Source organism: Chaetodon trifascialis, chromosome 10 (assembly GCF_039877785.1).
Source record: "Chaetodon trifascialis isolate fChaTrf1 chromosome 10, fChaTrf1.hap1, whole genome shotgun sequence".
Taxonomy (NCBI): domain Eukaryota; kingdom Metazoa; phylum Chordata; class Actinopteri; order Chaetodontiformes; family Chaetodontidae; genus Chaetodon; species Chaetodon trifascialis.
The window spans coordinates 23,586,663-23,730,841 of NC_092065.1; the positions used below are offsets into that span (position 1 = coordinate 23,586,663).

General features: G+C 41.0%; 3 protein-coding genes across 4 annotated transcripts in view; 2 read left to right on the top strand and 1 right to left on the bottom strand.

Moving 5' to 3' along the window:
* The first annotated feature begins 18,616 nt into the window (after nucleotides 1-18,616).
* On the top strand, nucleotides 18,617-107,849 carry spon1b (spondin 1b). 2 transcript variants are annotated; one of them, XM_070971809.1, is made up of 16 exons: nucleotides 18,617-19,134; nucleotides 20,458-20,564; nucleotides 35,410-35,543; nucleotides 52,927-53,000; nucleotides 53,949-54,071; nucleotides 54,987-55,135; nucleotides 86,809-86,873; nucleotides 89,118-89,319; nucleotides 91,793-91,933; nucleotides 92,506-92,581; nucleotides 94,472-94,654; nucleotides 101,819-101,989; nucleotides 102,821-102,988; nucleotides 103,416-103,574; nucleotides 105,137-105,409; nucleotides 105,499-107,849. In XM_070971809.1, exons 1-16 carry the CDS (start codon nucleotides 18,909-18,911, stop codon nucleotides 105,660-105,662), a joined length of 2,415 nt encoding a protein of 804 aa, XP_070827910.1. In that variant the 5' UTR covers nucleotides 18,617-18,908; the 3' UTR covers nucleotides 105,663-107,849. The 2 variants fall into 2 exon arrangements, 1 of the variants encoding a protein (XP_070827910.1); XR_011602531.1 differs by lacking the exon at nucleotides 105,499-107,849 and having other exon boundaries at nucleotides 103,416-103,657; nucleotides 105,137-105,248.
* An 8,601-nt stretch (nucleotides 107,850-116,450) lies between these two features.
* Nucleotides 116,451-144,179, top strand: part of LOC139337292 (protein C19orf12 homolog) — a 344,772-nt gene continuing 317,043 nt past the window's right edge. Inside the window, exon 1 of the mRNA XM_070971819.1 lies at nucleotides 116,451-116,461. The gene's annotated coding sequence lies outside the window, so the exon portion shown is untranslated. The remainder of the gene's footprint in view (nucleotides 116,462-144,179) is intronic.
* The window catches only part of syt9b (synaptotagmin IXb), a 44,968-nt gene continuing 26,282 nt past the window's right edge, over nucleotides 125,494-144,179 (bottom strand). Inside the window, exons 5-8 of the mRNA XM_070973123.1 lie at nucleotides 136,857-136,977; nucleotides 136,516-136,687; nucleotides 136,284-136,413; nucleotides 125,494-128,467 (exon numbers count right to left, since the gene is read on the bottom strand). Coding sequence (XP_070829224.1) covers nucleotides 128,390-128,467; nucleotides 136,284-136,413; nucleotides 136,516-136,687; nucleotides 136,857-136,977 — 501 coding nt within the window. The 3' untranslated portion in view covers nucleotides 125,494-128,389. The remainder of the gene's footprint in view (nucleotides 128,468-136,283; nucleotides 136,414-136,515; nucleotides 136,688-136,856; nucleotides 136,978-144,179) is intronic.

Below are 144,179 nucleotides of genomic sequence, written 5' to 3' on the forward strand. Positions count from 1 at the left end.
GAAAGTTTTACACTGGGCTTCACAATTTCTTAGTTTTAATGCAGGTTTTTCAATTTCGAGCCTTATATCTCCAGTGGCCCTTTGTCTGCCCTTTCTAAATTTGAACAAGTTGAGACTAAACCTCTCTGTCATAGACTTAGCTTTCTGGTTCAATGTCACTGTTTCTAGTGTGTGGAACAAGGTAATTGAAATATTTCATGCGAGATTGGAATTTTTAATAGAGTGGCCAGAGTGAGATGTACTTCAAGCTCGAATGCCAATTGCATTCAGGCAAGTATTTGGATACAGAGTTACTGTGATTGTTGACTGTTTTGAACTATTTATTGAAAGACCCTCTAATTTGCTAGCTAGAGCACAAACATATAAGCACAACTATAAGCATCACGACATTGAAATTTCTGATCAGTGTTGCCCCTCAGGAGTATGTCTCTTATATATCTCCTGCCTGGGGATGAGGAGTTAGTGATAAGCAGATTACTGAAGAGAGTGACCTCCTAAAAATACCTGGAGATATTGTTCTAGCAGACTGTGGGTTTAATGTTGGGGATAGTGTAGGATTCTACTGTGCTCCGCTAAAGATACCTGCGTTCGCTAAGGGAAAAGGCAGTAGAAAAATAGCTAATGTGCGTATTCATGTGGAAAGGGTTATAGGATTAATCAGCAGGAAATATCAGTAGGGCCTTGCATGTGGTGACAACAACAGGACAGTCAATGTTGTTGATTGACAAGATTGGTTATTTGCTGTGCCTTGTCAAAGGCTGCGCTGAGTCCGTTGTCCCACCGGACTAAGAAATCAATAACACTAAAGGAACATGGCCTATAGGCAGTTCATTGTTGTTAACAGTAATACTCTACCACATAACAGATTTCTTGTTTTAAGGTGAAGGTAAAGAAAAGTATAGTGAACTAATGCGTTTGTCAAAAGCTATGAAATAATAATAAGGATTAATGTCTGTCTTTTTATCTGATGTCATTTGATGACATTAAAGAAGATTAACTGACAATTGATTAATTAAATATTTAAATATATGTAAAATGCTGATATACTGGCAGAATAATGCTCTAATAATACATTGTTTGTAATGAATTTTCCATATAGCCTAGGGGCTAAATTTAAAGATGCTGCATTGTCCTGCAAAGTTTCCCGTGTGAAGATAGACTGAAAGAAAGACTGTTGATATGACCACATGAATGAGAGCACAGATGAAAGAGAACAAAGCTCTGTCATACTCTGCAGGACCTTTGACTGAATTTAACCCTTGGTCTGAAAAGCTTTGAATCAAAATTGTAATTGTATGCCTAAACTTCTTCTAAATAACAAATCACTAATACAGGTGTTGTATTGTTTAATCTGCGAGATTATGTCATCCTGTCAAAGTACACTCTTTCTGAAAAACATCTCAACCTTGAGAATGACATCATCCCAAAACTCCATACCAGAATCCATTGTCTCCATTACACAGGTGCAGATTAACTTCTTGCTTGCAGTGTGGGCACTAAAGTTCACAAGTTCATGTGAATCGCACACTGGTGAGGTTAATTTTATCTGGCTCTTTTTTAATTCCATTCATTGAATCCTATAGAAAGACAGGTGTTTACCTGATATATTCTGACAGCCAAGCCTGCAGTTGTCTGTTGCCAAAGCTTCCTGTCAGCTGATTTATGTGGCCATGGTCATGCTACCTTTTACCAAATAAATCAGATCGCAGCCTCATGAGCATCATGTCTGATGAAGAATGCAGGCTTAACAGTTAGATTAAAAAAAAGAACACCTTTTGTCTTCATATAATAGAGGGAACTTAACATGTAAACATGTAAAAAAGTATGCATGCCTTTTTGTCTTTACATGGAAGTGAAATTACAAATTCTGAACAATGATATTACCTTTATCTCGCGAATCCTAGCACCATAACAGTCACCAGTGGCAGTACCATCAGGCGAGGCTGCCATGTATGGCCCCTTGGGATTCAGCCAGAGACCACTTCCCACACAGGAGAAGCCCTCATGTTCCAGATCCATCATCTTCTCGTAGTCCTTCCTGGCTTGTGCTTCATGTTTGCATCCATAACTGTGGACATTACATAGAAGCAGTAAGCAAAAAATGAAATGGCAATGTCGTGTTAGAAACTTCAGAGTGGGCAACATTATTACCTTTCAGTGGTTTAAATACTGACTACTATCCTAACCCCTATGCTTAACCCTACCCCTGCCTAACCCTTGCCTTATAACCCCATGCCAGATATTGACCCTTGTGCAAGTCTTACCAAAAAACTAACCTATGTCTTATCCTTATTCAAACACTAAATACCTTGTTGCATTGAGCTCTCTGAGCTCTTCGGGGGGGTAGCTGCAGTGTCTCTGGTGTTCTGTATTCAACAACAGTTTTAGGAAACCTGCAAGATTTGGGGACAAATTCCTTGTGGTAATTCTCCCTTGCCATCAGTACAGCGCTCGTTGGACAGTTTCAGCTTAAGGCATCAAAAACCTAGCATACCCCCCTTGGGTTGTTCAACAGCCGTCCCAGCAATGGCAAAGGGGGGATTTTGCTGAGGAGAAGTCTATAAGAGCTACAGGAGCAGCAGGAATCTGAAAAATGTGAAAAGCATAAATATCATGAAGTTCTGCCTTAGAAAGGGAAATGACCGTTTCAATATCTGGCATACAATTCTGTGATGGACAACACAGAAACTTTTAGATATGACTTTGCAGCTACAATTTGTGATGTTTGTCTTGGTCAAAGACAAATCCTAGAAAATGTAACTGCAGTGTGCAGTATGACAAAATAGCACAGTAAGAACTTTACTCCATCTTGTCCTTTTGCACTTTTCACTTCCTGCATCCATCTGAATTTAATGCCAAGTGACTGCAAACAACCCATTAGTACTAAAAAAAAAAAAAGTACATCTGAGGTGAATGGGAACGTCATAAGTCTTGCAGGTATTTGGTTATAAACAAAGTCTTGGACAAATGAAAGTCTTTGACCTGATGATGGGACTAGATGATTCATCCTGAGGGAACCATAAATATCTGTACCACATATTTCTCAAAAGCATCCAGTAGTTTTTGTCATTTAAATTCCCAAATGTCAAAGTCAGAGGATGCCCACAGTCATTATAATTCATTCTCTGGGAACCACACATGCTTCTATGTAGTAGATGGTAAGTTATTTCAGTGGATGAGTGGAAAATGTGACCCACTGGTTGCACTTCATGAAATCTCAGGGGATCACCAAAGTCACTAGGATTCATCCTCTGGGCACCATAGATGTCTGTATGAAACTCCATGGAAATTCATCAAATAGTTTTCAGTCTGGTCCAGAGTTATGGACTGACTGACCAAGATGCAAACCAAAGACATTAAATAAATTCTCACTGGCTGGTTAAAAAGAAAACAGAAGAAAAAGAAAAAAAAAAAAAAACAATTTAAATAATACAAATCCAACAACTTTCTCATGTACATTAATATCTAAATGTTGTCCCGCCATGGATAAACTGGTAATTAATTAGATAATGTTGTGATTACACAGTGATTTGTTTGCAAAATAAAGCTCACCAGGCTTCTGGTGAGGTTGATTCTTATAATAGCGCAGGTTTGGTTTTCCTCTGTAAAAAGCTGACACACTCAATTCATTAGCCAAGACAACAGCAGGAGCAAAGCCAACACATGCCACCATCTGCTGCCACTACAAGCACATCACCTGTAGGCAATACTGAGCTGTCAGGGGCAAACAATTGTCCTTTAATCAAGGTGAAGGACTGCCAATTAATAGCCTTGTGAGACTATAATGGCCAACAGCAAGAGGAGCAACAGCTGGTGTAACAGTGAGACGAGTCTAAAACCCTGCATGCACCTCGTACAAGCTCCAATATTCACTGTAGAAAACAATTTGAATGTGAAGAAACATACTGAGAATTTTTCCCCATCTCAGTCATGACAGTCAAGTGACCATTAAAGCCATGAGTGCATTATTCTGACATGAATGTGCTGAGTAAATTCCATAGTAATTCACATATTTGATTATAAACGATACTGAATGCAAAGCTGGCCTTTTTTGGCCTGATGGTGGCGACTGTTCACAGTGTCAAACATTTAAAGAGTTCGTCCTCCGGGGAGCACCACTACGCTGAGCAAAATCTGCTCATTTTAAATGTTTTTTAGATATTTATGGGTTCAAGTAAAAACTGATCGGTGCATTATGGGAAAAGTCATGGAGTCACTTAAAACAGGGTACATCATCTGGAGAGCATGTACGTGTATGCACAGTATATTTAACCAAAATATCGACATTAATTGTATGTATCAATGTGCTGGTGAGGAGGGAATTTTGACCAATGGACCAAAACATCTCAGTGGAAATCGTTCTCTGGGCACCGTGAATATCCAGGGCAAACACAAACTTATAACCTTGATCACAGTATTTCCAAAGTCCCCACCACAGCCTTTGAATATCCCTACTGTGTTCAAAACAGGTTAATGGGACTCAAATCTATGCAGACTTCACCCACAGATAAAATGCATCATTAAAGAGAATAAAATAATGCAGTGACCTTGTCATGTAAAATCTGGATTGCTAACAGGATGAATACCGGGGTAAATACAATAACCTTATGTCTAAAATTGTATGACTCATATTGTATCTATGATCTATTCTTGAACAGATTGTACACCTCAGTGTTTGATATCTTTTGTGTTTTATCTTTCCCACTCAATTATCAAGAGGCATCCAACAATGCTATAACTCTTCATACAAATAGAAAGAGAGAATGCTCATGCCCTATTCTCAAACAGTAAAAGCAGTTTCCATCCCCTAAGAACTCACTAGCACCAAAATCCATGTCCTCATCTGTCACTTTGATTGGTGAAGTATTTGCCCACAGGCAAGGAGGATCTCCACTGATTGGCTCATATGATTCGCATGTTTTGTAAAATGTCGAATCCAAAGTTTAAAGTCTCCCTCGACACACAATGTGTTTTCCTTCCTGTTACTTCAGTTTACTGTTTGAGCCTCACTGTGCAGAATGATGGATTCGCAGAGTTTGACACCAGAAGGCTGTTTTTCACATTCACGCATATCTCTGCGCTCGTCTTAAATCAGACATGTGTATGTACTTGCAGGGTCTGTGACATCACAGCTAGTTTGGAAGGCAATGATGGATTTCAACCAAATTGAGAAACAAAAATGTCCATTTTTGACAAACCATCAGAATACACTTAATGTTTGCAAAAGGATTTAACACTTTTTTTAGTATTTCTCTAGAAGGCTTCTCTAGAGAGGCCTTGGTACTTGGTACACTGTTTTTTTAGGTACAGTGGTAACACTGTCGCCACCCAGCTAGAAGTTCCCAGGTCCCAGGTTCGATTACCGCCTGGGTTGCTGTGGGCGCCAGGGGCTTGTGTCCACCACGCCATCGGTGCCTGCTGCTCCTGCTGTGTGGAGTTTGCATGTTCTCCCCATGTTCACCCCAAGTTCACTTGAGGTATCTCCCATAAAAACACCCCCACATGCAAGAAGATCACCACCTGACCAATGGCGACAAAAGGAACTGGGTCCCCGGACGCTGCTGTCGGCTGGCAGCGGACCGCTCCTGGTCTTCCACGGAAGAAGGACTTAACAGGATGGGTTAAATGCGGAGAAAGAATTTCACTTAAGCATGGCGTGTGCAGTTCCCCTCTGTAACTATGCATGTTGTGTGTGTGATCAATAAAGGATTCTTCTTCCATTCTTCTTCTTCTTTTTCTTAAAAAAGACTAATGTTAATTGACAGGATGGGAACTCAGGTCGCACACTACCTGCCATCCACTACCTGGGTTTTTCTTTCCACCTTGCTTTGTAACAGCACACTACTTCCAAATGGCCCTGAACATTGTTATTGGATGTACATTGGAGGTAAATTGTGAAGAGCGAAAAGATGGATCATGGAAAATATGACCTATATCCAGTATGGACAAAAGTCTTTGGGATACTATGGTAGGGGTTTCCGTGAGCTGATGGTGTTTGTCAGATTGAATGACATAGTAATAGTAGGAAAATCTCCAGTCAGCAAAAAAGTCTGCAGAACTTAACTTTGTTACACAAGCATCATCATCATCATCATTCTGGGCTGTTATCTAATTGTGATAACAAAATATGATCCCAATACGAACTAATATGGCATGTACTGTAGTGTACAGTACATATATAGTAACATTAATGGCAACTTACTGTACAGACCAGTCTGTCATCTAAATGGAAAAATTTGGCCCATTCTGTTCTATTTAATGTGAAATAGGGGCCATTTGCTGACCCTTTGCTGACCCACTGACCCTACAGTACCTCCGACTTGCCTCAAAGCAGCTGCCAGTTAGCTCTTACAGCTACTTTCCAGTTCGTGTTTTTCCTCTAACAGGGCATGAGGGAGAAAAAGCCAACTTGAGGAAAGTTTCCTTCCTCTTACACAGACTGCTGACCCAGTCCTTTTTAAAATTATTTTCAAGCATTGCTCTCCAGAATCTGTCCCCCTGGGGATGATGCTGCTGCAACATTTGTCTGATAAAGAGAGTAAGCCCGGCTACCAAATCAAGTAATATTAAAGGAGACATGCGTAGAAGCTTAGTTTTGTGATAACGCACAACAATCCACAATGAGACGAGCAAAGTTAGTGGTTTTATAGCATACAGTGTGTCTTATGGACTCCCGACAGCCTGAAACGTCATTACAAATTCAGAAACAAAATCACATTTTAGTATTGGCAGATAAGTCCTACAGTTTCAGTATATAGTACAACTGCAGCAATATGTTCTTCAGAGACACCCCCTATGACTTTTTCTTTTGAAGTCTCTGCTTCTGTTTTAGCCAACTTTTTGTTGTTGCTAGAGGTTATTTCTCCATCCATTCATCATGCAATGATCCTGGCCAGACTGAGGAAATTTCTTCTTTTTCTGCAACAATGGACTGTGAAACCTTTAACTGAACTGCGATAAACATTACCTTGAATCCCATAAACTAATTACATGCTGTTAGCCTTCGCTGTGGAAAAATCTTTACATGCATTCCAGCAGGAGATATAGGTCATAAAAACATGACAGAGCAGAAAGAAATGCAATCTGGCATTCAATTTTTAGGTGAGACTAGGAACAGCAATTTTACATCTAATTGTGTGTGTGTGTATTTGTCTGTGAGAGAAAGACAGAAAAGGTGCTACAAATGTGTATGCGTCCAAATGTCTGGCTCTGTGTGTGTCACCTACAGCTATGCTGATAGATACACAGCAGTTTTTCTGGACTTAGAATAAGGTGTCATGAACTTTTCCATTTATATATTCATGTCAGTTCCACCTGGATGAACTCAGCAGCACTTTGCTACATAGACAAACCTGCAGACACTGACCCACCAGTTGAGCAGCTCCATTTTGCCTCTGACTCTTTTCAATAATTCATGTTATTATTTCAAGTGGCACAAAGATCAAAAGTTCATCCAACATCCTGAAGAACGTTGGTGACATTCTAAGAATGTCAGCATGGTCATGAGCTGCAACAGCAGGCTTGTATTAATGTTAATGTCAAAAAGATTTGCCTTTTTCCACTGTGATTTCTTTTTTGTGGTCAGTCAAAAAGTCATGAAAAATACAAAAAAGTAAAGATTTAGTAATGAATGAAAAAGCCGACAGATACAGAGAAAACTCAAGCCCAGACGTTTTATGTTTCTGAAACTTAGAATGAAAAATAAATGAAGCACTAAATGAATGTCGCAGCCCGTCTCGCCAACTTACTGCCAAGACATTTATGTGTGGTGCTACTGAGCACATTTTCACACAACACTGAAAGCAGAAATGTTAAGTTGATCACCCCCTTCAAGTGATGAAGCAAGCATTGCTTTGCGACCTCAAAGGATATAAAAGCACTGCTTAGCACTTTTAACCTAACAAGCATCAACTGCTTGTCTTTGATTGTAAATCAACAAATTTCAGTCGATGATTTCTTGCGTTGTATTCACATGAAATACCAAACCTAATAAAAATCTCAAACTCATGAAATGAGGAAAGTGGATTCCAGTCAGGATTCATGCAGAGTAACTCAGGTGGTGGGAATGTTCAAAGAAGCACAGCAAAGAGTCAACAGAGGCACGCTACAAGCAGACTGCTTCTTAAACATGGATGTAATCAATCCAGGCTTCAAACTTTAAAGAAAATCAGCTTTGCAAATGTTTTATGAGGAAGGAAACGCACTGAACACATTTGTAAGACCTCAAGGGCACACACTGAATTTTGGTGAGTAACACTGAATATAAACACAACTTTTGTTTGTTTACAAAGAAACTCCACAGGGCAACTAAAATGGAGATGAATTAAAGTGACATTAGCTCCGTGAGCAGAGGCTTGTGGACTTTGCTCTCTGTTTTCTTTTGTTTGTTGTTGCAGCTGATTACAGCACAGACCACACAGTGTGGTTCTGGTTGTTTGCATGTCAGCCATGCATTTATTAAAGGTCCACTGTGTAGGATTCAGGCAGAAATCTATTGGCAGAAGTTGAATGCAATATTCAGAATTATGTTTTGATTCGTGTATAACCACCTGAAACTAAGACTCCGGTTTTCTTCCATGGAATTCACCATGTTGCATGTTCGTGCAGTAGCCCTGAATGGACAATGCAAACACTGGCTCTAGAGAATGTCCAACAGCCTGTTAATGGTAGAATGTTATACAAACAGTAAGCACAAGCACATGAAAAGTAATAAAAGTAAGAGTAAAACGTAATGTAATCACAAAATGTAATGTATTTGGAACCTTTAAGTCAGCAGGAAAACATGAAGCATTTCGGCATTTCTCAAAGTAATGGGAAGGGACACCACACCATGTCATCATTTCTGCATTGCAAGCGATCAAAACACAATGTGCTGCACAGAGTGAGAGCCACCACGGAAGCCACAATAACTATGTGGATAATAAAACATCAGACAGAAGTAAACACAGTTAAAACAAACACATAACATGTGAAACAGTAACCATTTAGAAAGTAGAATAATTAAGACCAACAGCCAACCAGTAACAATGTGACGAAGACATGAATTAAAACAATTAAAAGATTAAGAGTAAAGTAAGATCAGATAAAAATAATAAAGACAATTAACAGCTGACAAAACACACACACACACATGCACACACACACACACACACAGAGGGAGAGAGAGAGAGAGAGAGCGAGAGAGCGAGAGAGCGAGAGATGAGTTAAAACCAATAAAAAAGTGAAAAATAGAATAAAGTAAGATAAATATTAAGACAGGCAGACCAGACTATTGACAGGAGGAGGTAGAAAGGCATGTTTTCAGTTGAGTTTTGAAAGACGACAGCACTGGAGCACACCTAACATGATTAGGCAGGATATTACAGCGCCTTCGGGCAGAAAAGGCAGTTAAAGGCAGTTTCACCATTTTTTTTCTTTCTTTTTTTTTTTTTTTCTTTTTGGATACCCAGGATATAAATAGCTGGCCCATTACAGATGACCTGAGAGATCTAGCTGAGAGAGCTACCGGGGTGTCAGACCATGCAGGGCTATAAAAAGAGTATTTACATTTTGTTTTAATTATTCTAAAATTTACTGGAAGCCACCTCTTATGGTCCTTTGTCAAGTTAAAACTCTGATTGCAGTACAGTAGTCTAACCAACTGTAAAGCTCGCTTGTAAGAAACTGTTTTGTGGCTCTGGAGATTGAGGTCAGCGTCCAAGGTGATTCCACGGTATCTGACCTGTGCGATGCTTTCCAGAGACAGTTGTGACAATTTGAAATAAATTTCATGTCTGTTAGCTTTTGTACCAATAGCCAGGATTTCTGTTTTGTCACTGTTTAACTGTAAAAAATGCCGAGACATCCAGTTATCAATATCCTTAATACATTCTGATTGTGTCAACAGGTCTCATTGCAGGGCAGGGAAATATATAATTGTGTGTCATCAGCATGATTATGGTAACAAACATTGTGTTTCTTGTTAAGTTGGCCCAGAGGCAAGCAGGTACATGATAAACAATAATGGTCCTAAACTTGGCCCCTGGGGAACACCACATGAGAGTTTAGAGTGAAAATTCTAAAATCACATCCTGAGTTTATTAATTTATCCATCAAACCTACTTTCACTTGAAAAGGATGTTTGCGTCATGACTTCCTGTGTGTCCTACTCATAATAACACCAAACATCTAAATTTGTCTCTCCAAAGTGGCAAATTATCGCATTTCAGCATTTTATTCAGAGTGGTCCCTTTCATTACTTTGTTGCTTTGGTTGACTAGATGCATACAGTATATTTTTGGAGATATACAACCTTGAATAGATCTCAGAAGATCTCATTAAATGTATCACAAGATGAAAAACACCACTTTTAACCTTTATCATGTCCTTAAAGAAAGGTAGGCGTGAAGAGAAAAAGGGTGGTAGAAGGCTCTGAAAGCGGAGGAAAGAATGAAAAGTGAAGAAAAAAGGATCAAAGGAAGCAAAAAAATACTTTCATGGACTCGGATTCATTCAAGTGTCTTTCTGTTCCGATGTAAAATCTGACCAGAACCACTGAATGAAAAAGTCAAAGCAATGTTCCAGACACGACTGTGCTGTATTCAAAGTTGTATTCAGAGCTGAGCAGCAGTGAGGCCGCTGATACTCAGTCCTGAAGAAACAGACACAGTGGAGAAGCTAACGATAATGACATTTGTCAATGAGGTGATGCAATTTTTGCAGAAAGACGGTACATGTGCCAGTCAGCCAAGCTGACAATTTTTGTGCCCACAAGGCTTCAGGCAGAGCTTGCCACAGCCAAATAGTAGTTGACAGGGCAGTTTTAGTTTTAGTATAGCCTTTCCAGAATATTATCTCACCTACAATTATGTGCACAGACATTCACTCTTTTCTATCTTCTTCTCAATCGTCATCATATTCTTCTGCTTCTCTTTTAAGCTATGCTACTGTAACAGTGCAGCAGGTCACAAGGTTGGTTGGTCAATGTTGGTCGGTCAGTCTGTCCACTACTTTGGTCCAGATTAAAATATTTCAACAGCTATTGATAGTGCCAAGAGGATGAATGCTACTGACTTTGGTCGTTTTCTTGAATTTTTCTCGAGCACCGCCATGAAGATTACATTTGTGGTTTTGTGAAATGTCTCAGTAACTATTGGTTAGATAGCCAAGAAATTTGATAAAATCAGGTACAGCAACAGAGAGCTGTACTGAGGAACAGTGGTGCTTCAAATGAGCTAAATGCTAACGTGTTCACAAAGACAAAGGATGGGAAAGGGGAAGACCAGAAAACTGAGAAATAACAGAAAATAACATGCAGTCAGACCACATTGATGGAAATGTAGAATAGTTGGAGGTAAAAGGACGACGGAAGGAACACAGAGAAGCTGATCACCTGCTCCCTCTCCAAATGTCAGCTCAATTATTTTATTCTGTGGGGAACATGCAAGGCTGATGCTGTTTCAAGATTTGATGAGGTTGAACTCCATTTGAAACATTGCTCTTTCTTCTCATTAGAACTGTGAGCTGGGTGATTATTTTCTCCGTGGCCACTTAATATTTCTTCCAGTACCATAAAGCAACTCAATTGTGTTGCATTTTGCTCCTGGCAGTCCTTAATTGGCAATCAGAAGACGTGAACAATATGAAGTGAGTCCTTTGCCTCCATAAACACATGAAGAACACAGCCTGGCGTCATTATTCACTGCTCTACCTGCAGTTACTTTAATTCAGTTCTCTGTCACTCCACTGAATCTGACTCTCTTGACTTTAAGTCTTTTTCCTGTCTCATTCTGAGGGCTGCCACTAACACAGCCTCCCCCAACTCCCCCTGCAACACTACCTCACCCCATCTATAGCTTGTTAAATTTGATTGACAGAAGCAGATATTTGTGGTGAGTGTCAGTGCAGTGAGGATTTGGAAATGGAACAGAGATGTCCATGCATGAGGACTGCATGAGAGTAATATCCATATACATCCTTTCACTCTGTTATATCCACCAATTTGTCATGAATGATTCATTTAGCTTCAGGAAGTGTGAGTGCCTGTAAGTTATGCCTCATACTTTAAAATAATTTAGAATAAACGCAGGAGACTGACACTGTGTAATAGAGGTTCAGTTCCTATAATTTGCTGGCAGACACTTGGTTGCGTGGCCATCAGACGTTTCGGGGCAGTAACTTCCACTGGACAGGGCTGCACGCCTTTTAGAAGAATCAGCCAGGAGAAAAGAAACTGACTCTATTGTGGGACTGTGTGCATCACGTCTTTTCAGTGGAGCAGACCGGTATGTCGTTGGCATGTCATCATCTTCCACGGTTCCACAAGAGTTTGATTTTGTTTGCGAGCAGCCAACTCCAAATCGTTTCCATCTCATTTAACTCAAAGCTCATTTATGAAACCATCAGTCAGCACAGTTTGTACAGCTATAGTAAAACAGTGTGCACCTTGCTTTAAAAGTGGGTCAAATTAGGTTGCATGCCAATTATCAGTATTGGCCAGTCTACATATACTATACTGTATGTCTGTCACAGCTAGTTTGTGAATACTGGTTTTCTTGGTTGGTACATTTCAACATCACATGATTTCTACCTTTTGTCATGTTAGATGAATTTGCAGCTGCAAATGAGCCTGAAGTTTAGACAGCTGACTAAGAGGCAAGGCAAGGCAAATTTATTTGTATAGCACAATTCATACACTAGGCAATTCAAAGTGCTTTACAGAAGCATAAAAATCATACATTTTGATTAGAAGAGAACAAAAAAATTAAAATAAAATACAATTAAAGGAAAATTTAAAACAGACACCAGTAAAAGACAATAATTTAGCATTTAAAATGATTAAAACCATTGAGCAAATACATTTACTTTAAGTAAAAGCTGTAGCAAATAATAATGTTTTCAACCCTGATTTAAATGAGCTGACACTTGGTGCAGACCTCAGGTGTGCAGGGAGAATGTTCCACAGGTGAGGAGCATAATAACTGAAAGCTGCTTCACTTTGTTTGGTTCTGATTCTGGGAACACACAATAGACCTGTCCCTGATGACCTGAGAGGTCTGGATACTTCATATGGAGTCAATAAATCTAGAATATATTTTGGTCCTAGACCATTTAATGCTTTATAGACCAACAGTAAGATTTTAAAGTCTATTCTTTGACTCACAGGAAGCCAGTGTAGCGATCTGAGGACTGGTGTGATATGGTCCATTTTTCTGGTGTTTGTAAGGACTCGTGCAGCCGCATTTTGGATCAGCTGTAGTTGCCTAATTGATTTTTTGTTTAGGCCAGTAAAGACTCCATTGCAATAGTCCAACCTACTGAAAATGAATGCATGAACAAGTTTTTCCATGTCTTCTTTGGACAGACAACCCTTGATTCTGGTTATATTTTTCAGGTGGTAGTAGGCTGATTTGGTAATCAGCTTTAAATGGTTGTTAAAATTCAGGTCCGAATCAATAATTACACCAAGATTTCTGGCTTTATCTGTTGTTGTCAGTGACATGGAGTTAAGTTGAGCACTGATCTTTGACCTTTCATTTTTGGGGCCAAAAACAATCACTTCTGTCTTATCTGCATTAAGCTGAAGAAAATTCTGGCACATCCACTCATTGATTTGATGAATACACTCACTCAGTGAAAGTAAGGGACTGTAGTCATGTGATGACACAGAAATATAAAGTTGTGTATCATCTGCGTAAGTATGATAAGAAATATTATGATGCTCCATAATCTGAGCTAGGGGCAACATGTAGATATTGAAAAGAAGTGGTCCGAGAATGGACCCTTGTGGCACCCCACACATCATCTCCTTTCGTTCAGACACATGCTCACCAATTGACACAAAGTAGTCTCTATCTTGTAAATAGGATTTGAACCAGTGTAGTACAGTGCCAGTAAGTCCCACCCACTTTTCCAGTCTGTCAAGAAGTATGTCCTGATCAACCATATCAAAGGCAGCACTGAGATCTAATAATACTAAGACTGAGGTTTTGGAAGCATCATTATTCAGATGTATGTCATTTAAAACTTTGATAAGTACAGTCTCAGTGCTGTGGTGTGGACGAAATCCAGACTGAAATGCATTAAAATGATTGTTCTGCATCATGAAAGCATGCGTTTGTTGAAAAACAACCCTTTCAATAATTTTTATAAAGAGAGCAGAAAGATATTGTTAAATTAGCCACGATTGTAGTGTTGGTAACAGTAAGTTACACAGTTTAAAATCATAATTTTTTCAACATTATATTTGGACCTTTATTCAAAAGCTGATGGTAAAAAAGCAGACAGTGAAGCAGGAATGCGAGGGGTGCATGACATGAGGCAAAGACCTGCAGTGGGTGTTGCAGATAATGTGGTATGCACCTTTAACCATTTGAATGACAGGTTGCAGAGACAATGAGATCAATGGGCTTAAAGCGTCACACAGTCACAATTAATTTTTATCAGGATTGTGAGAAACAGGTGCCTTCTTGCAGCAATTGGGTGTTTTGATGGATGTAAGTCCAACATTCATTCTTCTTGGTGCTCTGTTTTTGTCTCCACCAACTCCTGAGGGAAATACCTGGTGCTTTGGCTGCTAAATTTGTTCTGCCAGCTAGACGCTAACTCTGTCTGTCTGCTGTTTGGTGCTGGTACGGTCGTGTACGGTGGATATATCAACTTTTTTTTACTGAGCTGCCTGCTGCTGTTCTGCCTAAAAACGAGGTTGACAAAGGTGGTGAGACTGATCCAGAACAGTAGAAGGCTAAAAAAAACAGTGAGCTATAAGGTCGTAAAACACTTTGAAAGGAAATTTGAGGAATTGGATGATAATTCTCTGTTGATTCATGTTTACGAATGACATCTTTCACATTGCACATACACTGTTTTTTGATCCATTGTTATTACAAATACATTGATTGGTGCAGCTTTAACCTCTTTTTCATGAGATGTTTAGATTATTTGTTGTCCACATGTATATACTGCAACAAAACTACAATATGACTACAAAGTACTGAATAATTATGCCCTCATGTATGTGCAAATACAAACAGACACATATGTTCATCGCACACACACACTGTCTGTTGTAATCATATTTGGTGATCAGGGCTGATTGCACCTGCTTGCCGTTGCCTTATCTGTTCAGTGATACAATCAGTGATTATTTGGCAGCAAGTCAGCGGTGTGTGTGGTCATCTAGCGCGCACGTGAATGTGTGTGCATGTGAGAAAGCATGCCCGTGCTCTTCAGTGAGCTTGTTTTTAACAAATGATGACGCGACTGATGGATGTCTCCTCAACAAAGCAGAGATAACAGTTTGTTGCTCAGCCTTGAGGCCAAAAGTTTACAAATGCCATTTTTACTAACTTTATACAGGATAGCCAATATACTTACACTTTCCTCAACTTTCAGTTTGTTACCACTTGATTCAACTTTGGCCAAAGTGCTTTCAGCGTAAGATACCATGGATTTCATCAAGTGCTTTAATTTGATATAAAGATCTCATTTATCTCTGATGGCTACCTGGCTCTCAGCCCTCCACTGTTGGATAACATCGAAAGCCTCTATTCTATATTACAGTGGGGAAAGTCATTGCAAAGCTCAAGTTCAAATAGCAACCAGCTTCCTACACTACTTTAAAAGTTACCTGCAGTGATATGACTATGTGATCCCGCATGTGGCTGGATTTCATTTTTAGATGTACTTGTTTAAGCATTTGAGATCCTACACTGCAGTCCAATGAAATATCTATATATCTATACAATGTCAACATTTCATGAAATAAGGAAAGAAGCTTTTCCAATGTAAGACAGAAAACAATCCTGAAATCACAACAGCGACCACCTTCAGGTTATCTTAAAATCCTAAGTAAAAAAGATCTCCAGGGTGACTCCACCGTGTACACTCACCTGTGGCTAACTTTAGCAAGCCAACTGAGAACACACAACACATCAATACGACAACTTTGAAGTGACTGGGAGGCTAATTCCTCCTGCACCAAGCTAACGTGTACCGGACAAGCCTCTGTGCTGCAATCAGACATCAGCCCTCATATCCAACTAATAGTGGGCATTTACAACAACTACTGTATTTCAAATTTGAATTGGTTATTATAGTCAGTCGGGGTCAAATTGTGTAAAGCCTTAGCATGGACAATGAATATGAGACATGACTGGGTTTTTTTGTGTCAGTCATCTTGTCTCTTACTCTTACTTGAGTGGAATTAATATGCAGTCATGGCACTTCTCCTTCAGTGAAATATGTCTCCTTTGCTATTAATGGAAATACAAGACAATGAGAAAGAGGAACATGTTCTTTTAACTGTAAGCCTATACAATTCAATACATTCAATACATTTCCATTATTTGAAATAGAAACAAGGACCTAAAAGAAGCAAATGCCTTCTGTGAGCAGAATAAAAAAAAGCTTTTATAATATGATGAAAAAAAATGATTAGAAAGTCTACTACACACTTGAGCACCATAGCGAGGGCTTTTTTAGAACCCTTATAGTCCATTAGAGGAAATGACTTCCACACACTAAGATCAGTGCAATTTTCATATTTAATACACCCTTTTGGCCCGTGCTTCCTGCATCAGAACCTTATTACCCTCATGAAAGTCTTATTCAAGAAGCCAAGTTAACTAAAGACAAATGCACATATTATTAGAGTCGCTGCAGGACTTTGAAAAAATATGTACAGAAACAGCATTTTACATCTATTCAGACATCTGTAGATGTTTGTTGATGTCTGTTGTTATTTGCAAGAGTAAATATTGCCTAAGAGAAAACTACCATAATGACCATTTCTTTATGTTCAGGGGGACAGACTAGAAGATATTACATGGATACGATAGTGATTTCTTCAAACTGAATAAAAAGTTGGACGGTATGCAGGAATGTTACCGTCTGCTGTGTAACCAGGTTGTTTTCATTGTGAAAGGTCATTGGGTTGTTTTTGACTCCACATCTCGGTCAAGGGTGCGCTCCAGACGTCAGCCATCCATCAGACAGTTTATAGTGCAGAGTCACTCCAGATGGGATCCATCACACATCCAGGCTGATGCTGTTTACTTTAACCATCTCCAGCCCTGAGAACTGCTCTCAGTTAGGTAACACTCGCTAGGTTTACACACACTCACAACCCATGAACACACACACGTAAGGCATGTGAGTGAATGTGAGCAAATCAGTTTGGTACAAGTTGATTTGACCAAGCTCATTTCTTTGAGGTTTTAGTATTTACATGCATCCACACACACTCACACATGTATTACTTAAAAACAGACATTGATAATATCATAATTAGAATAATTTTATTGTAGTATTTTAAATATACGAGTAAAGTTCACTTTGATAAAGTTGTACATATCTGTTATTCAGACAGATTTAAAAGATGATTGTAAAATGGCATAAAGGAAGACAATAAATTACCAAACGGAAGTGGATCAAATAGATCATCTAACTTCAACTTATTGTTTCATCAGAGTCCTAAGTACACATTTAATGAGATCTGCATTTCCAGAATCCGAAAGGTGCGAAGATACTTTGGCGACACCTATTGGCCTATAGAGTAAATGCACATGTATCTCGTTAAAGTGCTTCAAAGGGATTTTAGTCTATGTGTGAGCAGATGTGAGGAAAGCTGAAGCGTGCTTCACGTCCACCAAATGTGCCAACAGAAAAATGTGCATTTGATCCACGAGGAACTTATCCAATAGAATTCCAGCAATTTATGATGAAGTACAAGTTCATGCACTGTAAGGGTTACTGGAATGAAAATGACACATAATCAGTGAGGAGCAATCATTTCAGTCGACATTTGCAGTTCGTTTTGTCCTCATCAGAAGGGCGGCCAGCTCAGACTGTATTCCGCTGCTTCTGCTCACGTGTCCCTGCTTGCGTCATATCTAGAAAGCGCACACGTTGTTTTGCAGTTGTCATTTCAGAGCATCCGACGTCACTCTGTACTTGTCAGTCAGTGATTTCCATTGCTTTGGTACTGAAAGGCGATAAAGTCGCGCGGCCACGCAACAGAAAATGCGTAAATACGCACAGGACAGAACCCCAAACATTAGTATAAATACGATGCTCACTGTTGAGTTTATAATTACCTTAACTCAATTATGTTTTTCAAGCTCCATGCAGCGCACAGTTTCTACAGCGCAGAACATTCAGTGACTGACATTGTTCATTTGTTCATAGAACCTGGTAATTTCGCCTAACTATGGAACAAAATGCGCACTTGCCTAAGATGAGACTTGCTAAACACATCCAGCCCTGTTCCCTGTTCCTTCATCTTTACTATAACTATGTTGCTCTCTTTTGAGGTTATTCTGTCCATATCTAACTTCCTGACTTCATGACAACTCCCATCCAGCCCACAGTGCACAGAGGATGTAAAATGTGCTGCCGTTATTGAACAGCAGGCAGAAGATTTGTAAGAGGCAGCTCAGTGTGTGAGCTCCGCAGAGACAGACAGCGTGTGTACTGTGTGCGAGTGTAAGGGAGGGCTGGCTGTTGTTAAAGTGCGGAGCTCCAGTTTGGACCTTCCCTCGCCTCAAGTCAAGGAGACAGCAGCGTGAACCCGCGCTCGGTTATTTGTTGCCCCCCCCCCACACACACCCCCTGCGTCCAGGCTCACTATCAGCACCACACACTGATCCGGGAAACAGTAGCAGCAGCAGCAGCAGCAGTGGCAGCAGCTCCTCTCTCCTCGCTCAGCACCGCTTCACCGTTGTGCGTCCTAGACGCGCTCTCTCCAGTTCAGGATGGACTCGTCTTCTCCTCACCTCTTCCACTGATAGTAGCGCTTCTGTAGTTTTCTGGGAGTTCGAAGCGAAGAAGCTGGGACTGATCTTCTCCCCGTGGTTTTCGCCTTTCCTTTTCTTTTCTTTTTTTAAAATCTTGATTGAACAGCCTCTGTACACTTGTCTCCGGGCTCCGAAATGGGAATGTATTTTCATCTGCTGCTTTTGCAGTACTACTTCGTCTCGAGTTTCGTGTGTAATGCCGTCGCTTTCGTGGAGGAGCCCGCCGGGGGCAGGTCGGACGGGTACTGCGGCCGGATCCTCCGGGCGCAGACACACGGGACTCGGAAGGATGGCCACCATGAGTTCAGGCTCAGAATTGAAGGGGACCCGGAGACCTACCAGCCTGGCAGCACCTACAGAGGTAGAGTTTTTCAGAGTCCATCAGCACAGTCAGCGCGTAAACGTGCGCCAAATTTAAGAAGTGGACTGTTTATGAAGTTTAAAAAGAGTGCATCTTTACTCTGAAATTCACAGGAATATTTACTTTTTCCCCCAGATAATGTGAGTGTGTCTAACCACAAGTTATATCCACAGTAATCTAAATCTATACTGCAAATTGCAACCTAGGGGACACGAGTCAAACTGCCTCCTCTGGCTCCAGCAGGGAGAGTTGTGGTTTGATAAGGCTACTTAGTGTTATAATGTCTGACCTATATTCACTTCCTGTCTTCTTCCTGCAAGCAAGAAGACACACACACACACACACACACACACACACACACACACACACACACACACACACACACACACACACACACACACACACACACACACACACACACATACATATAAACAGAGAGAGAGAGAGAGACAGATCTGGCACCAATTAAGCTGACAAATTTAAAGCCCCTGCCCTGCCTGGTGGATTTGGCCACATAAAACAGGTCTGGCTCACTCACAGAACCTCATGGTGAGTTTATAAATTACAGTAAGCATTTTTCAACTCAGAATATAACTGGCTCTCCTTCTCTGTTTGTAAATCAAACCTTCATTCATAAAAATTCAAATAAATCCAGGGATAAGATGGGCATGTTTACTGAACACAGTGGCTGCTTTTTTTGACACAGGCTTCCAAAAAAAAGGTTGAAAATCAAGGGTCACCTCATTGTAAAGTCTTCCCACTGAGATCCAGATCATGCACATTTTGTTTGTCTGTCACAACACATTTAGCAGTCTATGTCTATAATTCTAATCTGCTCTCAGGGACCTGTGAAGGACACCACCTGAGGGATAAAAAAAAGAAGTTATTGCCCAAACCTTCACAGCCTTTAAGTAACAAATAAGTTAACTTTAACAAAAAAATTAAAAAAATATTGACATCTTCATTCGGAGCACCTTTGAAGATAAATGGGCTGTATGAAAATGCAAGGTTAGGGCATAAGGGTGAGCCGAATAAAATTCCACCCACATCTCATTATATGGCGGCCTGTTCCCGGCACCAAACTCCTTGCATGAGATTTATAGGCTCTCTTTTATTCTAGTGGGAGAAGCTAAACCTATATTTACAGCCCTCACTCTTCCACATTGCTTGGATGCTCACAAAAATGCTGCTTTCATGTGTATTTCCCTGGCAGCATCCAGGGTGACCCTGCGTCATGTGGTGCGACCCTGATGTGTCAATATATGTCTCTTTACTGCTCAGTGTCTCAGTGGAATAAATACACACTCTCTCCCCGCTTTACAGTGGTCCTCCTGGCAACCAGCCCCGCTTATTTCAGAGGTTTCACCCTCATCGCGCTGAAGGAGGGCAGAGAGGGCACCACAGACGACGACTACACCGGCCAGTTCCAGGTAAGGATAAGCAGGTGTGGAGAGGAAAGGAAGAATCACTGCATACTGAATGTGTTCTGCGCTTTCTGGGAAAGTTTGTAAGAGATGAGCTCATTTGCATGCTATAATGCACAAGAGAGTCGACTTAGCAGGTCTTCTGATATGGAGGTTAAAGGAGGTATTGCTGACAGATGCAACACAGCTCCCCTGGATGAAGCTAGAAGACTGAGCTCACCTGTTGTGGCAGAAAAGAGAAGAGAGAATCCGGTTGCCTCTTTGGTGCAGCTCTTCTAGGGTGAGACAGACATGGCATCCTCACTAAGTAGCAGATATTTCCTCCAGTGGAAGAAGGCGAGGAGGAAGGCAAAGGCAGAGGAGTAGAGATAGGAAGAGGCATGTGAGGACAGAGAGAAAAGAGATAAACAGAGAGAGAGAGGGTTAGAGAAAGCAGGAGAGAGTGATGTGAGATGTTTGGTTCAGTAGTAACACAGCTCCCACTGAGCAGCAGAGATCTCCTGAGGAGAGAGCCAGACTTCCTCAATTACCTCCCGCTCAGTGTAAACAGGAACACACATCTGTAGCTGTGTTTCCACATGCTGATCCTAACCAGACTCTTACCAAACTGAGTAGGAGGTAGCTTTCATGCAGCCAATCAGTTTGACGAAAGCACTGAGAAGATTTTGCCTCTTGGTTCCACCAGCGCACTGACTTTGAGACAAATTGTCATGCTTGTTGAAATTTTGTTGTGATTCTGTTTCTCCTCCATGCAGACACAACAGTGATGGTAAAGTATTCATCCAACTCTTTATCTTTAACTACGATCGTTTTATAACATTGGCAACATCTGTATTTCTTTGAACTCTAGTTAAACAGATTTTGTTCCATCCATAAACTCAATTGGGAGTTTTGTGTGGATTTGTGTTGGATGTGATTTGTCTAAGCACAAAGGTATTGTGATGACAGGTGTTTAAGACTGTAGTGGTACCTTGAATGCGTCAGCACACATGTCCTGCGACTTTTAGGTACGACACGTAGTGTCCTAAAGACCAGAAAGACTGTGTGTTCTCAGTGTATTGACATGTTGCAGAGCTGTATTACACATAGCCGAATGGTCTGAGTGTCCCTCTTCTTAGTTGAATGTAAAGCAGACATTGCATGTCATCAGAAGTGGCACAGGTAACCATAATGGATCGACATGTTGAAGTTTAATGCTCCAGAGGAGTTTAAATTTGCTAGTTTAGGAAAATGGCTGGAGTGGAAGCAAAGATTTTTGAGCCTCTAGTCAGCCACCAAGCTAAACAGAGAGGATGGGGAAGTCCAGGTCTGCTCGCTCATTTATGCCACGGACAGTGAAGCTGAAAAGATATACAGCTGAGGAGGCATACAAGAAAGATTACAACCTAATACATTAAAGGGCATGCTTTTATCAAAAGAGACTGTTGAGAACATGAAAGTATATTAAAGGACTCTGTACGAGCTAGCAGGGAGTTTGATGACAAAAGAGATAAACACATCGGCAATAGAGTGGTCGTGGGCATCAGACTTAAGGAGTTGTTCAGCTCACCACAGACTTAAAGCTAGCACCAGCTCATTCAACAAGTGTGACAGTCTGAGAAAGTTGCAAAACAAATTATCCTTGTCCGACCAAATGGAGCTGCAGATAACGATAACATCGGGAAACGAGAAAGAGAGAAACACAGCAAAGGAAACATGGCACAAGAAACAACAAGAGCCCCTAAAACTTTCTAGAACTGCACTAAGTGTGGTACCCAACACCATCCTATGATACAAAGAAATGCCCTCAGAGTACGTGGAAAAAGTGCAACAAAACATTGCGCACAAGTGTGTCGTTCCAAAGTTCTGGACAAAGTCACAGAGAGTATGGGACAGTTTCAAATTTTCGGGGAAGGCAGCAGGCCTGGATAAAACAATTTACACTCTGGATATTGGTAATGCACCCCTGATCTTTAATATACTGTAGATACAGGGGCAGATGCTAGCGCTAAGTGAAAAAGACATTCCTGACACTGCCTAAAGCCTATAGAATAAGTCCTGCAGATTTCATTTGCCCACTGGGCAAGCTCAGATGTATTTGCTGGTTCTAATACTGTCCACAGAGGCAAATAATGGGCATTACCCATGTATGTGATTAAAGGGAACAGCAGTAGTTTGTTCAGTCATCCAGAAGCATTTAAAATGGGTCTAATGAAAAGAGCGAAGCATGTCACCTCATTGTTTGAAACCAGTGGACTGCTAAGCACTGAACCTGTTAAAATCATTCTCTGCTAGATGTATACCACTGCCATGTTTGGCTCTTGTAAAGAAAGAGCTGAGGAAGCCATGACCCATACACAGTAAGGAGAGTACAGTGACAAATGTAATTTTATTCAAAGAACATCTAGATCACGAGTGTCATGGACAGGCTGAGAGAGCTGTACAGGTAGAAAAATGGATTCTTAGGCAAGAAGCTTTCTTCTGGCTGTAGTGATACACAGTACCACACCTTGATCCTCTATCAGTCCTCCACAGCAGCTAATTGTTCTGACAATTCAGACAGCTTTACCCACCCTTCCTGAGAAGTCAGACTCAAAATGGCCAGACAAGGAAGAAGGCACCTAGATGTAGTCGCCAAGCAGAGACAAGCACACCACTACAACTGCAGGACCGACATGGGAAATCCACCTTTGCTGAAGGTATTATCTGAGGAGCCAGTTCCACTCTTTGATCTTATGTGGTGGACACAGCTATGGGAGGAAAGTACAGGCAAAACCAACATCAACTGCTGAGTGCACCCATAGCACCAACACACTCACCTCCATCTAAGGAGCAGGTTACTGTAGAGGTGTCAGAGGATTCTGGGACTGAGACAAACAACAATCACACAAACACAGATGCCTTAGTTGGAGCAGCTGCTGCACACACACGTGGGACGGCTACTGTCTCTTGCTTAGGTCGAGTAAATAACCCCCCCCCCCCCCAGATGGAGGACATTCTGCCTGTTAAGGAAGGACAGAGACAGGAGAGAAAGAGATGAGTTATCTGTTAAAAGAAAGAAAATGTTAAAAGTAAAAATTGTTTGGGAAAAAGGGAGATTTATTACTGTTTCAGTGTTAAAGTTGTGTTATGAAAACATGGAGAGAGTATATCTTTGAGATGGAGATGTGATGAATAGTACTTCTGACTGTAATTGTACCTTGAAGGCATTGGCACCCATGTTGTGAGACTACTAGGTACAAGATGTTAATGTGCTAAAACCAGGGTGACTAAATGTCAAGCAGACATTACAGGTACCGTATGGGTTTTTTTTGGCCGCTAGCAGCACTGTGGAGCAATTTTTTTAAGAGTGGGTCTTTGCTGGGCTTCGTATCCCGCAGACAATGCAATACACATTCCTGCCAGCAGTTTCACACTATTCGAATGATAGACAGCTAGCACCAGCAACATGCAAAGAAATATCGCCAGCAATGGCGGGAAGATAAGAAGAGTGCAAGCAAGTAAACATGAATGTAAACAATGCAGGATTTAAAATGCTCAAACAAGACTGAGAGTGTACAGCCATACTTTGGCGCTAGCATGCTCACAATGACAGCACTTAAAAAGCTAAAAGTCTACCTCGTGGTAGTATTAGAGGAAGAGTCAGAGGATCTCCAAAGTCATTAGGATTCATCTCTATCAACAGCTTTCTTCTATTGCACCAAACACTTTCCTTTTTAATATTTGTAATGGGGACGGGGAACATGGGGAAGGGGAACACAAGCTGCCCTGTGGCTCTCCCATGCTCCAAGCCATGTTTCAATGGTCAGGGTGAAAGCATTAAACTCAACTCACATGACATACCTGCTGCAGTGAGACAGCAGAGACAATAATTACATGCTGTAAAAGTCCCAAAACGAGCAGAGCTAGAACTGGGGGCAGAATAACTCACTGAAAGACAAAGGCGTGGATAGAGGAGGACATTGCATGGTGTGTGGGTTCGCACAGCAAGCGCATTTACACTAACACACAATGAACTTATGATGGAAGAGCCGTATGGTTGGTCATGCACTGTGGCAGTCCCAAAAAAAAAGCAAATTAGTTACAAGAGAGTTTAAGCACAGGACAACTTCCAGTGCATCTATCGGCTCTGTACAGGTGTGTGTGTGTGTGTGTGTAATGTTCAGTACTGAAGGAGTCACAGAAAACTCAGATGTGTATCACACAGATAGAACTGGTACAAAGGACACGGTGAAGGCCGTTATGCTGCTGTGCGTATGTCTTCCACGGCCATCCCTCTGAGGAGAGCTGTTAAGAAGGACAAGGCTCTGTGGGAACAACTCCCAGGCAGGAGGTCACACATACCTGTGGGATACCTTCACACACCCAGTGAACCAAACATTGTCTTTGGGCTTCCCTTGAAATAAGCTCTTCATTATTAAGCATTAGTACCTTCAAGGGCCCATGGTTTGCCTAATGGATTTTTGTAGTGCAATTTTTATTGAAGGATTTTATTAAGGTGGGCGGCACGGTGGCGTAGCAGGTAGTGCGCATGCCTCACAGCAAGAAGGTTGCCGGTTCGATCCCTTCGGGCAAGGCCTTTCTGTGTGAAGTTTGCATGTTCTTCCCGTGCATGTGTGGGTTCTCTCCGGGCGCTCCGGCTTCCTCCCACAGACCAAAAACATGCTCATTAGGTTAATTGGTGATTCTAAATTGTCCTCAGGTGTGAGCGTGAATGGTTGTCTGTCTGTATATGTTGCCCTGCACTCGTCTCGTGACCGGTTCAGGGTGTACGCCCGTTGACAGCTGGGATAGGCTCCAGCCCCCCCCGCAACCCCGAAAAGGGATAGTCGGGTATAGACAGTGGATGGATGGATGGATTTTATTAAGGTGTCATGATTGATATGAGCGTGAGTGACGGGGGCTATTCCTCTTTGACATGCAGCATTTCTCACTATTGTGATAATAAAGATGCTTTCTGAATGTCAAAGTCTTACTTTCTAATATTGTTTGGCCACCTTAAAGAAAGAACGCAACAAAACCAATAAAATAAATAGCAGTAACATTATGAATAGAACATCCACACACAGTGTAATGCTATACAGTCCCAACAGCACCACAAACTACAACATCTAAGATGGTCATAAAGTTGAACCAACACATCTTTGAAATAGTTTCAGCAAAAACTGAACATTATAACCTTCACGAAGGGAGAGTTTATCGCAGGGCTATTGTATTAGGCTGCCTTAAGCTTAGCTATGTGTGTCTAATAAACTTGAGTGCAGTTTACACTATAGTGATGTGTTTTGTTTGATGTTTGTTTAATGTCGTTGTCTAAATGTTTTTCTTATATTGTAAAGTGGCTTTGAGTATTTAGAAAAGCGCTATATAAAACCCATGAATTATTATTGCTATATGACTGGAAGTATCAGGGAAAGTGGAACTAAGTATATGGACGCTTCAACATTACACCCACTCCAAAACCATGGGCATTACTCTGCTGCTGTAACAGCCTCCAGTCCTCTGGGAAGGGCTTCCACCAGATTTGGGAACCTGGCAGCAGGAATTTGCTCCCATTCAGCCACAGGAGCATTGGTGAGACCCAGCGCTGATGTTGGGTGATAAAACCTGTCTCACAGTTGCCTTTCCATTCAGTTCTCCCAGTCAAGTTGTTCCAAACCAAACCGAGGAAACCATTTCTTTATGTCCACATTTGTTCATTCATTCACTGTGTTTATCTTGCTAGTGTATTTTTGCCTCTTATATGGATTAAAGCATCTCATTTCTGGCCTTAATTATAATGAAAATATGCTGCAAGGTTACACACTGCTCAACAAATGATAAAGCAAAAAACAGCCATGTGATGAAGGATAAAAATCAGACACAAATGTTGATGACACGGGAGAATAAACTGCTCTGTACAATTGCGTTCTCAACTTTTAAAAGTTGAGTTGATTTTGTGTGAGTTGGCCCTGCTGGATGGATTAAGTTGGGAAGTCTGGACTGATGTTATTTTATTACTTGAGTTTGCTGCAGTGTTCAGTGAGGATAAACCAGCTTGTATGAAAACGATGACAGAGTATCCGTGTTGTTTTCTGCTGCACAGCAGGACCTTGGTTTTGTCTGAATTGCCTGGATGATTTTGGTTTAAACAGCTCAAACTCAAACATCTCAGTTCACTCTGCTCTACTTGACTTCTGCTCCCTACACAATAAATACCTCACAGCCTCAACCTCAGAGTCCCAGCAGAGTCTGGAGTGAGGCTGAGACCGGTGAGCAGAAACTGGAACAGTGTGGGCTGAGCTTGAACAAAATTAAAGTTGACAATCTGGCTTTACAATCTATTTAATGCATATTGGTAAATCCATCACAAACTTTTTGTTCTCTAATTGACAATTGTAATAGTCACTTTTATCCATATCTGGAAAAAGATTAAGGCCTCTAGAGATAAGCTGCTGTCAAAGATCTGTCAAGTGTTTAAAGAATAAACATCTTTGCCTTATAAGGACACTATGCTAAATCAGTGAAAACTTTACTTTGAAGTCCTGTAGTGAGAGAAATTACTTTCAGAATAATTTTATTTATTAAATACGCCATCCTTTTGCGTCCTAGTTTTATTAGCGGGTCGATAAGAGAAGATGCAGCATGACAGCGAGTCTGGCTTTTCATCTAAATGACCTCAATCCATCAAATTCAGATTCTCTTTATCAGAGATGTTTACATAATAATACTTATGTAAAATGAAGTTTACGCAACAATTCATATTCCTGACAGTTTATTTTCTCCAAGTTAATTACGCGTCTTGTTTTGCAGTGTCACCACTGTTATTGTGCAGGGGAAGAAAAGCCAAATGAACACAGTTGTGGTTCCCCGTACGGCTGTTCTCCCTCCTTGTTTTCTGGTACTCGGTTGTTTCTGGCAGCTGTCCTGGAATGTGCCCGCCTGCTGTTTCACTGAAACACCGCAACTCGGAGTTGCTGCTCATTGTTTTTTCCTAAAGCAAAAACCTGCTCTTTGTCCCTGTAACTACCATTAAAGGACTTCTGTCTTAATGTGTCAGACCTTGGAGAGTATGTGTGTGTGTGTGCATGTGTGTGTGTGACTCAGGATCCCACTGATCCTGCAGTCATTGTCTGCTTGGAAATGTGTGTCTTTGTGCTTATATACATATGCACCAATGGGCATGCGGATATACGTGTGGGTCTGCATGTGTGTTTTTCCCAGCCCTCCTTGTGTTAGTGTGGGACGGGGGTCATATTTATCTAGGCCAGCAACGTGTTATTGCTCAGGGAGACAAACGGAGCTTGTTTGGATAAGGGGAGAGATGAGCAGACATGAGATATTATCTTCTTTTTTTCTGCACAGATTATCTAGGGCTCTGAGTTTAGCTGGGGATAAACAAACCCAATAAGTTTAAAGTGCCACAGCTAAGTCATAGGTTTCAGATAGAGGCAATTACATAAGCCAAGCAGATCTTAGAGGGCTTTAAAGAAAAGGACGTGTAGGATGTGTGTAGAGTTGGAATGATAATAATAATGTCTAATCACACTCAAATGTGATCCTAAAGTAATTATTGCCCCTCTAAGCATCCAAAGATTGGAGCCCAAGTCTCGCACCCCTCCCTGGTTTTTTGGATTAACAGCAATTTACAAGGACAACTATCTGCTTGTTTTCTTTAAGGGACTTCCAGTGAAGGCAGCAGATTATTAAAACATCTTTATTTATTATGCTTGACAAGCTAGTTGCTTCAGATGCTTGAGGTTTGCATGAATAATGTTGTATTCTGCACTGATAATGGCTTATTATTGCAAATACATAATGCATCAAAACTGTGAGTGTGAGGCAGCTATTTCTTTCTTACTGAGTCACCGGGGATTCAGTGGTGGCTCTTCAAGTGTCTGAGAAAATGAGTTTCCACAAGGACGTGACAAATAATTTTGGCGGGACTGAATTTATGTAAGAAATGTGAGCAAAATGGATTTTTACAGTCACCCAAAATGTTTTCATAAAAATAAATGGCGATTATGCTAAGGTGTACAAACTACCTCCTTGTAGTCATCCCAGACAAAAGGCAGAAGCCACAACAAGGATCTGATCCCTCACTGGCTTCCCTTCCATGAACATTCATCTTTACCACAACCAGCCACAAAGACACCATGATTTTACTGAACTGCTTAGCTTGTTATCCCTTGAGCGATAGCCTCATTGCTGAACAGACAGAAACAAAAGTGGATCTACAGAAAATATCAGTAAATTCACAGAGAAAGATGCCTCAGTTATTCTCACACACATCTATCCATCTTTGGTTCTAGATGGATTAATAATTTGCTCTTGTTGGGATACAAGAATGACAACCTGATGGACTGATTGTCTGAGACACCCAAATCCTCCAAATGTCAATTGAAATGTCAGTACTTATGGTTCATATTCATATCAATGTGCAATACCAGTATTGTTTGCTCATATTTCATTACTTCTTGTTATATTGTTTATATTGTTTGGTTGATATTTAATATTTAATGTCCTTTTACTGATGCACTCTATGTTTGCTATCCACTTTTGCTGCTGTAATACCTGAAATTTCCCCACTGTGGGACTAATAAAGGTATATCTTATCTTATCTTATCTTATCTTATCTTATCTTATCTTATCTTATCTCTAGACTTGTAGCCACTTCTTTTCACTTAAAAGCAAGGAGTTCAACCAGAATGATGTGTTGCACAGGAGGTTCATGCCACTAGATGCCACTAAGGCAGCAATAAGGGTCTGATCTCTCACTAGCCTCCTACTCACAAAGAGTTGTTTGATGGACTGCATGCATGATCAAGCTGGAGGCACCAGTTCTGGCAATGAAACCTTGGTTCTCTGTGGTGGGATTTTTAGCCTCAAACAACTGCTCACACACCTTCGTGCACAAAGTCTGATTAAAAAAACGTAACAATGAAGTGAATGTAACACCAAAGATGGAGATCAATTAATTGAAAAACTTTGTGTATTTGGCCAAGTAAATACTAAAATATACTGTCTGTTTTGTCACACTTCAGGACAGTATGCATCGCTGCTCAAGGTCAAGCTAAATGAATTGAAAAATGTACCTCTCTTTGGTGTCACAGCAAATCTCACCACTTAGTTTTAGCGTTTGGAAGCCAAAAAGATTGAGGATGACTGCTGTAGCTTTGTGACATGGCCTTGGTCTGAGCAGGAGCCTTTTTGTTTATTCATGCCGTTTCTCATTGACAATAGCCAAAACAAACTGAAGTGGGCTGGAGACACACATGCACACACAAATAGACACACACAAAGTCAACCCTATTCATATGCTCATGCACACACATGCACAATGGCTATGTGTACATGTGCAGAATAATAATAGCCCAGAACTTTGGTTAAGGTCTTAGTCAGGTTAAATTGTTAACACGAACCCATGACACCCTGTGAGTGAGGCTCCCTGTTGCTATGAATAAACCAATAACCAGGAATCTCATGAAAAAATATGCAATCATTTGGCTTCAAGCTACTGATCAGGCACATAAGTTATTTTAGAACAAAGTCAACCATGCAGTGATTGACAGGGGTAACAGACTTACTAAAAATCCCAAAATGTTTTGTATGTATTTGTATGTAACTTGGGTCTTGGGAAAATGTAGACAAAGTGGAGATAAGTTAGCTCTAAAATTCAAAACAGCTGTCAATTAATGGCTTGGCATTTACGAGAAACAAATGATGACACCAGTTGGAAACAATGCGTGTTCATTAATTCAGATTTAATTTGCAGACAGCAGAAGTCAAAAGGATAAAGAGTGAAGACAATTTCATGCCACGAAGTCAGTGAACACTGTATGTTTATTGGATTATTGAGGTTCAAAAACAGGTCAGATAAAGACAGACTTCAGGTCAAAAGGTGAACGCTCAGTGTTTGAAGATGGCCAGCCAACATTATAGAAAGTCTCTCAATTCACTTCACTACATTGCTTTTGTATGTCTCTACAGTGTGTGCCATTTGGTCTTTTCTCTGTGGATGCTCTCCAGTCAAGGTGACACGCTCGGCTGTTGTCAGAGCTTTTTGCACCAAACCCCCAATAACATCAGAGCTTTCACACAAGAAAAACAGAGATAAGAAAAGGACATGACAGGCATTAAGAACGAAAGGAAGGACATCAGAACTTCATCACAAGAGACAGACCATTTACGTATCTCGTCTGCATGAACACAAACAACACGCAAACACTTTTTGGTTTGACAGCCATGGCAGCATACCAGCTCATAAAAACTGTAAACAATTCTCTTAAATTTACTTTTACAATGCATTACAGCACTAAAATGTGTATATTTTAAAAAGAGATTGGGTTCATTTTTATCTTAAACAGACCCAATGAACCAAACACTTCCTCTTCTCTTATGTTGGTTTCTGTCATTGAATGCCAAAAGCCAGAGAAGTGGCTCAATTTGCTTGGAAATAAACCTACACGCAAACGCAGTCATCTTTTATAGAGTAGCTATTTGGATATGTGACACCGCTGCCTTGGTTGGGTGGCTCAGACACAAAATGTAATATGATGCAATATTTGTGATAGCCCCAAGATCTCAGCGGTATTCTGCAGTAATAGTACAGCTTTGATTGATGGAAAGCTCAAGGCAAAATGTCTCCGTCTTCGAGGTCTTCATCGAGCAAGAGAACTTTGTTACTCTCTGAAATAAGCTCATCTTCAAGTGTTGATGTGACATTTCAATCTATGTGTCTGTCTGCCTATGTTTTTCCTCTGAAAAGTTTCATCTCCACACTCCAGAGGTCCCAGAGGTTTTAACTGTATTCATTCCTTTGTAACTGCTTTGCATTTAATTACCAACCTGCAAAGTGTGCACACACCGACCAATACACACACACACACACACACACACACACACACACACACACACACACACACACACACACACACACACACACACACACACACACATGCACACACTTGTATCACTCTTATTGTCAGTTTTCTCTGGGGATCCTGTGTCTGTTCAAGCCTGGGTTTGCCTTCTCTGTCTCCCGCACTTTGTCTCTTTGAGTGTGTGTGTGTGTGTGTGTGTGTGTGTATGTGTGTGTGTGTGTGTGTGTGTGTGTGTGTGTGTGTGTTTGAACAGGGCTCTGCATTTACTTGTGCAGGCACTCTGAAGCATCTGTGTTTACCGTCTCAACAGAGAGCGAGAGATTGAGCGAGGGAGATTGAGATAGACAAACTGTGGGCACACACAGACATGCCAGGCTCTGCAGTGAAAACAAACGCTCCTTTGCCAGTCTTCCCACACTCCCTTTCTTCCTCTCTTTGTCTGTCTGTCCTTCCATCTCTCACACATTCTCTCTTAAAAATTGGAGAAAAATATGGTCTTAAAAATCAATGTGTCTGTCTCGTTTATAGCCTCTTTGTTTGTCTAAAAGCCACAACAGCAGCACCGCCATTGTGTGCGGTATGTAATCACACAGCTTTGAATTGAGTCACACTTGAGCTCCAAAACTGATAACCTTGGATTTGAATTAGCGAAATCAAAAAATTCTTCAACACCACTGACTCCTGACTTCAAGTTGTCAGGTTCAGGCCCAATCCTCTGCTAAGCTCACACCGGAGGCCTCTTTTGTGACGAGCGCACACACAAATACAGAGCAGGCAAGGATGCTGCTCTCAAACAGGGGTTACCATTTTGAAAAGAAAATGCAGAGTCTACAACTCTGAATCCAAAGTCCAGGACTTGGGACTTTCTTACTCGTGGGAATTGACTTTTCTCAACTTAAAACTTGACTGTGTTTACTTTGGGATTTGACTCTTCTGACTTGAAATCCTGATCTGGGGCTGAACTTTAGACTTGCTTGTCTTGCATTTAGACTTGACTGTCATGACTTGGGTCTCAACTAGGGACTTGCCTGTCTTTAGATTGGCTGTCTTGACTTTAAATTCAATGTTTCATATGTAGGATTTTGGTCTTACCTATTCTGAACTGTTGACTTGAATGGGTTTAATTTGGGAGTGGCCTGTCTTGAAGTTAGGCTTGACTGTCTTGACTTGAACCCAGTGGTAAGGACATGGGACTTAGGGTTAGGGTTAGGGTTAGGGTTAGGTGTCTAGGGTTACTTGTCTTGACATGGGACTTGATTGTTTTGACTTGGTTTTCAAAAAAGAAATGCCGCAACTATGATTAAAATTTAGGACTTGAAACTTGCTTGTATTGTTGTATGCTATCTGGCTTTGGATTTGACTCTCTTGATGACTTGAAATTTGACTCCGGGCTTGAATTTGGACCTGAGTGTCTTAGCTTATCTTAACTTGGGACATTACCCAGGACTGGACTGCCATGGCTCCTGTCTTAATATAGGGCTTGACTGTTTGGGTTGGAACTTGTTGGACTATGTCATTTGGACCAACAACCCAGTCTTTTTGACTTGATTAACTGTGTTGATTTGAGACTTGACTGTCTTACATTCAAACATGCCTGTCTTGACATTGGACTTTACATGTCTGTCTTGAGTAGGCATTGACTGTCTTAACTTGGAGCATTACCTGGGACTGGGCTGTCATGACTCTGGTCTTGATTTAGAACTTGGCTATCTTATATTATTATTGTGTTTATTAGATGCACTGCACTACTGTCCAGTAGACAAATTCGGTCCGAGAGAACACACGATGGACAATCGTCCAATTCACATTCATCCTGTTGTGCTATTACTCTTGATGTTAAGTGTGGGCATTAGCATCTGAGTGGAGAGCATCATTGCAGAAAATAAGCTGTTCTTTTCTCATGTCTAGACAGCAGCACTTTATTTAAGTATTATCCATGCGCAGTTTCTGTTTCAATTTATCATGTTGAACCCTTAATCTATCTCCATATTCCTCTCTCCCATAAAACTCTGTCTCCTCCTTAAGCCTACGTTTTCTTTATGTTTCTCTCTTTCTGCTTTTCTTCCCTTGTCTCTTTTGTCTCTCTATCCACTTTCTGACTCTTTCTGTTCTCATGGCTTTTAGCCGGTTGTTTGTGCCTGCTTCTGAATACGAGAACTTCAGTCTTGGTGACACAAAGAAAACCAAACTGTGTATAAGGAGGCATGAGGAAGTCAATCCAGAGAGACAGAGAAGCGTGTATGTGTGTGTGTTTGTGTGTTCATGTGTTTTCCTGGTCTGTGTTGACTTCAGTGTGTTCACACTGTGAGAAAGAAAGAAGGAAAGAGCTGTCTGTGACTTTTGTCTCCTTAATCACCTATCAGGACTGTGGGTGTTAGGTCATTGTTGTTGCTGAGCCGAGGCAGCTGGAGAACACTAGCTACAAGGTGTGCGCATGTGTGTGTCTGCCTGTGTGTGTGTTTAGTCTTTAAAATGTCTAGCATGTACCGAAGGGAGTGGGCTAGACACGTCTTGAATACACAAGAGTATTATCCAACCTCCACTTAGGGACTTTTTAGATTGTCCTCTTTCACATAGATTTGCTTTGGCAGTTGCTGGTGTGACCTCTGAGATTCAGTGAAGACAAAGGAACGATTGTTGATGTCATCAAAGCAGAATCAGAGAGTGGGCATATTACTACTACTGCTGTTGTCTTAATATCAAGTTTAGACATCAGCTAACCATTGAGATTCGCATTGACATGAGTTTATTAATGACTCACATCATGCCCAAACAGATACCATGTTGAAACTGGACTAGCAAAGTTTTCTTGTCTCTGCACTCTCCAGCTCCCGCCATACACTACATAAAACTTGCTTGCTTTTCTGCCTCTCTGATTACTGATGAAGATGAGAGATTACTCACTCCATGCACCAGAACATACTCATGAAGAAGCAAAGGGCATCAGTTCTCCTCAGATAACATCTTAAATCCAAGTCCCTGCCAATGTGGGTTTGACAGAAACAGCACAAACACAAAAATAGCAGCTAGCAGCTTTAGTTGTACTGCCATGTTGCTTTGATTATGCTTATTCTATCTCATTTAGTTGTAGACCGGTTCCCTCATGGTGGAAAACAGAGCTTTATCCACAATTTCCTGTACTGCTTTTGATAAACCCACAGGGTGTTATATGTATGGTCCAATGGTGAGTTATTTTGAATAAATTAATTGCCAAAGGTGCTCTGAGCAGAATTTTTCAACATAAAAATTTATCAAATGAATGAACAGACAGTTACCTTGTTTTAGTATTCTACTAAATTGGGACCAGATTTGCATTACGCACTGTTGTTTCCTAAATTTGCAAAGCCAAACTGACTCTTGCTCAAATGTTTTTCTTAAGGAATTAGCTCTGTAATGATCATTGTTGACAAACTGTATGAAAGATAGACTTGAACTAATTGAAAAAGTGATGATGGTGCGAGATTAAAAAGTCAGGGATCCCCAGAGTCAGTAGGATTCTTCCCGTGGCCACCATGGACCACATTTCACGGCAATCCACCCAAATAGATTCATTTTGGACCAAAGTGTTGGACTGACTGACCTTCTGATATTGCCATCCATAGCGCTACACTGCTAGTGTGGTTACATGCACTTGAGAATGAGCTTAATCAACCCAGGTCTGTACCTCATCAAGCATCCAGCTTTATTAGATGGTGACATAACTTGTTAGCTTTTAATTAACAACAATTTCCTTTTCAAATTATTTCAGGAAGTGAATTTTATAGATAGTTAATGAGCTCTTACTGTATTTCTACTGTGTTTTACAGTAGTGCTGCATTCGTCTGGTCAAGTATTGGAAGGTTTAAAGCTGATGCATGAGTGACGAAAAGTATTGTCAGTCGTTATATTGAGCCTTGTCAGACTGCAGTCAGAGAGGAGCTGTTGTGGGCAGCCATGACTGATCATGGCAACATTTTTCAATTTACTTGTTCGTATGTTAACATTAAACCCCATCCCACTTTTGTTTTTAGATCATTGATGAGGACGACACACAGTTCATGACCAACTGTGCCCCCGCGGTGACAGAGAGCACACCTCGCAGACGCACTAGGATACAGGTCTTCTGGACAGCACCGCCTTCTGGGACTGGCTGTGTTATACTGAAGTGAGTCTGATTTTTGTATAATATGGTGCCATTGTCAGACAGAAAAAAGTAGAATATCAAAATCAGTTTGCAGAAACTTAAAAGTAAAATCAGTTGTGGAAGAAGTAGTCAGAACCTTCACTGAAGGAAAAGTACCAAGACAACAAACAATGTAAAAATAAGTCATGTATTCATAACCTTACTTAAGTAAAAGTACAGGGGTCAGGCCTGTTCTAAAGGGTCACAAGATAAATCTGAGGCATCATGAGATTATTCATGGGAAAGGAGAAAAACACAAGTTACCTCACATGGCAATGCATTTCCAAACAGGGACTGTTTTGAAAACTCTCCAAAGCTTCGAAATCCAAGATTTCAAATTCAGCTGCCAAAAAAATACTTTAATGAAAGATAGAATAAAAATAAAAGCACCAAGCGAAATGATTGTGTGAAGGTGTTTTTCTTTGGTAATAAAAAGCTGTTCAGACGTCGTCTCTCAAGTGTCAGACGTGCAAGCAGCAAAGACAGTTTCAAATCAGTCCCTGCTCTCACCATGATGAGAAAAAAATGAAGGTGAGAAAAGGTAACTGTGAGAGTTTCAAGTATCCACACGTTGACTTTCATGCTGTTACCAAATGAATGGAAATCAGTGGCTACCTTAAAGAGAGGAAATTAATCTAAAGTCCATATGGTGTGCTCTGGATAATGGAGAGTACTAATGGAGAATAGTTTCTAGGGAAAAATTAAAAGCCATTGTATGATTATCAAGTTATATAATTCAACAACAGCATGAACACTTTATTGACACTTTACTTACGTAGCAGAAAGTAGAAATCTGGACTTCTTCACCACCAATGAATGCTGTACCCTGGCATGGTCATTGTTGGTTTTACAGGTAGTCGTTATTGGTTATAGGCAGCACATTAAGTCAGCTAATGCCAGGTGTTTCTCCAGAAGCTGCAGCACACTATGGCTTGTGTAAGCGACCGGCTCTACTGATTTGGACACGCAGTTTTGTGTCTCCCTCCATCATTTTAACGGTTCCATAAAATGGCTCTGAGACTGCTTGTTTTTTTAGTGGTTGGACTGTTTCCTCGTGAAAGTGGATGCCGTGCTGTGAAACCAGTGGTGTGGTGGTAACTGAAGCTTTGTGTGTGCTGTGAATATCAGCGACAGGAAGAGCATGATTCAGGTGTTAATCTTATTGCATTTGGAAACAATGATGTCATTGCATAGTTTGTCCACCAGAGGCACTGACAAGTTTTATAAAAATGAAAAATGTCCCGTGTCAGTAAACATCATGGTCACACTTCTTTCATTATCAAGTTTAAGGGATCATTATCAAAATGTTTGTTACACAGTTATATAAGAAATTATATTAGCAAATATAGGTATGTTGTATTTTTTAAAAGCAGTTTTAATTATTATTATTTTTTTTTTTTTTTAAACATGGTATAAAAACAAGCTATAACCTTAGCATTGGCATTGATATGGATCTTTGTTAGCACACAGGTGCCCATTGCACCTGCAGCATACATGCAGCAACATTAGCATTTCTTTGGACTGTGTCTGTCCCCTTGAAGGACGGACATCCATTATTCACTCTCTCTCTTAGTCAGCCTTTTAGCTCTGTTTTGGTCTCCACCAACTCCTGAGAGGAGGCAATCATAGAAAGAAAATCAAAGAAGGATAAACTATAAAGTGTGTTTGTACATGTGTTTAGGGATGAACTGTCTTAGGTAACTGACCTGTGAGTTTTGTCTGTGCATGTGTTTGTAATCAAATGCCTTAACAATACACTGATAATGCAATAATTTCAGTTTTTCCTGGTCCTTGAAAGCCAGGTCCAGACTTCTTCTCTCATGTTATAAGCACACATTAGCCTCTTCCAGTGTTAAAAGAATAGTCTGAGCATATGACTGCATATGCATGTAGCTGTTTTGCAGACTTTAACCCAGAAATTAGTTCATCATCAAATGCATTAAGAAATCTCTACAATCAGTTCCATTTTCCTTCATGCTTGAAAGCCAGTGCCAGACTGCTATTAGTGCTTATAAGGCTATTTTTTTAACTAAAGGAATAAAGGACAATGTATTGACTGTGCCTAGTTTGTAGTTTAAACTGTTAGAGAATGGAAAAGGTTGTTAGAAAATAAAAGGTGACTGCGACCACACACAACACATTTCTGACCATGACCAAAGAATTCACATGCTGCTTATGATGGAATTTCACACAAATGTCTAACAGGATAAAATGAAGTGTTGACATTTTAGATGCAAAAGGTCAAAGGTCAACTTCACTGTGACATTATTCACTTGGATGCAAGGATCATTAGATTTTGTTGCTTAAAGGTCACTGTGACCTCACGCCTGTCCAATTCTCGCGATATCTCGGGAACGTCTGGCGCAAACGTATCCCTTGAAACAAAACTATGACTCGTGTGTTAAATGCATTTCAGATTAATCAGAGCGCACAAGGCCAATTTGCCCCCTAAATTACCGTATTATCAGAGTCTGGTGCAGTGCTCACTCCACGTGAAACACAGCGGGGCTACATTACATCACTTCCAGAACAATGAGGACAAAAACAGCTTCGCAGTTTTAGCTGAATATTCTCTGGGTCAGATAAAAACTCAGGAAGAGTCCATCAGCACGTTAGCGTGTCGTTCACTCCTCAGTCTGTTTGTAACCAACATTATCCTCACCTCACCTCTGTGTGTGTGTGTGTGTGTGTGTGTGTGTGGAGGGGTTAATCCCACCTCAAAGTAACATGAGGGAAGAGGACTTTAATGATCGGGTGAAATTTCACCGGCTGCAGATGAACATGGGGGGAACACTGGTAGTTGCATCCACAGTGACACAGAGGTTGAGCTGCACAGATGCTCCCACAAACGCAAATCACTGATTTCTGAACAAAGAGATAATTTTTTTTTTTTTTTTTGCAGAGGAAACTACACTCGTGTAGTAATAATAGTAACACATTACATTCAGAGACGCAAACTATGTGCAATAGGTTCTAAAGGTTGAAGCACTAATTATCATTTCTTTAAGTCCTATGCACAACAGTCAACCAGAATTGATGTGAAGTTTTTCTGACGTTCATATGAGTAAGTGTGATGATTATCTGCTGACTTTAATGATGTTTTGCTTCATCTCTGTCTGCCCTCCCTTTTTCTCAACACTCCCACACTGACAGCTTTGAAAAGTTGAATATCTGTTCGGTAAGAGATAAAACTTTGTACAAGGGGAAAAACCTTTCATTTTCTCCCCGCTCTGACTCACAAAAGTGCCATAATAACCCTTGATTAAAAGTTATTATTGAGATATTTTTACAGTAGCGACACTCACATCCAGAGATGCATATATTCAGTCAGTGTTTGCACCATCACCTCAGCTGCTCCGTGGTTTGAATTTGACTGAATACAATGGAATGCACTCAAGTCTGTGTTTAGCCTCTGGACTACAACACTTTGATGCTCATGTCATGATGAACACATCCATTCTTGATGTTGTTACAAGAGCCATGGGCTGTTGTGAAATTAAGAGAAAATCATAGAAAGGTAGGAAGCCAAAGACAGCAAGAAGACCGGCTGCAGTGAAAGAAAGAAATGAAGGATTCATTTTTATATACGATGACTCTTGTATGCTTCTACAGCTGTAATATTTTCTGATAACAAATAGCTCTTTAAATGGATCCATGAAGAAGTGCAAAGTGTAATTCGTGCCACCTGTGCAACACAGACAAATCACATTTGGGTAGCTGCTGGACACTTTTTGACAAATGGAGAATATGAATGATAAACAGCCGATAACTTGGAGAGAACATGCCTCTGAAATTGTTTCTCCCTCTGCCTGCCTCCCTCCATCTTTCTCCACAGTTTGCCTTTTTCCCCTCTCTCTTCCTTCCATCTTCTTATCCGACAGAGATAACCTCCCTGACACGTATCTCTCCCTCTTCGGAGCGAGATGCTATAACTTGCCCGTACCTCCACAGTATACTCACAGCTGTTACTTTTAATTTATCTGCTGCTGCTGTATGACAGATGGCATGTAGCCATCCCAGTGTTTGCTAGTCCAATAAATTGAGCCCCGTGCCGAGGAACATCTGTTATGCAAATTCAACTCGTATTACTGTCACTTTTGTCTGTCAGCGGTGAGATAGAGATTTAGCATTACCTCATCTAATGTGTACACCTCTCTGTCTCACTCTGTCTTCTTCTTTAACTCTCTGCTCTCACTTTGCCTTTCTTCCAGTGGTGCTACTGGCACAGTCTTCAGCAGCGAATTCACATCAGTCAGAGAGATACTTTGCAGTAGATCTGTGCTATAAAATGTCACTTTAGCGGACAACATTAGCAGCTGTCTCCTGTGAGTCATGAGTTTCATACTGACCGGTGTCGGTGTCAGCGCCAGTGTCAGCAAGGGGGCATGCTGCTTTCACAGGTAGGCACTCCTGCATGGTCATGTCATGACTAGTGTTATAAGTTACATTGTGAGGAGTGGCTTTTACGACTTGACCCCCACATACTGCCAAGCGCACCCAGCAAACCTCTGAAAGCCAACTGATTTGTTGCCAAAAAGGCCAAAATATCCACAATGGATGACATGCATGTAGTGTGGATGTATACCCAGTTGTTCTGTGGAGATCAATGTGGAAATCTCATGGTTGCCACGGCTCCCTCCAGATGACCTCACGCATCAGATGCTCTTTGTGTTTATGAAGTTTGTGAATGCCTTTGTTGAACTACTAGCCGCTCTCTCCCATGACACCAGATAACAGATGTTTTTATTCCATTACAAAAGCGGCTTCACCTGATTTTTCATGACAGTCCAGCAAACTGAAGACAAAAGCGACACTGAAAATGAAACAAAATGCACTTTCATACATATCATAGTTTACATACAGACCTCTTAGTTCAACTTTGACCTTCCCCTCACCAGACTTTGCTATGTGTGGTAGCTGTTCCAGTGCAGTGAGAGATTAGTGAGAGACTTTAGTGCTGGTTTTCATTATTAAGTCAAGTGAAAATTTCTAGGAAACAATTTTCTATATAAAAATAAAGGTTTTGGGCTGTGACAAAACAAGCAATTTAATCATGTGACCTTGATCTTAGAGAATTTTGGCGGGTATTTTTGCATATTTTCTGATATTAAATGCACCAAACAATTAAAAAATCTGCAAATGAATAAATGAGTTGCAGCTGAATTTAAAGACAGCGCGTCTCCTTCTTCATCACATGCTGTGAAGCTCCTGTTGGGACTGCATTTCTTTCTGTCCGGACTTTCACACACACTTAAGTGATGTGTGAACTGAACACCTGAAAGAGGTCAGCTGTTAAAACTTGCTCATCAGTTTCTTGGCAGCAGCTTTCAAACAGCCCTCTCTATCAAGTGCTATCTCTGCTCGGCTCAGCTGTTACTGGCACTGGAACTAACAGCGACTCCAAGATACAATGTGCAACTTTTCTCCTTGAGGCAGGAAGTGTACTGTCAGGCCTGCCCTCCTCCTCCCCAGCCGGTCAGGTTTTCAGCTGAACTCTTGTCATTCATCCTGTGGAGCTGTCTGACTTGAAACAACACGTCCGCCTGAGGCGGAGGGAACCAGCAACTGTGAAGCCTCCACAGGCGCTGAAGAAGTCCACGCTTGAGTTGACCATGTTTTTAACTTTTCCACTACGTTTTTAGCATGGCCGTGTTTATTTCTGGCGCTGCTTTTCTCCGTTCTTGGTGTCCTCATGACTTACCTGAGGTTTGGCTTTGGTAAACAGGCAAACAGGAACTTTGGACTGTTATTGTTATACAAGTGATAATACACAACAGTGTGTGTTGGTAGGTGAAGTGGAGCAGCCTTTCCTCCTTCCAGAGTTCATTCGATTGTCCAGAGTTTTATCGAGCCAATAGCCACTTAACCCAGGCAACAAAGAAGCTGTATTAACTTTTTAATTATTTTTTATAGTGTGTTTTTCGTCAGTTCAACCCATGATTAGGTCCAGTTTATTAAAGTGATTTCAAGAGCTTTTTATACAATATGAATCCAGTATGAAATCTGCTTCTCAAGTGAAATTCCTCATTGGATCCAATTAAGTTAAAGCTTTAAATGTTTACAACATTTACAGTAGAAGTAACTTTAACTACTTGGTTCGCTTGTTTTTGTTGTTGCCTAATTAATATTCACAACCTGCATCTACAGATTGTTTCAGTGGGGATGACTCTGTTGGTGCTGTCAAACTACATTTGGTTATAGAGAGATATTACAGAGTGATGTCTCTTGATTTTTGGTGTGCAGTGGCTTAGAGGGTTTATTAAGTGCACCATGGCAAACAGTTTCGTTTTGGAAATGAATTGCAGCTGATATAATCTAGCACCAGTGATGATTGAGAAACGTTTTATTGTTACATGAATGTTGTCTATATTGTTTTTTCCTCGTGGAAAGGAGCAGGGAGGTCTGATAAGAGATTTGTTCGCATTAAAGCTTAATGAATCCGGCCATTTTGCCAACTGGGAACCCAAAATGGCCAGAAACAAGTGAGAGTTAACTGCTGATGTAACACAGAGCAGATGTTGTGTTAGTTTTTCAAAGTGGAAATTCTGCTGAGCAGAATAGTCTTTGTGGTGTCCTGTCACACAATATTAACAGACATCCTGTCAGCCAATTATAAACAAGCACTTCCTGTAGTTGCGGCTTTAATGTAATCTAAGAGATATTGCACATTTACATTAGCTGCATGAAGAGATTTTTTTTTTTTGCCACTTAGGGGCAGAGAGACAAACTTTTTAAACAACTCTGACATATTAGCACCTTTTAAAGTTGTTATGACTAATGTGTTCGCAAAATTGCCTATTTATACATTCAGCAGACACTAAATAGGCCTAACATTAGCATTCAGATACAATAATGTTTCTGGCCACTCGGTGAGTGTCAGTCTAATATTCACTCTCATCATTGCTCCATTATGGTGAAACTTCTGGATGTTTAGAAGCTAAATGCTTGTTCACCAGCTTGCTGCTAACTGTGCCTGTCTGCCATTTGGTTTTGGACAGGTAGTGTCTGGTTGGTGTGTTCGAGCTTTTCAGTTGAAAACTGCTGCCTGTATTTGCTTGAAATGAGTTTGATGAGAGCAGTAACAGCTGATCACAAAATTAAAGTTACACAAAAAGATGCTGAAACGTCCACGGGGAACTGATTACTCTCTGTAAGACCGACATCTTATACGTTACACATCGTCATTTCATCCATTGCTACTGATAAGTGCAACTTTAAGAATTATTATGTTTTCTTGTAAAGCTAAACAACCATGTTTTTGAAGCAAAAAGCAAAGTTGCTGGGTTGTAAACTCTGTGATTTTACCCACAGACATTTTCAGTTTCTAAAGAAAACAGCTCACACACGCAGATCTTTGAAATGATCTTCCCACCTCAGTTTTACAGCCTCTGTAGATGAAAACAGTTGGCACTTTATATCTGAAGACTCTGTTGTAAAAACAACTTGATTACATTTCTGCTTCATGGGAAAAGTGTCAAATGCTCTCCGATGGCTAAAATAATGGTGAGACACCCACACAATTTCCCTCTTTCCTCCAGCTTCAAAACATCATCCAGTTTCAACTGCTCCATCTTATGAGGAGGATTTCTGCCTTGTTTTTCCTGTTTTTTATCTTTTGCAAGCGCGACATGCCTGCATGCTCCACGGGGTGTGCATGCACATGTGAGGTTGTGTGTGTGTGTGAATGAGAGAGATTATGTGTTTGTGCTTTTCACCCCAGGTCACCAGGGTCCTTCTGGTAGTTGTGATGAGCTCAGCCCAAATCTGTTCTTTAATCTCCAAAACCTCCAGAAAAGTCTTTCAGTGTCTGGAAGCATTTCCACCCGGAGCTAAAAGAGAGAGAGATGAGGGAGAAAAGTTAGTGTGTGTGAGTGGAAAGAGGCGGAGGTCGACTGTTTTCCAATCTAAGCTTTGCTGTCCTGTTGATCACTTCTCATCTCCTTATCAAGTTTATACTTACATTGCTCCTCTCGCTCCAGCTACGCCCTCAGGCCATTTGTTCATCACATTTTCACCTCACATCGACCTTCTGCTCATTCTGCCCATCAGTATTCTGCTGCTGTTACCGGGAGGCCTCCAGGAGGAGGAAGAGGCCACCAGTCGTCTGCTCGCTCAGTGACAGCGCTCTGAAAGTGAGACTCTGTGAAGCTGCCTGACAGCAGGATCTGAACTCCTCTGTATTGATGCAGTCTCAGACAGAGACAAGTCTTTTGTATTGATCATAGGACTAGATTGTTTCAAGTATGCACAGCTGTCAGGAACCACTGCTTCTTGGAATTTGCTGCTGCTAAATGTCAACCTTAAAGTTCCATGAATGATAAATACAGAAATTAATTTGAGATATGAATTTACTCTTTCTGTATTGCGTCTGGGCGGCACGGTGGAGCAGCAGGTAGCAAGAAGGTTGCCGGTTCAATCCTCAGGTCGGGAGGGGCCTTTCTGTGTGAAGTTTGCATGTTCTTCCTGTGCTTGCGTGGCTTCCTCCCACAGACCAAAAACATGCTCATTAGGTTAACTGGTGACTCTAAATTGTCCTTGAATGATGTCCGTGAATGGTTGTGTGTCTATATATATGTTGCCCTGCAATCGGCTGGCGACCCGTCCAGGGTGTACCCCGCCTCTTGCCCAATGACAGCTGGGATAGGCTCCAGCCCCCCCCGCAACCTCGAAAGGGATAGTCGGGCATGGACAATGGATGGATGGATAGATGTATTGCGTCTTGTTTTTGTCGGCCATCTTGAACCAGCGATCCATTTCACACTCAATGGCAACAACACAGAGCAAAGGGGGCTGCTGCGTTTGACGTGGTCATCCACTGGTATCTTTCAGAAGTATTTGCATGAAAATGTCTTTCATGATTTTTTTCTGCACATTTTAACCAGTTTTTGCCTCCAGTTTTTAACCAGTGCAATCTTCAGTTCAGTTATGAAAGTGGTGTCACGACCAAGGTACCAACAATATAATAAAAAACTTTGGTGGAGGCAGCTGCTGCCTGTCAGTGAAAATTATTACCATTTATACTGTTTTCAGATTGAATGTGAAGCAGATTTTTGCCCTGTGTTATTTGTGCTAATTTGGAGTGTTTTAAAGGTCTGTGATTACTCTCCTAAAACAGCCAATGTACCAGCTGTACAGAAGCTGTTAGCAGTTTCCTTTTTATGACGCCAGGAGAAGTGTGTCTTCACTGAAATTTGTGCCATCCAGGGTTGATTCACATGCAATTACGTCTTTGCAATGATATTTGTATGCAATTTAGCCATCTCTAAAATTTGTTTTGCGTTCAATTACACACCCTTAGGGTTTAGATGTGATTGAGATTTAGATTACTCGGAACTAGCAAGGCCATCAAAATTATAACGGGAGCACAAATCATAGATTATTCTGACATGTTTGTACCCAGTATTTCACCATCCTTGCTAATTTTACTCCTCTAAAATGCTTGATCTTTCTGGTACAGACCAATTCCAAGTGATGGTAATAAGGGGGGTAAATTTGGACTTTTTAAATACATGATTTTCAGAGTATAAATAAAATAAGAGGTAATACTTTTCCTAAAATTTGATTTAACATAGGCCCTATCTGAGGGCTGTCAAGTCACAGTTTCTGCTTGAACTGATGAACAGGCTACTCACAAATTTTAAGGCAGCATGTAATCAGGCCGTGGATGTTGGCAGGTCCTGCAGCAATATGAGTGTTAAAGAGCAGGCTTTAGTTGCTTTTTGAAGCTGGCACTTCTGCAAGTGGCTGGTAGAGTTGTGTCACTGACCAGCTAAAACAGCAATAGTAGGGGGTAAGTTAAGTTTGGACCCTGGCACTGTGTGATTATTGAAAAGCAGCAATAGTTTCAATGGTTTGTACTGACATCCGGAAGGTAAAAATACAGGAAAGTGGCAGCCAGTTTGATCGAAGCAAGGACAACAAGGACATCAAATGCTAGTGAATCAGGTTTCTTCCAATCATCAGGTGTTACCCATCCATGTGCATTGCACCTTAGTAATTTCTCCCTTTTTAGAGCATAAAGGGATGCCATACAGTCGTGGTGGTGTGGTGGTTTGTCATTAGCTGTGCTGTTGTTTACTTCCACTGTCCAAAACCAGAATCCTGCCTAGCCTGGCCTAGCACTCTGCAAAATAAATTGATTTAACATGCGTAAATAGTAGTAAGTATAAATGGAAGTTTTGAGCAGCTTTTTCTGGGCAAATTCAGGAGGCTCATTGCTCTTGTCTTTCGGGAAGCCTTGGCATCACTTCCGGGAATTAATGTCCACAAACTCAAGTAAAATACAGACTTCGTTCATCCTGAGTGAAAGTGCTGTATGAAACACAGATGTGGGGCGTAATCACGAGGTCCCATGTTAATTGTTGCCCCATGCAAATAGAGGTGAGTTTCACAAAGCTGAAGGTTATCCCAACTCAGTGATTTTTTTAAGGGAGTCTGGAGACTTTATCCTCTGGTGAACAGAAATCAAATTGCAGCAGGGGCTGGCTGTGGCTCAGGAGGGTTGACTGCCAATCGAGAGGTCGGTGGTTCAATCCCTGGCCCTGGTGCATTTTGAAGGGGGTTTGGTTCATTCTGGTAGAATGACAGTATTTTGTGGTTACTATAATCTTTATGATTGTGCCACCATTTCCTTTTACTGTGGTTGTTTCAGCCAATAACACAATATACAGTGTTTCTCTCTGTCTGTGTCTGCCTTTCTGTATGTTTCCTATCAACATATCCACACTGCACATTTAATACTTCTGTGGGCTGCTTTCATATTGTATTGTTTGTGAGCCTATGTGTGATGATGGTGTCTGTGCCTTGAGGATGTTGCTGAGACCTGTGATTTATGGTCTGAGGGCATCATTCTTAATGAACATCTGTTGAATGAAGGTATGTTTACTGCAAATGTGTGGTCTATCTACAAATGTCATGCAAGGATTATGCCCACTTTATAGATTGCAGGCATCTATCTATCTATCTATCTATCTATCTATCTATCTATCTATCTATCTATCTATCTATCTATCTATCTATCTATCTATCTATCTATCTATATGTATTTATATATATATGTATGATATATACCAAAGAGAGGAAAGGATCCGACTGGGCTGAACTACCATAAGGCAGCATTCCAGATGTTCGGGACAGCTACAAATACCTTGGGATATGATACAAGCAAATGGAAACCATGAGGAGGTCGCTAGGAAGTCAGCCACAGCCAGATACTTATAACTAATAAGGCAGGTCCTGAAGAGTCAGCTGAATAGAACAGGGTCCGGGCTATCAACATGTACGCACTGCCAGTTATCAGATACCATGCTGGTACAAACAGCTGGCCAGAGGAGGAAATATAAGCCACTGATATCAAGACAAGGAAGCTCTTCACAATGAAACCTTCAATGGTTTCATCCCAAGTCCAGCACCCTAAGACTGTATGCTGAGTAGACTGAGGGAGGCCAAGGAATGGTGAGTGTCAGAACCACTGTCCAGGAGGAAACAACTAAGATCCAGGAATACATCCTGAAGATTAGCTGGTCAGCAAATACCATGGGACGGACCATCATGGAAGGACAAGCACCTTCACAGCATGAACAACCACCAGATAGAAGAAGTGGCTGATATAAAGAAATCCTACCAGTGGCTGGAAAAGGCTGGACTGAAAAACAGCACAGAAGCACTAATGGCTGCACAAGAACAGGCCCTCAGTACAAGACCAATAGAGGGAGGGGTCTGCCACACCAGACAGGACCAAAGGTGCTCCTGAGACAGTTCAGCACATATTGGCAGGGTAAGATGCTGGCAGGAAAAGTGAACATGGAAAGCCAAAACCAAGTGGCAGACATAGTATACAAGAACATCTCTACTGAGTATTGGCTGGAAGCCCCAAAGTCAAAAAGGAAGACACCTCCTGAAGTGGTGGAGAATGACCGATCCAAGATCTTGTGGGACCTCCAGACCCAGACTGACAAGATGGTGGTGGCTAACCAACCAGGCGTCGTAATAAATCGTCAAACAGGAGAAGGCAGTGGTGATAGAAGTAGCAATCCCGAACGACAGCAACATCAAAAAGAAGGAACACAAGAAGCTTGAAAAATACCAAGGGCTGAAAGAGGAGCTAGAGAAGATGTGGGGAGTAAAGGGGAGTAAACAGTGGTGCCTATGGTAATCAGAGCACTGGGGGCAGTGACCCACAAACTGGGAGAGTGGCTTCAGCAGATTCAAGGAACAACATCTGAGTCCTCTGTCCAGAAGAGCGGAGTCCTCAGAACAGCTAATATACTGCGCAGAACCCTCAAACTCCCAGGCCTCTGGAAGAGGACAGTAAAAAGACACACACCAACCACCTTGGGGGGTGAGAGGGGGATTTTTCTATGTATGTGTGTGTGTAGATGTGAGTATTCACAGTGAATAGTTTAGAGAATATTATAAAGAAAGACTAAACTGACAGAGGGGCAGGACTGAGAGTAAAAGGCGCAGTTACAAATCCTTCAGCACCACAGACAGCACCATGGATTTATCAATACACCACACAGTTAGGCTCCTGATATATCAGAGTCATGGTCGGGGCCAGAGAGTCTCACTTGCACAAAGCTCAGTCAGATAAAGGATCAGTGAGTCAGGCAGAGTAGACTAATGTATTCAGTTAAACATCGCCTCAGCTCATGCACCTGCATTTTGGTCATTTTGCTCTGGAGATGGCATCCTCACTAATCCCCCCCCCCAAAATCACCTACTGCTCCTGATTTTTATTACAATTGACTGTATAATTGCTTTTCCCACTAATGATGGACATTTACACATCAAATGTTTAAGTAATTCCATGTGTGATGCAGTGACTTTTATTATTGCAGTCAGGAGCACTTGTCATGGAGTGAAAACATTGTTGTATGAACAGTAACGCAGTTGCATGTGTTGGAGCTGCTGTCTGGAGAGCTCCCCACATGAATCCAAAAAGTGTGTTGAGGATTCAGCAGGGAGTGCCGTCCAAGCCTCTGGGGTACACAGAAAAGAAGTCAGCAGGCATGTCGCTGAGATGTGGAATATATATAATGCATGAGGCATAAGATGCCAATGGAAGTATGATTAATAAGAAACCTGAATAGAGGGAGCCAGGGAAGTACAGGGAATAAGAAAATCTGTCAACAGCACCATGGCAGATTGCAGACAGATGGAAAAATATAGATGTGGAAGCATTAATATTCTTTGTTTCAAATATGCAGGACTGGTGTGTGTCATAAGGACACATTTCTCTTCTACAATAGCCAAACATGGTATTGTTGTTGTGTTTTTCCATGGTTTCAATTGGCATTCTTATAGGCATGTGCATTACTTTTTGCTGGCAGCCATTTACAGTATATCAGGAGGTGTCAGAGGCATGTAGCCTGAGCAGCTCCATGGGTGTGCTATTTGACAGACCGGTCAGAGAGAGCCGACATCTCCAGAGAGAAGCTACGCTGGATGTGCTTACCCAATGTGAGAGTGCTGATCTTCAGGGAAAAGAAAAGAACTATGATCAAATCTCACTGTTTGAGGGGATGTCAGGGTGAAAAGCCTTCTCTGATAGAGGCAAAGAATTTGGGTAAGCTCTGTCTTTTCTGATTGTCAGTTTATTGAAATGCACTCGAACAAACACAGTTTAATCTGGTGAACATTGTTCAGTGTTTAGTGCCTAAAGAGCCACACGCTTTTCTCAGGAGTTGGTGCAGACCAAAACAGAGCCAAAACATGGCCGTTGGACGTACATTCATCCAATTACACAACTAAAAATGAATGCTGTGTGAATGAACAGTTGCTTTGAGGGTGATAATAACAAGGTGGTAGTATGTCAGTGTTGTGTTTGCCACATGCTCTCCTGCCTCCAAGTGGTCAAAAAGAAAGGAAAGAAAATCAATGAATGTAGCTTTGGCTAATGGCCAAGTATGTGCACACATACTGTGCAAGGAATTCCATGTTTTTATGTTGCTCTGAAAGTTCCACGCAATTCAACAGTCCCTCCATGGTGAATGTAATCATAAATAAAGGGAGAGCTGAAAATTGAAAAAATAAATAAAGACAGAAAAAGTACAAGAGAGCGCAGCGCAGAGGCTGCAGTCTTTCATATCATATACTCCTTTACTGATGATTGCCAGACCAGACCAGAGCAGATCAGGACTACTTCAGAATCGGAAGAAGTGGAGTTAATGCCTAGTTTTGGACAGTGTAGGCATTTTTGGTTATAGCAATTAAAAAATGCTAACGTTGATCATCATAATGTGAGTTACAAACTCAGCACTAGTTGCAGAATTTCATAGTAAATGTAAAGTAGACACTTTTTCATGATTCTAGCTGCAAGGCCTCACTTTCCACTTCTAGACTATTGAAAAAGATATATTAAGTTATCTATCATCTCTTTAGGACCAGAGGGAAATGCAGCGGTGTTGTTAGAACCTGTTTCCTCCTTCACGCCTCCATTACCGTCTGCCTTCTCTGAGGCGCAGTGGCCTACAACTGACAATATTCAAAATACAGATAGGTAGTGAAGAGGGAATATCATGAAGAAAGACAGGTAGTGGGTGTCACTGTAGGTATGAATCAATTTTACTGAAAGATCACAGTGAAAAAAAACATCAATTCTTTGTCCCAAATGACCAGATTTATTGTTGCATTTATTGATGAATTTGTTAAAAATCCAATGACCTTTATCGTCTTTGAAACCATTACATAATTTGCTTAAAAACCATCAAGTATAACTCAGTAATAGTCTGTATATTTCACTTTTGTTTTTCAAGCAGTCTACCCATGTTGCAGGGTATATTGCACCAGTCTGGGTAAGATTTATAGGAGCAATATAACCGATAACTCCTACTTAATGTCGCCAGTCCCTCCTCTGTCTCCACACTCAGTGTTGTTCAGCTCACTTTCATATCCCGCTTTCTCGCCGCTGTATGAGGTGAAGACGTTGCTGTTGTGACCATAAGACTGATTTTAGAAAAAGCAATTATATATACAATATATAGTACAGCTTTCTGTGGCATTGTGAGATGCAAAAATCAACAAAATTTTAGGCATTCTGACTGTGAAGCTTGATTAGTCGTTAATCTGGCCTTTTCTGCTGTCCGCAAACTTTGCTTCTTAGAGATAACAGATTGGAAACAGACCATTAACTACTTCAAAAATGATACATGATTTATTTAAATTTAAATAATGGATTTATCAAATCAAATTTAAGATTAGCTGAAGCCGCTGTAACATATGAGGCTACTGGGATTTTAGCACAGTTTCCTCTTTCAGTGCCTCTAAGTTGGTCTTCAGCCACACTAAGACGTGATCTTGTTTGTAGTGATGTGTATATAAATACTGTTAAATTTGCTTCTCTATGGCCGTGTGTCTTAAACTACAGGAGAGTCATTACGATTCTCTCCTTCATCATTCTCTCCCTCACATAATCATCTGCTTATACAGGCAACTACAACATTTTTATACATGTTTTCTCCTGTGCATCCTTTCCGGCCTGTCAATCACCTGCCTGATTGACGTTTGTCAGTGTGAGTCAGAATCAGGCCCTCCACAAGCAAGACAAACTAAAGTTTCTGATTATGTTTATTTATGTTCTGCTGTCTGCAGGAAAAATGAACTACAAGAGTTTTGTGTAATTATATTTACACATTCACATACAGTACATATCTGAATATATACACATAAATAGGAAGCACATGTGTTTACAGTATATTTAACAGGTAAATAAATAGGTACAGTACTAGCCTGCAATACGGTCTGCAGTGCTGCCATACTTTTCATAATTAACTATATAAACCATGTATCAATCCAAATAGCCTTAACTCTATTAGCAATCACTTTTGCTGTTATTAGAAATAATCTCATTCAGAGATTTTCTAATAAATGATGGTAAATTATTCTAGGAAAGGACAATTTTATTGTTCTGCAAAAACACTCTTTTGGCCCTTATTCAACACCATCAATCGTTGCCATATTATACTGAATATACTGAATTGGTGACACTAATCTTGAATCTGTGCTGATTGTAAAGATCTTCTGTGCTGTTGGCTTGAGGATGTGTGTGAAGCTTTCATGTGTTACAGTTTGTAGCTTCTTTGCAGCAACATCCATATTTAAATCACTGTAGTCAACATGAGCTCATTGGTTGTGCTGATATTGATCTTCAGGTGATTGTCTTTGTGCCATGAAGCTCTCTGTCAGTTATCTGGACACCTCAGTAGTCTCTAAGTGTCTCTGAGTCTATTAAGTTTATTAAGTTCCATCAAGTCTTCACTTCATTATGTGAGTCTGGACAGACATGGATGTAAACTGCAGCTTGACTGGTTGACGGAGGCGCTTATTCAGATTTTTCTTTGGAGTTGGTTTGTTCGCAAACGTAATTCAAAAATGTACAACAAGGTTTGTGACAAGTGACGTGATTTACTGTAGTTCTATAAATTACAATATTTCAATAAATATTTCTAGGCTAATGTTGAAATTATGCATTCATGAGTTTGAGTCCCTGGGGCGAACTAATTTTCAGTTTTGGGTTTCAAGATGAAAAAGTTTAGGAGCCTGGTTTGGAAATGAAACAGTGCCCAGATTTCTCTCTGTGTCAAGAGCTAACAGTCATGTCTTTTTCCTGTTCATCCAACAGTTTATGACAGCACAGTAGTAATAGGAAGTGTATTATCTGAGAAAAATGTAGGTGCAAACTTGCAGAACTGTTCAAAGGGAATGTAAAAGTACTGGGAGTGTATGCAACTCCACTGCGATGGAATGCAGAACTATTGCAAAGTCATTGGAAAAGTGTTGCAAGGCCACCAGAGCTTGCTGTTCCTCTGACAGAATTTCCATAGGAGTGGCATCATACAAGATTTTACAGGCACTATCTGCGCAATATGAGAAATGCATTTCGTTTTAACTGAAGAGGAAAGTAAAGGGTATTGGCAGGACAACCTGTTTTCATTGGGGCAGTTTCATTTTCAGCCAGTATCATTTCATAAGTTAGAATATGGCTGTGCGTGCAGCTTGTGTGAAGATCTATATTCCTGCCTCTGACTGTAATTCCGTCTGTCTCGTCTTCATGTCCGCGAGTGTGATTGCTCTGTTACATTTCACATTGCAGCAGTGTGATTGTGCCATGAGGTGTGGAAAATACGGCACTGTTTCTGTGAAAAGATGTGTACTCCATGTCCACTGTGAAACCTCTGGGAACCCATTACCTTCCCCTCTCGCCACGGATTACGTGGATCAGATAATGGAAAAAAAAAACAGCACTGTATTACCCATCTAATGCCCTTTTTGCACCCCTCTTACTATCCAACTTTCTCTCCCATTTTTTGTGTCATTTCTCAATTTTTCGCTTCCTTTCTCCCTCCCTCTCTCCCTGTTTCTCCAGGGCCAGTATTGTCCAGAAGAGAATCATTTATTTCCAGGATGAAGGCTCTCTCACCATTCGACTGTGTGAGAAAGGTAATGACAGCTGCCCATCATCTCCCCCTCTCCCTCGTTGGCTGCTCATCTTTTCATCCTTGACCACGCATCATGGTGCCATTATCCCTTGTTCTATCTTCTGTCATTTCTTTTCCCCTTTCGAGGTAGAAGCTCTCTCTCTCTCTCGTACCGTGGTTAAAAAAATATGAAGCCAACAGAGGCAGCGGGGAAAAGTGTGAGGACAGCGAATCGTGGCTCTCCTGGGAGTCAAATATTCCTTTGAATTTTGCCACAGAGCAGCGCCACAGCTTTTATGTTACCTGTTCACCGCAGAGAAAAATGCCACACCAGATTTGGAAAGCTGTCCACTCCCCACATAAACACTGAACTCTTGCGAGACAGTGAGGCGATGGTGCTCTCTGAGCTCTGCTGCACACGTTTATTGCACAATAAAAACCAGAACCCAGGCAAATAGTTTTTTAAAATTTAATCTCAGGGGGATTTTACTTTTATGAAATCTCCCTCTCCTCACCAAAATCTAATTTTCCAGGCTATTATGCAAGCCAATCAAGCCACCCTGTTTTCGATTTGCTTACTCATCCTGCTATAACTTAGATGTCAAGTGAGAATTTCTTCAGAATAATTAGGTGACTCATAAATATTCAAGAACTCCCCTTGACCTATCTTTGCAAAACATTGGTCGAGGCCAGCATTTGAATATTTATGAGTATGCATCCAGGCTAATGTGTCATTTAAATACCAGTTTATTGCAGCACTGTAATTTTGTGACATTCTCACTGGTTCCAAATTGTAGTCATTTAACTGGTAATTTATGCAGATGTGCATCTGTGTCAACTCACACACCGGCTTTGTCTGTTTGCTCCTTATCTGTGTTTTCTGTAATTTATTAGGCTTGTGCATCTTGCCTGCCCTTAAATCTTTGCATATGAGAGTGTGTTTGAGTGTTCGTGTCCTGCCTCCCTGCAGAGCGTGTGCCTGGTGAAGCCACAGAGGCCCCTGCCATGGAGTGCTGCGCCTGTGGAACAGCCAAGTACAGGCTCACCTTCTATGGCAACTGGTCAGAGAAAGTACATCCCAAAGACTACCCGAGTGAGTTCAAACCATGGCCATGCACTAATGCATACTCTACTCTACCCGGTTGTTTTGTGTTTCCATTAGTGATAGTACCTGGTACCCGATACTATTTTTAGTACCTGCTCTGGCGAGGTTCCAAGCGAGTAGAAGCAATACTATATGTGTGATGTCAACAGCCTGTCAGCCACTGATTGGCCGGAGAGTGTCGTCACTGGTCTGCGACGTCCAACACCGGAAAAACAATCCCGCCCCCACCATTGTAACACCGGGCAACAGCAACTGCTGACTTTATTCTTTATTCTCACTCGAGGGAAATGGCTGCTCGTAAAATACCACCATGGTCTGTCGACGACTTTGTGTGTGACAAAAAGCCACAAATCGAGCAGCAAATACAACATCGCCTCGATGTCCTCCATTGTTTGTCGGCTCTGTTTGCGTCGCGTACAAATTGACGTCATGGCAGTTGCAGCCGTGGTATGACGACCCCGCCTATGCTGAGGAGGTACTATGAAGTACTCCATTGTAATGGAAACTCAACCAAACCAAGTAGAGTAGAGTAGAGCTGGAACTGTGTAATGGAAATGTGCCATTAGTCTCCACTGGCAGCCTGGTACTGCACACAACCCTGCCCATGAAACCACAACTTAGACATAAGTGGCTCCTAGCAACCACTAAGCTGTATCTGAACTCAGCTGAATATGAAGCCAGTGGCATGGATATATCACTCTGATTGGTAGAAGCAGGAAATGGGCTACAGTGAACACAATGTATGGCTTAACCTATAATATCCAGTTTATCATCCCTTTCTAAAAAAATTGATGAACGACTGAAGGCAGCCAGCCAGCTACTCCTCCAGTCACTCTCCTCTTGACTTACTTCTCAGAATTTAAACCCAGGTTTTTTTTTGTCTCTCCTTCTCTTGTCTTCCAGGAAGAGCCAACCACTGGTCGGCTCTGATTGGTGCATCTCACTCCAGAGGCTATGTGCTGTGGGAGTACGGAGGCTACGCCAGCGAGGGCGTCCGCCAGGTCGCTGAGTTTGGCTCCCCCATTAAGATGGAGGAAGAGATTCGACAGAAGGTAGGGTGGACATCTGATGGAGACTGCTGGTTCTGTCACTCCATTTTTGATGTTCCAGCACTATTTCCATGCCTTTCCAATTGTGTTATGATCCTCCTATTGGACTGAGTCCAAGTGGCAGAGGCTAAAAATGGCATGCATCAAAAGACAAATAAAATAATGAACTAAAATCCAAGAACGGCAGTCACACTCGCATAGTCGATCCAGTATCATCATCATATCTCAGCATGTTGTCATGCCCCCCTGTCATTTGTTAGGAGGGCACACTGAGAGGTTAATGACAAGCTGAGGCAATAAAGATCTGAAATGACACACACATACAAACACACACACACACTAATTTTGCTCTGTCAAAATGGCAGCTGATGAATGTGCAACACAGTGAAATTCTCATTTCCACGTCGAGTGTTTACATTGCGACGCAGGTAGTCTTCACACTCTCCCCCCTCTCATCAGGCATCATTAAAGCAGATGCATATTGACAGTGCGTGCCTGACTTGCGCTGTGCTTGAAATGAGATTCCTTTGGAAAACATCAGCACGCTTCTTTTGAGTGAACTGTGCCTTTAGGGGATCAGATATTTTTGGAAGGCATCCACTGGATAGCACCCGGAGAGGACAGGCTGTTTCCTCAGCTCCTCAAGATTGCGTGTGTGTGTGTGCGCGCGCGTGCGTGTAAAACATAACACAGACAAGGAAGTGTGCATGACAGGACACAGCTGAGAGATGTGCTTGAGCGTACTGTGTGTGTGTGTGTGTGTGTGTGTGTGTGTGTGTGTGTGTGTGTGTGTGTGTGGGTGAGTCAGATACTTGTGTCTGTTCAAATGCATATAAGACTGGGTAACATGACAACATTTAGCCGACTGAGAGGATAGAAACTGGCTTACCATCAGATATTTTGCCATACCATTTATAGCATGGTACACAGCTTCAACACGCCTCCCACCCCCTGACAGCTGTGAATAGGGACAAGAATGAACTAGAACTACCACGAAATTTATTTGAATTAATGTGAAAACAATGTAGTGTATGATAGTGTTGGAGATGTTAATGCTGTTTAATATTGTTTGTGTTATGTAAGTGAGTGGGACTGTTACGGCAGCATAGGGTCTGTAGCCTTTGTCTATCGATGCAGAATTTGTCAGGTGTTTAATTTGCCCAAACACAGACATTAGCATCTGGTTATTTTGTCTATAATCAGTTTCTCAAATGTACTTCATCACGATACACAGCATCAGTATCACAGCATAAAATTAGAAGACCTTATCCACGCGGGCCAACCCTAATTTAAACGTTACTTGGACGTCCTGTGAGCTGGTTGGACTCAGGCCTGCAGTATATGGCCGTCTCTGTCCGTCCTCTCTCTGCCATGCTCTCTCTTTCTCTGGGCACTGAAAGGTGTGTCCTGGCCATTTGCGAGGGAACAATAGCATGTTGTTAGTGGGCTGTCAGTGTGGTGTGTGCCTGTCAGTTTAGGTTTGGGTTGTTGTGTGGAGACATTAGAGGCTGACGGACAGCCCTAACTCCTCTCTTGGCTGGCTGTGTCTGTCTCTGGAGCGACTAACTACCCCGACACAATGGAGACTTCAGCCTGTTTCATAGCGGAATGAGATGGCTTGATTGTGTACTGTAGACTGGAATGTTAGCAGTTGAGCTGTAGAGTGAAACAGCTCGATTGTACACTGTACGCTGGAATGTTGGCTATTGAGTTGATGGACTTAGTAACATGGAGTCTTAAATTTATTTTTATCCTTGAATCAATTAAGTTTTGTGTCCTGCCCTACGTCCCGTTCACACGGCAAAATATAGATCCCACAATGTGCTTAGTGTCTTTTCTTTTAGGAGAAGAACCGTGTGTATAATTGTCACCTCCAATATAGTAGGCTGACATATTATTAGTCCAAAAATACAAAAAGTAAAATAAAATCATATATATACAAAAAACATTACACATACTAACAGTGCAACAGCTGCAACTAATGCTTATGGATTATATATGGATTAATTGATTAGTTTTTACAATGAAAAGTTGTACAGATTACATCGTTTATACCTCTAAACATTATAAAATGTAACAAAATGATTTTAAAATATCTGAGCAGCAGTACAAAATTAACCCTTACATACTGCTCATGTTCATATTCTACACCTTCACTGTATGGTCCGGCTCAATGACCCAGCCCAAGAATACTATCATAACAAGCATCGATACCAAATTTTGAACCACAGAACGTCTCCATAGTTTATATCTCACATTAACAAATGGGCGATTAATCCTTAATGAGTGTTTCAGAAAGCAGGGAGAGTGTATTTCTTAGGTTTTACGCCACTCGTTTTTGGAGAAAAAACATTACACAATATCAGGTCCTGTGTATTTTACCAAAGGCACGAAAAAGATAACAGCCATAATGATTTGAGTATATTTTATTAAAACTGAAAGTAGGATGTTGGGAGCTACAACCATTTATAACGTTACAAACATCAAGCACTGTCCTCACTGCTGTATCAAAACACACATGGCATGTACAGTTTCCCTAAAATCACCATTTTCCTTGCTGGTAGATATGCCTCAAATTTGACCCGGAACAGCTTCAATATCCAAAAATTTTAGCACCGAAACAAAACTTTAATAATTTTAAATATTTTGTTTTTTGTGAATTGTCACATTAGAAAAGGTCATCAAATTTCAGGGTGAAAGAATGACATTAAGGGTGTTTTCACTCTAAAGGGGTCAAATTTGACCTGAACAAATTTAAAATGATATTAAATAAATTCATTCAACAACGATTACTGATTAATGAAAATTATTAGATTCCACGACGAATGACTAATTACTAATGGATTAATCAACTCATAATTTCTGCAATATTACATACATACATTATTAATTGAAATCAACACCAATATTTCTGGTGTTGTGCTGATGGTCTATAATCACTGATTAGGATTGGGTTGAGGTTGAGGTTATTAACAGTCTTTCAGTAATTTCCACTCCAGCTGACAGTAGTTTTACTTTTTAGAATAACAACAACAACAATTGTTGTGCATATCCATGTTTTCAACATCATTAAACTAGTAGTTCTACATTTTGGGGGTCCAATGTTAAAAAGAATCTGCCTGCCAGCATCTCTAAAGCTCAGTAAGTAGCATGTTATACCTTGTTTGTTTAATCTGGACAAAACCCCAAAACTAAAATCAGTCATTTGCAGTTCTTTATGGGATTATGTGTGAATGTTGATATATTATATTGAATCTATGTTAAGCACGGTTACTGAGGTGTGGATGTGTGATAAATAACCAGTGTAAAACTGAGCTGACAACATGCCAGATGGCCTGTGAGAGGCAAACCAGATCATCAGCAGCCTGATTCTAAGGTGATAATTAAAAGAAATGCTGTCACATAAATGCAAAAAAACTACACACTAGCATCATTCCAGTGTTTAGATGTGTCCTCATGTACATGCACATACTTCTTGCAGAGAAAATAACGTTTTGGTTGTTGAAAAAGATATTGAAGTTGTCTTTTCAAGGCTTTAGACACAAGCAAGCTAGGGCACACACATGCACACTCACATCTTTTCAATTCTCTGGGGCGTCTAAGTTCAGCCTGGGAGAACATCGAAGTGGCTGCTGTAAAGGTGGGAAGCCGACATGGGTCAGTAATCCCTGTCTTAGATGAGAATCCCAACCATCCAGAGGAGCAATCAGCTGTGGTGATGTGTGGACAAAGCCTTAAGACCAACCTCTCCATCCCAGTGCCGACCTGCGCTCCCCGAACTAACACAGGCCTAAGCCCAGCACAAGACAGGCAGACAGAGGCAGACAGACAGGCAGCCAAAAGAGAGACTTGAGAGCTTTCACTGGTGTCGATGGTGGTGTCAAAAAGGTGCTTCTTCAAACTGCAGCACAGTCCAGGAAGAGGTCATATTGTTTAGAAAGTCATGGGGCAGCATAACCAATCAGAAACGACACACAGGTTTTTATCTGAAAGCAAATATTTAGAGGCTGAATAGATATTGACACAACAACAACTGCTTGCTCCGTCTTAGCAGTATAAACATAGAGAGAAGTCATAGTTGAGGTGTTTGTTGAATTGCTGCTGCACGCATTGCAAATGCATGACGGCACTCCATCGTCTACTGATTGTTTGTGTAAGTCAAACTTGGCCATCATGCCGTCCATCAAAATCTCCCCGGTAAGCATGTGAGCACAAAGGCCACTGCACAGGGCCCGGCATGCACGAAGTTTTGGAAAATATGTGTGATAGAGCTCATTTTGAAAGCTCATACCGCAGGGTACACCAGCTGAGAGTCACTGCTCGGACTACTTTCTGAAAATGGATCTCTCAAAATACTGGCAGCATTCAGGAACAGGTTCAAACGTGCCAAGATCCTAAAGCGTGTTTGTTAGTTCACTGCAGCTGTCAGATCACATCCTTTAAAGACAAAAAGACCTGAATGGTGAGGACTTCGCTCATATAAATGAGTTCATAATTACTCGTATCAACTTGGTGTCAAGTCACTTGTACACAAGAAAGTGGAAGTCGGTGATTTTTAACATAATTGACGGCCCCAAATTTTGAACAAGACAGAAGAACTTAATACAAATAAATAGTACTGCGGTGGTATTAGTTGACCCAAAACACTTTTGAAGCAGAAGATCAAACAAAGCATCTAAGGCATGGATTGAAGGGGAATTAAGAAGAAAGTTACAGCATGTACTTAAAGCTGTCATTTTTACAATGCTCATGTATGTACCAATTAAACAGATGAGATACAAAATGTTAGACACTAAGCTGCAGAGGAGACATCACTTCACACAATAGGGTTTAATCCCGGGAAACAGGATTCACTCTTCTTTTTTTTTTTTTTACATTTAGAACGTATGGAATATATTTAGAAAATATGGATGCCTACAGATTCGGTTCTTAATATGCAATAGCTGTGTATGTAAGCTGGTGGATCACACTGAAAGCTTATTGTGATGAACACATTCAACAGTATGGTTAAATGTGCTTATCTCAGAGCACCACTGAAGGAAGATAATCTCCCAAAGAATCCATCCAAAATCTCACACGAAGTGAGTGAGAGCTTTTCGAGAGCTTTGCTTTCTAATTTGGAGTGATCATTGACTTAATTATGATTTCTAATGTTGCTTGGCTGTTACAGAAGGCTCATAGTAGCAGCCTGTGAATGCTGGCAGAATATGAAATCTGTCTCAGCTTTATTGAATGAATTTGAAAATTGAATGCAAAATTACTTTGTGAAATGAATTTTGTTTGTTTATACAATGAAGAATGGTAAAAAAACAACAACAACAAAAAAAAAACACTTGCAACCTGTCATTCCATATTCCTCGCAGCTACAGCAAAAGTCAAGCTGCATACAAAGTTTATATGTTCATTCTAATGTAACATAAATGGTGTTCTTTTGCCTTAATAATTATTGAATTATAACCAATGAAGCTGTACCTAGAAAACGAGTGCAGATCCAGATATTCCCAGGCATAGTGTGCTTCTGTTCTCAAGCCAGAAAATATCTAATTTTTGAGAACAAATCTGAATTCCTACTCTGGAGACACAAAGGCTTTATACATCTTCTTCCACATTATGCAGTAGTATTCCTCAAGACCTGCAAATAGGCCTTGATGTGTAGAACTGGTGGAGTTCCCCATTTAATTAAAGTGTTTTTCCCTCGCTAAGACTATTTGTACATGACGGTCTTGGAGCACTCTAAGTACAGGAATTCTATATACGAGAAAATTAGTCAACACAAGTTCTCTTAAATCACCTCTGTGTGCCACCTAAGAACAGATCTGTTTGTACAACTTTTTGAATGAGGCCCCTGAGGCCACTGAGTGTCTTGCAGGCAGTTGGGGAACAGGAGCCTTCAGATATGCTTCACCATGAACTGCATGGTGTACTGTTTTTATATGGCCAACTTGTGTGATTTCTCATTTACACCTCTCGCTTCGTCTTTATCAAGCAAAGGACAGCTGCCTGAGCTCATTTTGAATGCAGCTACTTGTGTCATTGGGTTAAGAACAGACAGATAAGACAGATTTGTGTCTCTTTGTCCAGAGGAACTAAAAGTATTTTTTTTAATGTCACCACTCTCTTACTCAAGAAATGAAATTACACGGCACATCTAAGTATTGATGGCTTGGAAATGTCAGATGCAGCACAGAGTGCGAGACAATCACATGAGTGGAGGTTCTAAATTTGAAGAGCTGCTGGCCAAGAAGTAAATCCTCAACCCTTTTAATGCCACAGTGCACTGGCACACAAAAAAAATCTGTAGCTACCTCATTATTACTCCCTGTGAAATGCCACATGCTCTTAGCCAGGTGTGATCAGACCAACATCAGACAGCAAAATGTCAAGAGCGGCTGGCCAATGAGGCATTTGTATCAACTTTAAAGGGGAAGAAGTGTGATCACAGGACCAGTCAATTAGATTTTAATGAAGTTAATGCAATTCTCTGCCTCCATAGTGATTCCTGTATCCAAAATCTCAAGGTCTGCTGGAGTCGGCTGGCTCCACGGTGCACTCTTGCTCACCTCTAAAAGGATTTGTCAGTTGGGTTCCTCTTCTTTCTGCATGCGTCTCTCAGCAGGCTCTTCAGGCACTCCTGTCAGGCCTACAGCTGTTGTGAAAAGCCATTTGGCATGCCATTTTTTCTGTCAAAGTTTAACATCTTTTTAAAAAAGGGGCTCCGCTTTTAGCACTGTAGGGAGCAGTCAATAGCTCCACTTTCCTTTTAAAACAGGCACACAAAGGAGGCAGTACAAAGACAGGTGGACACACAGCCCCGCATTTTCCCTCCAAACGTTGCCCTGAGCCATAGGCCTCGCCACATATTGCCCTGGGCGAGTATCTATCACACCTCTCCAGGGAAAGCAGCAGCTGATATTTCCTCTGTTCAAAGTGGCTCTTCTTTCCATCACAAAGTGTCAGTTTGACAAAAAGTTTGAGTGTTGGAAATGTGAAAAGTGTCACAGTGACCTTCTCGGTGGCTCTGATCTCTGAGCGATGGGTCAGGCGTACCAGTTTCTACTGCTGGTCTGTGGCTGCTTTGCTTGTGCAACCGTCCTCTTCACTTAGCGTTATTAATGTTCTTCATTGATTGATCTTTTTAATTATTTTTTTTTTACATCTTCCTTCTTAGTCGTTTCAAAGTTCAGAATTTTTTCCTCTCTCTTCCGTTCCCGCCTCATTCTCGTCTTCTTTATTTACTTCTTCTTTACATTTTATCCCAGCCTTCCTTCCATTTTTCCATTAATTTCATCCATTTGAAACATTAATAAGTCTGATACTGTTTTCCTTTCATGAGTCGGGAACATTAATTAACGTTACCAAACACTTTGGTCCATTCCTCTTTCTGCCCGTCTAACAGTCCTTCTTTCTTTGCCTCCATGCTTCTTTTCTTACTTCCTTATTTGTGTCACTCTACTGCCCTTAATTCTATTTCTTTGTTTTCTACTATCTTTGCTTTCTCTTCCATCACTGCATTTTCTCCAAACGCCTCCCACTAACTGACTGACATCACTGTGTGAATACCCAACACAGCCTTTATGAGCACTGCCTTATTTTTCTGCCTCTCCTATTCTCTCACTCCTCCTTTCTTTCTATTTACGCTTCGTGTTTTTATTATTTTCTCAGTTTTGAAAGGCCTTATTTCAGACTGATTGTCAAAGAAGGGTGGAGGGTGAGATGAAGGAGAGAAGGCGATGGATGGGAGAAGAGGAGCAAGAGAACTATCCTTCACTTTCATCTTTCTACTCAAAACACTTCACAGGAAATTGCTGCAGACATACCACAGATAGACAAAGAGGCATACAGGCAGGCAAACACACACACACACACGGGCGCACACACACACACAATTGTATATCCTTGCGAGGACCATCATTCACAAAATGCTTTCCCAGCCCTTTATCTTAACATTAACCATCACCACTAATTTTAACCTAACCCTTAAAACCAAATCCTCAAACTGCTCTTTGAAGTCGTGGGGACGGGCCAAAATGTCCTCACTTTCTCAAATTGTCCTCACTCTTGTCCCGGTCCTCACCATGTAGCCAGCACAAGTAACACACACACCCCCAACATCTTTATTGCCCCTTGTAGATGTCCACATCGCACCAGTAAATGGAAAAATAAAACACAAGCACGACGAGAGCGCTCCAATGTCTCCCTCCCATTCCTTTTTCATGGCTGACACCTGTCAGATTAAGAGCAAAGGAAGTAATGCTAAGTGATTTACTTTCTCTGTGTATCTCTTTGTGCATGTTCACAAACCGTTGCCTTTCTCCGAGATGCTTTGTCAAGCCGTCACAGCGTCTACACTCTATCGAGAGAAATGTTTTTTGTGGTGTTGCTCAAAATGTCTCAGCAGGGAAATTTTCTGTCCTTCAGTTTGGTAGTTAGCCAGCGTTGCTGTTCAACGTGCGTGCAGTGAAGGGGAGTAGTAGTCAGCTCCTTCTCTCCCTCTTTATCTGCCTTTCACATTCTGAGTCCTTCATATCACATATCTATTCACATATTCACATATCACTGTAGTTTTTCTTTTTCACAGTGCAAAATATCTGCATACAGAAGTGTGTTTAAAACATTACTAACGTTAAACTACTAGTTTGGTCTAATTTGCTTAAATCAGACATTGTTTGGTTATCTGATATAGTTTTGTGTGTTGTGTGTTTATAGTTTAGTTTTCTGTGCTAGTACAACAGACTGACTCTCCTCAGTAAAACAGTTGTCATTCCCAAACTATGGCTGCAGAGAGCATCCATTATATGATTCAACTAACATACTGATAGCCCATAAACACAAGGGATACGCTAAATAAATGCATTGCTAACGGTACATTTGCAGCTTTTCATTATGTTACATTAATGCTAGCATATATTCTTATAATGGATTTTAGATGTTTTAAGATGTTCAAAGAAAGATATGTGTGCAGAAGTGCAGTGTGATGAATCGAAACGCTCGTGCAAATAGAGATTTCTAATTAATTTGAGCATTATTCCATATTTTACATTGCTTAATTTTTGTTGTTTGAAATTTATAATGTATTTTTGGCATAGATATCCTTTTTATAGGCTATCCTTTACTCATAAATGAGTAAACATCTGTGGAAGCATGTAAAAGGATTAGAGAACACTGGGAAAGTGGAGATGGGTGTCGTACTGCACTAATGCATTGTACCATGAAAACTTTCACAGATGGACATAATTATTAGTTCTGAGCATCTGTGTCACATCACATTGTCCCTTTGGGTAGCGGGAGGTGATAGGCAGCTTGTCAAGCCTTCACAAATAATGACACGCTGACACCAACAGCTCGTCTTGATGGAATAATTTTATTTTTAGTGCATGCTTGTTATTCATCATGGAACGACTCCCATCTTGATATCTATTGATTGGAGTTGTCTTGATGAGTTCACGCTGCTGCCTTACATGAACTTGACGCCTCGCACCTCTCCCTGCCGCAGGGCATTTTCTTTTTAATCGGATACATATCATCTTCTATAAAAACCGAATAGATTACCCTTTTAACCCCAATTCTGGTTCTCTATAGAAGATGGTGGTTTGCTTGTTTATTTATGTGATTCACACATTTTATTTTGCACATGTTATGCATTTTACACCCATACATGTCTGTGCTACACTTTACTGGGACTCGGGGTGATTTTAGAGTGTTTGTCAAGTTGGTCATACAGCAGGTTGCAATGAAGGGTGTTGTCAGTTGCACTATATTTGGACTTCTCTTGTCACCGAGAGCGAGAGGTGGGTGGAAAAAGAGAGACAGCTCAGCCTGACACTGGCTTTGCGTGTATTTGTGTGTCTGAGTGTGAGCATGTCTTTCCCTCTTTGTGTAACTTTGTGATTTGTGCACACGTGGGAGTAGTATTATGTAGTGCTATCTTGAGTTCTTGCTGTGAAAGAGTGAGAGGTAGTTAAGTCAGGGAGCAGCTGATGACAATGGGACAGGCACGCACATAGACACACACTCTCACAAATACATGCATAGAGGAGGTCCTGGGGGAGTCTTGGAAAGCTTTTTGCGGCTGACAGACGGACAGCGTCTCACAACTAACTCTAATTGGCTGAGAGTTTCAGGAAGGAGACAACTGGATGAATGAAGTGGAGGATGAAGACAGTGACAGCCAAGACACATCCATCCCAGTTTGAAAGATTATTTTATTTCATTTGTGCTCTGCAACTTCAGCTTTCTAGTACCAATCAGTGACTGTCTCACTGATATTTTATTACCTTCTACGCTGTCACTGAAAAAAAAAAAAGTCTGAACACAATCTTTAGAGACTTGCAGTCAACAGAAAGATGGAAGTAAATGGGAAAAGACGTGTGTCCAGTCTAGGTTTACATGAACTGGTGAAGACACTTTTGTGCAAGTGTAGAATGTCTTAGCTCCCTTCAATGCAGCCCTCATATATGTGTGTGTATGCATGTGTGTGTGTGTGTATATATATATATATATACAATTTGTAGTTTTATTTGGCAGAGGAAGTAGGGTCACCATAGAATTTGCGAGGAAAATTGAAGGAAGGTAATTAATAGAGAAAATGTTGGTACCACAGATTTCTTTATTGTTGAAAGACACAAACATGGCCGTGATGATTAATTAGAAACAGAAAAATGTTTATTTTCCTCTTTTGAAATGGAAGCATGTTGAATCCATTTCAAGGTTGACAGTGACAACCACAGGATGCACTCTTCCTAATGTCACTTCTCTGTAAAGCAGAAAGTTTTTTTTATTATTATTATTTTACAAAGAACTTCCATATTTGGTCTCTTTTCTTCTGTTTGTCCTTAAATAAACACTATATAATTAAAGCCTGGCAGCTCAGTTAATGCTGTTTGTTGCTGAATGCATTTGACTTAATACTAAGCAGCAGTTTTAATTTAAAAAAATGAAAGAATTTATGGGATCAGTGCAGTTGACGGGGCAATATCCGTTCAGTTTCTTTTCAATTACAGGACATTTCCTTTCTGCTTTAATGGAATGACTGGAAAGAGGTCAAGATGCAAGCAGGAAAGAAGAGGAAGTGATGCACAAATGTGGTGAGGTTTGGGGGGGGGGGGGCAATGAAACAAGGAAACAAAGAAAGCTCTTCTTGCTCTTTAGATTCTAAACATTTAGTCAAATATCATATAAAGCTTTCAAAATGTGTTTATATCCATTGACACAGAATAACTGAGGCTTTTCAGCCAGGTTAGCTGTTTGGCTCCAGGGATGGCAATGCCATTGTGTTGGTTTGTTTATCACTTTGGAAATATCTCAACAACTGTTGGATTGTCATGAAACCTGGAACAGCTATCAATGGTCCACAGAGGATTCATCCAAATGACTTTGATGTTCGGATGACTTCTAATATAGAGATAAGAATTCACTTATCCAGTGAAATATGTCAGCATCTCCTGGAGATTTAGCACAAAGTCTTCAGAGGATAAATGCTGATGACTTTTGCCATTTTGGCAGTTCAGTCATATTCTGCTCAGGATGAAACGTAGGAACCAGTGTTGTGCAGGTTCACACTTCAGAAAAGCAATTTCAAAGTTTAGTTCACACATATTAAAATGAACTAGTTAGTCTAGTCCATTAAAAAAAAAAAAAAAAAAAAAAGGCTGCAAAAGCTCCAGATTCCCTGCAATGAAGTTGATTAAGTTACAAGTCTGTCTACTTGTTGTTGAGGTCCTCTACAGAGTTTGATTCGGGTGGAGGAACTCTGTGGCTATTTGCTCGAGGTCTGACCCTTTGTTAATGAGGTCAGAGCAATTGGGTGGGGATTGGGTAGACTTCATCTCACAGTGTGTGATTTTCTGCCACAGGAGCCTCTCAGTCATAAACCGGGACGTCATCCTGGAGGTTGACCTTATCTTCGAAAATCACATATCAAATATTTCTCGATCATCATCGTACCACAGGGAAATATATCAAAATTCAAAAGACTCACATCACAAATAGAATCTGAGAAACTGGTTTATGCATTCATTGCTGCAATGCCATTTAATTAACTCAATAATTAAAGCACTGAATAAAGCAGTTTGCATTAAAAATCTGTGTTACTCTGATGCTTTTCGAAGGACACAGAACATCAGGAGGGGCTGCAACTTGGGTTCAGCTGTTTGTTTGTAGGTGCTCAGCTCATTTTTATGTTCACGATCAGTTCAGTGATTATCATTCAGTTGTTTCAGGGAGCCGAATTGTTCTCATTATCCTATTGTATTATCCTATTAAAACTGACAAAAACAGAAACAACTCAGATAACCTGTACTTTAGCATGCTAACAGCCTCACAGAGCTGCAAGCATGGCTGTTTTTCTATTCAAACATGCTCTGTTTGCCCAAATTGAATTCTGGTGTCTGATGTAGATATTTCTGCCCCCAGAGGAAGAAACAAATCCAAACGTGAAAAGTCAAATGCAAACTGTTGTAAACAGCAGTGAGCAGCACTCATGGACAGCTGGACTCACTGACATGAGATATTTCTCTGCGTCATCCCCTTTGGTATAAAGCAGCTCACGTCAGCTGTGTTGGCAGACATTCATGTGCAGTATATGGACATCAGCACCTGGGGGGGGGGGGGGGTTTGGGAAATTCAAACTTGTTAGTTATCTGTGTCCTCTTAATGTCATATGGAGCTTCCAACATGACTTTTAGTGCAGAGTCCTTGGGGACAAATATATTTGTTATTTAGACAGATTACTATGTAATCCAAATGGGATTTACAGCAGGTCACTGGTGACAGTTAGCTAAGAGGGTTTGCAAGTCAATTACATTCTGGTGTTAGACAGGATGTCGACATCTCTCTTAGCTTATCTCGTGCTTCTGTCTTTCATCTAATGTTGAAAGGCTTTAATGCTTCACTTTGTCATGGGACTTCATTTAAGATCAATGCTCAGGTGCACTGATGGAGTTTTTGCTTTCACAAGTCACTGTTGTATCATTTCCTCTTTGCTGTGACTGCTGCTTCTAAATTGCCTTTTCTTCATAGTGTGCCCACATTTTAACACCTGAATGCCTTACATTACACTTCAACTGTCTGCTGAGTCACCTACAAATACATGTCATGATGTACTTGATGATACTTTTTGAATTCAGGTGATCCTTATAAACGAATGTTTTTTTAAAGGCCACACTGATAGCTCGCCTGTAAAGATAACGCGACAGCAGAGCCAAATGGATAAACCAGTGATGTATATTTGATGACTGAGATTAATAGAATTGTGGTTGTAATAACCCTTGCCCAGTCATAAATGTTTAATAAGGTATTTCAAAATGCACAACGTGGACAGAAAGTGGTGTCCAGAATGGATTGTTTTTTCTCAGGGCTAAAGATCCCCTGTCAGCAAATCAATGGAAGAGATTGAGGCTGTAGCGAGACAGTTTGTTAGGCTGGCTGGCACCGCAGGGCCTGTCTTGTCCTTGGCATGTCTTACTTTGTTTTATTTTGTTTGGTCATTTTACTTCTCTGTCAGGCTTCTCTCTCATTTTTTGGAAGGAAGGGTGCTAAAGGGATTTTGCCTAAGCCTGACTGAAAAGGGAAAAGGGAAAAAGGACAGTGAATTGTAGAGAAGTTGCTAACGTGATGATGAAGTGACCACTATCCTGCTTGACAGGAGGGTAAACCCAAAGCATCTCCTCCAGTTTCAGCTTCATTTACTTGATTTATTTCACCAAGAAGTGCCCTCTTATAGTCCAGTGTCATAATCCAGATAAGAGAGTTTCTGAAAAGGTGAATCGCCTTCATCTGAAGATCTGCTCAGACTGAGGAGAGATATTATCATTGCAGTTATCAGATCCCTCATCGTCCTTGGGATATCGCTCAAGTCGATTATTGGACCTTGGATTCGGGAGGAGCAATGTAGATTTTGTTCAGGTTGTCGAACGGTGGAAAAATAAAAGTAACCATGGCATGATCAATAATCCCACAAATCAATGCACCACATTTTATAGATGCAAAAATTGTGAGCATATGCAGCCGTCAGTGATGGTGCTAAATGATTATGATCAGTAAGTGTCCTAAATCCCTATTTACTGCTCACTATTGCATAAACTACTGAATGTTTATTATATATTAAGTAGTGATTAAGTGAACAAGGGACTGATTCCAGACACACAGCCCTGCAGTAAGGGCTTTGTCTGCATTCTCAACAGGGCGTCTGCTTCATTGGTAGTTGCTGTTGGACACCAGGGTTGTGCCTTGTCACTGATTCTTCACAGACAGAACGTCCAAGCGTAGCTGAAATATGGACATAATGGTGGCCTCAGGATTACATCCCTTCTTGCAGATGACATGCTGGTTTCATCGACCATGACTCCCAGCGCACACAGGGACAGTTTGCTGCCAAGTCGGGAGGAGTTCGCAGCAGCTAGCTAGCAATGTGACAATAACATCGCTGCTATCTATAAAGTGGGCATAATCCTTGCATGACATTAGTATACAGACCACACATTTATAGTAAACATGCCTTCATTCAATAGATGTTCATTAAGAATGATGCCCTCAGACCATAAATCTCAGCAACATCCTCAAAGCACAGACACAATCATCACACATCAGTTCACAAACAATACAATATGAAAGCAGCACACATAATTATTAAATTAATTATTAAATATGTGTGGGCGGGGTGGGAAATAAAGTTTTAGCTACTGGCAGATAGATGTTCAAATTTACCAGCCACTCAATAGTAAATCATTGTTTTGTGAAATCTACCACCTGCTTTCATATTTTAAAAGCATGTTGCTGGTGACTGGTGCTAATTTCCAACCCAGTGTGTGGACATTGTTGATAGGAGAGAGACAGAAAGAGAGAGACACAGAGAGAAAGAGAAAGAGAGACTGTATGTTGTGCTATTGGCTGTAATAACCACAGTGGCACAATCTAAAGAGCATTGTAACTGCATTATATTCCTCTACCACACAGAGAGAAAGTACCAGATTCCCTTAAAAAATCGCTGAGTTTTGTGAGTTGTTGAGTTAGGGGAGTCTTTATATTCTTTTTTGTAATGCTGTCTAACAAGCTACATCAATTTCTTAATTATTTGTACCCACTTGTGTAAAGTAATACATTCAGTTTATTCCATACTGTGAAGGGCTTGTTGCATGGGTGAAATATAGTCTCACTAAAAAATGCTAAATGAAAGTTTCTTCAAAAATGATCCAAGGCACACTGTAGGATTTGTGCAAAATTAAAAGCCATTATTTGACATGGCAATGTGTATTTAAAATGACCGTGTTATAACCAACATTGATCTTCATCAGGGTCATTGTCAGCAGTAGCTTACACACCCATATTGTGTTAGACGAACGAGTTGAGTGGGAGGCTGGTACTCCAGCAATGTGCAAGCCTTTTGGTTAAAATCGAGGAAGTGAGACATTGGCAAAAGAAGGGAGGAAGACAGTACACTGCACATTAAAGGTCCAGTGTGTAGGATTTAGCGGCATCTATTGACAGAAACTGAATATAATTTTACTAATTATGAATTTTTCTTAGTGTGTAATCACCACAAAATCAGAATCATTTTGATACCTACAGAGGGATTCGCTCCTCTTCCACGGAGTTCACCATGTTGCACCGCCATTGCTCAGGTTTTCTATTCCCTGAGGAACATTATTGCACTTCTCCAGCTGCCACTTTATATGTCTGCATCTGCAGAGTTGGTGTGCATGTGTGTGTGTCTTGTGCCTCCATCCTCTCCTAATTGGGAATTTGTATTCATTAAAAGCCCTGGATGAACACTAAAATGCAAGTCCACACCTGTTGTTTGTGTCAGCGGCGGCTCTGTTGGAGGCGGGTCAGGATTAACAGCGGCCAACCATCCCCTCTCCTTTCTCATCAATAATCACAATCACATCATGAATCCCCAATTATCTCCCAAGCTGCTGCCCTCAGGCAAGATCTGAGTCTTTCTTCCAGTTTTGAAATAACGAAAAGATTTTTTTTAAGCTATTACCGCACTTCCCACCGTAGATTTTCATCCTAATTATTCTTTTCCGTTGTATCTCATTAGAGTGGAGGAGAAAGATTAGGTTTTGATCAGAAGATGTGTTTGGATGTGTGCGCTTTTGCATGAGATGCTAAAATAAGTTCTGTTATTTGTTAGTTACAGAAATACACAGATGACTGACATTAAGTAGGGGATGCACAGTAGCTTGTTAGCCTCACATGACAAACAGGTAGCAATATGTTGGGAGTTTTATAATGAGGCGGCTTCTTTCATGTGGACCGAAGCTTTAATCCCCAACACATCAGCAGAATGACACATGGTAAACAGAGCATTGTTTATCACCTACACACCTTCGTTTCTCTGCTACATTTCATTCCTGTTCTCTGAAATTAATCCATCTGCTCACATCTTGCTATCTTTGCTTCTCACAACTTTCTCCTCTCTTGCATTCCCTCCTTTTTACTGTCTCTCTTTTCCCTCCTTCCCTAATGTTCCTCAATCATTCCTCCCTCCGCCCCTCCCTTGGTTTCTTTATCACTTCTCCCTGCCTGCCTCCCTCCCTCATTTCCATTTTCGTAACCAATGCGCAGTCAACATTATCATCATTTCAGCTTCCTCACCGTATTCTTAACTTGCTTTGAACATCACTCCAAATGGAGATTATGAGGAGCTGCGTATTGCATGGATCGCTGCTCTGTGTGCAGCAGAACCTGCCAAAATGTACTCACATCTTTGTTCATTGCCCTCACACACACCCTCATCGATGGCTGATTTCTTTCAGTGATGTATAAGTTTTAGTCTCAATGTGTTTACTGCTGTCAAGGAGCTTTAAATTTGCGTCCAACTCACAGATTCACAAGACTAACAATCAGAGTTTAACAGAGGATGGCAGAGATAATGTGAGCAGATTGGTTAACAGAGGCTAATTTTGTATCCTACTGGAATAGAAGTCACAAGGAAGGTCGTAGTGTGTACATAAAAGGCCTATATCTAACTAAAGACTGATTCTTGGAAAGAAAAATGGCCTCCCCCTCCACCTACTCTACTCTGAGCTGCTGGCCCTGCTGCACCATCCTGATCTCTCTCTCGCTCTCCAACTCGCTCTTCACCGGTTGTGTCACCTCGTGTCTTGTTATATTCTTTTCATATCCCATGAGCACTCACTTACTCCTACGCCATTAAAAGTTAGACATTGGCTAAAGTGAGAATATTACACTAATATACTTGGTGATGTTGTGCCTGTTGTGAGTTTTCGTTCACTCTGCGTGCTAACACGGTCACAGTGACAATGCTAACAATTTGATTTAACAATGTTTACCACCCCATGTGATGTAGAAAGTATCAAAAAACTGACTGGGAGTTGACATGAGTGATATTTGCTTAGATGCATGGTAGTCTCACAACACACCCACACACCCACACACACACACACACACACACACACACACACACACACACACACACACACACACACACACACACACACACACCCTTTGTCCGTACTGTTATTTCCTTCCCCTTTACTTCTTGGATTCCTCTGCTCTGTGTTACCCTTGTCACTCCATCGTTGTTTAACACTTATCAGCCGGATATTGGACAATCAGGTGTAATCAGTGCTCTGTCTCAACCTCAGTGCCTGTGTCAGTGCTGACATGTGGGTTGGCATTTACTGCGTGACAGCAGCTTGACACCAGTTCACATCCCTCTTCATTAGTGGAGCTGGAGCCAGTTATATTTTGTGTCAGTCGGCCTCGGTGTAATCAGTCGTGTTCAACACACCAATCTATCCCTGTGACAAGATAATTACCACGGGTTCCAGAGGGAGACGTGTGGTGTGGAGGACCACAGAACTCAAGTAGAAGTTGTAGCTACAGTGCCACCACAGTGGAACTATATTTCCATCAATTTAATCAGGGTTTCTCTGAGTCTGTTCTTAGAAATGTGTGGGTGGAATGTTTTTAGTGCAGGTCAGTGCAGAGATTAAGAAGTAGCTAATAACCTTAAGGAGTGCTCATAAGACTTGTAATGCTGCTCAGAAATAATGCGACTAAGATGTATGTTTACTTTACAAGAGTACTTCCATTTTTCCATAGGTGCTGCTTCCTTTGCTAGATTTTACATAAAATATGATGCCTCACTGTGTCAAACCACCAAACAGTCCGAGCTGGATTTAACCTGCTACAGGGCACCTGGACAGGAGCAATTTAGTTTGCTAATTATTTGATAAAATGAAATAAAAAAGAAGTACATGTGTACTGTTTGAAAGCAGGACTCTTACTGGTATCGTCTTATTGCATTATGGTATGGCTTCTTTTGATTAAAGTCTTCTCACTTTTTGTTTAAGGAAATATACACTCAAAGTCACGATACTGCAGATATTATGTATATTTTTCCATTTTCTGGGTACATGCTGTTAATTTTGTGTTCCAGTCTTGAAAGGGGAAGCTGGTTACTAGTTTTGGCGTACATAATAAAAAGGAGGGGGTCTAGTTAGCATTAGCAGTCTTTCTTAATGGACCCAGATGCACAGCTGGCCAATTCTCATGTTTCTGGCTTGTGACACATACTTTCACTTTCCAGATTCTAGTCTAGTCTAGTCCAAGCCTATATGCTCTGTCTCAGTGTCAGGGCTTACTGCAAACCATGCAGTGTGTAGCAAAATGTCATCCAAAAGCAAAGCCATTCTTTGGCAACTTTGTAAGATAAAGGTGAGAAATACTCAAAGCGAAGTGAATTCAAGTCACCGGCTAATGAAATGCAATGGTTTGAATTCAGTATGTCTATGGTCATATGATGTGATGTTCTGTTTGCTGTGGACATTGTCAGCAAGACACTTCAGTCGAAGGACATGCAGCTGGATGTAGCCTTGTTGCTGTTAAATGGACTAATTGACTTAATGCAAAAATACAGAGACGCTGGACCATTGCAACAGAGATTTCTTCTAATATGGACATTGAACCTGTAATCAAAGCAACACGACACCAACACCAGCAACCAACACCCTGAGTGAAATGCAAATGGAAAATAATTAAAATGATTACACCCCAGACCCGGAGCAAGCATACTGTATATATCAGACTACTTTATCAAATGACATACTACTTCAGTGCACCAGGCTCTAACAGCTCTCTGTGCCCCTTTTAAACAAATGCAGATGACTTGTCTGGATTTCTTTTTGATCTGACCAAACCATGTGAAATGGAGGAGACGGACCTACAAAGACAATCAAGACTGAATGATGCTCTGAGCATGTCCGCATCTCAGTGCATAAATAAACATAAAGGAAACAAGTACAGCACTAATTGAAACCTACCTGCGCACCTCCATGTGGTAGGACGAGCTATGTGGGCTCGCCATTCTATCAGTTGACAAGGATGTTCAAGCTGGATTACAATTTGCAGTCAAAGAAACTGACACCTGTTTAATCCATTTCTGTGTATGGTGGGTTGCACTTACAGTACGGTGCACACTACAGTAGGCTAGGCAGTGTATCACCTGAACAGTATGAAAAAAATAATCCAACATTGTCATGAAATGTGTACCTCAAATATCCAATTGAAATTCAGAGAAATGTCATGTCAGTGTTGTTTTTGTTTTTCTTTTAAAGACTATAGTAACAAGTGAAGAGCGTAGACAATGTACATATGATGCTGCATTATTCCAGCATATTTGTTCAAAATGTGTTGCCTATATATTACTGTATCGTGTAGTGAATAAAAGATCATTTTTCATAGAGATGGTTACATAGTGCAAGCCATTTCAAAATATGACATATTTTCCTGTAGCTGCTATGAGCCTCCTGAAAGTTTAATGAGCAGGAAGAACCTGTTAATGTATTCTTTGTTGGAAAACTGCTGCTGCAACCTAACAGAGAAGAGCACGGAGAGACGAAATGTGAGTTCTTCTCTCTCCAAGTCCTTCACCAGTGTTCAGTCTATCTGTGGTCAAAAACGTCATCCATCTGACAGGTTACACAGAGCAGAAGCCATGTGCCCCAACAGTGTTACAGATTTTCTCTACAGCACTTTCTCTCTCTCTCTGGCAGTCCAGTTTCCCTGGACAGCTGTGAAGCCCACCCAACCAGACTCTGTTTCAGCTTGTGTTGTCCTCCCTCCATGTTTTTTTCCAAGTGGTCAGAAAGAGAAATCCCTGTGAGCGGTGACTTTATTCCCACGACAAGGCCGAGGGCATTGAATTCATCACTAGCTTTGACTGAGTTACACCTCGGGTCAGCTCAAGGTCAAAGCAATTACTGGACTCTCACTCCCACTGTGACCTCCTGCTTCTCCCTTTTCTCTGCTCTCCTCTGTACAAAACTCTACTTTTCATACTCCCTCCTGACCCTGCCTCCTCCTCCCTCAGCACCCTGTGCAGTCTTTCTCTCTGACACCCATATTTACTTGTGCTTTTTGTTTTGTTTTTCTTCGCTGTTCTTTCCTTTTTTCAACTTTGTGACCTTACTGCCTTTCCTTCTTCCATTCACACTGGCCTTCTACTTGACACATGTTGCTCACATAAATTGCTCTTGTTTTTTTCATTTTCTTGTGATGTTTTTTCATTTTTTCTTATACTGCGCAACATGCTTTGAATTGTGGACTTTGTAGAACTTGCCTTGAAGTCATAGTTCTGACCTTGTCTATTGCTAGTTTTCTTTCCCACACCAGCAGGTCAGCTGCAGTGCTCAGGTGTCCAGGGTTGAAATCAGTCCTGATTTGATATCTAGGGTAGACCCCAGCTGACTGGTGTGATTGGAGACCACTGCAATACAGGCTTTCCAAATGCTTAATTTCACAGACTCAGTGGTGGCCTCAGATGAATTCTGCAACTCTGACTGTCTTCACCAACTAGTCATTATCATTATGGTCCAAAGTGAACAGTTAATTCAAGTGTTTTTGACTTAGAACTCATGGTTGCACCACACACTGTTGCCAGCTTGTTAACCTGCTAACCTTTGTTAATGCTGTCCGTCGTCAGACCTCATCAGATCAATAAATTGAATGCTGGGTTCCATGTCAAAGATGCTCAAGAGCCCTAACTTAACGCAAGTGCATATGGTGTACACCATACGTACAAATCTATTTCTTACAGGCACGGCATAAGCAAAGAAAGAAAACACTTGCAAGGAATGAATGATAACAAATAATTCATAAGGAAACATGACATAACACACAGACAGTACAAAGAAACATGAAAAGGCATGTGAAAAGCATGTGACCTGAGAGAAGAATACAGTCAAACTAACTAACGCAGATCACAAAAATGCTTAACATAAAGAGACTAAATCCCACTTTCGTGTGGCTTGTTCAAGTAGCTTTTCAAGTGCACCGAGCTGGAATTGGATGATTATTGCCCCCAGAGGTCCACTGGGAGAAAACACCTGCTACAACTACAATGAAACCTGCATTTACTGCTTGTGTTTTTTTTTTCAGCCAGCAGCCACAAGGGGCAGCAGTGAGTCCATTCTACATTCAAAAAGAGGATTTACTGTTCTGCATTAAGGGGTTTTGGTGTAGCTATGGAGCCTGCACACAGAGCTGTGGTAGCTCTACTGTACACTACGCCACAGATGATGTGCACCTCGTTAAAAATGTAATGTTCGAGTTACAGAGATACAAGAGACAGAGAGAGAAAGAGAGAGAGGGGGAATATCCCTAATCTATCATTAACACTTTTCAGTGGTCAAAAAGTGTTATGTTAGCACTGTCTTAAAACCAACATTAACACTGAAATTGTCATTAAGACTGATTAATGTCAACTTGAAGTATTTTGTCTTGCATTTTCTCATTTGTCATGCAAAAGCAGAAGCCATCCTCAGTCTCCCCATGGGAAGTTATGGGAGTGTTGGGCATATGTGGATTCTGTACGAGATTTGTACACAGCCTCCCTGTGGTAACTGAACTGTTGACTAGCCTCCTTAAGAAAGACGCTAACATTGTTTTGACATAAGCCTATGATCGTTCTTTTGAAGGGGTGAAAGCCATAATGGTGTGAGAACCAGTGCTGCTTGCTCCCAATTTTTATGCATTTTTTACATTCCATTACTGATTTAAATGACATCTTTGCTCATTCAGTGGTGTTCATTTTCCCTAACTGTTTACTGAGGCATTTAACTTTGATGTTCAAAGTTAAATGCCTCAGTAAACAGATAAACAAATCAGCAGAAATAAGTGCATTAGCGCTTTAAATTGGAATGATCTGTGGGTGTTCTTTTGCTCATATTTTTCTCAAGTATAAATCACAGTATACCTGTACCACAGAGTTTTTCGCCTGATTTGTTGACAGTATATAAAGTCCATAACTCCACCTCAGCCATTATTAATTGCAGCTGTTTGGTTCTTTGTAACAAACTGAGAGGTCTGCCAAGACGAAGTATGACAGTGATCCATGCTGACTAATGTGACTATGTTTCCTCTGGTGAATGTGTCACATATTACACCTGACACTGCTGTGATGGATTACCAAGCCCTCGGGTTATAATATCTTGGAGGAAATGCACAAAGAGATACACACACTAACGAAATCATTGTGTCACAGAAACACACGCAGAAAAAGTGCAGAGAAAAAGGTGAACACACAGTATTGTGGCTGCAGCACTGCCGTAAACACTCGGCTCCACCAACAGAAAGCATAAGTAACATGTGCAGGAGTGCGGCAACATATGAAGAAGACACACAAACACTACAAATTGTTTAAAGGCCCTTCAAACCCAATTACTCAATTTTGTCAAATTTACAATTTGGGTAATTTTATGTTTGTTATTTGAGGTTTGTTACATATGCAAACTTAACCAGAAACTGACTGGATGGATCCTCAGTTACAACCAGACTATATGGCTCTATAGTGCCCACCTGAACAGCCAAAAAAGCCAGTGGATTGTGGTTTGTATACACCGCAACCTCTCGATCCGAATGAGACATATACACTTCAAAATCCTTGACCACCAAACAAGACCCAAAGCTTCCATCTCAGTGCCTGAGTGCCTCATTAAAGTCTTTTGATGTTTGTGTAGCTTCTTAGAGAAATAAACTACTTGTCTATCTAGTCCAGCTGCACCTACTTGTAAGAGTACTCTCCCCACTCCAGTGTGACCGACATCCACCACAAGCTTGAAAAGTTCATCAGAATTGGAAGTAAGCAGCACTCTGTCACACACCAGTATGGCTTTCACCCCTCCAAAAGCACACTCATTGGCTTATGTCAATATTTGTCCTGGAAACAACCAGGACAAATATTGTAGCGGAAACGCACAGAAGCAGTTGTAGTTTGGGCTTGAGTCTGGTATCTGATTCTGACCACTTAATTATAGTTCGGCCTGGTCAGCCGACCTGCTGTGCCCTCCACTTCCTCCCAGTCCTTACTGTTATAGAGAAATACTTAAACCAAATACTGTGGATTTGGTTTAAAAACAGTGAGTGTGTTATTTTTTTTCCTGTCGCAGCAGATATAACATCCATAAATCCTAATCCATTAGGGATTCTTCTTTTACAAAAACTCCTGGAGTCAGATGTATAAACAGGCCTGTGCCAGTGTGCAGTATTTATTCATTCATCCATTTTCTTACAAAAGAAAGTTGCAGGGGGACATTAAGCCCATCAATGGCTCTGACCCAGTACAGCCCCCCCCACCCCACCCCACCCCATCAATCATGTTAGTGGATGGATTTGATTTACACAGGTGTTTATGTTTATGTTGCTAAAATATGCAAAGTAAAACAAATAAATAAAATATTAAATAACAAAGTGGGGCTTGTGGGATTGGTGAGAGTTAATCGGCTCATTTCAGTGGATTATGGACCAAACAAAGCTTTAATTAATAAGTACTTTTTTGTTCGTAGTTTGGCTCCATCCGTCAAAGTCGAAAATATGGTTGAATGTGAAAATGGCCTCTTTTTCGTTTTGTATCAAGTGAAGTGAATGAGGCCAAACTCCATTTGAAATATTTCTAGTTTTGTAACTTTTTTGGCAAATATTGACTTTTGATAAAAATCCTTAAATCAATTTTAGAGTTTCTCGTCTACTCGGCATACACCCAACCTAACAAGCAGAAGTTAATTAATAATGTATAACTCTATGGTTTCGACTCTTCCTTCCACCCCTCAAAATGCACTCAGACCGCCATTTGCGACTAGCCTGGATCAGTAAAAACCTAAAAATGTTGTTGAAAAATGTTCCTGATTGGTTTCTGCCTGATGATATCTGATGTTTCATCAGACAGTCGCAGAATCGCGAATTACAGATAACATCTGTGTGTAATACAATGTTGTGTGTGTGTCGTGTTACCCTCATGCTTTGTTGACAGTTAAGACAGATTTTGTGCCTTTAGGATGTTGCTGAGACCTGATTTTTCCCCACCCTGTCCACACATGTTTAATAATTATGTGTGCTGCTTTCATATTATGTTGTTTGTGAGCTGATGTGTGATGATTGTGTCTGTGCCTTGAGGATGTTGCTGAGACCCGTGATTCAAGGTCTGAGGGCATAATTCTTAATCAACATCTGCTGAATGAAGACGTTTCTTGGATTAATGTCATGCAATGATTATGCCCACTTTATAGCATGTTCTTGTCAGATTGTGATAGCAGGCCGCAGTATCCAATGGTTGTAATGTCCTCATAAAACGAATAATACTCATATGTAGTTATATATAATTAAACTGTATACTATTGTTTATTGTTTTATTTCACAGCATTCAGCTCCAGACAGAGTAAAGAGGGAAGAGACGGCAGGGCAAAATCCTGCCCTGTTGTCTAGAGTCAGTCTTATAATCGATGTGTACCCACGCCCTCACATAAAACTGGTATTTCTAAAGGAAGAGTGTGCAGACCTCACACATACTTCAGATCATGCGTTTTTCAAGTGATAGCTGCAGGTGAAATAACGAGGTTGATATGAAATATAAGGTGAGAGACTTTATGTTGTTTGTGCAGTTGCTTTCACAGTCTGCACAATGTTCTGTAAAAAGTTACTCAGACACATTTAGAAACTTCATTTCTAATTGTTTATGACTGGTGAAATTTATTTTTCTTTTTATTTACATCGGAGCCATTGCTTAGCCTCGTTAGCAATTTTTCAGTTGATCCTGAAAAATGCTTTGTAAGGTCTGTTTCAGTGTAGATTAACCATTGATCATCCTTTTGACGTTTAATAATAATGACTGAGATATAATGATGGTTTACAGCTAAAAGTACTGAATTTGTGGCCGGAGTGCTGTAAGTACCCACTTTTTCTTATTTGTCGTTCTTCTCATTGACAGATCTAATAAGTGGTGGTGCGAGCACAGCTATTGATAATCAAATCGGATTTCCTCATCCATTTAGGGACAATTGTGGGGCTGGAAATGAAGCTTGTGGACGCGTGCCCATTTCCACAGTGACGGAGATTTGTAAACAGAATTGGATGTACACTCTGCTTTGTAAATCTGATGAAATGAATGTGTACGCATAGCTTGTGATTTAGTCGTGATTCTACACATTGAATGCATCTTGGTGTTTGTTTGACCCATCATCCAGCCCATATATATATGGACTTTCTTGCTCGTTACTCCAAGTCACGTGACTTCCTCCTGTGCTAGAGGTCACCACCTAACAATACATGTGAATTGGTCGTAATGACCTGCTTGCTCCCATTTTTCAAGTTATTACTAGAGGCAGAAACAATTTGAAAGCCAAGTTTTTCTCAGATACCTCAAAAATGATTAACAAAAAATTGCAATTATCTGTCCTTCAGGCAAAAGATATGGACTTTGTTTATTTCAAATCTGTTTATGGTTTGGCTATAGGGGAACACAGGCTGATTTTGTACAGTACAATTATAGCAGCTAGCTTGGAGGACAAGTAAATTAGAGTGTAATTGGACAGATGTAACAGCGTGGCTCTTCATAGCCATGTCACAGGTGGTTGATGAATAACCTGCTGAACTGAAACTGTTGTGTGTGTCTTTGTGAAATGATATTTGACAAATGATCAAAGACATCTTCCGAGACGAGGTGAACTGCAATTTATTTCCACAAGGGCAGGCTGTTTCATCATATTGACAACTTAAGATAAACTGGGTACGTGTTCTTAGTGTGGCACGGCTCTAAGTGAGTACTTCCATGTGTGAGTGGATATGTGTGTGTTTTTGACCTAAGCTGTGAATCTCATCCGACTGAGTTACAACATAGTGGCCCAGTCATCCATCTGTTCTACAGCCCCTAAGCAATTGTAATTGCATTAGTGCAGTGTTGATTTTTTTATTAGACACCTTTTCCCTAAGTCCCCAGGCTCATTTTCCTTTATTAGACCGCGTCTGGAAAGACAATACAGAGCCTCATGCTGCTGAGTCCCTGCAGGCAAAACTTCATTCCAAAGTGAGTGAGTGATAAGTGGGCAGATCTGAGACCACTGAGGGGATTTGGGAAGGAATGGTGCAGGCTGTCTTTGTGTCTGCCCCTGTCCTGTTCACACAAGTACATTTCTATCCAGAAATGTACTCCAAATTCTGGAAATGTCACACAAAAAGCAACACGGGAATGAGTCTATCATAAAAATAGGTTATCTTTCTAAAGCAATTCAGTAAATTTTTGTTGGTAAGTGTCAAAATTCACGCCTCTGTCTGAAGATAAAAAGAAATATTTTTTTAAATATTACAGTGCATACAGTAGTTAATGCTAGAATCCACCTTGTGCTGGATAGCTGTGTCTTATGTTCAGATTACTATGTGTAATGAAGGGGGTGACTCAAAGGGATGAACCCTCCACTCCTACAGAACTGAACAGCATCTTTCAGCCAGGGATGCAGCGATCCGATATTAGTATTGGTATCGGTCCCAAGATTGAAGAAAATTCTAGATAGGGTATCGGTGACAATGGGCCCGATACATCTAACTCTATGCTATAGGCGCTGTGAGGGGTGTCATGCGCAGGCAACACGCAGTGCTGAAGCGCACATGATGTGGACCGCGTTGTTTTCAAAGTGAAGCGAGTGAAAGGATCTTTTTCACACTACCTCAGCCTACAAACTCGACGGCTACTTGCAATACCTGCGCAGTAAATGTTCAGAGGGGCGGTGGTAAAATGTCAAGTTATAACACGACCACAAAGCTCTCAAGTCTCACGCATTGGGCTTGAGACACACGCATTTCAACCCGTTCACACGCCACACCTTGTATTTCTCACGCAGAGAATTTAGCAGGATAACGCCCACCAAGTTGCGCCGCTATTTTTTATGACAGTGGAACAGGTAGAGGAATTGGTGATGTGTCGGTCGCGAACGAAACAGCTCTTAGAGCCCCTCTTTGGAGTGAACGATCGGAGCCAGCTCCTACATGGGAGCCGGAACGGGAGCTGCTTAGGTCGACTTTTTTTCTGCTCAAGCTGCACGTGACTGGTCAACTACATGAGGTGTGGTGGCTTCTGTGTGTACGCACTGAGCAGGAGGGGGAGGGGCGGGGGTCACACACACACACACACAAACCTGCACTAAGAAATGCTGAATTAAATAAAAAAAAGTACGAATTTATGTGTCATGAGGTCAGACCTCCGTCCCCGTTTAAAAAATAGGAAAGAAATGTTTAAGTCAAGTCTGATGCACAAAAGAATGATCCCAGTCTTTTCCACACAATGAGAAATGCCATTTGTTGGGTAATTCAGCGCTTTTTTTCTGTATCGGAATCGGATTGGTATCGGTCGATTACTAAACCTCAGATATCGGTATCGGAGGTGAAAAAGGCGGATCAGTGCATCCCAATTTTCAGCTCATTGTTTTGGTTTTCAGACCCACAACTTAAGCTTTTTCAGTGAAAAAGCTCTGTGCACTACTTGACCAGCACCAAAAAGTCAAGCTGCAAATAAGCGACTAGCATGCGAACATAGTTTAACATTTAGCCGCTAAAGAATGAGAGATTATCGTTTGGTGTTGGTGGAGACCAAAACAGAGCTAAACAGAGACGTAATCAGCTTTTACCCCAAAGCATTCAGCAGAGATCTCTGCTGGTACACCCTGAAGACGAGAACCAACCTCAGAGGAAGGCTGGAGCGGTGTATGAAGGCACCTTTGAGCAGAAACAGTCACGTGTTATGGTGTGACCAGAATTCTGTACTTCACTGAGCAAACTCATCTGTGAGATGTGCTTGAATGGAAAACACTTGCAAACTGACCTTGAATTAAGATTATTTTGTGCAACCATATGTGTTTTATAGTCAGATACTCAACATGGACCTTCAAGGCCACTGAGTTATTGTGCTGTAAGCGTCAGGAAACTGCTGGACCAGGCCTCACTCCATCATTATTTGCTTAAGAAAAGCATTTTCATCGCAGCACATCTCATAAATTCTTTATGGGCAGTTGAATAAGCTGTAGCGGGATTTTTTTCCATCATGGGAAAGGTATTTTATCAACCTCTGCCTTTTCCATTCAGCTTTTAATTTGATAGGTTTTTATTAGCAGAAGCTTGAGGACTAAACCTCAGCTGCTGTTCAGGTCATTTTTCATCTCTGCATTTATATTTGTCCACCTTTCTGCATCACTCTCCATCCCTCTTTCTCTCTCTCTTACACTGTCACCATTTCCCCATCCATCTGTCAGATGGACTAGATACAGATTTGATATTTGCTGTCATAGCTCCAGTGCTGCTTGGACAGCAGTCATTCACAGCTCTCTTGTCTTCAGGCCGTCACCTCAGCACCATGTACCTGTGTGTTGACCGGTGGTGTCACTTACTAATCTTTGTAATTTCTTTGTAAGATGTGTCCTGGGCGTCAGCTCTTTTCCTCTTCGCTTTCACTGCTGTCACACCTGCTGCTGTCTGACAGAAAGTGAATGGCAGCACGTCTCTCACAGTAGGACAGAGTCTCACCTTAGTGGAGTCCAGTCACTTTAACAGGAGCTCAGACACTTTTAGTGGTACACAAACAGGCGTGTGTGGATCACTGCTGACCTGAAATGTATGGAGATTTTTACTTGACTTCTGACCCGCTGAGTTTTTATTTCATGCCATCATCAGATCAAATTTCTCATGCAGGCACGTTTCCAGTCCATCCTCACAGAGCTAATATAGCTGTAGACTCTTACTAGACTCTCAGCTATCTTTAAATATTGGCTACATGCAGTTGAGGTGTTAAAATAAACAAGAGGATAAAATGAAATGATATAAGGAGATTAGTTTAATGAGAACGGAGCAAGAAAGGCCTGAAGGAGGTATGAAAGACAGGAAGGAGTTACATGGAAAGGGGAGGAGGGAACAATGAACAAGTGAGGGGGGAAGGGATTGAAGAAAGTGTGAGGGAGTATGGAGTATGGAGTATGTATGTACTGAATTTAATGTTATGTAAAGTTATTTCACCTGGATGAGTGTCTTTGTGTGTCTCTTCTCAACCCTGCTCTTTTAAACTCCCTCCTGTCTCACATTGTCTTTCTCTCCTTCCATTAAGTGCATTCTTGTTGTTTCCTCCCTCTCTCCCTCTCAGCTGTGTCTCTCTTGTTCCTGCTGTAATCCACCTCACTCCCACCATGCTCTCTTTCTCTCTTCATTTTTGCTTTTCGTTCATTCGAGTCGAAGGTCCTCCTCTTCTTTTCCTGCCATCTTCATTCTTTTCAGCTATATAACTGTCCTGGTACCACCCTCTCTCCTCCTCCTCCTTGTCTTACTTTTTATACTCACACTAGTCATTTCTCCTCCTCCTCCTCCTCCTCCTCTACTCTTCCACAATTTTCTCCTCCTCTTTTCTGTCTTTACCTGACCAGCTTCTCTACCTCCACCCACCTCTCTTTCTGTTCCAGTCTTTTTCTTCTCCTTGAAATCATTCATGAAAATGTAATGTGCATTTAAACATGGGTAAATCACAGTCATTTTCTGCCATTACCGCAAACAAACAAGACCATTACAGGAAGATTTGCATTTCCTACCGGCCTCCGTGAAGCACTTTGTATTGCAGGATTCTGGCTTAGATGTGCAGGACTTAACAGGAGTAGGATTTTTCTTCCGTTTCCCGAAAATGAACCAAAGCATTGAATGTCTCTGATAATGGCAGATGGTGGAGGGAGTCAAAGAATGATGGAGAAATTACCTTCAGCATGTTTATCTGTAAGTGGGAAACATGTTAGTGGCTTCCTTGCATTTGAGCGACTACAGTGGGGAAAACATGGAGTGCAGTGTGTATTGACCTTTGATTTGGGTATGTAGTGTGTTCATGTTGGAAAAAACACACAAATAGCTAGCCTGTACTGCAGTATGTGAAATTAGATCATTTCTTGGAAATATTTTTTTTTTCTCACAACTTGTGACATTTTCAAATGTGAAATTGTTCTAAAGTATATCTTCTTTATTGTCAGTGTCCACATATTCATGCCTTTCTTTGTCTCCTGTCTGGTATGGAGTCGAGGCTCGATACTGTTACTCCGCGTAGCATTGCGGTGTCGCTATGCTCATGGTTATAAAAACACAGCGTGCTGAAAATCAAACAATCAAAGTGTTTTCAGCTGCTTGCACTCCAGCATACAAGCTTTTGGAAATGTTTGACAGATGTTTTTATTTGGAGTGTTCTTATTCCTGTTTTGCTGTGTTTACTTCCGCTGTGCTCCTCGGCCTTCTTCTCATTTTATCAGCCTTATCTGATTTTATGTTTTTCTCTTGTAAACCAATTTTGTTAAGAAAAGCGTTATATAAATAAACTACAATTACTAATATGTATATTTAATTGTTTGTTAGTTTAGTATCACGTCATTAACGAAGGTCAGAGAGCAACCTCTGACCTGAAAATCCAACTTAAAGGAATTGTTGAATTGATGAGCAGCTTGTGTTTCTGTCCCTCGTGCTGTCTGTACTCATATATGTACCTGTCAATGCATCCCCACCTGTGTGTGCGTGTTTGTGTTTTTGTTTGTGTGTCTGTGAGAGGATGGAGTGAAGTCTGAAGCCCAGAAAGGCCGCAGAGGCTCCTCTGGAGAAAAGATGGACACTGACTTGTAAACTTGTTTTCATCCACACACACACACACACACACACACACACACACACATAGACATCCACCCAACCACCCACCAACACTCACATACTCACACACACTAGTTTTCTCCTCAACGCCCCAAGGAAGAGGGGAGGCTTTCAAGGCGACAGTGAAACCTTCAGTCAAGCAGAAAAAAGGATTTTTTGTGTGTGTTGGGGGGGGGGCATATGCCAAAGTGAAGTTGACGTTTGTGTGTTTTTGTAAACGAGTGTGTGTGCTTTTCTGAAAATGGGGAAAGGGCACGTGTGGACATTCCAATTCCGTTCTAATCAGCTGCTCCGCTACACTAACTCCATCATTTGTCTTCCTGCTTTTGGCCGAGTAATTACTGTACGTCCGATGCATTATGATAGATAATGTGTTGTGCAGTCCATAAAGTGGCTGTAATGCCACAGAAAGACTATACGGAGCGGTGGGAGTGCATAGTGAGGTCCCTACTAGAATAACAGGCGGCTGTCATAAAACAGCACAGAGCCATTTTGTCCTGATAAGACACACTTTGTCCAACCTCTTAAGCCTTTGAAAAGTGGAATACACTTTGCTGTCCTTGGATGAGAGTACTCGCCCTCAGTCATGTCAATTTGTCAATTTTGGCCTTTTCTCTGTCAATGTTTCTTTTTTTCTCCCTTTATCGTCATCCATTTAGTGACAAATTGCTTCCTGTATCTCTCTCTCCCTCTCTCTCTTTTCCTGTCCCTGGCTCTCTCTCTTTCCGCAGGGAGATGAAGTGCTGACTGTCATTAAAACTAAGGCTCAGTGGCCGGCATGGCAGCCGCTCAACCTGTAAGTATCACTCAATGCCAGTTTCACTAAAGAGAGACGGCACTTCTGGCAGAGATATGATTGAAAGGAAATTGTGACAGAACAGCAGGAAATTGTGAAACAGCAGCGCTGAACAGTAATTAAGATGTGTTTTTATATCCTTGGCGTTGTGCAGTCATTTAGTTTGAGGTTGAGATTAGCAAAAGCAAGAACTGTGACTTTTTCTTTTTCTCCAAGTAGCAAGATTTTTTTGGAAATTTCCGCACTGTAATTTGATTGGTGCAATGTGTGTGGACGGCCATTAAACAGTTATTAAATGTTATTATCACATCACTTCCAGTAGGCAAGCTACTGGGGGGCTAACAGTTAGCTTAGTTCCATCTGTAAGTGCAGCACTTCCTACAGCGCTCTGTGATTCAGCAGGTGTTAAAATAACATGAAAATAACATCCAGTGGGATTCAATGGTAGCATTAGTTACTATCCTCCCTTATCCGATGGCAATGAATAAATGAATTAAAGAATTAATTAATTGAAAATAAATCTTCCGTTGCTGTTTGTAGACGATACAGGACTGGAGTCTGTCCCTGTGCTGTGGGAAACTTCCACCCAGAGCATGAAACATGGACACCATCTCCACAAATACTGTATGCACAAACACATGCGCCTGCTGTATCAGTCGTTTATATTAACTCACACAAAATGTGAGGAGTATTTGCATTTCTGTTCAACTTTAAATCCTTTGTCTCTGACCAATGGAGCTATTAAATTTTTCATCAAAGTTGACCATGAACGTGTCGTCCACACTGGAGCTCTTGATGGATGACTTGATCATTTATTCATCATGTTTTCTGGATGAAAACTCAACCTACAATTTTCTGTAGGTAGAGAAAATTGTAAAAGCCTGTTTTTCTAAAGTGTTTTGGTCTGATGGTCCTGCTCATGAAAACAAAACAATACACAATGTCATTTTTCTGTACAGAAGCTGCGTGAGTGCTCCTTCAAACCAAGATTATTCTGTGTTTCTGTTTTTCTGCAGCAAAAAAAATGAAATCATCTTTTTAACTTGAAGCAAACAAAGATATACAAAACGTTCAGTGATCCGTAAATTACATTACATAACAAATACATGTACAACATTTAGGAGCTGCTGGATGATGAACACAAAGACGCATATTTAATTTTTTGCCACAGAAATCTTAGATCCAAACATCACAACGACCTAATCTTCACTATGTGCAGTCTCACATTCTTAATGAGCAGGAAAAACACAGCACTTAAAAGCTGGAACATTTATGACACACTTACTGAACTATGAATTATCATTGAATTTCAGATACTCTTGCCTTATAATTTGTGAATTTTAGAAAAACATATCCCTAATTGTTTTACGATTCCCTCCTTTATCCGGCTCTTAAAAGCCAATCCGACTTGTTTGAACAGTCACACACATCACAATAGTCACGCATCCTGTGCACTCTTTGGAATTAGTTCAAGAGCAATTAGAAACTTATCACAATTGCAGCCCTCAGCCCTGCATGAGCACACACACACACACACACACACACACACACACACACACACACACACACACACACAATAATAATGTACTGTATCTTTCACCAAACATCTGTTTAATTACCCCTCCTAGCGTTCTCTGTAATTTGCGATATATTACGCCACTATTATTTTCACTAATGAGACCATTCACACACATGCATGCGCACCCACACAGTCACACACTCGCTGTGAGTATGAAATATTAGCTCATTTTGTTCAATTTCGCATGCATAGTGTCAAGTTGAAATAGTTGTGCTTGCACTTCTGTCTTCCTTAAGACATCATTATTAAGGTGCAAGGGCTGTTTTTTTTGTAAGGAAATAGAAAGAAAGGAAGATGGAAGTTGGAATTACCCTCTTAAAGTTTTTATTTCTTTCAGGCGGTTTTATTCTTTCAGAGAGAATATGTTATTATGACCTGTTTTCATCCGCTAATTGGATATTTCGGAGATCTAATTATCAAGCAATTAGCAGAGTATGGCTCAGGCCAGAGGTCATGGCATCAGAACTGCCCATTTGGCAAGTCAGTAACGCAACATTTCAGTAGCAGAGAGCTGAGATGCAGGTTTCTCCTGAGACGATTAAGTTTGAACATACTTCTGGCTGTCTCGTTAAAATAATATATAACATGGAATTTATGATCTTTCTATCTTCTTTGTGTCTGTTTCTTTCCTGCTTTTGCTTTGCGTTGCCCACCCCTGTGACCAGTCGAGCAGCTCCATCAGCAGAGTTTTCTGTGGACCGGACCCGTCACCTGATGTCCTTCCTCACCATGATGGGGCCCAGCCCAGACTGGAACGTTGGGCTGTCAGGAGAGGACCTCTGTACCAAGGACTGCGGCTGGGTCCAGAGGCTGGTGACAGACCTCATTCCCTGGGATGCAGGCACTGACAGTGGGGTCACATATGAGGTAATCTATCCTAATTTTTCGGATTTGGCCATGCTTTGTTGTAAAAGTTAAAAACCTCTAAAGTGGTCATTGAGGGTGTGTTGAGCGTTGTTAGAGATAACGCTGAGCTCTAGTTTGCATATGTTAATTGCTCACTGGCTAATGGCAGCGAGCAACATTTATTTCAGACCTTCACATCACAGCACACTTGACTTCCACCTGTCTCTTCCTGTGACAGACTTCTTTAGTTTTCTACATCCTCAGAATGAAAGGAGCTCATCCATATTCACCCGGTGTTTGGAGACTACAGCAATTTATTTATAGTTTACAACTTCATGAATAAGCAAGGAGCTTATCCCTGCAGAGGGGAGGTGGTAAATACCTTTCAAAAACTTCACTAATATAAAGCCACACTTCTTTCAGTTCAACTTCTGGTACTTTTTAAGTGTGGAAGCGTTCTTCTTCAGTCTGGGCTCATTTTTAGCCTTTCGTCAGCCCTCTGACCCACACTGACGCTCTTTTTATTTGTCTTTTGTCCAGTAAGTGTGCATATGTGTATTCTAAGTTATAAATTGTTCTGACTGTAATAACAATAATTAATTAATAAGGCAGTTACAATTTTTACTGAAATTGCACTGAGCATATTCAGAAGTAAACATTAATTAGACAGTATTTCTTTTCCCCCTCGCCTGAGGTGAGTGGAGGATTTGTGAGCTGTTGTTTCACATGTACTGTGCTAAATGCATGTGAATCAGTCTTTGTTTAGAATATAAACTAACTCTGCACTGCTGAGACATGTCTGTTTCCTTGATCCTGGAAGGTCTTTGAAAGGACGGTTTCCAAACTATCATATTTTTAAGTATACCTTCAGCTAATGCAAGCATCCTACTGTACAGCAGACATTAAATCACTGCCCCCTACAGACAGAAGAAGGGAGAACACGTCTTCCAGACCTTTGCACTGTATGAAAAGCAAAGACTTTGTAGTTTCTTTCTGTTTGCAGACATTACAAATAGAATTGCAGTTTGTCTCCGGTAAGCGATGGATGTCTTCTGTTTAGTCTCCACACAAAATTATTGAACCAAAAGTCAAAGTAGAAACTTTTAGTGAACTTCTAGCTACAAAGAGAATCGTGAACATTGTTGTTCCAGCACTGTAAATGAGGATGTTACTTCAAATCTCCTCTAACACTTCATTTGTAGATGCCTTTCCTTTGTCTCATTCAGTACGCTTGCATATATTAAATCAAAAGTCGGTGTGAAACTTGAAACAACAACGTTGAGTTAACCTGTAAGAACAAAGAGAATGGTTCATGTTTGTCATGTGTTTTTATCTTTTCCCTCTGTAGAGGTTTTTTTTTCTTTAAGCTCGTACATGGACACACATGCTACTGCACACACCTGGAAACATTTCCACGAATCTCTCATTAAAGGACTGTTAAATTAAAATGGATATAAATGATGCATAGTGAGATCAAACAGAAAAGAGAGCCAGGACCAGATGGCTCATGGGAGAAGCAGCAATTGTTGGTGACTCTTTCAGGTCCCTGACTCCTACCTACCTCACCATTTGTGGTCATAATGGAGTATAAAATCAATGCAGCTTGTGTAATGTTATTTCTTTTATTAATTCTAGTTTGCATACGTAAATTACTGCCGCGCTACTGTTCCTTCCCCCCAGAGAAATCATGTTTTCTCTTTTTAAAAGCTGGTTTCACAGACACGAAGACACAATGTGCTGCTGTTTGATTAGTATTCCAGTCCACCAAATAATTCCCAAGCCCTAAATTTTGGCTGTTTAACTTTGATTACTCTAGCCACTGCTCAGTGGAAGACTGTCTTCCCTCAGGCGTATTTGATACTCAATATACAAGAGCAGATGTTTTCCTCTAGGACACTACCCAATCCAACCCCAAGTGCATAATTTGTACAGTGCTAATGTGGGAGGGTGGGAATAGCTCCCCTTCATATGATGACCTGATCTTCACCTGTAGCATCTTAATTGCGCACGTCTATTTTCCCCTGATCGTTAAACAGCCGTCACCTTTAGATCCACATCAACCGAGGGAGATGAGAGTGAAAACTGAAAAGCCCTTGTAGTGCTAAAATCTTCCTGTTATGATGTTCAGTGCAGCAGGTGTGGATTCTGCTCCGTAGATGTTACTTTGCACACAAATGTTATTTTTTCCAGCAAGCTTACTGAAGGCTCAAAGTGTTCCAGAGGCATCAGCTCTTATATGTTACTTGGGCCAAAGCAGCTCACTGTAAACACAGCGCTGACGTTTCATCTCGCAGTATAGAGCTGTTATGACAGCTGTGTTAGCAAAGTATACTCATGTTTGTCCCCACTTGACAAATGCAGGCCCAGTATTCGCTGCATTTTTTGCTTTGATCGCCGACAACTTCCATGAGAAACATCTCTAGCAGCTTTAACATTTGTTTGCTATACTTTTTTTTAATCTAATTTGCTCCATCTGTTTCCCTCCCTATTTCAGTCACCAAACAAGCCGTGCATTCCTCAGGAGAAGATCCGACCCTTGACCAGTCTGGACCACCCCCAGAGCCCGTTCTACGACCCCGAGGGCGGTGCAATTACACCTGTAGCCAAGGTGGTGGTGGAACGCATTGCTAGAAAGGTACAATGTAGCATGTAAAACTTTGTGTTTGTGCGCACTTGTGTGCAATAAAACTAGTTTAGAAATGACTCAAATTCTTTAAAATGTGGGAGAAATATCTGATAAGAAAATTGCACAACACTATTGTTTTTGTAAAAGACGACAGTTTTGATACAAATATTTGGCCAAACTTGGGCTAAACAGTTCACCTTTATTCATTTTTATGTTTGAATCACAGAGGATTTAAAGGAACTCTTGTAAGATCTCAACAGCAAGCAACTGCAATACTCTCTCTGACTGTTTTCATGTTGGAGGAAAGTTCACGATTATGTTTTTAAACTGTGTAAGCTATGTAGAGCACATGTATAGGCCAAATATAGGCAAATGAAATTGGAATTGTAATATTGGTTTACAATAGATATTTTCCTCAAATTGTTCAGCCCTCCTGTAACCGTGTTAACACAACACACAGAACCAGTGGCCAAGCTACTATTTATAAGGTCAAAAACGAAGTTTCATGCACAAGCGTTGCATCGTCTTGTAAGAAACTTGTGTGTGTTAGTATGTGACCCCATTTTTTCTTGTGTGTGCAGGGAGAGCAGTGCAATGTTGTCCCAGACACCATAGATGACATTGTAGCTGATATTGGACAAGAGGAGAAGGAGGAAGGTACAGCAAATGCATACATGCACACGCACGCACGCACACACACACACACACACACACACACACACACACACACACACACACCCTTTCCTAATTACAGATCTTTAGAGAAGGACCTTAAACAAGACACAATGGATTAACTGAAAGGGCTTGATGGAGTGTTTAGCTGATTATTCAAACCCTGTCATTACATGATATTGCATTCCTGTATGTTCTTTGGACTTGACTGTTTCCTCAATTCACTGTGTGTTTGCAAAACATTCACTTGAAAGAATGAATGTGCAAGATATTTTAGTTTAAAACATGCCAAGTTAACTGGTCATACAAGACACTTCGTTCCATCTCGACAGAAACCAAATAAAACTCACCGAAATTGTCTGGACTTTACGCTGTTGCAACAATCACCAACTCTGGTTTGGTTCTTTGAGTTAGATGTTTTACCATTCCAGCTCTAGACGCCCCCTGTTTGTTTGGAGTGACCTTCAAGTGGTGGACAATTATTACACATTATGCCTTTGACTTTTGACTTACAGACTGAGCACGTACCAGGGGGATCTTATGATGCTCAAGGACACACACATAGCTCTTCGCTGATACAACTGGTGCAGGGGCTTTGTCTGCACCCTGCTGTGAGAAGGTGGATGCCCCGCTGCTGCAGAGCAGCACAGCGTCTGGAGCACACGTTGTCCTTATCAAACATGTGTTGCATCATAGATCATGTCACTTTGGACAATGCTGTTTCAACAGTATTGGACATGAACTCAAAAAAGTTTCTTTTCCTGTCTAGTTCTCTGTTTCTGTATCACTTAAAATTACATTACAATTACAGCCTCATATTTTACTTTATCTTCAAGGTTAGGGAAAGGCTGTAGAACTGTAGAACTGGTAAAAATGCTTTTGATTTGGGAAGTGCGATCAGTGTTGCGACCTTGTAGTTATAAGATGAGTTGTCCTTTAGCTCCTTGTTAAAAGGCTAAACAGGACAGACCAGTGCATGATGGTGTTTGTGTTGTGCATGGGTGCTTTGTGCTTATTTTTACTGTAAGTGGCCTTGAGCAGGGTGCAGGATTTTGCCCACACAGCAGAATTCTTAACTAGGATCTCCCACCGCCTAATAAATGTCCTCCTCAGTCAGTCATAGACCATTTACTTCTTTCCCTCCTCTTTTATCCTCCTTTCTTAGTCCACCTGCTCTCTCATTCTCCCTCGTTTCCCCTCTTCACTTTGTGAGATGACACTACGGAGGCGAGTATCCATTCCGGCTGGTCCCATTGGTCCACCCGGAGCTTCACCACTTTCAGTTACACATCAACCCAACTGTCCTCTTACCTTCCTCTCAGTGTCTCCAGCTCCTTTCTTCCTCCATTCGCCACTGTCATTACCTTATTCCAGAGAATTGGACCCACTCAGGTTTGTCCCTGAGGCCCGACGGCATATTCTCTCTCGCCTCTCCTCTCATTTTCTCTGCCTCTCTGAACCCCCGAGAGAGCATTATTAATTGAAGCAAGTGGCCCTGCTACTTCTTGTAACTCTGCTACTGCTGATAATTGGACAAGACATTCACAAATCACACTCTTCCCCAACTCCAACCCCTCTCTCCGTCCTCTTCGCCTCAGATGTCACTCTGTGGTTCAGTGCCTTCAGTAATCACCTTTGGATACGATGTTCAAAAATCATCGTCAGCTCAGAACCCCATCCCCCATCCATCCTCTATACTGTGACGAATTAGTTCAGCTGCTGTAGGGGAATAAACACAAAGAAGGATTTTCTTTAAAAGCAAATTTAACTGCTAACCAATAACCGTGTGATTCCAGCCAATCACTGAATGAAAACAGCAAAGTGCCTCTTTTAATCGCTCCATGCATCTAACATCCCTGTGTGTTTCTCTCTCAGACGACACACCAGAGACGTGTATCTACTCAGGCTGGTCTCCGTGGTCGGCGTGTAGCAGCGCTACATGTGAAAAAGGCCGCAGGATGAGGCAGAGGATGCTGAAGGCCCAGCTGGACCTCAGTGTGCCGTGTCCACATACTCAAGATTTCCAGCCCTGCATGGGACCAGGATGCAGTATGGAGGGTAAACATGCACACACACACACACACACACACACACACACACACACACACACTAGAAGTTACTCACCTGTTCTGACTGAGAAAATACAGGCAGGTTGGTCCTTGAGCCGGGCACTTCATTGCTGCCACAGACGTGGTCAGCTGCGCTTGTACTTGTAGAGGCTCATTTATAGAATCATATAAATTTAATTAATGGAGAACTTGGAAGAGAACGAGCTTTTTCAGGCAATTTTCTTTGAATAAATAACATTTATTTGGTCTTTTGGAAGCACTTCCAGTAACACAGCCGAAGTAGGAGAACACATCATTTTTTATTTCCCTCATTACAATGAATCTAACAGCTCTTCAGTTCCCTCTGAACGGGGCCAAAAGGGAAGCCTTTTCTCACTCTCACATTAACACAGCATGACATTTGTTAAAAGTAGATTTTAACTATTAGTCCAGCAGCTACCAAAGTGGCTGCTAGCTGCTGTCAACAACCGCAGAAATACTGCAAAACATGGTGAAAACATAAAAATGGTTTTTCAGCCATGCTAATGGAAGTGCTCTTTGAATGGCCACCTCAGTCTGTCCACCATTTTGCCCTTTTTGGATGAATTGTAATAACAGTGGTGTTTGCATTATACATTTTATGTTTAGTGCTAGCAGTTGTTTACATGCTACTCCGTGCTGTGTGCTTGTTAGCATGTTGTGACATTAGCATTTAGCTCAAAACACCACTGTGTAAAGCCTCTCAGAGTTGATAGCATGGTTGACCCTATTTACAAAGGATATGTCGCCCTTTTTAGTTGCTTTAGGTCAAAGCCGAAAGTGATTGATTGTACTTTTGAGTAGAAAAAAATAACACTTTTTCTTGACACAATGAAGTTTTCTATCAAGCTCACGGAAAAGATGTGAAAGAGAATTTAAAATGTTGCCCTCTTTCCTGAGGTTAATGGAAGCCTATAGGGGACAATATTAAAATGATAATGGAAAATTGAAAATGAAAATGTAATTCCACATTCAGCATTATAATTTTCCATTTATGCATGTGTTATTTGGGTAAAAATGAAAATGCAATAATCAAATTTGCATTTTCATTTTAGTCATATGGCTGTTTGATTACCATGTCCAAATGAAAACTGAAAAAAGCTGTCTGACATTTCATTTTCAAAGGCTAAACCACAAGATGCTATATATCACACGAAAGAGTTATATGTCCTGATGAGCCTAGCTTCAATAACTGCCTTATGAAGTTATAGTGTTATGGAGCAAAATAGGAAATATGGCCTTGCTGCTGCTGTGTGGTTCAGCTTACAGCGAAACCAAAGAGGCCGTCACAGGAGGAGGGTATGACTGAGATAAGAGGATGCTGATGTGGGTTTTGAAAATAGCATGACAGCATAACTGCAATTGTTCCTGCATATGTAATGTGTTCTTATGTAGAATATTGCTATGTTTTCCCTTCACAATGCCCTTTATTGAGGCACTGATGACCCACCTCAGGAGGGGAAAGACCCATAGCTGCATGCAATATGTGATAGCCCTCTTCGTGGTCTACTGGCTGGCACATGGATTGTCTTACACCATGCCAGACATGACTGTTTTTGACATTCAATGGACATTGGATGTGTGATGCAACCCTGTCTATCCTGGAAATAGTGGTCGGCTTCCCCACAGCCCCTGTGCCTTCAGCCACAAGATTACCTGAATAGGAAACTCTGCAACTCAAGCTTCAGACAGCACTTGCAAATTTCTGGATATGTTTGTAGGTTACACTGGTTCAGTCCACAACACCAGGGTGCTAAGAAATAATCCAGTGTTTGTCACAGGCTGTTACCCTCCAGCTGGTTACTTCTTCGTTGTTGATGGGGGATACCCACGTCTGAGTGCACCAGTCAGCCTCATTACCCCACACCCGTAACCAGTGAGGGGAAGATTGGAGGCACGCTTCAACAGTCACCTTGCCAGAGCCCAGTCCATTATAGAGAGGGCCGAGGGATCTTCTTCAAAGCCGTGGAAGTGGATCACACCTTTGCTCCTATCGTCATTGTAGTGGGTGTCGTGGGGCCAGCTGAGGAAGAGGATCCCATACCACCACCACCACCACCTGCGTGACAGGATGAACGTGAACATGAACAGCTGTGTCAGCCCCAAGTCAGCCTCCCTCCTCTATGAAAGATCAGGATTATTTCATTCTGTCGTCTGACTGAATGGCTTTCCTGTTACATTTAGGCTTCAGTCAACAATCCAAGAAATCTTCTACATTTTTATTTGCACATTAATAAATTAAGAATTTGACTTTTCTTTCACACAGTTTGTCATATTTATTACAGTGGATCAGCTAAACAGCTAAAATCATTAACTCTCCGTGCAACCAGTGCTGAAGGGGTTTCCAACTCGTCAGTGTAGAAAGTCTAAATGAACACGGTGGCTTTGACGTCCAGCCCTCCTTTCAGTGGGTGGCTGGGAGCATGTACTGCGTGTGGACTTCTCCTTACTGTCTGTGCCAGAAAGGACATTTGTGAAGGCTCTTCAGAAGCAGTCTTGCCACAGTTTGGCACTGAGCACGAGGCACCAAGAGTGGGAGGCTGAATGGATGCCCTTTCCCCAAGTGCCATCAAACCGCAACCGAGTAGCTGCTGTTGACTTCTATTTGGTGTAGTTCTGTCACCGGCTCCTGCAGCTCAATTTCATTGACCACCCGTGTGTAGCTCAAATTTAGCTTTATTTGCCATACCCATTTGTAATAACATTTTAACACCCAGATATACTTAACTCCCACCCTGATTTGGCTGCACTTCTCTTCCAGCTGAAGAGAAATGCCTTAACAACCCTGCATCTGTGACTGAAAGCAAGATGAATGAATGAAATTCTGGCAACAAATAAAAAAGGCTGGCAATACAGCAACATTCAATATAAGTCATGCAAGCTTAGGTTATGCTGCACCTTTAACTTCATTTTGATCATTTCACAAAATAGTGGTGTAACGTAAACAGTTTGCCTGTGGGTTGAAGATGGAAAACGCTTAATAAGCAAAAATAACTTACAGTACATGACGGTCTGTGTCCCTTGTGGGTCTCACATCAGTTTTTAAATAACTAGTTTAATCACTGTTTTTTTTGGGTTTTTTTTGACCTGGCAGCATGAGGCTTTGTAACTTCTATATGTCGTGTCTTGTGTTATGAATGCGTACAATATTCAAAGCTCAGCAGCAGAAAACACCTTCTATTACTTCTGGAAAAAAAGCGCAAATCTCTCAAAAAAGCCCAGCATCAGATCTTATTTTCTTATTTATCGGCACATGCAAAACTGATCCACCATCTATCCCCATTGCCTTGTTCTTAATCGTATACAAGATTTACACATCCAGCTTTCTCTGTGGACATGTTATATGTGCATACACACCAGCTTAACAAGCACTGTATGGGGTACTCTTCTGAACTTGTTGAACTCCTTAGCTCACATGCTATGTGATTTTAATGTTAAGTAAATTCCTTTGGCCTTCAAAAAAAAGAGAAGATTTTAGTGCATATACACAAACACACTGATATCTTGTCGTCTGCAGCCTCCATCACACAAATAGACATCAAAAAAACAGAGACTTCCTTTGCTGTAATCTTTTCAGAATTGGGGTGTTCATTTCCTATCAACAAGATCAATGAACCCTCAAAATAATGAGTAGACTAAAGCTTAGGTGTTTATCTCATCATGACAAGAACAGAGTCAGTGACCGTGACCGCTCATTCTGCCTTAAACTGATGAAATCTGTCGTGAAAACACAAAGCCGCTGCCTGATTTGCATTTCCAATAACTCTTTGTGGAATTAATTTATCCTGAAATGTAATTGTGCAGCCGTCACATGACAACCGGGGGTTACTGTCGTGAAGGATTATACAGTGTTTGAAGAAACAGGTGGCTGTTTTGTGATCGAAAGAGACTGTGAAAGCAGATGCTGCTTGAAAAAGACAGTGAAGCTCACACATACGTATCTGTAGTTGTTATGGCAGCATCAAGAGGATATGTCACTAAATACAGTAAATCCCTAATCACGCAGTGTAAACATTGGTGATTGGATAACCTAATTATTTCAGTGAAACGTAACAGATTATGTGGATTAGTTGTTAATGCTGAGCGGCCTCCTGTATCCAGGATGCTTAAACCAGGATTTGATCGTGTTTATCTTCGACTAACAGGAGTCAACGCGCCATGCTTTCACTGTTGTGTTAAAGATAATAGGAACAACAGGAGGATCGTGTATGTTTAGGAAACTCATTAAGCTGCAGAAACAAAGTGAAGATGCAAAGACACAAGCGTATTTAACAAAGCGGAGATTCACGGTCTGTGGTAATCTCAGCATCAGAGATGATGACAGATGTGTTTTAAGCAAATTAACGTCAACTTTTCTCAGTTTCTCTCTGTTGTTGTCAAAGGAGAAACTTTTCCCTCGGATTTTTGGCAGAGTTGACAGTTTGATGCTCTTTTACTGCAAGTAACAACCCCCCCGATCTCTCAACAAACACCGGCAGTAAACCCTGGGAGTTTGCTGTTGTCCAATTTCCAGTGAAGTTGTCAGTTTGGAACAAATGCTGAGAGGCAGCACAGTCAGCGTCTGTCTTCTCCCTCCTCACTCTTCTTCCCTCTCTCCCAGCATGTCTTCCAGCCATCAGAGGAGCGAAGCTGAGGCTGTTCAAGGCTGAAAGGAGCTTCTCACGCACACACACAGACACACACACTCCCACCCCTCGCTGCTCCTCTTATCGATTATCAGACAGCAACACGGATAGCTTTTTGTTACTGAGCACCTCTCCTTTGTTTTCATTTAGCGCTCCGTTAGCGTGTGGTGGGAGATTGATAATTGCGGGGTTCACGGTGGGGCAGAACAGGGGCCGCGATGATTAATATTCCTGGGGAACACTTTGGCTCTCTGGAGGCCTCATCCAAGCTGGAGATACCTGCACCTTTTATTAATGACTCACTTAGTTCTGCTTTATTAGGCCACGTACAGTAAGCAATGCTCTTTGTTGGAAGGCAGAGAGTTAAGAAAGTCAAGTGTGAGTCAAAGCAAAAAGTTGCTCAAAATTCATCTATTGTTTCTAAATAAAACCCTATTCACAAGGTCTGTTTGTGCATCATCACCTCTTCTCGGTAGACTCCCCTCTTCTCACTTTACATGTACAATCTGCATCAGGACTTCACTGTCAGAAGAGGTATTTGAAGGAGACGGCAGTAAACGGCAGACTAGTGCAGTGACTGCCTGTATGTGAAGAATGGGGAGATCTTGAAGTGCCATGCTGGCTAATAGTGATAAAATGGAGCCTTGTTAAGCCCGAGAAGCTGCAGTTCACTTTTCAGCTGATACAAGCTGGGGTCATACATACTGGCTGTCACTCCCTCAGGCCCATGCTGTAAATAGGACTGTCCCTCAGGCAATTTGCCTTATTAAAAGAGAGTTGAAGGAGTTCCTGAAGAAGAGCTTTTTTAAAATGACACCTTCAACTTTGAGATGGCTTAACAGGCTGAAATCCACGTAGCTGTTCGAGAGAATGCTAATGGTGTGTAGGGAGAGGGTCCTATAACTGGGGGACTTGGGTTTAAGTATTCCTGTCAGGCATCCTGCTTGTTGATGGGGGTTTCAACATGTCATTGAAACTAAAATGGCTCAGTGGGGAGAGCATTAAACTGAAGCTCTAAAGGTCCCTGCTTCAGTCCAGGGTTTGGACATATTTTTATTAAAAGCTGAAAATAATATAAATATGTAATTAAACTAATAAATAAATAAATAAAAGTTGTAATTAATCAGAAATATAAAAATATGTGTTGTCCTATACAGGTGTCCTCCCACACTGCATCATGTTCATGTACTCCTCAGTGAAATAAATGTATATTTTAAATAAGACTAAGAGAGAAAATAATTAATACAAACACAAAAGAGACATTAATAATAATAGAAATTCAGTATTCAATGCACCATTATGTAGATTCATAAATACAACCGTAAGTGTGTTTATTTCTGTATTCCTATTTTCATTTCCATATAAGCAATATATGTGTTTTTGTGTCTGTATATTAAGGACCACCAACCTCATTAACATGCAGGAGAAATACATACATAAATTAATGAAGAATTGTACAAATACAGTTAGATAAATGAAGAAATGTAAGAAGCAGAATTGTCGATATTCTAAAATAAATACATGCACATGTACATAAGTGTAGAAATAAATTAAAGACAGTCACTTATTTATGTTCCAGCTGATAATGAACATTTTTATTTGTATTTATTTCTGTCATTTTTCACTCTCCGTACCATTGCACCTTTGTACTCGGTGAGAGGCTGTAGCTGAGGGGGTGGCACAGACTGGCCTGTAGTCATTGAGCAGGTGGCATCTCTCTCTGTGCCTGAAAAAAACAAACAAAAATGAAGTGTGCCACAAAAATGTAATGTAATGAAGCCAGAATTGTGTTTTTTCATTTGCAATTTAAGGTTGCTTGTCATTTAAGGAAAACCCCATATGTGCAGTGCTGTGATCCAGGATGGTAGACGCTGCTGTGGAGTTCAGTAATGCGTGAACCCACATTAAATATTAAGTGCAACATTAACATATAGCCAAATAATCAAAACCTCTCCCTTAAATATTTTAACATAGAAATATCATTAAAACACTACAGCGGAGTGTTCGATAAAATGATTATGAAGCACAACTTTAAACATTCAGAATGATTAAAAACACCAGAAAAAATTAAAAAGCTGCTGAACAAATTAAAATGTCATGACGTGACGTGAATATCTATCAGCTGCAAGGTGCTGTTCTGCAGCACAGCCTGACCTTTGACGTCTCTGACCTCTCGCCTCTTTGTACGCTGGCTTTCTGAAACAACACCTGTCTTTAATTACATCTATTGTGTTCATCACAATATGTGGAGGCCTGGCGTGTTGTTTTATGTCACAACGCACCTGACAGAGAACTTTTAATTATTTGACCATGACCAGTACTTTATATACTGGTGGTAATGAGGAACGGTAACAAGCCAATGCACTCACAGGTTTTTCAAACTGCACAGATGCAAAAGGTCTCCCAGTAATAACCTAGCAAAGAGAAATGACAAAAGTAAAATGTCAAGATGTTCTAATAGTATCTGTAGTGTAATAGATCCTGTCCTTGTTTCTTTTCCTGGTGGACAGAGCCATCGACGTGCATGATGTCAGAGTGGATCAGCTGGTCGGCCTGCAGTGTGTCCTGTGGGATGGGGATGAGGTCCAGAGAGAGATACGTCAAACAGTACCCTGAGGACGGCTCGCTCTGCCAGCTCCACACCGAGGAGACAGAGAAGTGTGTCGTCAACGATGAATGCTGTGAGTCTGGCTTTATGATTGCTGTATGCCAGCGAGTGCGTGCGTGTGTGTGTGTGTGTGTGTGTGTGTGTGTGTGTGTGTGTGTGTGTGTGTGTGTGTGTGTGTGTGTGTGTGTGTGTGCGTGTGTGTGTGCCTTTTGTTACAAATTTTGCTAAAAACGTACTTTTATATACTTTGCTAAGAAACTTACAATACAAAGATACAAAGCATATGATCAGCTTCTCACATAGGATGCATTGTTATAGATGGACCAACACGTCCATATATATATATATTTAATATTATATATATATATATATATATATATATATATATATATATATATATATATATATATATATATATATATATATATATATATATATATATTTTATATATATTTTCTCCAGCTGTAACATTGCTTGTATGTTGAATCATATATATGGTTAAAACCATATTATAACATAATACTATAACAGTATGAAAGGGCATAATGCGTGCCTTTACTTTTAATACTTTATGTACATTTTGTTGATAGTTTTATTTGGACAGAAAACTTAATCAAGGAATTTTACTTGTGCTAGAATAATAAAAATGAAAGTATTTCTACTTTTACTTGAGTAAAGGATCTCTGTACTTCTTCCTTTCACCTCTACTATTACTACTATTTGTTATAAAAGTCCTGTCTGGAGCGGAGGTCACAGAGTGCTTCATAATAAGAAACAATAGCAACGCATGAAATACAGACAACAATACAACAAGTGTAATAAACAAAAGTAAACAAAACTAAACTGTAAAGGCAGTGTTCACATTGTGCAGTAATCAGTTTTTGGTACTTTGTGCTTCCCACAGCACCCAGCAGCTGTGTGGTGACGGAGTGGGGTGAATGGGACCCCTGCAGCGTCACCTGTGGGTTGGGTATGAGAAGACGTGAGCGCATGGTGAAGATGCCTCCCATAGATGGATCCATGTGTAAGACTGAGGTGGCTGAAGTGGAGAAATGCATGATGCCCGAATGTCGTAAGTGATCAAATATTTATTTCCTTTTGTTTCCATGCTAATGTAGTATTAAACATTCATATCCTGAGTTTTTTGCATGAATATTTGTTTGTTTGCTGCCCCGGTCCCAGCTTGTTTGGAACGTGTTACTGGCATCACATTCAGAATAAGCATATATTTACAGAAATCAAACATTAAATATTGTCTCTGAACTATTTTTATTTATGTCTTATACAGCGTCCCAACTTTTTTGCCATTGTAGAGTGAAGTAAAGCAAACTTTATGTCCCTGAGAGGGAATTTGTCTTGCTCTAGATGCTGTATATGAGTATGATATGATGAATATGCTTTTTATTACATAAAGCTCAGAAATACTAACAGTTTAATCTGATAATGCGCACCAACTGCAGCACGTCTGTTTGTACCCTTGTGCTCGTGCGTGTCTGCAGATACCATCCCTTGCATGCTGTCGCCCTGGTCCGACTGGAGTGAGTGCAGTGTGACGTGTGGACGGGGTGTGCGAACACGTCAGAGGATGCTGAAGTCTGATCCTGCAGAGTGCATCGAGGAGCTGGAGCAGACGGAGAAGTGCATGCTGCCCGAGTGCCGTGAGTAACAAAACTGCAGCCTTTCATTAACGAACCTTCAAGAAGAACGTGCTGACAGAGCTCGAGTCAAGAAGCAAGGAAAGGTCAGTGAGGGGGCGGGGAGTTGAAATGAGTCCTAAATGAAAGTGGACTATGACAACCAGTGGTTGGTTGATGATTTACTGTTGATTTCTTACATATTTGATCATATTGTCTAAACCACTTATCACAAGGGAAATTACTGATTAAAACTTTGAAAGACTGTGCTGCACTGTACAGAATCAGAAAAGCTTTATTGCCAAGTACGGTTTGACACATACGAGGAATTTGCTTTGGTGAGGTTGGTGCATGACACATCTATTAAAAAGAAGCTATTAAAAAAGTCAAAATATAACAGTAAGTAAAAAATATAACAATAAGTAAAAAATATAACAATATAAATATATATATACACAAGTCTGTTTTTAGTTTTTTTGTTCTTTTTTTTTTTTTACAGAAGCACGGTCGTTACAGTGTATTCATTATGATAAAATGACACATGTCTTAACTTTAACCTGAGGGTTGCAACCTGTCCAGTAAAGTGACAGCCTGATATGTGTTTTTGGCACATTTTAACTGAGGTTTTGTATATATCTGTGTATACATGTATGTATTCTTTTTGCAATTGTACATTTTAATGTTTTGTTTCATATTTATTCATGCATTAATCTATTCTAATGGCCTCTGCTATTACAAACAGGTGCAATGGCCAAAATTACATGAATGTATAACAATTCTCTCGTAACTCGCCCACAGAAAGCACCTGTGTTAATCTGACTGTCAACACTGGCCAAGGCACACTTGTCACCCATATATCATTTGGCCCTCTGTCTTTCCCATCTCAATAGCCAATGACCTGGATGGATTCTCCATATTCACACTGTGTTCAGTAATTATTCAGTATGCCCCCTTCACTTTACTCCTGACCTTGGTAATAAGTAGAGCTATTTATCATGGAAGTGGCAACTTGTAGAGTCAGAGGTAGCGGAGGGTTGAAAATGGTTAACACGTGTTATTGAGCAGGCCAGAGAATTACGAATAATGAATTCACAGGGATTCAGATTGAAAGAACCCCTGCATTAAAAAAGTGCAGAGGGCTGCGTGAGCGAGAGCCTTTTGTTTAAGGTTCACACAAGATACACTCCAATAAGTCCAGATTAAATACCAGGTCCATGAGTTTGAAGCCTCCTCAGATGCCAAAACCCTGCACAGTGGTTACAATACTCAGGCAGACAGGACTTCTTCTGGAAAGTCATCCTGGCAGAAAGCATTTTATCTTTGATGTAGATCGTAAAGTAAACAGTTCAACTCTGTTCATGTTACAAAGGATCTAACCAAGGAATTTTAATATTTCTGGACCAGCACTTAACATGTTTTGACTAAAGCTGTGGTCTTCAGATTGTTGTTATAGAAGAGTGAACTTCACTGCAGAACAGACACTGTATTGTCTGCATCCTCCATCTGCAGCTCTGTCTTTGTTTCCTTCTTACTTTACTTGTCTGCCTCTCCTTTACTGGGTCTCCTCCTTGTGTTCTTCCTCCCAGCCATCGACTGCATGGTCTCTGAGTGGTCCGAGTGGTCGGAGTGCAACAAGTCCTGCGGTAGAGGACACACCATTCGGACCCGTATGATCAAACTGGAGCCACAGTTCGGGGGCAGCGCTTGTCCCGAGACCATCCAGAGGAAGAAATGCAAGATCAGGAAGTGCCGGACGAAAGCGAAGGAGGAGAGAGGAGGTGGAGGTGGTGGAGGAGGAGGAGGAAAGAGAAGGAGAAGGGGCAAACAGGGAAGAGATGCAGCGGTGGAGGAGCAGCCAGGTTGGTGGGAATAATCTGTTGTTACTTTTATTAAGGCTGACACCTGAGATCAGAGTTGAGATGCTGCTGTCAACGATTTGTTCCAACAGGTTGCAGGATGCAGCCGTGGACCAGCTGGACAGACTGTACCAAACCATGCGGAGGGGGGATCCAGGAACGTTTCATGATGGTGAAGAAAAGAGCTAAAGGCACTCTGATGGCCAGCTGTAAGGACCGGAAGGAGATCCGTGCCTGTAACGTTCATCCCTGCTAGGGGGCACTACTGAGCTACAGGAGGAGGAGATAGGAGGAGCAGGTCAAATATATGAGTTGTGAAAATATGGGTTGATTTGATAAAGATGATGATGAGGAGAAACTTTATGAGTACAGGGAAGTGAGGAGAGGGTGAGATGAGGAGTTAGTTTGACACTTTGAAATAAAAAAGAGATGAGTTTAGGTACATGGAAGGAAAGAGAAGAGGGAAAAGGAGAAAATGATAATATGCTGTTTAGTGAAGCCATTGTAGGCATTTAGTTACCAGGGCTGACTTTTACTTTAGACCACAATGGAAGTGTTAGAGTGTACTTTTTAGAATTTATGTGACAAAAAAAAACAGCTTTTCAGGAATTTTAGAAAAATAAACAACTACAGTAGCTTTGCTGTTGAAACACTGAAACAGTGGCTTTCAGTAGTTTTTGGTCCCTGGGGTATGAAATAGGTTGAGACTGGGTTCCCGGTATTTCTCGGTATTCTCGTCAAACTCTGCTGCAATTTTCTCCACGGGAGCCTGGGATTTTTGGCATGTACTGACACAAAGATACCTTCTCCAAACACCATTAATGTTGCCATGCGAGTGTTGTGGCTAAAGTCTGCCCTTGAAATGGCATTATTACTGTACCATACTATAAAATGATCACCATGACATAACTCAATCAATTTATTAATTTTAGCAGTTTCTTCTGATACTCATTCATGTTAAAATGGCAGCCCGCTGCTGTGTGGCTAAATATTTGTAGAATAAGTGTGAAAGAAGCAGAGAATACCCACCATATACCCACCTCTGCATATACCTAAAATAGCCAGAGATATGTAAATCCTGTAGGGCAAGACTATAGCCAATCATGTCACAGTCTTTCCTGTCATCCGTACTGTTTGTTGGGGCACAAGAGACCTTTGTTTCGTGACTTTAGCCTTTACAGCAGGCAACATAAGTATGCACTTAAAAAAGCACCAAGTCTGGGGAGAAGCACTGTCTCAAGGACAAACAAAAGTCCATTGTTTTCATTTCAAAGCCCATGAACTTGAAAGAAATGGATGATTATAGCTAAAACGGTATAGTTTGCTAAGTGGGAACACACAACTACAAATAGCACACAGCAAGGCACAATATCAAACAGGAAAAACTGTGAAGATGATAATGATAACACTTCGGAGATTCTGGGAGAAGATCTCCACGGTGCATTTTTTCCACCTCAACGAGTTTACTCCTAAGAGCACTTGTTCTACTACCACTTAAACTAAGGAAGAACATCGGAGAATCTGGATGAAAATCCCTGGAAAAGAGCATTACAAACTGTCAAGCCCAGCTTTGAGTATTTAGTTACTGTCACTTATAGAAAAAGCATAAACAGACTAAACTGAAGATGTAGGTTTTTGCTGACATAGATGCTCATACGGGAGGTCTCTAAAGATTTATGGATGTACTGTATATCTACTATCTAACCAACACTTTTAAATGGCAGGACTATGTAAGTACTAAAACCACTTTCCCTAATAAACAGATACATTTAAATGGAGGTGTTTTATACTGTTAAAATTAGTCTTTATATACTGTACTGCTGTTCATCTGTCGTTTCAGCTGATGTAGCATTAAACCTGCGATAGCTCTCACTCTGTCAGACCTTATTTTAGCATGTGAAAAAGATGATTCTGTTTGACGTTTTGCTTTCTCTGCCGTAGATGTTGTCTTAAAACAGATAGCTAACTGACTGTGTCTGCCTCTGCCGGTTCCTGAAAACACAAAGAGAGCCTCACAAGTGTCACATCTTACACATATGCTGTGCTGCACTGGTGCAGAGTTCTGGCTGCAAAAGAGGTTGTATGGAAAACATTGCAGAGGTTTCTGCAGGATTAAAAACTGTAGGACAGCTCAATAGACTGTTACTGGGGCCTTGGTTACAACACTTCATTTCTGTGTATTGTTTTTATTGTGCTTTTCTCTGTATTGCCATGATGAAAGTGATCTGTAAAATCTTTTTCAGTATAACTTTAGATTATGTTGCAGTTTTTTCTCTGTTTTGATAATAATGTCAACACCAAAGTTTTATTTTCTGTAGATGTTTTCTTGACTTTCTTGCCTTCACTCTTTTCTGTTTTCAGGCCTCTGTCTTTTATTTCTTTGCCTCTGTATCACTTGTCTATTTTCTAAGAAACCACCTTTACAATAAAAGATGTAAATGTGAACATAATGGTGTCATTGGACTCATTTTAATCACGTCTAATGTTCTGTTTGGGCGCTCTCTAGCAACATATGTAATATTTATCACTTTCATATTTCATGGCATTTTTGGGGGGAGAATTCCTTATTAATACGATTTTGATCTGAAGTCGTGTCAGGGTCCATGTCTGGCAGTCCTGGTTTGGAAAACAACAAAATGGATATTTATACTAGTATGTGCATTGCCCATATAACATAAAATAAAATATTTCCTTATTCTTATTTATTTATCTATTATCTTTTCCATATTTTTTCACCATCTGACAATGTGCAGGCTTAGTTTGTGGCAAAGGGAAGCGTTACCGTTAAATACTCTTCAACATGTTCGGTGTTGATGAGGTCGAGAAGAAAAGGAAACAAATTTGAGGGAAAAAACATTTGTTGATTTTGCCGTTATTATTGTTTTGACACATGCAGCACTGGGCTCTGTGAAACCACAGAAATGTAGATAATTGTGTCACCAACTGTCCAGTGGTATTTATGTGTTCATTTTTTGAAAAGGGTACAACCATTATTGATTGCATGGTCATTCGAGTCTGTGGCTCCAACAGCTTCCTCAGCTCTGGTGGTGTACTTACAATGTCGAGCCACTGGATGTAGCTAGAAGAATGTAAAATCATATAAACCATGAGTAACTCATGGTCAATGTGATGGTGGGAGCAGCTTAAATAGAACTGCTTCAAACTCAAACATCATATCTTAGCAGTTTGATAATCAAGCTGATGTAAAACAATAGTTCCATCTTGGCATCCCTCCCTTATTACTGTTCTTCATCCTGTTCGGTGTCATTTGACTCACATTTTTTTCTTTTTTCGCACCAGTTTCATTACATGAACATTAACAAACAAGAGGGTGGATAAAACAACATTACAGCATGATTCATCATGCATAAAGATTTATTTTTAGGGAGGCAGTGGAACAATTTGCACTTCAGTAAAGGTGAAAGATTTCCAGGCGACATTAAAAAATCACAGCAGCAGAGACTGATCTGTCCTGATTGTGAGCCCTTTGTACAGTCTGTCCCTATGACTTCCTCAATGTCAAAAACACAGTCAGAATTGTGGACTTTGATCATAAAAACTGAAGCAACCCTAAAAATATCGCAGAAATTGCCAAAATGCAGATCCAATTTATAAAAATCATGGTTTTCACAACTATTGTAAGTGTTTTTTCACAGTGCCTAAGTTAAATGAACAGATAAAAAAAAAAAAACCCTATGTTTCTGTTTTCTGTTTCACGCAGACACACACACACACACACACACACACACACACACACACAGAGTCATGTTGAAGAGTTCATATGAGGGAGCGCGAAGCAGCATGTTAGCAACAGCTCATCCCTTCAACAAACTCTCAGAAGTGCACCCTCAGATTCAAGATGCGAGTTTGTTGTTGGCGTCTTTGTGGCTGTATGCAGTCAGTCAGATATTCCGCTGGAAAAAGTTTGCCTGCACCACCTGAACATGACAGTAGCCTCCGTCAGACCCACTTACCCGATGTGTTCGAGCTGCATATAGAGGCTGTCCTGCCGAAGATGGTTTGATTAGAAATCGCACAATGTCATATCAACTTCATTGATAGTTTGGAATATTTTCTTGATGACAAAATGTGCTTGGATTGTAAAACACAGAATTCAGAAAAAATGAAATGGAAAACACAGAGTTTGTGAAAAATTAAAAAAGATGTCACATAGACCATGAACAAATCATGCCACTACCCTGGTTGGTAACACAAGCTTTCTCTGACACATTTGATGTCTGCAAGTCCACGCTGTGCTCACCAAGGTAAGTAAGAATGTAAGTTGACAAAAACTGCTTTCTTCTACTTTGTGCTAAGATCTAACGAACCTGTTGAACCTGGACAGTCTCTGTTGCACCTTCGCCAATGTTGTAAAATTTTGTCTGTTTAAGTGAATTGTGCAATACAATTTGACATTGTGTTATGAAGTCAGCCCACATATTAAGAGCAAAGGATGCACATGAATAATGAATGTGAGATGAAGTACAATACATTTTTATCTAATGATCAATATTGAATGATGTTTTGCAGCAGTCGTGTTGTGGGCATGGTGTTTCAGTTCATACAATGAATGCTTTGAGATTGAAACAGAGCATCAGACAGATACCACAACCCCAGTCCAGCTGCCCTTGATTCAACCCTCCTTGGATAATAATGACCTGGATGACTGAGAATCCTCACAGTCAGTATCAGACAAAAGCACTTTGTGAAAGTTTCCGTGAGAATGGCTGCAGTCTGTTTCCTTGAAAACCTCTGAGACTGAAATATTTTCTTTTCCTGAGGATGTGCTTCATGAAGCAGTGGAGGGGAAAAACAGTCAGTACAGATGTTCATTAATTTAACATCTTTAACCCTACACACTTACTCTATGTTGCTCAAACCAGCAGAATTTTCCTGCAAATATACCAAATACAAAAAATTTTAAAATTCTAAGTAAATGTGTATAAAATGCATTAAATATTGTTTTTAGGGTGTTCATGAAATATGACTTGTTGGATTTGGATATTTCACAGCAGATGGTGGAGTGTACATGTATGGGATGTCAAAAAGTGTACTCTGAAGTGAATAAAATAAGGACACTGGGAACATCTGAGCTTTAAGTGCTCACAGTGTACACTGTTTGCGCCAGTGGAGATTTATTCTTGCTAAGGGAGAGAAATTGCTGAAATTTTTAGAACATCAAGTGACACTTAAAGTCTCAACTAGAACCCGGGAAAGTAAATTTATTTCAGGTGGTTTAGCAACTTGAGTCACACAATGCACCTACTGTACATTGAGCATACTGCCCCACATACCACTCTGAACATGTGTTCATTGAATGTGTTCACCTTTTTGGTGAATGGTGAACTGAACTTTTCAGTTTACAACGAATGAACGTGAAATCCCGCAAAGTGTTAACGACGATCATGCACAAGAATTTTACAGCATCCAACATGCTGACTTCACTAATGCAGCTGGTCCAGTGGGCAGTCTTGAGGAAATGAGGGAACGATAATGACAAGACGTCATTAACAAAGGGTAACACCACGAGTCAATAGCTGCAAAATTCTACACTCAAGCCAAACTCACAGCATTTTGTAAATGACCAGTTATCATTGTTTCCCAACAACAAGAAGCAGTGGTGGAGCAAGCTTTTAGATTATGGAGCAGAAGAATAAAATTACATAAAATTGAAATACTCGTGTAAAATACAACTGTGATACCCAAAAAGTTGAGAGGCTGCATTAAACAGAAATAAAAACAAACTGATATCTGTCCCATGAAGCTGGAAATAAAGACTGAAAACAGAGGGAAACTGGTCGCCTGGCTCTGACCTATTTCTCTAGCTTTACAGGTGCCTGGTAGGAGCAAGCAAGCCGTTGTCTTTATGCTAAGCTAAGCTAATTGGCTGTTGGCTGTAATCATATTTTTACCAGCCAGACGACAGTGATACTGATATTCATATAGAAGTGTATTAACCAAAATGTTAAACTATTCTTTTAATAAAAACTGTCATTTTATAAAGTGTTATATGTGTCATATGTTCCACAGTTATCTTCCCACATGAATGAACCAAAAATGCCATAAACCATATTTTCAAATTGCACTTTATAAAATATACTAGGTGTCCAAATGGTCATTTATTTAAGCTTTACAGATCAGTAATAAACCATTAATAATGATGTTTTTTGGGAAACCAACTTGCTTTGTCTTTCTAAACAGCTAATTCACAACAATGCATGAGAAGACCATCTGAGACAATGTCCATTTATTAACAACTTACAGTACCAACATTTACGGCTGCACATTGTATGGCTCATTAGAATATGAGTGAATCACTAATACAGGCTCATATGTTCATAAGGGCCCATTATGTGCCTGTAATGGCCAATTTGTGAGAAATGTAGGGCAGCACACACACACTAAAAAAGCACACATTCAACATGACCCTGCGCAAAGCCTTGCCCTCCTTAGTTATTGTTGCTACGCCTGTCAACCTTACCGTTCTAGCGCTGCACACACAAGCAGCTTCTCAATTCAGGGGCCACACCCTTCAAAGGCTGCATTTACAGACCAACGGTGTCACAGTGCCGCAACAAGGCTGGCACATTTTGAAGGCTCCTTTAAATGTGGCCTTCTTTTCCTGATTTGGGAGGATGCAATGGTTCAAAACCATTGAAGCCTTCACTTTTAAACTTAGGAGGTTCAAAGGTTGGCTTACACATGACTCTGAATTTAATCATTTTATACATAATTTCTACTTAATATCATGTACATAAATGGACTAAGCTGAACAATTTCAGAACCCTGCTTGGTTTTCAGACAATTAAATACCACCTTCAAAATCCACGATGGCCAACCTGAACTTGGTAATTGTTGCTTTTGTTTGGTGGCGTGAAGAAAAACATACTCAGATATTTTGTTTTGTTTAAAGAAGCAAGGAGCATATTGCTCAGTTTATTAAGCATAACTTGGAGATAAGATAATAATAGTCCAATTGTAATATCTCCATTTGACCATCTTGTACCTTTCAGTTAAATTAGCCCTCATCCTACACAAACAAAATGGAAAAATGGAACGATACCCGGCTGCACGGTGGTGCAGCAGGTAGTGCACATGCCTCACAGCAAGAAGGTCGTCGGTTCGATTCCCGGGTCGGGCCTTTCTGTGTGAAGTTTGCATGTTCTTCCCGTGCATGCGTGGGTTCTCTCCGGCTTCCTCCCACAGACCAAAAACATGCTCATTAGGTTAATTGGTGACTCTGTGAGTGTGAGTGTGAATGGTTGTGTGTATGTGCCCTGCGATCGGCTGGCGACCAGTCCAGGGTGTACCCCGCCTCCCGCCCATTGACAGCCGAGATAGGCTCCGGCCCCCCCGCGACCCCAAAAGGGATAAGCGGCATAGAAAATAGATGGATGGATGGAACGATGCCCTTTTTCTCGGTTGTGTTGTTTGTAGTGCAGTCTGAGGGATGCAGGCTGTGACTGTCACCTTTTTTCTTTCTCTTTTTAAACCCACAATAGGGTATCCGACTAAATTAATTTCTGGGGGATTTTGTGTCTGGCCTGTGTGTTTCCCTTTTCTCTTGTTTTCTCTCCGTGACTGGGACAAATCTGGAGAAAATGTCCTAATTGCCTCCACCCCCGAGGACGCACAAGGGCCACGTACAGCAGCGGATGACCAGGAGGAGGACGAAAGCCAGCCAGTGGCAGCTAGAGAAAAAGAATGAACTTCTTCAGCTCATGAGGGAAGATATGATGTTACAGAGAAGCGAGAACACAGGACAGCAGAAAGTGAATGGAAAGACTCTTTTCTGGACTTGAAGGATAAAAATGAATAATGAATGAATATATATTGTTTATTTAATGTACTGCTGTATTCACAACTATTAACAACATTAATTACATACAAATGGGAAAACAGGATGTCCTTTTAAAGTCTTTAATTTAGTTCTATAAATATTAGGAATTAGAAAATGTGTTTACCATAGACATCGTCCTTTATGCTGCATACAGAATCTTAACACTGGGTTTAAGTTCATGTTTATGTGTGTTGTTTTGCATTGGGTTTATTGAGGAGGTGTCCATTGTAGTGGGTAATTGGTGAGTAGTTGCGGGGAGGGGATATTTGTTAGGACCCAAAGATGCAGACCAGAGACAGAGGTATAAAAATAAAACAATTTTTAAATACCAAAAGGTGAGACAGAAAACACACTCAAGGAGTGGATGGAAAAACAAGGTGCGGGGAGAGCAAAGGAAACTCAGACGAAGCGGGTTTGAGACAAGGCATGCACTGATGTGGCAGAAGACACTGAAACACAAGTGGCAGTCCAAAAATCAGTTAACATTAGCAACATTAGCAACTCCAGAGGGAGAGGAGATACTGAAGTGTACTACTTACAATACACGAACTAAGCCTACGTTTGCACGCATATATTTTCATGCAGTTTGGCCTCTCGTTTACACATAAACTGGAGTTTTTTTCACGGAAAACGATCATTTTAAAAAACTCCGGCCAAAGTGGAGATTTCTGAAAACGGCGGTTACATGTTGGCGTGTAAACAGGGTTAAACAGCGTTTTAGGTTCAACATGCGACTGAAAATACTTAACGTCATGTGAGTGACCTGTGTTTACACTGGCACCCATAAGTTTGGCATAGTTATGATGCCCTCGACGGCGTATTTATCCAGGTTCATGTAAACGACAGCATTTTTGAAAACGATGTTGTGTGCACGATGTTATTTTTGAAAACGGAGGGGCCAAAATACCCTGCTACGCGTAAACATAGGGTAAGACACCGCCAAGGATTCAGGACAATCCGGCGCAGGTAGGAGAGAGCTCTCCCCTTTTATACTGCACCTTAATCAGGATCATGTGCGTCACGTGTGCACCTGAGGGGGCGGAGCTGGCTGGGTGTAGGTGAGCAGCCTACCGTCCTTCCTCAGGCCAAACTACTCCTCATCCATTTGTCTAGCTAGCGCCAACAACGGTAATGGCTCTGTCTATTTGTTTGTTACAGTGTCCCTGCATAGTGTGTGATCCGTCTACAGCAAGTCAAGAGAGCTAAAATCAAATGGCCAAAGAGCAAGCCAACCTGGAATGCTTTGTGGATGCTTTGTGTTCACAATGTACAGGTTAAGCAAACCTCACTTAGACCTTCTTGTTTCAGAGGGTGAAATGGTGACTGATCGCTCTGAGTTTGTTTGGGGGGGGGGAGTGAGAAAAAAAAAATCCTAAGGCTCCATGGACCACCAAGAACATGAAGGCTCATATCTGTTATCCAGTATCTGTTTCTTCCGAGCTGGTATAAACTATCCCAATCCTCCATTTTTAGAAGGCTCATAATGAGTTGAGTATTATGTAACATGTCGTGTTAGAGGGAAGATTCACCATCCTGCTCTCCCTCACTCGTCTTTTTCCTCCAGTGTATGTGTACTTCCTCTGAGCATGGCTCTCTGTCTTCTTATTACCATAATTCCCTCACATTCCTGTGATCCTGGGGCCAATACAACACTGCTTCTGCATACTAAACTGCATTTCCATGACTTTTCTAGGGAATACAAGGGCCAGTATTAAGGAAAACTACCCATGGGGTCGGCACCCCACCAGAGAGATAAAGTGTGCAGCAAGACAGAAGAATCTGCACATGTGCAGTATCAACATTATCAGCGCTGTGTGCATTATCAGTATGCCCATACACTCACCACCAACACTGTGCAGATTCAGGAAATGAGCAAATGAAACCTTATATCAGGACAAATAAAACACTGACAAATGTGTCAGACAAATGTGTCAGACTCCTAAAACATTCTTCAAATGACTACATTTACCGTCAGCACTGATTAGACATCCACATAAAATGTGACAAAATTTTCCATTAATGTTTTTGATAGCAGGTACTTTTCCTACTATGACAAGTCAAAATGTCAGTTGTGAAAAAAGATCTCTTTCATGCAGGTGTGGAAATGTGACTGAATATGTTCAGCATGGAGCATTGGAGCAAGCAGAGCAAATCCATACCCATTATTCACATAGAGGGAATAAAGTTATAGTTTTGCCTCCCATACATACGTACAGTCTACGCAATCAGGTGATTTTATTTAAGCTGCAGACATCAACACATTTTTTTCATCAGCACAGAATCAGAGAGGTTGTTTAAAGTGTAACATGGCTATTGATATTTTTCAATTGCAGCATTGTTTGCTTTAACCTTCTGATGGTATCATTCCACGTTTATCCCCCAACACAACTAGGCTCCCGTGGTGTTCACCCTTTCCTTACTTGTCTACAGTATACATCATATATTGCGAATCATGTAAGCGTAGTCAAAAAATGAAGACTGCTCTTTTATTTGTTGCAGATGTCTAACCACAGTTATCAATAATAATCATCATATTGTGATCCAGATGAATAATTTCATTAGCCGGCCAACATTAATGACCAATATTATCTTATCAGGAATACGTCAGTATTGGCATATAAGTAACAAAAATTTACAGAAAAACAAAACAATTGAATTCTTTTTGAGGTAATTTAGAAACATCATCATCAAATGATTTGATGGTAATCATCTGTATTGTTTGTTTACTGTAACTGGCTGGTTTAGGACCCAAGAGCAGCGCTAACTGAACCGGGAAGTCTCTGAGCCTACATTTACACGTAGCAGGGTATTTTGGAAAATGGATATTTTGGCTCATCCGTTTTCAAAAATAACATCGTGCACACAACATCGTTTTCAAAAATATTGTCGTTTACATGAACCCGGACAAACACATCGAGGGCATCATAACTTTGCCAAACCTATGGGCACGAGTGTAAATATAGGTCGCTCACATGAAGTTAAGTATTTTCAGCCGCATGTTGTGACGTTTCGGAACCTAAAACTCTGTTTAACCCAGTTTACACGCCGACGACTAACCGGCATTTTTAGAAATTTCCACTTTGGCCGGAGTTTTGCGTGTAAACGAGAGGCCAAACCACATGAAAACATATAAGTTTTCCTTAAGTGTAAACGGGGTCTGAGTGTGTGGAAGAGAGTCACTTAAGTATTGAACTGACTAGTGATGAGTCACAGGTGTGCATCAGGTGATTAAACAGGTGGGCGTGGTTACACTGTGAAGAGTGCTGGCTGAACAGGTGAGCAGATTTGTTAGATCCATTTATTGTGGATCAGTGTGGGGCAGGCTACTTTGAATTGTAAGAGGTTACAGGTAACTAGGTACCCTTAAAGATGAAATGAGTAGTGCAACGATTTTAAATACTTCAAATTAATGTAACTATTACATTTGATAATAAACTACAAATGTACATTAATACCAGTCAGTGTAAATTCAAAACAGTACTAACTGAGCAAAATAGAGCTGAATTATTGTATGTCTTAAATACGCTACATAACATGGTGGGGGGTGGAGGTATTTTATTTATTTATTTTATTTATCACTCATGCAGTTATGTTTACTTACCTGCAGATGCTTCCTCTTTTGTTGCAGCCGTTTTCTGATTTCATACGGAAAATATTATTGATTTTCCAGCACTAAAAGGCTGGAAATTCAACTTGTCAGCTTGTTAGCTTGTCTAACAACATGTCCAACTGCCTTGACGTGGTCAGACGGTCACCTAGAGCAAGAAGTACTGATCTGAAAACTGGAGCGCATACTGCACAATGAATGGAGCCTGCCTCGATGTAGAGACAGCTCTTTTTAAGCCATCCTTCCCTGGATGGTGTTGCACTCAGATTTGTCCCAACAACTTTGCAGGCCCACATTGTCCACACAGGACATAAGAAGACATTCCTGCACAGTGAAACTATACAAAGCCAAACAATGAATGTTACATTCTACATATAAGCTTTTTACTGAAAACAATATATTTGGATGTCACGCCTTTGTAATCACCAACGTTATTAGTAACGGTAATTTAATTCCATGGTTTTTCTCAACATTAAAATTTAATTCATTTTGTAATGTAATTACATCACACATTTATATTCTATTAGTTTCTCCTGACACTGTTGAGAGTGTCTATTCTCAGTGCAACATCAAAAAATCAGTTTTCACCATAATGCCAATACTTCATCTTGTGCTGCCTCTTTTGCATGAGGCTCTTATCTCGTTGACCCTCTCCTGCCACCTTTTCGCTATGAGCACAGTGCTCGTAGTGCAAAAGTACTGGCAAGAGGTAATGGATGAATAACTGAACAGACAGATGGAGGACTGTGCTGCAGCAGTGGAACAACACTTCACATTGTCCGTCCTCAGCTTTAATTGTGTCCTGTGTCAGTGTGCCTGCTCACTGAGTTTCCCCTTTTTCCCTGCGAGGAGAAGACACTGGCCCTGAAACAGAAACTTGGATATTGCAGCATCAATGGTAAGATGATACAGCAAAAGCATAAAATAGAACACGAACTAAAAATAGAATGTAAACATTTGAGGTTATGCAAGCTGATGCAGATGATTCAACACTCGTGTGTGCACCCACTCAACATTTATGACTATTTTGTGCAAAGAGACAAAAAATATTACTTGCTGCACTTTTAATAAGTTTACATTTTTCACATGAACTGAATTGCTCATCTTTTGCTGCTGGCAAACCAAACAATGGAATGAACAGACAAAAATGGATTCAAGTAGAGATGCACCAATCCGATATGCCACGTCAGTATCAAAGCAGATACTGCCTGTTAAATAGATTTAGCATCAGCCATGAGCTGCCTGGTCAACATTAAACACAGTGTTCTTTGTCAACATCATTATAAAATTCAGTGTCTCTGCTATTGGATATATTTATTAAGTCACAGTGGACAACCTCTGTATTTTCTAGTACCAATCCATGGCCTCGTGTTACCTTTCATAAAAAGACTAAAGGCTTGATTCCACCAGGCACAGCTGCCTCAAGCTCCAGCTGCGTCTCAGCCGCCGGAATTGATTGCGTCCATTCTAGACAATGCTTGTGATTCCACCCGATGCGTGGCAGTGTGTTTCAGACGTGTCCCAGAAGCGACTTTCTGTTCTCCTCCTCCTAAAATAACGCACATAGTTTATTTTTGACTGAAGCCACATCGAGCTGCACAGAGCAGGTTGAACAGGCAGGAAGTCAGACATAGGAATGGCATAGAGAATCCAGTCAATTTTCAAAATAAAACACCCTGTGAAACCATTTAATTATGTTGGGTATTTATTCATGATGGCACAAAAACCAAGGAAAAATGACACAATCAACAAAATATGAGCAAGTCAACAAAATATTGCAGGCAAAACACTCTGCCTCTGAAATGCTCCCCATTGGGTATGAAGCTGTACACTGGGGCTGTACGCTGTACACAAAACGGCTTTGCAGATGTGATGTCATAGAGCCTGGTGAATTGAGCCATAAGAGTCTACACCCATGTTGCCCACAGCTGTGTGAGGATGTGTCTCAGCACAGCGGTGCCTTGAGCTGAATGATTACATCAGTATGTAACGCTGGTTACTCTTTGCGTTTGATCCTCTCGCTTGTCTTTGTAATCTTCACTCCACCCATGCAGCCCGTCTCCAAACCAGACTTTGAATTTCCAGCACTGTCGCTTCTATCTCTCCTCTTTATAGTTACACCCTGACATGACATACTGTCACTACCATCACCCTCACTATCAGCAATGATGGTTCCATTCACAGTCCAGTTGTTGTTAATCTGCCAACAGGTCTTGTCTTCATTCGCCCACCAGCTCACACTCTCTGGAGATAGGATTTGTATCACCCTGGACGATCCACCATAGATGCTGTAAGTGACTCCAAAGTGATTACGATTCATCCTGAAAGGAACATCTACCAAACTGAATGAATCTCTTTAATAGTTTATGAGACCTGCTGGTGGCACTAGAGGAAAAGTCAAGTCATTGGCTTCATCCTCTGGTGACCATGAATGTCTGTACAAAATTTCATAGTGATGCATCAGATAGCTGTTAAGATATTTAAAGCTGGACCGAAGTGGTGGACCGACTGGCTCACTGACATCGCCAGCAATAAAGCCATTCTAGCAGTGAAGCATTTGGATTTTGGTGTCAGATCAGAACTGGGTATCAGCAGCTTCTCTGAGTATCTGAATCATTATTAGCTGAGCTGAAAATGTGTGAAAATAACAGGCAAAAGATCTGTATAAAGGTCCATTGCTGTTGTCCTTGTTAGCCTTGTTAGCAAGACATTTTTGGGAATGCTTGTTTAAGCTTTGCTGGGCAGTTTTGCTCTTCAGTCCCCTGATATAGAGGTGGAACATTTCAGCTGAAATCTGATGTGACTTTCAAGCAATTACTGACAAGGTTATAGGATGCTGATTAAATAAGATGTAAATCAGAACCACGATCCCCCGAGAAGACCATGTGCCACATACATGTAAATATGCAGCTCCTTGAACCTCTGGTGCTGCTTCCCACAGAGGAGTCCCTGTGTTATTCAGGGCTTCCTTCCCAGCATGCTCTCTGTCATCAGTCAGTTGGTCCCTGTGGGTTCAGCTTTATCTAGTTAAGTTTGCCAGCTCTTGTGGACAGCTGAAAGCGACTCAAAGTTGAGAGTAGTGCTCTGATTTACCAGCAGATGTGAAATATTCATGATCTCATCTCATGTCAATCTATTCTCAATGCTCCTTGTGGCATATATGTTAAAATGATTATGAATGAATAAATGATAATATTGCCTACATGGTCTTTTGAATGCTCATGTTTCCATGCATTCAGCTTATGTTCTGTTCCAATGCATTGCCCATTTTTGTGTTATTGCATGTTTTTTAGTGCATGTGGCTCATGTTTACACATTTTTTTCACCATGAGATCACAAACAAGTCAGTAATTCACCGCTCAGTGACAGGAAGAGGAGAATAGAGCTCTACAGTGGTACCATTAGCATGCCTGAGCCATTACATTGTGTGTGCGTGTGTTTGTGCACACGCACATGTTTGTGTGCATCATAGCTGGTGTTTGTTGGAGTCCCACTGATGCGGTTGCAGACTAAGTGATCTCATTTGCTGCTCTTTCAACTAAATGCTTCTTACTGGTGGGATGGACACACACACACATGCACACACACACACACACACGCACACTCAGAGGTACAGTAATGTGTTTCCATTTAGATAAGATGGTTAACATGGGGCACCATTTCCCGTGTCCTCTGGTAATGAAGCTCCTTAGTAGAATATACAAATATCTATTCATTCATTCACTGATTCATTCATTCACTCCCTCCTCAACAGTGTCAGGCAAAAAGCCAATTTCTGGTTGTACTGGTGCTTTTACGTCGTTTTAATTCTTATTTATTTACCATGAATACACTCTGACTTACCCAGCTGTAGTCTGTGACACACTTTACACACAAAGACACACACAAACATACACACACACGCACACACACACACACACACACACACACCAGTGAAACACCAATTGATTGAAAACCAGCAACTACTGGTTTTAGACTTGTTGTTCAAGAGACTTTGTATTCAAAGATTTGAGTGAAAGAGTCTCTTAAGTAATTAAAGTTTGATGGTGTTGAGTTGGCTACTTCCTGGGAATGACTGAATGAATGAATTAAACAGATCCCTCGCTGGTTGAATGTGGTATCCTTAGCGATATGTTAAAATGGGAATGGGGAGATAAACAGCACAAAGCAACAGTGTGTGGGAGTGTATTCAAATTAAGCCATAGCTGAACACCTACACGTCTGCATAAGTAGAATTAACAACAAGCCTACAGTAAGTGTAACTGACAGCATGAGAGTATCCGAGTTCTCCAACACATTGATAGAATAGAATTTGAGATAAATTTGTAGTTTGTTACAAATTTAGTCTCTCTTGGATGTTCAAATGTGAGCTAAATGAGGTAAGATCTATGGCGTTTACAGAGCAGAGGCCTCCTGAGCCAGTAAGACAACAAGTCCAGGTCAAAACTCACAACACATAAAAAGATAGTGAGTCGTTCTGGAGAAAGACAGTTGATATTTGAACAGCCAAACAAATGCAGCCCTTACTTCAGCGCTCGTTCAGCAGCTACGCCCTCCAGATTCATGGACGCAGAGCCATGTTTGTGGCCTGGTCCAAGCCATTTTGTTTCCCATTTACAGAGCCAGGACTGTGTGTAAAAAACAGATTTTTAAAATGTATTTGTTTGTTTATTTATTCGTTGTTGTTTTTTTGCTAGCAGAATTGCTGAATTTGACTAAAAGTGTACTGGATTAGAATTACTCATTCCGACTTTGAGTTAGATGAAACAACATAAAAATCAACATTCACAGAAAGCAGAAGAGTCATGATCTCATTTCATTTATGTTTGATCGATGCTGGTGAATTATGGGCATGATATGTCAAAATATTAAAAAAAGCATGTCTCCTGATTAAATACACACAGAAAAAAATATTCTTTGGCAAAAAAAAAATCTGTTTATTTATTTGTTTTTTATCATGGTCATTTACTGGCTGATTTATTTAGCTCTCCACAGTGAGGACGTTTGTAATTCAGAGAACACAGACGTCAGTACAGTTCGCCCATCGTGTTCCTCTGTGTTTTCTGTGCTTGCCGTGGTGAGCCGCTGCTGCAGATGAAAAAAAAACTGAACCCTCATCAACACACAGGGCAAATAGCCATGAAAGTTCACTAGAGCAGCTCTCTGATTGCCACGGCAGTTTCCACCGAGCTGCGAGGCTGCTGCCGTGCTTACATCGAAAACAATAGGAGCAGCCTCTCAGTACTTTATGTGCCTTAACGCAGAGGTGAAATGGCATTTTTACAGCACAAGGAAAACATCTGTAAACTAAGCAGCAGCTTATTGATGAACAAAATTTCACCTGACAAAACACAAATGTAGCCTCTGGCAAAGCTTTTAAACCTTAACCATTTTTGGGCTTTAGATATTTCCAGGAATCTCATCTCGCTTGAGTGCCCACAGCAGCCATGGCAAGAGCTGCACGAAATATCCACAGAGCAACACAAACCTCTCCAAAAGCGCTTTGCAACAGCTTTCTGAAAATTGCCTTCCAGAGCTCAAGAGGGATAAATAAGGTGGACAAATAGGCACTGTGTGCAGCTTCAAGGTGCCTCGGTGTTGGATCATTTCCACTACCTGTTGATACGCTGAATTACATCCAAGACGCGCTTTGTCTTCACAATCGCCCCTTATTTTTTAAATGGGACCCAGATTCCTCCGTGATCTGCGGCTCAGAGCTGTGAATCTAAATGTTGTCGCGATCAGCATAAATACTGTGTCAGCATTCTGCAGCTGGTTTTATCTACAGCAGTCTCATCATGGAAGCACTTTTCAGTTCCCCTGGTGCCTTTGTGCACTCTGAAATTGAAGTGTCATCCCACTGTATTTGTAACACAGGAAACCTCAGACAGAATATCCCAAACATCACTCAGACTCCACATTGCTGCTGCTTCCACAGTCTGTTGGCTCCGCTATCTCTCACACAGAGAGCCTTGTTCCTGTCCTCTCTGCATTGTCAGACTTTCAACCACAAGACAACAAGGGAAATCTTGTTGAATGGCTTAATATATTTTTTCGGAACATTTTGCTTCACCGATGTGGCATGGGTACTCCACAGGGGCAAACTAACAGACAGAGAGAGGGTTATTACAGGTCAAACAGCGAAGTGCCTTCTTAGCACGTCTCTTGAAGGCTGTGAAGACAAAAGCCTTTTTTCTTCTTTGAACATAACCCAGTGTTAGGGACTGTGAACATAATTCACACCTACAAAACTTCTTCAAACACATACGCACTGCATGATTCAGTGTGTGTCACACAAACGAATTCACTGTGTATCATAAAGGCTGCATGCACGTCTGCGCTGTGATTCTAACCTTATCCTCTGGAATCTGCCGCACGCTGTGGTCATTCAGAGACTTCTTCTCTGCATGCTGTTTTATTAAACTCAGTAAATTAGTTGAAACACTCAGTCGTGTTCCCGTTTTCTTTGCCCTGCTGCAGGTATCAGCAGAACTCCTTGTTCTGTGTGAGAAATACTTTGTATGTGGTGATGTTACACAACACTGCGCAGAATATGTCAGCTGTAAGCTGTAAGGTCACACATTATATAAAGTATTTACTTTTATGTCATAGCTGAGATGGTTTTTCTGTGGCATTTTTTCTCTCAGTTTACAGTATGTGTGCCTCAAGAACTGTGTACATTGCAGTAATCTCCACTTTCTTTGATTAGTGGTTTTCCCTTTTCAGATAGGCAACACTGAGACAAGACAACATGTTTTCTCTTTGTATTACTGACTATTCTCTAAACTCTGTTGCTGCGCTTCACGAGCTCTCTGTGCAGTGATATGGAGGAGCCTTTGCACAAAGAGTCCATTTGTCAGCTAAAATGACATGTCGCTTGTAGATTTTAGCAGCAGCAGCTAGCTCACTAATTAATGCTAGTGACCTGTCATAGTTTAAAGGAGCAGCATTGCTCTTACATTGCACAGTAGCTAACTATTCAGTGCCAGTATTATGGTATATAATTATAAATAAGAACATAATTATGCAGTGATTTTGTTCTAACTTAACCCAGTTCAAAGGTCATACTTGGAAAAGCAGCACATATGTTTTGCTTTTATTGTTCCCCAAATCAATTTCAGAGCAGACAGAGCTGCTAACATTACTGTAATCTCTAACAGGCGTAATATTAAGGAACAGCAGAGAAAATTCAATATAGTGCATGTGCTAGTTGTGAACGTGTCTTTAAGTGTTTTATCTTTAAGTGTCGGGGAAGCGGGTTTCAGACACTGTTCAATCATCCGACAAGCACTTTGAAGCGTGCAGATGCTTTAATACTGAAGCACGCGGGTCTGCACAGAAATCATGTCAAAGTGAGGTCAAAATAGGGAGCAGCGTGAGAAAGGTTTGACAAAAATCACACCACCAGGAGCCACACATGCAGAGCAGCAGGCAGCAGCATTAATCAGCCTGGTGCTGGAGAGAGATCGACTTACAGTGGAAAGTAGGTTACCATTGTAGAAAATGTAAAAGCCGCCTGGAGAATCTTGATGATGTTATGATTGTAGCTGGCAGATTGTGTTGCAGCTGCTGGTAAAACTGGATCCGAGAGTCCGGAAATGAAACACCTGCATATGCACAGTCCAGAAGTGACACAGGCAGCCGCAGAACATGAGGAAAAGAAACACCACCGCCCAAATACATTTACAGACAGCCAGGGGTTGAGGGAGCTTTCTAAAGTCTGGATGGAGAAAGGTCAGGCTTAAAGCTGTAATCACTATGGTCATATAAAAAATGCATCAAATGATTATGTGTAATGTGAAACGGGTCACTTGTACAGTAGTGACAAATTCACAGCGAGTTATGACCTGACTCTCCGGTTTCCCTGAGCTCTGCAGAATATTCTTGTGTCTTTTAGTTAAATGTTTTGGTTTCATGACCCACAACTTTCCTACCACCACTGTCATCATGCTTTTTTCCTCAGCTGTAGCAGTTAGTTGTTTGAAGTTAAAAAGCTCCGGTGAAAGCAAGCGCACACTACCTGCCCAGCACCAAACAGAAGACCACAGTGAGGTATTTAAGAGCTAAGGTGAAAGGTATTTCCCTTAAGGAGTTAACCAAAGACCAAAGAAGAGCTTAAAGTAGAGTGAATATTGGACTTTTATGTGGTGGGTGGTCAAAAAGACCCAAACACAATGTCTCCATGTGTTCAACAGGCTCACAGGATTCAGTATTCAGAGAGCAGCTCCCAAGTGATTGGCTAAAATCCTTGAACCATGATCCTAATACAGACTCACAGACACGTGGACGATATTGCCTTTCGGCATCTCACACACTAAAAAGGTCCTGTCTCTGTGCTGGCCTCATTGTAGGTGTGTATGTCTGCCACAGAAAGTGTGTGTGTGTTGTCAGAAGCTCTTCATAGGTCTTTCAATCACAGCGGTCTTTTGGGAACGCTCACAGCGCAGGTGTGAGGTGGGAAAAACAGGCGTGAGGAGGAAGTGTGTGTGTGTGTGTGTGTGTGTGTGTGTGTGTGTGTGTGTGTGTGTGTGTGTGTGTGTGTGTGTGTGTGTGTGTGTGTGTGTGTGTTTCATTCAATCTCTGTGACTCTCGCTGAAACATTTTCTCTGTGTCTCTCACACACCCCATAAATCAATCCATGCTATATATAGAAATATTTATTAATAACATCTGAATAGACAATTTACACAGTCTGACTTAGGTTCATAATACATCTTGTGTTTACAGTTTAATTAGTATCTCACAACAGAGGAGAAATTTAAAAATGACTCACAGAAAAATGATGCATGCATTGTACCTACAAATACAGGAAATTGTCATTGTTATTTGTGACAGTGTCCAATACAAAGACATAAACAATACTGATATTAATCTGCAAAAAACAAACACTGACTTATTAAAACAACCACAGGGTGTGGTCTAAATCAAGGGGAAAAAAACATTGAGTCCCATTACAGTACAACAGGGCTGCTGCAAGTGTGTTTCCAGAATGGGAATCCAGTCACTCATTTCATGGCAAAGGAAAGAATAATTAATATTGACAACATGGTTCTGAGCGATTATCTTCATTATTTGCTGGACATCTTTCTAAATGGCAGCCTTTTATGATTACAGCCCCTCAAGGCACAAGTACTTACCCACTGGTTTGATAAGTGTTCAGAAGCAATGAAACAATAAAACGCCTGCGGGCATCCTGCAATCATCAAGTGAAAATCCTGTTGTTCGTTTTCTCTAACTCGGTTTTATTTTCTTAGATTTGTCTATTATTTATATTACTTATATTCAGAGTATTTCCTGAGATCTGGAAAACCAAAATCTGCTGACGTTGCTAAGGAGTCACATGGGGCAGAAAAACAAGCAAAGAATATCAGCAGCTTAAGAGCGAACATTTCCCCCGAGAGCGGGTGCAGACTAAAAACAGAGCTAAGGTGAGAGAGTATTGGTCTTTTAGTCATCAGGTGGTCAGAAACATGACTCCAAATTGATGCTCCATGTCTGCTGGGTGTGTAAATAGACAAATGTTTGCTTACATGTTTGCCATTAAAACGTTAGGAGTTTAAGTCCATTACCTCATGTTTTGGTGCTGTCCTTTGTCAAAATCGTAATTATTACAACTGTTAAAATTAAGCTGCATACAATTAAATTACCGCAAACTAACTAAAACACATCAAACTTGGTGCCAGGTCAGCTTTTAGCGTCCTAATCCTGTGAGAATCTGAGGTTGGACGTCTCAAATTAAATTGACTCTTGTACGTAAGAACAAAGAGTAAAAAACAAAGTTACATGGAAAGTCCTGAGAAAAGATGCGAGAGCTGAAGAAAAGAGCCAAATCAGCAGCTGAAGCAGAGAGGAGCTCCAGAGAGCTCCGTGTCCACAGAGCTGAAGATACCTGTTCTACATGTATTCACTGGCCATAAGGAACACAGTTAAGGATGACCTCTTGAAGGTTATGGTTAACATTATTGTACCAGTGTGTGTTTGCGGACTTCAGTCTCTGTGGAGTTTGTGCTGCTCTCTCTCTGCCACAGTGATGCTTTACACTGCTGTTCTACTGTCTCGTGCGACTTTATATTTACTGGTCTGAGTTGTATCCTCATGTATGGTTAACTGTCATGAGGTTACACCAAGGAAGGCAGATACGCAGGCTAAATGTCCATGTTGTTGTTTTGGACATTAGGGTGTGGTGTTGCGGTTCACACTCAGCTACAGTGTGATGCTGTTCCACTAGTGGACACATGGGAATTATAATGCACTTTATTTTGGAGCCTAAAGGTGTTCTCGAATAGTTCTATCACAGTACATTATCATCATATACCCCCCCCCAAAAAAAACCGCAGCAACAACATACTTTTTTGTAAGAAACCACAGTCATGCTTTAACTCAGAATCAACTGACATGACTGATCAGCAGGCTGCCCTTTTGCCAGAAAAACATGCCACCACCCACACTTGCATTTCGTTTATTTTGACCACACCCTGTTAACTAAGTATGACGATTTAACATGCACTTAATAAAACACTTTGTTTCCTCTGTCCGCTGCTTTGCACATTCTTGGAGCAAATCCTCTTTTGTTTCCATCTTTATGGGAAGTTTCTGAGAAACTTGCCCAAGTTTACGCTCCCTTGTTCAATTCTGCTGTGGCTGCCACAGAGTTTGGGCAACTCTTTATGGATGAACAGTTTCAATGTTTGACACAACAGCCAAAGAAATGTTGAAAAGAGATGGAACTTTGTTGGAATGTCTCTGTCATTTCTAATTCTGTAACCTCGCCTGTCTCTAACTCTTACTTTATCTATGATAGCTGATCACTCACACAAATCACAAGTTACAGCTTCACACATTGGTCTAAAAGTGTATGATTTTGGTCCACAAACTGCAACAGGCTAAAAAAAAAAAAAAAGCTTGAGCTGTTTGATAATCTCAAACTGTTAATACTGTCAGTAGCAAGTCAAAATGAAAAATGAAAGTACTGTAGTAAATCAGTTGGAATGTAGTTAAGTGTTTTTTTGGTTGTGAAAACACAAGAGGAAGTAAAAAGTGTGGATTAGCTTTGCAGCCACCTTAGCGCTAAAGCCTTGTTCAATCTAATGAAACACTGGTCTGTGTAATGGCTTTCAGCTGATGTTACTACTGCAGTCACTTGTCAGTCACACCTTATACTGTATATTCCAAAATTTGGACCATCTGCAGTCCATCATCCATCATTCTGCCACCCTGAGGCTCTGCATGTGTGTGTCTGTGTGTGCACTTGTTCTTCTATATTTGTGGGACACTGAGGCCACTCATGGTGTGGAGTCTGACAACATTGAGGTGACCAAAATGTTCATAAATCATTACATGTTAGGCTTGAGACTTATGGTCAGGTCAGGGTTAGGTAAGCAGTGTTTGTGATTAGGGTTAGGGTCAGTGTGTGTGTGTGTGTGTGTGTGTGTGTGTGTGTGTGTGTGTGTGTGTGTGTGTGTGTGTGTGTGTGTGTGTGTGTGTGTGTGTGTGTGTGTGTGTGTGTGTGTGTGTGTGTGCGTGTGTGTGTGTGTGGTCATGGCGATGGCGGTGTCTTCAGGGAGTTGGTGGATCCTCCTTGACTTCCACTCCCTGCTGCTCCCTGTCCGACCCACTGGATCACAGCACAGACGGAGGAGAGGAAGGAGGGAGGGGGAGAAAGACAATCAGGTTAGTTTCTAACGGGAGCGAAACAAAACTTGAGGTTTATTGCAGCATACTTTGCCTTAAAGGATATGAAACTGTTATAGCAAATAACTTCATTTGCAGAGAAATAAGAGAAGTAGATTTACACTCCTCCCAGCTATCAGAAATAGTCAGTAGTTAAATTAAATGTGTTTTAAAACTCAATGAAGTTAATGAGATAAAACATTAAATATATTGTCTTTGTACTGCTTCCAATTAGGTATGTGTGAAAAAGGATTAGCAAATGATCACATTCTGTTTTATTGGCCGCTTTTGAATCAGGGTTGTAAAATCTCAACAAAATAAAACTCCTCATCAGGATCCCAGGAAGCAAAGCAAAATACTGTTTTTGAGATGAGAAAAAAATCACTGACACCTCAGACCAACAGACAAGCTTACACCCTGTTGTCTGGTCAGTGCATTGCTGTCAGCTCCAGGAAACGGTTTGATGGTGGGTCCATGGATTAGAGTGGACTGGGCTTCTTCCGCTGGTGAGTAGTTTAGACGTTAACATTTTCTGAAATCATTAAAATTCTGGGGTCCAGAAGGGGGTCACGAGCCGCCAGTTGACGTTGACTGAGTCCAGATTGACCTGCTGTTCGGTCCAGATGCAGACTGAACTCCAGACTTTGATCAGCCCTGCCTTGTACTTTCCTTTTATATAGGCCTAGTTAATGAAACATATGTATCAACTGATGTACATTTAGCTCTGCACTGTCCTTTGTTCCCTGTGTGAGTCCTTGATGAAGTCCAGATGATGGAATATTGGCTCTTAAACGGGTCAGTTGCAGGTCGGTGCCTTGACTAATCCGTGAAAGCAGGTCATACATACATTAACAAAGTGGCTTAGCCCTCCTGCCTTCCTTGGCCCTCAGCATTCATGTGTTCATCTTCCATGAATCTTGCAGGCCAGTTTCCATGACCCAGAAGCCACAGGGAGGGTTAATTCTTTTATCACTAAAAGATACTAAATGTTCTTCAGCATCTGTGTAGATTTACGCTACATGATCTAATTTAGACTTTAATTTAATGTATACATTGTTGCCTGAAGGGATGAGTACAGTATCGGTAGTCCTCGGGTAAAGAACAAAACCACACACCTCATGAATCACATAATGACACCGTAAGTAATCAAATGTTAAATTACTGGGGTTCGGCCTATGGTCAGTGCTGTGTAAGCCTGGTAAGGCTCTAAGAGTTCTGGGCTTTTTACGGCAGCCTTCACCAGAACATGTGATGCCTATAAAACACAATTTTGACAACATCTTGACACCAGTGCAGGAAATTATCCATTTTATTTGCACACATTCTGGGAGTCACTCGCACTTCAAAGATCTCATTGTGGAGCTTAAATTTAAAAGCAGTGAAAATGTTCTTGGAAAAGAAGCCATGAGCCTGACCTCCACGAGAAGATTTTAGATTACCATTTTTAAGGAATAAACTTTGGCAGAAAATATCATTTAGATGGAGTTCTAATGTGTTGTTATGTGTCAAATCCAAGTTGACATGCAGCTGATGTTTTCAAAGTAAAGACCACTAAGTGCCACAAAAAAAAAATAGGTAATTGCAAGGATCTGAATACATGATGCAAAATATTCGAATACATGAAAATAATGTGCTATCATTGCATTTTATTGGAATTTGTTGTCTGTGCTCATGATTGTGTGTGTGTGTGTGTGTGTGAGTGTGTGTGTGTGTGTGTGTGTGTGTGTGTGTGTGTGTGTGTGTGCGTGCGTGCGTGTGCACGCACAGCTGAACAGGTGTGCATGATAATGATATGGCTATTTAGGATGGTACGATGTCTATGCAGGCTGCATAGACAGAGCAGAGCATTAGCAGAACAGCAGCAGCAGCCTTCTGTTGTGTCTTCACAGGATATGTTAAAGCACACTTCAGGTCAGGGTTCAGGTCACCTGCTACACAGGATGTGTTCAGGCACAGAACTGAGTATAGACTATACACAGTTTGGCAGCACATACGATTTCATTCAAAATCTTATTTATGTTTAAAATGAGCATGAATGTGCTCAGTAAATTCAATGGCAACACAGTGATATTCTTTTCTCTAAGTGAAAGTTTGAATGTTTCGCACTTGAGAAAAGGTCAGCATGGACATCCAACACATGAGAATTCATAATCTAAGGAAACAAAATATCTACAACAAATTTAATGTAAACACTGCAATTATTCCCTGAGATAACCTGACACTGACAAACGTTTTGACATAACTGTGGTGCCAGATGACAAGTTCATAGGAATAATTCTATGACCTCCGATCTGGAGACCCCTGTCTGCATGCAGACAATGTGTCAGACAGCTGGTGATAGTTGCATTGAACTATATTATTGTTCCAAATATTTTTCTATTAATAGAAATATCATGGTCACACGGAAGCGGTTCAGTGACTTTGTGTTATGCTGAATGATGATTAGTGCATGATTATTATTGTGCATTGGTGGGACTCTCCAAGAAAGGAGTCAAATCGGTGGCTACAGGGAAGAAGCTGCTGGTGTGTTTGTTCAGCTGTCTGTCTGTCTGCTCAGCTATCTGTCTGTCTGCAGCTGTCTGTCTGTCTGTCTGCTCAGCTATCTGTCTGTCTGCAGCTGTCTGTCTGTCTGTCTGCTCAGCTATCTGTCTGTCTGCAGCTGTCTGTCTGTCTGTCTGCTCAGCTATCTGTCTGTCTGCAGCTGTCTGTCTGTCTGTCTGCTCAGCTATCTGTCTGTCTGCAGCTGCAGGTGTGTCTGCGGCTGCAGGAGGGCAGAGCTCAGAGAGTCCAGAGAGGACGCACTCTGTACTCAGCTGACAGTGGAAAACACACAGGGTGAACATGTACGTCCACTGATCCAGTGTCGGGGAGAACAGTGCAAAAATACACAATAACACACTAAAATTGAGGATGACGTTAATTATGATGGGTTAATGTTACCAATATTGTTTATACATCTCTCCGCTGTCTGCTTTGGTGCTGTTTTATTCTGCTGTTCAAGTGGCAGTTGTTTAATTTCTGCCCAATATTGCTTGTTGTTTCTCGCAGGGTTTCCATGGCTCGTTACTTGTTTCCATTGTATATGTATGATTGATTATGAATGGTATGCACAGGCCACAAAATCTGTACAGATGAAACTTGTTGGTTTGAACATCAGGGTTGTTCGGTGTCCTTTGTTCTCTCAGAGCTCTGTCAAGATGGTTTGCTATTGGCCAACAGTTAGCTGGACAAAATTCACCAAAACTGAACTTGAGTTCCACTGAAATTGCGTTTGTCATGAAGTTGTAGTCTGAAATTCTGGTGGAGCCAGGCCTAATGAGCTGGAGTGAGTGCACCATCAGAAATAAAAGAAACTTATTTAAGAATGAATAATAAGATGGATTCTGTCAAAATAATACGTCTTTTATTTCTGAGAGTAGATTGATTATTTTGTCTCTCGTCTGAATTCAAGCCTCACTGATGCAGGCTGACTGAGCAGGTTACCATGGTCGTGTGTTTTAGCCCGAGCAAGCCCCATGGGACTGAAAATCCAGGGATATAAGTGCAAAGCTGGCTTGCAAACACACTGAGAGCGGGCGCTGCGGTGCGCCTTCCTCTTCAACCACTCATTCATGTGACAAAGTGGAGGCAACTGAGCTTTCTGCTTTCTTCATCTCTTTTGCTTTCCGCTCAATAGCATCAGAACTGGCTTGAAATGACTCTGGGGAATTCAAGAGCAGTTTGTTGAAGTTGATCCTGTGTGTGTGTGTATGTGTGTGTGTGTTTACAGTCCTGGCTGAAGACATCAAGTTGGTTAATTATTAATGCTGTCAGTCTGCTGTGGTCAGAGGGTCAGTGAAGCTAACTCCAACGCTTCAGAAAAGCCATAAAAGCTAAATGTGGATAAGAAAACTGTGAGCAGGCATGTGTGTGTCAGAAAGTGTGTGCATGTGAGCGTGGTTGTGAATCTGCTATTTGTGGGGACATAAATCTGTTTATGCAGTCACACTGCGGGGACTTGCCTTCCTTCTGGGGAAATAATACAAATCCCCATAATGTAAATCATTCAATTTTCAAATGAAGACTGGGATTAAGGTTAGGGTTAGGCAAGTGGTGGTTATGATCATGGTTAGGGTAAGTCTCCAGGAAATGGAGCTAAGTCTATATAATGTCCCCAAAAATGATGGAAACATGACTGTGAGTGAGTGAGTAAGTGTGTGTGGGTGGGTGGCGGGGGGGGGTTCCCTTAGGACTGTGGATCTTTTAAAGAAACACAAATAAACCATTAGTCTGGATCTCAGACCCGGCTGCTGTAGTCCAGTGCTGCTGCTAATGGCTTCAGAATAAGACACAGCTAGGGGAGAGGGAGAGTGAGCCTCAGTGTGTGTGTGTGTGTGTGTGTGTGTGTGTGTGTGTGTGCGTGTGTGTGTGCGTGTGTGTGTGTGTGTGTGTTAGTGCAACACAAATGGCTCTAGAGACAGAAAGCGAGCTCCTCTAGCTCCACCACTGTTGGTCACTGACCTCTCACCAACACTGCCCCTCCTGTGGTAGACGAAGTGTGACAGCTGGCGCTTCATTTACTTCTGCAGCTTGATGCAACGCTCAGTAAAACATTGAGTGGTTAACTGGAAGAAATGGGAAGAATTCTGCTTTGAGGAGGCAGCCAGCTAAAAACACCATGTGGACTTATGGTCTAACTAGAATTATCGCCTTGCAGTTGTATGCCTGGTCAAGCAGTCAAGTCGACAGTTGAAGTCACAGTGACCTTAACCTTTGACCTTTGACCACCAAAATTGAATTAGTTCATCCTTGAGTCCAAGTGAACATGCCAGATAGAAGAAAATCCCTCAAGGTGTTCCTCAGACATCAGGAGGAGCATTAACTGCCTGCACAGCCCTGACTGAAACACAGAAACTACACACTCAGGTACACACACATACTAAGAGGGGACAGACCATTCATGCTGACAGACAACGCTGTTTTTTTTTTACCGAGGTGCAGAGGACTGAGAGATCACATGGTGCAACAACAATCACCTGAAAGACCATATTCGATTCAAATATGGATGTTGCTGCAAAGAAGCTACAGATTGCACAACATGGACGCTTCAAACACATCTTCAACCGACAGCACAGAAGATCTGTACAGTCAGCACAGCTTCAAGGTGGACACCCCTGATTAGATAGAACATAAATTCTTGAGTTAAGCCCAAAACATGTCTTGTGAAGTCACAGTGACCTTTGACAATTCACCCTCGTGTCCAGGTGAACAGCTGTGCCAAATATGAAGAAATTCAAATCTCAGGCACTCCTGTGATATCATTCTCCACAATAGGAGGTACGTATGTATGGACGGATGGACAGACAACCTGTCCATCTTTGTGGTTTATTCTATAAAGATTACACAGTGCCCTTTATGAAAAGCACCTCAAAGCAGACCTGGCGACTGCTCTGCAGGTTTCTATTCAGCAGTTTATGTTCAACTTGCACCACCCGTCAGTAAGAAAACAGAATTTCTACTTGCTACTACAGTGTGCTATTTTTTTTCAGGAGGAATTATTTGTGTGTGTGTGAGAGGCAGGGTACACCCTGAACGCCAGCCGATCGCAGGGCAACATACAGAGACAGACAACCATTCACGCTCACACTCACACCTAAGGAAAATTAACCTAATGAGCATGGTTTTGGTTTGTGGGAGGAAGCCGGAGCGCCTGGAGAGAACCCACGCATGCACGGGGAGAACATGCAAACACAGAAAGGCCCCGCCCGACCCGGGGATCAAACTGGCGACCTTCTTGCTGTGAGGCACGTGCACTACCTGCTGCACCACCGCGCCGCTCATGGATAAATATCTCAGGGAGAAATAATCTGTTACTTTACACTGCAGTTTTTACTTCCTTCCTTTTTTAACAGGCAGCCGTCACTGTCAAACATGAGTGTCACATGGGGAAAACTGCAAACATGACTGAAGTCAATCTGCATGATAACATAATCTAAATGGATACTCATTATACATTAGTTGGCCTTATTTTAGATGGAAATGTCATTAGAGTAGCTGCAGAAAATCAGACATGTTCATTAGAGATGAAATAATATTCCTGGGGTCCTTGTCCTAATGAGAATCACCAGACCTCCACTAGTAAAAATAATGATGTCTAGAGAGCGCTCGTGTCGACAGTCCTCAGTCCAGTACTGGCGACCCATGTTAATAGTTAACAAGCTGGCTTCAGCCTCGCCAGTGTCCATTACATTTAATAAGCAATGTTAAACATGCTAACACATCTCTTATTAGAGCTAAACTGAATCTTAAACTCCTTGAAAAGAGAGAATAAACACGCAGGATCTGACAGATGCTAATGCCTGTCATAGCTGATGCTAGGCATTGCATTTACCCAGACAGTGATCCATTTTGAAGAGCTTTATCTCCTGACCCCTTCAGCTGAATACCCGTAGATTTGGCTTCGACAACTCCACGTGAATGAGAATGAATCAGTCCAGCATGTGTTTTAGCGAGCTCTGTTTCTTTAATGAGTGTGGGCTGGAGATTCAGAAATAGAAACAGATCAGTGAATGGAGCCACCTCTCCCTCTTCCCTCTCTCTAAGCTAGGTGCCTCTGTTGTGGCAATCACAGAAAAACATGTCAAGTATACATGAGGGTTATGCAGTATTTCTGTTATGTAATTGTTTAATTTTTTTTTTTTTTTACTGTACCTCAATATGACTAATTTAGATTCTCCTTATTTGTATTTCTGCAGTTATTTCTGCTTTAAATAAAGACTCTTTCAAGAGAAGCTTTTGTACACACTGCTGTATGTTGTGCTGCATGTTTTTACTTGAACATTGTGCTTTTGAAACGTCTTTATGTTTAACTTAATCTATTTCAGTTGCTGAACGAATCAGACATGTGGGTTGTGATTCTGAGGTTGAGGACCAGGCTACTGATTTCTTATACAGAAATCAAATCCATCACAGAGTGTGGGCCTACATGAAAAGCTCTCCACCTCTGCTGCATCAGAAAGTGGTTGGTTTTTATTTGTGCAGACATCAGCCGTGAATGGTCAGTTGGTTTTGTCCACCAGGCAACTATTAGATTTTCTACCGACATTCAAGATCCCCAGACGATGAATCCTCCTGACTTTCGTGAGCTGCCTGAGTTTTTGTCCACTCCCATCATGAGGTTGATATTTATGTGATATGTCTCAATAACCATAAAATGGATTGCCATGAAATTTGGTTGAGACATTCAGGTTCACCCCAAGATGAATTGTAATTCTATGGTGATGGTGCACTTTTAATAGAGCACCATTATCAGGTCCAATTTTGAATTTGTCTAATACTTGGTTTTCTGACCAAATGTGACATCACCATCAGTATCAGCAGTACTTTGTGTTTAGTGCTAATTAGCAAATATTAGCATGATAACACATTAAGCTAAGATGGTGAGCATGGTAAGGATTTTAGGCCTGCCTGCTAAACATCAGCATTGTCATTGTGATCATGTTGGCATGTTGACATTGTCATTTAGCTCAAAGCACCACTGTGCCAAAGCACAGCTCACAAAGATGCTAGCATGGCTAGCATGGTCTTGTTTTTCTGAATTATTCACATTTTATCTGTTTTCTCTTGTTTTTCATGGTAGGTGATTGCATGAATCATGTATGACTGTTATCATCATGTAAGACTGTTTCATTTGTGGGTGTTTGCTTTGTAAGAGTGATATCAAGGAACCCCAGCTTACATCTACAGAAATGCATTGTACCGATACACAAAGCAGCCCGTACCTCTATGAGTGGGTGCCAGTGTGCAATGGGTTTCCGGGGATATGTCAGCATCTCACTCCAGTGGTCTCGCCCCAGACTCTCGGCCTCATTGCCTACCCTGCACACCCCGATCACTTCATTATGTCCGACCCTGAAGGACGAGAAGAACAACAAACAGAGACTTCAAAATGTTCCGTCACAGCCTAATGTATGTGGATGAAACTGATATACTGTATGTAGGTAATATACTAACCGATCATAGTCCATGACAGCTATGAGCAGGCTGATCTGGTCGATGTTCTCAGGAGGAACATCAAACACGATGGCTTCATTGTACACTGGGTTCAGAGTGTTACGCTTGGTTGACGTCTTCCTCTTCTTTAGCCTCCGGCCCTCACACATCAGAGACACTTTCACATATGGATCTGGAGAAAGGTAACGTGGCTGGTTCAGTAGAAATCCAGAATGTATTGGCATTGAAAGCCATGCAAGAAAATAAAACATTGACCAATAACAGAGCACTATACACCTTATGTGTATATTTGACTACCGTATCCTCTCAGTGGAAACATTGCACTGTCAGTCAGCACCCACCTGAAGCTCCAGTGATATCCATAGCTTTGAGATTTCTGGCTTTGATCATGGTGATGGTGAGCCTGCCAGCGGTGGGGAGATAGCACAATGAGAACATCAGCTCTCCCAGGTCCACATTGTCCTGTAAAGAAATATGTTACATCTTTGTGTTAGTGTTTTCCATTCTCCTACTGTCAGCATTTTAAAGGCAAGCTGTGATTTGAAGAAGTGAAGTGGTCTCCATCATATCAACAAGAAAACCAAAAGTTTAAAAAAGAAATATAAATTAAATAAGTTTTATCTTGTGACCTTTGGACCAATGGACTGACAAATCAGGTAATCCTTTGCAGAAACATTGCTCTGTAGTGCTACTGATAGTTAAAACAACAACAACAACAACAACAACAACTAAATCTCAGTGGAAACCAAAGCACTTGGCTTGCCAGATAGCAAAGAGTGTTAGACATTGGATTTCTAATGTTAAGCTTGAGGAAAAACAATTACAGTTAATCAATGAAAACAAAGTAAGTTCATGTTTAATAAAGGTTAAGTAACAGTTGAATCAATCCCTGGAAATCAATGGGTAGATTCAACAGAAGGCACATTAGAATATGTTACACAAGGTTTTGCACCTCATATATGGATCATGTCTGTGAGACCTTTTGAATCACATCTGCAACGTGCAGCTACAGTATGACTCACCATTAATTAGCATGTTACTGTTATTTGAATGTCATTTAAATGATCTGCAAACTGGTTTTGCATATTTGGATACACTTATGGAATTTGCCATGAACTCCTGTTTTCCTCAGAGAAAATCCCTGCTTTCACAACGCACACACAGTTGTGCACATGCCAGGCTCTTTACCCAATTAACACGTCTGAAAATAACGTGTGATGGTGCGAGAATGAGTCGTGTGTTTATGAGACGAGCTCCTGCAAGGTTTCTTTGAGAGGGGACTGATTTCTACTTTTATGCTTTCTCCCACACATCAGGCTGCCAGAGTTTCCTGTTACAAAACAGGAATTTGTACACAATTTTGGAAATGTAATCACAAGGGATTTAAAAAGAACATGCACATGTGGTTCCAGCTGTTTCTGCAAAGGCAAGTCATTAAAATCAATTACAGCTCTTACTCTAATATAAAAACTTTCTTGCTAAACTGAATTCAGCTGTTTATGTCCCCACTGATACAGTTGCATGGCAGGTTAACACAACTGTCCAATCAGTGATTAATGCACAGGATGTTAGTGATTTTGCACTTAGTCTTTGTCACAAATAACCAATTAGCTAGAAAGCCCAGTTAAAGGTCAGATGTCGTGGTTATACTGGAAAATCATTGGATCGTTTAAACGTCTATATGTGCTCCTTCTGGTGCTGATTAAGATTAACCAGTCTGTACTGGCAGCACACACACACACGCACATACATACACATTAGGATGTTACTGCTCTGGGTCTTGTGCTCAAAATCACTGAAAATCAAATTGAACAAAATGAGCTGATTCATCATGGATGTCAGTATCTACATGCCTGCAAGCACATAAAAACACATGTACTCACATGATACACACACACACACACACACACGCACACACACACACGGTTGTCCAGGATCCATGACATTCTGACTGAGCGATGACTTAATTCATCACACAAGTTGCTGAGGCAGAATCCAGCGCTGACACTGCATCATCATTGTTACTTTGAGCCTCGGGCGTTAATAATGTACAGCTTATGATGTCTCCAAGGTGTAACACACATATGAATTTTGCAGGAATTCACACACTGATATACACAAACAGGCAGGCACTCGCACAAACAAGCAGCAAATTCTTTAGCTCTCCACAGATAATGTGATATCCTTCTCCCACACACACACACACACACACACACACACACACACTCAATCAGCACATTTCAGTTTTCAGACTACAGAGTGCCACTCACTACTCTTACAGTATGAGCACTCAAATCAAGCCTGCGGTCAGGATTATGGTCACTTGTGCTCAGCCAATGAAATTAGACCGGTGCTCTAAAGCACCCCAATAAAGCAGAGAGTGTGTGTGGACAGTCCATCTTCTCCAATTATAATACTAGCACCTTCCCTCCCTCAGGAGCAGCAAGGCTTTATCTACAAACCTCTTTCTTGCTTTGTTTTAATGATAACAGGCTTCAACCTAGCTCAATCTCTCTCCTCTCTCTCTCAGTCTTTCTTCACCCTCCTTCTTTTTTGTAGTTCACTGTGTGTGTGTGTGTGTGTGTGTGTGTGTGTGTGTGTGTGTGTGTGTGTGTGTGTGTGTGTGTGTGCGCACAGCTTCTTGACAGTGCTCTGTTTAACACGTGTCACTATGAGGTTAAGTGATAACTTAAACAAAGACCATGGCAGACACTTTATGACAGCGATATATCCCAGAAATCCTGATGAATCTACTGATCCATCCCATCTCTATTTCCTGTTTTATGCTGAAAGAGCTTCTCTTCATGTGTTGTGATTTGTTTTACTTCCTGACATTGTCCCTTCCCTCCCTTATGATTGTGGATTAGTTTCACCTGTCCCTGGTCAGCCTCTTAGACCCCGTTTACACTTACACACTTTACACACGTTTTCATGCAGTTTGGCCTCTTGTTTACATGCAAACAGAGTTTTTTTCATGGAAAATGTTCATTTTTAAAAACTCCGGCCAAAGTGGAGATTTCTGAAAACGCCAGCTATTTGTCGGCGTGTAAACTGGGTTAAATGGCGTTTTAGGTTCCGTAACGTCACAACATATGACCGAATACTTAACATCATGTGAGCAACCTTGTTTACACTCGCGCCCATAGGTTTGGCATAGTTATGATGCACTCGACGGCGTATTTATCCGGGTCCATGTAAACAACAACATTCTTGGAAACAATGTTATTTTTGAAAACAGAGGGGCCAAAATATCCTTTTTCCAAAATACCCTGCTACGTGTAAACTTAGGCTTAGTTGTCAGGTCAGCGTTTGTTCCCTTTCCCTGCATTTGTTTCCTGCCTGTGCGTACCACTTTGTTGTTATTTTGGTAATCTTTATTTCTTCTCCCCTTGGGGATTTTGTCCCTGCTTGTCTTTGCAGTTCTTCCCTGCCTGTTTTGTTTGTCTGGATTCAGCTTTGGTTATTAAGCCTTACTTTTTGTTATTCAACCTTCCTGCCTCGGTGTTCAGCATTTGGGTCCTTTTGGAGCTACCAAACCAAACATCCCGATCCTGCCCTGGAGCCAGCTTCTGGGAATCCCTCCAGAGGGAAGCGTGGCCTCTGCTGAAGGAGCACCTCAGAGCTGCCCAGCTCCTTGTAACTCTAAGCTGCCCAGTGCGATAGAGGTCCCTCTGCCCAGCGCCCAGGATGACGTCTCTCTGATTTCTGAGTCTGAGTTGGCTGACATCTCAGTTCCTGAGCCTGATGTCTTTTCAACACTGGGTCAGCAGACGTCACTTCTGTTCCTGCTTTCTAGTCGGTGATCTGGCCAACACCTGATCTGAGCTGCAGCAGCCTCTTGCTCCTGTGGTGCAGTGATCCGCTGAGCTGGACCTGCAGCCGTTCCCTGATCTACAACAGTCTTCAGTGCCTTGGTGTCTTAAGAAAACAAACCTGGCTTCAAACATTGTCAAATGCGTTTAAGAGGCTGATAAAGATGTCGATTTCTACAGGAACAGACGTGTTTATTTGCAGGATTATACTAATTTAATCATGTTATTCAGCAATTTGGTTTTGCACAAAGTTAGGGAGGCTTATTTAAAAAATACTGGGCAAAACTGAAGCTGCAGGGGAAAAGACACTGTGACGATCATTCTCTAGTGTGGCTCAAGCTCTGAAAACATTGGTTCCTATAGTTCTCATAATGCAACTCAAGCATCTTTTATTTGACCCTTTGCCTGGCAAATCCTTTAAACTCAGTTTTGGCAGACATTGGTATCTACAAACCAGTTTGTAGCGTTGCCTTTATTTATAAAATTTGCTTTATCAAAGCCCAAGATGACATAAGACATAAGTTTTCATCCATCCATCCATTATCTATACCGCCTATCCCTTTCGGGGTTGCGGGGGGCTGGAGCCTATCCCAGCTACAATGGGCGAGAGGCGGGGTACACCCTGAACCGGTCGCCAGCCGATTGCAGGGCCACATGCAAAGACAGACAAACATTCACACTCACACCTACGGACAATTTAGAGTCATCAATTAACCTAATGAGCATGTTTTTGGTCTGTGGGAGGAAGCCGGAGTACCCGGAGAGAACCCACGCATGCACGGGAAGAACATGCAAACTTCACACAGAAAGGCCCCGCCCGACCCGGGGATCGAACCGGCAACCTTCTTGCTGTGAGGCACGCGCACTACCTGCTGCGCCAATAAGTTTTCATTTCCCTTTTATTTTCAAAACTGATAGAGGTGGAGTTAGCCATAGGTGTTGGTTTAATTTCTAAAAAAGAAATTAATTTGTTTAGCACAACAACAACAAATGCACCCACAGCCTCACGTACATATATAAAATGTACGGTGGGTACATAAAACTGCAAAGAGTTCTAATATTTTCTATTTTACAAATGCAGAACTGAAATGAGTTGACTCAGTTGAACAGTATGAGGACAAAAAGCAGGCATGAGATTTTGCTCAGCTCACTTAAATGCTGAGAGATCCTGTTACACAATGGCCAATCAACAGTACACTATATCTGCCTGGCTGAACATGGTGGAAGTAAATAAATCACTGCTGAGGCTGTATAGATGAACATACCCTGGCAGAATCAGGTTAGGCTACAGGATCCTTCAAAGCTCTCAGCAAGGAAGAGTGAGGCAGTTATACACAAAACTGTGTTGTTAGCTGATTTGTAATGTAGTATAAAGACATCAGACTGAATATATTGCAGCTTTCAAACAAAATGTTTAAATACTCCAAATCTGGAAGTCAAGTGGCTTCTCATCAATATCACTGTGCATCTATTTTTTATATACTGTATATGGACATTTGAACCAAAATAGCTTAGAAAAGTGATGTAGAGCATATCATAAGTTTATCGCTGATCCTGCACATAGCACAGCATTAAATTACTGCCGAATTGTTTCCAGATGTTGGCTTAATTGCTTTAAACAAACCAATTGACTACTGAAAAGTGTTGATCAGCTTCTAAACTTTGACGGATGTCATGATAATTATTGAATATGTTTAGCATCTTAAGGTTTGTTTTAGCATCTTAAGGTAAGCTTGGGAAGTGTGCGTCAGATGATCCCTACCACCCTCCTTCAAGCTACAGCTTATCAAACCTTACCAAAAAGACTGGGGGCAGGAGGAAACAGCTATCCTGGTTCTCTTTAAAATTCAGTTACTTAGTGAGAGTTAGAGGTGTTGGGATGGATATTTTAGAAAAATGCTGTACACTTAATACAGCATGTTCAGGATCTCCCAGTGACTCAGTTTACCATGAGCACCCAGAGAGTCATATTTCTCACTTAGTGAATAAGGGCAAATGGGAGGACAAGTGCCTGTTATATTGTACCATTTTTCATTGTTGGGAAATAGGAGCCCTGCTTACTGAATTAACCACACATACACATACACACATACACATACACATACACATACACATACACATACACATACACATACACACATACACATGCTGACCCCATTTATCAAGGCCCTGAGCACAGGCCAACCAGACTGTAGTCAACAGTATTAACTGGCCCTGCAGGAGTTGCAGGTTACAATGTCTCTGAGCTCTCCATTGTCTGTCTGCCAAAAAATCTTCCTGATGAGAATGAAGGCAGGAACGTGCATTTAAATAATAATAGATATCCAAAAACACAGTGAAATTCAACTGGGCAACCTTTGCAAAACATGTGACTCTAGACTCATGGTGACATGATTACTCACAGGGTGAGTTGGTAAAGTACAGATAGCAGACTTCAGACTTGCAGCTTGCAAACTAACTGAATACCCCTCACCACACCCTTTCTTTTCCAAGTGTGTAGGAGAACCTATGGTGGCTGTTAAACACACTTTGTAGAGCCTGTGTTTGGTGTGTCCTTTCTGGGCTACTGTTGAAGCATGGCAGACTTTGTGAAAGAAGACCCTCCCTTTGTATAAAAAACAAATTCTAAGCCAGGGGTGGGAAACATCTGGCCTCCAGGCTGTATACACAAGACTGTTTGGTCCACCCAGCAGGGCAATTCATAAACAAAAAAATACAAAAAACAGAATAGTAGACTCACACATTCTTCTGAGTAGTACTTGAACACAACACGCACATAGCGGTTCATATCACAGTGTATCATAGCGACTGTCAATATCTACAGTAAGTGGCTGCGGAGATGTCATGGTTTCCAGGAGAAATTGAGAAACGCTCATTTTTGTTTGTTGGAGTAAAAGGCGAGCCAGTTAGTTTGTGGGGATAAGCTGGCAGAGATGGAAAAGGTCAATCTTGAGTGTCATTACAAGTACAAACATGCTCAAGTGGAAATGCTGTGAAAACAAATGTGCTTGGATAATAAGATGTTTGCAGTCACGTGACATTAAATTCAGACAGAGGGCCAGAAGCAAAAACTGCAATCAATGAGGTGAATGAAAGTACTTACTTGGCTAATTTATATGAAATTACGAGAGAAAGGTATACACTGAAAATCAGAACATATGTTCGATGTGACCCTTGTGTTAAAAAGGAACGATTTTTTGATGAACTGAAAGATTTGCTGCTATTGAGGCAGTACATATAACCACTAGCTGGTCACTCAGACATCGTTCTATTCTAGAAAACAAATGAAAGCAGACTGTCGTTTCAATGCCTTTTCAGTTGTGAAAATGAAATGCAATTAGTTGTACACAATTACATTTGGGAGACAGAGACACAGTTTGCTTTGCAAGATAATTGGCTCTTACCAGCAATCTAGATTTCTTGCATTTAGTATTTGGACCAAGTCATGCACAGAGGACACTGCCAAGCATTTTTCTGCTTGCTTTCAGCACATTAATTCTGTCTCAGTGGAGTCTCTGTCAAGTTGTAAGCTGTTTTTTATGATCCCCTCCAATCCATCAAAGGGCAGCGCCCAAAATTCAGCAACTTCACCCTTAACCCTAACCCCACAACTCACCGGCAGGTTTGAAAGCGGTGTTTTCTTTAAGAGATTACCAAAATTAGCCCAATTATCATAGCCACATTTTAAAATAAAATAAAAAAAAGTTTATTTTCAATTTTGCCAGACATACACCTTTTGTACTGTCCAGATGCTGTAAAAAAACATTCAATTCTGCATTCCTCAAGCAGCTGGAAAGCCTTGAATGACTACTACTGCTTGGATATTGATTGTCTTAAAATGTATTGCATGTG

Bases quoted from the DNA above. Each gene is read 5' to 3' on its own strand.
- spon1b (XM_070971809.1), top strand. From the start codon at position 18,909: ATGGGAATGTATTTTCATCTGCTGCTTTTGCAGTACTACTTCGTCTCG. The intron at 86,874-89,117 runs GTAAGTATCACT...CCCTGTGACCAG, and splicing joins GCATGGCAGCCGCTCAACCT to TCGAGCAGCTCCATCAGCAG. The intron at 102,989-103,415 runs GTAAGTGATCAA...GCGTGTCTGCAG, and splicing joins ATGCATGATGCCCGAATGTC to ATACCATCCCTTGCATGCTG.